This window comes from Ictalurus punctatus, chromosome 28 (genome assembly GCF_001660625.3).
Source record: "Ictalurus punctatus breed USDA103 chromosome 28, Coco_2.0, whole genome shotgun sequence".
In the NCBI taxonomy this organism is placed as follows: domain Eukaryota; kingdom Metazoa; phylum Chordata; class Actinopteri; order Siluriformes; family Ictaluridae; genus Ictalurus; species Ictalurus punctatus.
Window position 1 is genome coordinate 1,279,255 of NC_030443.2, and position 132,500 is coordinate 1,411,754.

Below are 132,500 nucleotides of genomic sequence, written 5' to 3' on the forward strand. Positions count from 1 at the left end.
TGGCTCACCGGCAGGAACAGTCTGCTCACACACACACACACACACACACACACACACACGCACACACACACAGAGGAAATATTGATTCTACAATAAGAAAAAGGTTACAACATTTAACTAAGAAATTTCTTACACTGTATAAAAATATATAAATAAATAAATATATTTGAAAAACTGTAAAAATGACTGTACTCAGAACAATGTTAATTTTTAAAAAATATTTAGGTTTATTGCATGGATTGCAAATACAGTTTTATTAATAATGTTCCCCTCTCCTTAATTTTGTGTGTTTTCAAATAAATTTCATTTAAAACCATCAATAAAAATATATATATTGACAGATATTTATAAACTAGCACAAACCAAACGTCAAGAACACACAATTATCTGCTGACGTATTTAGACATCTCCAGAGAAATCGCCACTCGCCTTCTGTTTAGTTTGTTTGGGTTTCTTTTTCTTCTCCTCCTCATCCTCGTCTTCCTCCTTCTTCTTCTTCTTGCGACGCTCCTCCCCCTCTCTTCGCCCCTCCCCTTCGTCCTCTGAGCTGCTGCTCCCGGCGATACGAGCCGGCCTTCTGGTGAGTCGTTTGGGCGGCTGGAGGTTGATACCCGCGTCCGCCGTCCAATCGGAGTACTCGCTGGAGGAGTCACTAGAGAGGGGGGGGGGTCAGTGTGTCAGTGTCAGTGTGTGGGCGGAGCTCTTTAGCACTTTTAATGCCTTCATCTGATGATACTAAGAATAATAATAATAATAATATTAATAATACTAGTTTTGTGGGCATGGCTTAAGATGTGATGTAAAGGAGATGGGTGGAGACATGCATTATGTGAACGGTATTAACATGTGATCTCAGCGGGTGGGTGGAGTCAGGGTGTGTGAAGTGAGCTGAGACCTTGAGCTGCTGGCGTTCTCCCACTGAGCGTCGCCTTCGGAGGACGCGTCGCTGTTCTCGTTCTGTTCCTCCTCCTGCTACACACACACACACACACACACACACACACACACACACACGAGAAATAAAGTTCCACCAGTAACTATCACGTTCCACTCCTTAATAAATGTAAAAATGTAAATCGTTGACAGACTGCTGTGGTGTAAAAGGAATAGAACACTTAAGGATGTACAGCTTCAGGAAAACAATTCACAGAAATCAGGATCTGGTCAAGGTTGTACCTCTGCCTCGCTGTCTGACTCGCTGAGGCTGTCCTCGCGCGAGTCCATCAGCGTACGCGCACGCCTCCTCTCCCGCGTCGACCGCGTATGATACGCGTGTCTCTTCTGCTGCTGTTTTCTCTGAGGTCTCCGCAGAGAGCGCCCCGAAACGTCGACCGGCTCTGTCTGCAGAGACAGAAGTATTTATTTATTTATTCATTCATTTTAAAAACACGCCAAACTTAATAAAAAGGACGAAGGACGAGTAGAAGTGTGTAGAAGTGTGTGCGAGTGACTCACTCGAGTAGCGTGGGCAGGTTTTTTCTTCTTCTCCATGGTATAGAGAGCTCGCTCCAGTTCTCCTTTAGCCAGTCGACTCTCCTCCATTATCCTAAACACACACACACACACACACACACTTATAATTTCCTTCAAGCAACAAACAAAACGAAAACATTCTATTGAAGAAAAATGGCGTGGGAACTATTACTTGCTAAAGGGTTATTTCATGGTCTGACCCATCACATATATAAGTGTGTTTAGTTTTTGCTTTGAATCTCGAGGTGTAAAGTGGTTGTAAAGGTGTAAAGTACCGGAGCACTCCTGAAGGGACTTCATTGACGACGACGCGGCGGCTCCACACCAGCAGGTCTCTCTCCGTGGCCATCTGACTGCGGGGGGCGTTGCCGTGCATCTGTCGAACCCCTTCCACCTGCCCGCTCCTGCGCAGGCCGACGTTAGGGGGCGACAGGACGGGGACAGGACCACCGCCTTCGGCTTCACCACCTGATCAGATATACAGCGCAAGTCCCCGTGTTACTATAGAAACGAACACCTTCTGACCAACAGGAGCTGCGCCGTGGTGTGAAAGCTACGGTTTTCTTCTTCAAAGACTGATAAAATAACATTAAACTAAAACAAACAAACAAACAAGCGAGCCGTGTTGGGTTATTTCCCGACCTGCAGCCGGGTTTCCTGAGCCGAGTCTCCCGTCCTGCTGGTGCTGAAGTTGCCGGATCAAATTGTCCAACGGGCTCTCTTCCTGACCCTCCTCCGCCGTCTGCTGGCCAATCACCTGCTCCACCACCTCTCCGTCACCTAAGAGACGGTAAAACGGTCTTAATGCTCACCAGATGCGTCAGAAGGGTGCTTTTCTTTTTTTGAAGCTTAGAGCAAAACAAACGAAAAAAACACACACACAAACTCTCCCGTTTCATTTCTTTTCTATTCGTTACAATAAAAATCTCGTGAGCGTGTACCGTTAGCCATGTAGCCCAGCTGAGGCACCAGCTGCTCCTCGTTGCAGTTCTCTCGGCCGGGTACGAGGCGCTGGAAGCTCGGAGGGTGCGGGTTCCCGTCCACGTCCACGAGGAATGGTGGCGGCATGAGGTGCGGCGCCTGCTGCGTCTGCTCGTCCAGGACGTAGTTATTGGAATCCCGGATCAACGGACGGAAATCCGTGTGGAAGAACATCTGATCTGGGATCTAGGAAGGAGCGAGGAGTGTTTACTCCCTTGCTCCTTAACTCGAGCACACACACACACACACACACACACACACACACACACACGTGCAAACACAGGAGCTCTCACCTTCTCGTAGGGTCGGCTGCAGCCGAAGCCGAAGATGAGCAGATGCCCGTGCGAGTCCGTGCAGGCAAAGTGCTGACCGTCAGCCGAGAACTTGCAGTCGAACACCGCCCCGTGACCCTGACCTTCGATCTGAGAGAGACACAGAGAGAGAGAGAGAGACGTAACTTAGTAATTAAGATCACGGTACTGAGTTAGAGGGACAGTTCTGAGGTTAAACAGGATTATATAAGAATCACATTTATAGAAGAAAGAAAAAAATGACACAAGAACAAAGCTGCCTTAAAATGCTGCCTACGTAGCAGACCTACTTTACACGTCAAAGGCATAAAGGTCTTAATCTCGTACGCTAAATGAAACGGTACGGGCGCGTCAGGCTGGTGAGAACTACTCGCTCACCATGTTGAAGAAGTTGCGTATTTTGTTGCCTCTGCTGAGGTCCCAGATGTAGATGTTGCCGTCGTGGCCGGCCGACAGCATGATGCGCCAGTCGAAGGGGTGGGGCTCCAGGACAAAGACCTCATCGTCGTGACCCTGCAGGCGACCAATCAAAGCACGGGATCAAGAACACATCCTTGTTTCAATACTGGTATTAACAATGCATACACACACACACACACACCGAGAGCACGTGTAGCAGCTGGCCGTTTGTGGAGCTCCAGACTTTGAGGAGTAAGTTGGAGACAGCGGTGACGACCGATCGGTCACCGCGGTCCCATGCTACCATGGTAACCACCAGCTTGGTGGTCTTGTCCTCCCCTGATGCGGCGGCGCTCCTGTAACGCGCGCACACACACACACACACACACACACACACACACACATGAGCCATACATGACCAGTAGGTAGCACTACAACATAAAAAAAAAATGTCCCTTGCGCTAAACGTCACACAGACGTGGAGTCTCACCCAGGCAGTCTGGTGCTCATGTCCAGCACCACGCTCTTCCACTCCAGCTGCTGGTAGTGCCAGATGCGCGCTGTTCCGTCCCGACTGCCGCTCACAAAGCGGAGACTGACGGAGCACAAACACGGCACGAGTAAGTGTAAATCGGCGAATGAGCCACAGGACACACGGTCACAATACAGAAAGAAGAGGAAGGCAGAGGAATCTCACCTGTCGCTGTTGTTGGAGAACTGCACAGCAATCACTTTATCCTGGAAACGAAGGATCAGGTAACAAAACCATCAGGTACTTTATAACCAGAAGATCAAATTATAATGTGACGGCTGGGAGTGGGCCGGGCTTCTTCAGTTCAAGGAAGGGGAGGGCATTCTTAGAAAAGGAGGTTTGGTCTCTGGGCTGAAAAGTTCTAGGAAAGGACTCGTGGTCTCTAATGGTCAATCCCAGAAAAAGAAGTGTGCCTGTCAATCTTAGGATGAGAGGCGTGGCCTCTGTGCTGGTCAGATCTAGTGAAGGAGGTGTGGCCGAGGTTCCTCTTACCGTGTGCGAGTCCAGGTCCGATAACTTCACAGGAGTCTCAGCGCCCAGATAATACACCCTGATCACATGATCCGTCCCTCCAGTGGCAAGAAACATCCCACCTGTGTGAGGTCAAAGGTTAGGAGATGAATGTACTGAATTAAACTACTGACCAGGTTAAAGTGTCTGGTTTATGTCTTGTGTGTGTGTGTGTTCTCACCGGTACTGAAGGAGCAGCAGGATATTTGAACCCCAGGACGAGAACGCTCGGCGAACTTCACTGGCTTTTCGCTGTGTACACACACACACACTCGCTTGGGTAACTTTCCACTACAATGCAGCGAGACAGAGACAGAAACAGAAACACACACACACACACACACACACACACACTTACGAGAATTTCATGCTGAGGCTGTTCCACTGCCAGAAGCAGACCATGCCGTCGGCTCCTGTGGAGGCCAGATAGCGCGTAGAACCGAAAGAGAATGGAGAGAACTGCAGACCCCAGAAAACACCAATCAGAACACAGTTCTCAAATATTTACATTGTGTTTAATTACTCACACACTCACAGACACACCTGTATGGAGGTGATGGAGGCGGTGTGTGCCTGTAGGACAGTGATGGGTGCGCAGGTTCGGAGGCACCACACTCGGATCACCTTGTCACAGCTGGCCGAAGCCAGGAGCGTGTTCTCGTAATTCACCGCCATGTCGGAGATCTCGGCCGCGTGACCACGCAGCGTCGTCAAGAGACGCCCGTTATCCGTCGCCCAGATCTTCACTAGGCAGTCGTCTGAACCCTGACACACACACACACACACACACACACACACACACACACACACACACAGAGAGAATTCACTACAAAACCCTGAAGGAGACAGGGAAGTACTATTAAACACAAAATATCTAGAGCCTAAACACACACACGCACACACTCTTTTTACCGTAAAGATGCGGCGGCCCGTTCGGTCGAAGGCCACGCAGTACACAGAGGACAGGTGTCCCAGAATCCTCCTGTGCATCTTCATGTGCTGGTAGGTGCAGGACGGGAGGGCGTGTCCAAAGCGGGCCACCCCGGTTGCCTGGCGACCGCCCATGATTGACACTACGGAGGGAGAGGAAGGGTTTCAGCACCAGTAGCTTCGAACTTACCGTAAGAAGTTAGCAACATAGTACACTCTTTAAGCACACAATGTGTGTGTGTGTGTGTGTGTGTGTGTGTGTGTGTGTATGTGTGAGACAGTGGGTGGGGCTTACCGATATTTGGCGGCTTGGGGAAGTTGATTGGCGGTTCGGGGGGCCGCCCCCTGTGCAGAGCAGCTACAGCAGAACCTGTCCATACTGTGTGAGAAGAACCTGAGAGGAGGGAAAAAAGAGGGGTGAAGATAAAAGAGAAAAAATGACAAAAGAAAAAGTATTGTGTGTGTGTGTGTGTGTGTGTGTGTGTGTCTCACTCTTGGCAGTACGCAGTAGAGACTGGCGGCCGCTCCCCAGCAGACTGCGGAGTCCGGGGACACTCGGAGGGATGTGTGCGTCCACCAACGGACACAACTGCTCACACACACGCAAGAGGTAATCTGCTGGGACGTGCTGATTCAGTGCCACCTACACACACACACACACACACACACACACACACACACAATAATATAATACACTACCATGAAGCCTGTGCGACAGTGCTGATGATGACCTGTAACTGGTCGTCAGGTGTTGGTTAGCTGCAAGGTCAGCGAGAACAGGAACAAACTCGTTCTGTAGTGTAACTATAAACGGATAAAAACGAGATGTGTCGTACTGTAACCAATCAAAGGTTGTAACCGTGTCCGAGTCGCAGCGGCGTGAGAGGAATAAAACACGCACTGGGACGCTTCTTCTGGACGGCTGAGGACAGCGACGGGTTTTGACGGCTTTGTCGATCGGACAGAGACGAGATCAGAGAGATGTCACTACACACGGGGGTTGAGTTTTAACCGTCAGGACTGTCTGATCTCAGATACACTGTTAATAACAGACGGAAGTACAACTTTAACACGAGGCGTTCTATACAACGCTTCACGCTACACAGTACTGAGCCTCGAACACACACATCACAGTATACGCACACATCACAGTATACACACGACAATGTGTGATATATATATATATATATATATATATATATATATATATATATATATATATATATACACGGGCCTGTTACACTCGCTTCCCGACCCTCATCTACTCACGAACCCTAATCTGATTGGCCGCGGTGTTTGAGTGACGCCACAACCCACCAATCCCACTTCGTTGTGGTTGGGCCTCGCGCTAAGCCCCGCCCCCTTCACCGAAGCCGCACAAAGACTCGCGTTTCAAAACCAAAATATCATTAAATTTCCTAAACACACGTCGAAAAAGTTCTAATCAAACATCTCACACCAGCAGCGGCGCGGATCAGTTACCTCACACCACGCCACTGTGTGGGAAATAATACTGCATAAATATAAATAAACCCCAGAGTAAACAGCAGCGGTGTGTTAGTGAGAGAGAGAGAGAGAGAGAGAGAGAGAGAGAGAGATGGTGTGATGGAGCTGGTTTTATTTTCTCACCCAATCCTGGAAGTTTCTCTTGTACCGTTTTCCGTCCCAGCTCCAGCGCTCCGGGATGATCTGAAACACGGGGGTTAGCGCACGCACACACACACACGCACACGCGCGCACACACACACACACACACACACACACACACAGAGTGTGAGTGAGGAGTAAAAACCGAGTGTTTCCATCCAGAGAGAAAGCCCCATGAGCTGCTGATGTTCCAGGAGAGAGCTCTCACTCACCTCGAACTCCTCCAGCTCCTCCCGCAGAGTCTGGGGGAGAACAGCGGGTTAGCTTAGCTTAGCATGCACACTCACCCTTCAGCACTAATCACACGCTCTTTAGTTATTTATTTGCTTGTTTGTTTGTTTACCTGTGCTGATTTTTGGCACGGTCCAGACTGAAGAAATCTGACAATCAGGAAATAGAGTTCTGCAAACAACAAGAAGTTAAGCCTTGGGTTAGCCTAGCTTAGCTTAGCCTAGCCTAGCTTAGCTTAGCATCCGAAGCTTAAAAAAGAAGAAAGCTTAAAGTGTAATATGTGTCAGCGGTTTAAGAGAATAGAAAGTGGACGTGTGGTGTTATTAAGACGCGCACCGGCTTCGAGCTGTGAACACGGTTCTGACGCCATGGCCCCGATTCGGGCGCGTTAGCTTCAGGTAGCCTGAGGTTACTCGGCTCTTTTCGGCTGTGTTTTTTTTTTTTTTTTTTTTTTTTTTTTTTTTTGCTACAGCGGCCCTTGTTGAATTGTTCCTTCGCGTTTTTCTTCTTCTCTCCTCTCAAAGCTGCAGCGTCGTCTAGCGGCTAATGCTGGTTCTGCGTGTCATTACCGCTCTCCGCCGCTAGATAGCGGGAAAGCGGAGGAAACATAATATAACAATTCGCGACTGGAATAAAGTTGGTGTGACGTTAGACGTTCGATATGCAATATTCTAACTTCTATAGCATTTGAAGGGAATGACTTACAGTCATGTAACCAACTGGACAGTGTTCATCTAGGTGTCAGGTATGATGCACGCCTCTTAGATTTGATATTTAACAAAATAAGCTATTAAATCATGTATAAATATTGCCATGTATTTTATTACTGCATGGGCTCATACACAAAGTATACCATAATTTAAAGCTCAATAGCATTTGAAGGGAATATATATATATATATAGCCAAAATAAATAAATAATAATAAAAAAGAATTAAAACAAATGTTAAAATGGAGTATTTTGAGTAAAGCTTTTCTGTTTGTCCTTCGGAGATAGTATTCCTCTTACACCAGTGCGATTTGTGACCGATTACAGTATTTAGAAAAAAAAAAGTAGGCTATTAATGAACTCATCGCGCTTTTTAAGCATTTATTGTTAAAGATCTTGTGTGAGACTCGAGTCTTCAGGACAGAGGAGTTTACACGGTCCTGTATCTCGACTAGGGCTGCAACTAAATTATTTTGATGATCTATTCATCTGCCGATTATTTCTTCATTTAATCGATTAGTTGGGTATTAAAAGGCCAGTTTTTATTTTCTGTATTTATTTTTTTCGGGGAAAAAAAAGCCAAACAACATATTTGATAAAAATTAACATTTTAGTTAGAGCTCTTACTTTTTATTGTGCGCTATTTGATTGACGCGCGTGCATGGACTTGCGCTCGTGCAGTGAAGTTTAATGGAGACTCGCTTGCTGTCAGGACGAGACTTTGTGTAAAATGGAAATACTGGCGTGAGTTTCTAACATTTACAGATAAGGACATGTCCTGATTCACTGTCTTTACATTTTTCATTTGCAGACACAGAATCCAAAGGATGGCCAGCGAACGAGACTGCACGTAAACCTGCAGTCATTGCAAGCTCCAATAGGCCTCCAATTCTCTCTCTCAGAATAGTGTATTATGACATATTTCATTAGTATATCGATATTACATCATTATCTTGCCCAGTCCTAGTTAGCAGGGTCTACACTATTACTGATACTCAACTTCAAACCAAAATACTGTTATGTTCATGTAACTTATTCACTTACTACATGTATTTATTAAACATTAAGATAAGATACGATACAATTGATTGATTCCCCACACTGGGGAAATTCCCTCGTTTCAGCAGCTCAATTACACACAACAGACATACGAAAAATACACATTAAATAGAAACAGAATAGAAAAGGGCCTAAAAAATATAATATGAATAGAAAAATAAGAATAACAGTAATAATAATAGTAATGTGTACACTATGAACACCTCATTTTACAGTATGTGCAGGTGAATAAGAATATATACAGATAAGTAACAAATGGAATATTGCATGGGTCACAGTAGAGGGTGAACAACAAAGAGTAATAAATGAATAAATATACATAGTGCAGAATATTATCAACGTGAGAGATCTGCTTCACACTGGAAGTGTAGCTACCCTCTTCGTCTTATGCTTTGTATGTGCATTTCCAACAAATAAAATTTTTTTTGTATATTTAGTGTAGCTACCCTCTTTGTCTTATGCTTTGTATGTGCATTTCCAACAAAAAATTTATTTTTTGTATATTTAGGCAGCGCTCATACGTCTATTTCCCAAAGACAACCTCTGGATATGACGCTGAGCACGTGCACTCAACTTCTTTGGTCGACCATGGCGAGGCCTGTTCTGAGTGGAACCTGTCCTGTTAAACCGCTGTATGGTCTTGGCCACCGTGCTGCAGCTCAGTGTCAGGGTCTTGGCAATCTTCTTATAGCCTAGGCCATCTTTATGTAGAGCAACAATTCTTTTTTTTCAGATCCTCAGAGAGTTCTTTGCCATGAGGTGCCATGTTGAACTTCCAGTGACCAGTATGAGGGAGTGTGAGAGCGAGGACACCAAATTTTAACACACCTGCTCCCCATTCACACCTGAGACCTTGTAACACTAACAAGTCACATGACACCAGGGAGGGAAAATGGCTAATTGGGCCCAATTTGGACATTTTCACTTAGGGGTGTACTCACTTTTGTTGCCAGCGGTTTAGACATTAATGGCTGTGTGTTGAGTTATTTTGAGGGGACAGGAAATTTACACTGTTACACAAGCTGTACACTCACTACTTTACATTGTAGCAAAGTGTCATTTCTTCAGTGTTGTCATATGAAAAGATATAATCAAATATTTGCAAAAATGTGAGGGGTGCACTCACTTTTGTGAGATACTGTATGTCTGTCCTTTTTTTTTTTTTTTTTTTTTTTGCTTTGCATCTTTTGCAGCTCTGACATTTGACTCTTTAAGCCTCTTTTCTCCTTTCCTGCCTGGGAATCATTTAGCATTTTGCAGTGTATTTACTAGAAGAAAAGGAGAATGGATACGTGGACATGTATCCTATTGTTCAAATAAATTATGACAGGTCAAAAAACACCAAACAATTCACAAAAAGAAATCGACAAATGATTGTGTAGGAATCCTTGAGAGGCTGTAACTCATAGTAATATTTTACATTTGTTCCCATCTAGGAGAGATACATTTTTGAGGATCGTCGGAGACAAGGAACCTGTCCAGAATTACAGCAATGCTACCCCTCAACTTCTTGAAGCTGTGAGAGAATACACAAAGTTTTCTGTAGCCAAACGACCCACAGCAGCTTAATAAAGTCGAGGAATGTGTAAAAGACATTAGACGGTGGATGCTTATTAACTTACTCTTACTTAAAGCGAGTGAAGCTAGAAGTAATCTTTCTGATCTCACAGTAACTTTGGATGTTCTTTCTGTTTCATCATGTGCAGCAGTAAAAGACCTTGGTGTGATTATTGACTCCAGTCTATCATTTCATGCTCATGTAGATAATATTACTAGGATAGACTTCTTTCATCTCAGAAATATTGCTAATATAAGAAATATATTGTCACTACATGATGCAGAAATTTTAGTTCATGCTTTCATCACCTCTAGACTAGATTACTGTAATGTCTTACTGTCTGGATGTTCCAGTAGGAACATAAACTCCAGTTAGTCCAGAATGCAGCTGCTAGACTCCTAACTAATACCAGAAGATACGACCACATCACCCCGATCTTATCAACACTGGATTTGCTCCCGGTGAAATCTCGCATTGGGAAACACTGGAAAACATATAAAAATTTAGGCAGCACATTCATCTTTATAGAATTGATTCTGCCCCCCAGGGAGAGAGGCAGTGGGTCCCACCGCTCAATATCTTGCTTCAGATTAGATAACGGGCTGATAATTAGCTAGGTATAGATCCTTATAACTATGTGTAACCCACACCCCGAGATACTTGAATTTCTTTAGACTAATTTTGAAAGGGAATGAGTCTAGGGGTACCTGGCCTGCCCCCTCACCAACAGGCATCAGTTCACTTTTTTGAATATTGACCTTATAGCCCGATATTCTGCCAAAAGCCTCGGGTAGGACAATTAGTTTAGGGAGACTCTCAAGGGGCTGTGAAATGAATAATACCATATCGTCCACATACAGAGAAACTTTATGCTCGGTTCCCGCACGCTGGATCCCCCTAATGTCAGTATTCTGTCTTAGCGCCACAGCAAGTGGCTCTATTACAATGGCAAATAGCAGTGGCGACAGATGACATCCCTGTCTTGTACCCCGCTGGAGCTCGAAGTAGGTGGACAAATTATTATTAGTACGAAGCAGTCCTCGGAGTCGTATATATAGAAGCTTGACCAATGATATGAACCTAGGACCAAATCTAAACCTCTCCAGTGCGCTGAAAAGATAGCTTCACTCCAACTGGTCAAATGCCTTTTCAGCGTCAAGTGAAAGCACTACTTCTGGGGTACCAGGTGGAGAGGGGCTATAAAGGATATTGAAAAGGAGTCTGATGTTGAAAAAAGAGTAACGATTCCTAATAAAACCTGTTTGGTCCGGCGATATAATGGATGGAAAAACCCCCTCCAAGTGACGTGCCAAAGGGTTAGTAAGGATTTTAACATCGGTATTTAGTAAAGAACTTGGACGGTAAGAGCTGCACTCGAGAGGGCTCTTGTCTTTCTTAAGGAGTAAGGAGATAACCGCTTCACGCATAGTAGATGGCAGGGTTCTCAAGGAGAATGACTCCTTGAAAACCGACAATAACAAAGGGGAGAGTTGACTTGAAAACTTTTTATAGAAATTGGTTGGATAACCATCCGGTCCTGGGGACTTGCCGCTTTGCACAGAGTCATTCGCTGATGCTATCTCCCCAACCGAGAGGTCCTCCTCCACCCCTGCGGCCTCCCCTGGATCTAAGGATGGAACATGCAGGGTCTTAAAAAAGTCTTCCAATACAGAAGGGTCTACAGATGGGCCGGAGCTATATAGTGACATAAAAAAAGCTTGAAAACTGGAGTTAATTTTATGACTATCTGTACATTTTGAGCCCTGCTCGTCATATATTTCAGAGATGGCTGTTTCAGATGTGTAAATACCTTCTTTGGCTTTAAAGGATGATTAAGTGCCTTAACATTCCAGCTCACGAAATTAACCATACTACCATCCGACCCTCTGTGAATACTGAAGTCCGTCATGAGAGAAAAAAAAGGTTAGATATCTGGGCTCTACAGGGAACCTAGAATGACAGCAGATGGGCCACAACACAGATGTCTGGCAAATTAAACACAATAAATTACAAAGTCTGGCACATCCTCCCCGTAACCCCAACTTCCTGACGTAGCTCATCGCTTTGCTTGCATCTATGAACTTCTTTTCCTCTCCGTTGAACGTAATACGGAGATGGGCTGGGAACAGGATGCCATACCAAACTCCCTGCCAGTTTCGGAGCAATTTCCTGACCTCATTGAAGGCCGCCCTGGCCTTAGCGACACTCGTGGTATAAATCGGAAAAGATTCACTGTTAAGACGGAGCGGGGCTCGAGAGCACGCCTGGCTCAGTACCTCAATGCAGTCCTGGTAGTAGTGGAGTTTGGCTATGATGACGCGTGGTTTCCCATCCTTCCTCACAGGACCCAGGCTTCTATGAGAGCGGGCCACAAGCACATCTCTATCCAGCTGTAGTATTTCTCTCAGTAGTTCTGAGACTGATGTTGTAGAGCTGGATCCATTTGCTTCCGCCACCCCGAGAATTCTGATGTTACATCTCCTCAGTCTCCCCCCCATGTCCTCACACTTATTTCTGAGTCCAGTCACCTCTACTGCCAGGTCACTCAACGTAGTCTGTAAAACTGCCACTTCAACCAACCAGGTCGTTAGCCCACCTTGCACCTCTTTAACTGTAGCTTTCATCTGGTCGATTTCGGAGTGAATTGCGGCCGTATTGTTTTTTATTTCCACTTTCACCGCTTGCAACTCGTTCGTAAGAAAGTCGAAACCTTCAGCAAGTGCACTTTTCAGCTCAGTTTTGATCACCGCAGCAATGTCGGCCCTTAGTGAAAGCAGGATAGCCGTCTTCAAGTTTTCAGCGTCCATCTCTTGGCTGTTCTGCCGGGGCAGGGGCTAGATTTGGTCGACTCTGTGAATTTATATTTCCGCAAATTTGCCGCCATCTTCACGCAAATATATGTACATATAACTTAAGAAACTATGTTCGAAACAGGGTTTGCTAGCATTTAACTATGAAAAACAATTATTAACTTAAAAAAACCCCAGAAGTTCGACGGGAGCTCAAACTAAAACCCGACCTACTCCACTGCCCGCTCGAAAGCGCCCCCCGCGTTTGTTATGTAAACCCCTTGTGTTGCTGCACACATCGCACAGTATTATTTACGTTAACCAGCCAGCGAAGTCTGAGTATTGTATATGCCTTTCACTAAACAAGTGTGCGGTTATGTTTGTGCTGACTACCTTGATGCTAAGCGGTCGTGTGTTCGTGTCCTGTTTATTTCATGCCTTGACTCAAGTTCCGTGTTTTGTCCTCGAATTGTGCTTCATGTATAAGACCATGTTTTATGTTTGTTGACTTTGTATGATCAAATCTGCACTTGCTTTCCGCTTCCACATCCGTTTTATCACACACGCGCGCACACACACACACACACACACACACACAGAAACGCGCACACACACAAGCACACAGGCACACGCGCGCCTGTGCGCGCGGAAATCGCACCGTAGGACAGTCTTTGGTACGTGGAGGACAGGAGAAACGTCACAATGCGTTTTTTACACAATTTATATCTGTTTTTCCTTATTATCACCGGTTCACTCCTCGGGTATGTCTTTATTATTATTATTATTATTATTATTATTATTATTATTATTATTATTACTACTACTATTATCATTATTATTGTTGTTGTTGTTGTTGTTGGGTTGTTGTTACACTTAGCGCTGATATTTCAGCTTTAGGCAGTTACTTTTTAAAGGTTTATTCCAGAGGACTACAACAGCGTCCCCTGCCTATTAAATAAGTATAATATAGTGCCATGTTTGTAACACACCTGTAGGGACTGTTTTCATGGATTTGTATTCAGTTGGTAGAATACAAGCCACAGTTCTCTCAGTTTATTTTTGTGATGTGTGTGACGCGATTTCCATTCGATCCATTTTTATCATTTTTTTGGTTTGTTTCTGATATCGTCGATGTTTACCACAAAAAATCTGCAGTTCTGTCACGAGTGGCTTCATTCTGATGATAAAACTGTTAGAATGTGATACAATAAAATGTTATTACATGCGGAAAATAATATGTTGTATTTTGAGGGCAGCGGTCATCTTCTTACCTTCCCTCTGGCTGAGCGAGATCTGATGTTAGGCGAGGCTGTTTTTCTGTTTTTCATACCGCCAGTGTATTTTTGATGCTAAATACTCAGGTCTGCTTAGTTACCACCCATGTTAAATTGAATCCTGTCACAACTTTCAGTGTCCTCCACTAATATTGGCACCCTTGGTAAATAGGAGCTGTGGAAAAATTGTCTTCATTGTTTAACATTTTGATCTTTTGTTTAAAAAAAGACAAAATCACAAGATGGCCTAGTTGCACCAAACTTTCAATATTACTTTTTTCTAAACTCTATGAACTGATATCAAATACTGATGTAACTATAACACTACCAATAATCAGAGGCGAAAATGATTTGTCTGTCTCCTCCAACCCTGAACTCTGGAAAGAAATCTGTAACAGTACTTTCTCTATGACTAGCAACCGAAATGTATAACTCATACAGTATACGATTATTCATAGGACCCACATCACCCAAAAAAAAAGTTTAAAATGGGTTTAAGCGAAACAGACACCTGTTCACAATGCTCTTTGGGCAGCACGGACGATTACTTCCATGCCACATGGACCAGTTTACTCCTATTGGATAGTAGTGACTTATAAACCTTCCACTATCATGGGCTGTAGAATCCCTCCATCACCATCACTTTGTTTACTCGGTAACGCCGTAGAAGTCGATAATCTTCCAACCAAATCTAAAAACCCACTCCTCATCTCTCTCCAAATATTGCCAAGAAAATAATTCGGTTAATCTGGAAATCAAAAATATCTATACATATCAATCAGCGGGTCAACCTTCTTACAGAATACATCACGTTAGAAAAAAATAACATTCACCCACAAGAAGAATATATTTACATTTAATGACATCTGGAACCCATTTTTAATTCATTTTAATCTAAATCAAACACGTGGAACCGGACCCACGCACTCTCCCAATCATATCTCCACAAACTTATAAGAAAGAAGGGGAAAGGATAAAAACATTTGAAAATATTGATACATTTGTGTTTTTATCCGTATATATGCATATACATGTCTATATTATATATTGTTCATATTATTATTAGTTCTAGCACTATTGTCATCATTACCATCTCTGTTATTATCATCATGATCATTAAGACTATTTCATTACCCTCAATATTATTATCGGTCACGTAAGGAGGTTGAGGACGGGTGCACATGCAGAAAGAGTTTTATTGAAGGAGATATCGGCAGACAAATCCAAATCATAAAACAATAATGTGGTCAAAAACATGGCAGAGACCAAGGCAATAGTCAAATAACGAGGAAGCGAACCAGATCAAACGAATGAAACATAAAGCTAGGAATAGAGGCTTGGGACACCACTGTGACTATAGCAAGTGAGCATAATAACTCGCAAAGCCATTGTGTTGAAACAGTCTCTAAATCTGGGTGGGCAATCTTATCCAGAAAGGGCCGGGTGGGTGCAGGTTTCCTTTCCAACCATTGTTTCATTGTTTATCTTGAGATTTTAATGTGTGTAGTGTAGTACATAGTGTGAACATGACGTCCAGTGTGAACCACCTTTACAAATAACTATTAAAAATAAAATTCCTCTAACATATCACATATTATACATGTTATATCGAGAGTTACGGCTAGAGATTGCAATGAATTAAACGGCAGTGATGAAGCGCGTTGTAGCGGGGCAGTAGTTTTTCATTACCGACTTGTGCGACGTTGGGGGGGCGGGGGCGGGGGTGTGTGTTTGTAAAGCAACATTCCTGTAACTTCACTCACAATGTAACAGACCTCCACATTTGGATTGTAGTGTATCTGATTCTATAGAATTGTACGATTTGCGACATTATTTGTCGATATTCTTTTTAAAAATCAGTCTGTAGTGTCACATATTTATCACGGGATCATAAACTTGGTGTGTGTGTGTGTATGTGTGTGTGTGTGTGTGTGTGTGTGTGTGTGTTTTATTCATCAGGATCAGTTACTTCAGCTACACATCCTCCTGGTTCAGGTGAGAAATACACACTCACTCATACCCACCCACACAGGTGAGTGTGAGCAGCCGTATGTGTGTGTGTGTGTGTGTGTGTGTGTGTGTCTGTGTATGTTTCATTTCTAGGAAATCAGCCATTTCCAGGTCTGTACTCCTTAATTGTACTCTAAATGAATTATAATGCTTTTACCTTTTGAAACATGGCAACTGCAGTAAACTTTCACAAACACATTAAGAGCACCTCCATGACCTTAATCTACTTTAAACCCATCTGTGTTTCGACAATGCTGAACTGCCCCTACGTGTGAATGAGAGTACGGACGTTTATGCGTTCTGCCCTGTGACCTTGACCTGGATGAGGCTCAAGGTGTACGAATGAATTTATAATCAGTGTGTGATGACCCACGTGTGATGTTGTGTGTTGCAGAGGTGTGTGGGAGTGCAGACTGACTGTGTGAGTACCCAAACTCTTATAAACACGTTTACCTTTATCGTTATACGTCTATACGGTGCAGCCGCTCAGGTTTATATTCCCCGCGGTTATTAGTTTTACAATTTAACCGGTTTGTTACAGGATTTTCACACAGGAATGGGTAACAACTGTTGGTCTATTCATCTTTCAGGGAAGAAAAAAAACATGGTAATACAGACCTAATCTTTCCTACAGGGTGAGAACACACACACACACACACACACACTCACACACACACACACACACGCCTCTCTCTCTGTCGAGCTGAACATGTGCGTCTCCTCTTCTTTGACATGCTGGTTACTGTGATGCTGTGGTTGATATGGCTTCTCTGGAATTACCTCGCTGATCTACTTCCTCCACCTTTGACTGAGAGCGATGTGTCTTTACGATTAAGATTGACGCTGGAGTTAATCCCACTTGCTGACGATCTCAAGATTTTCCTGATTTTCCTCAGAGAGATTTTCCTTCACCACGGTCGCCTCAGGCTCGCTCATTAAGACTCGAAACTGCATCCAGATTTCAGTAAAGCTGCTTTATTGTTAAACGTGTTATAATAATAAAATCTATTCATTACGTAAGGAATAAAACACGAGTTACCACCCTGAAGTGGATCATTTTACAATAAACCTCATGTTTTATTCCTCTTATTCGACAATTCAACATTGCTGTGGTATAAAGGAATAATAATAATAATAATAATAATAATAATAATAATAGTAATAATAATTATATATGCTTCACTACTTTCCTACTAGGATTGCATGCGCTCAGCCCAGTGTGAGTAATAGGTGAGTAAACGTGTGCGCATAACAACAGAACAGACCTCAGCTTTTTTCCTTTAATTTGTCACCTGTCCGTACCTACAGTATACTGTAAATTAAGTGAAAGCTAAAGTGTGTGTGTGTGTGTGTGTGTGTGTGTGTGTGTGTTGTCAGTCGGCCGGATGTCTCCACAATGACCCCGTGGTTAGCTCCAATTGTGTGGGAGGGTACATATGATTTGACGGTGATTGACAACATCTACAAACAACAGAACATCACCGTGGCAGTCACCGTCTTCGCTCTGGGGAAGTAGGTCTTGACACTTGACACGCACAAAGCATTGTGGGTAATGGTGTGTGATAAAATGTTCAAAAATTTAAACACGTTTGCCAGCGAGGCTCTAACGGTGATGACACTAAACGGGCTCCTAAGTGGTGCGACAGAAAACTGTTTGCAAATATGCCACAGCTATCCATGTCCTGGTGCCAAGGGAGCAAAATTGGCCATGCTCTCTGGGTGGGAGGGGCATCATGTCTCCATCATGTCTGTCAGTATGCAGAAGAGGGCAAATAGCACTTTAGTTCCATCAAAAACCTCGGTAATGAATCCCTTTTATGACTAACTGAATATGTTCCTGCAGGTACGTACGCTTCCTGAAGGACTTCCTAGAATCTGCAGAGCAGCACTTCATGGTGGGCTACCGAGTGCATTATTACCTGTTTACAGATCATCCAGACGAGGTTCCCACGGTAACGCTGGGGGAAGGGCGTCAGTTGACCGTGATAAAAACAGCAACCTCGAACCGCTGGCAGGAAATCTCACTGCGCAGGATGGAGAGAATCGAGAAGCTCATCGAGAAGGAACTCACAGACAAGGCAGACTACATATTCAGTCTCGACGTCGACTCCAAATTCCACGCTCACTGGGGGGCGGAGTCTCTGGGCGACCTTGTCGGCGTGCTACATGCCTGGTTTTTCGGAACATCTCGGAAACAGTTCACGTACGAGCGGCGTCCTGAATCTCAGGCCTTCATACCTTTACAAGAAGGAGACTACTACTACGGAGGGGCCGTGATTGGAGGACGCCTCGACAAAGTGCACAAGCTGGCGAAGACGTGCCGCATGCAGCTGGATGTGGACCGAGCCAATCACATTGAAGCGGCATGGCAGGAGGAGTCTCACCTGAACAAGTACTTCCTGTACAATAAGCCCAGCAAGGTGCTCTCACCTGAATACCTGTGGGATGACAAGAAAGGGAAACCCAGCTACATGAAAGTGGTGCGTTCCTCTCAGGTGCTCAAGAATTACGCCGACATCCGACCCAACCCTTAAAGCACACTGTACTGTAATGGGTTTCTCAGGAAAGATAAATGAACTAACGCCACTAACTCTATCACCATCATCTCACAGGTTTCAACCACAGACTACACCAAGGTCTTCCATCAGGAAATGTTTGGTTACCCTACATTATAAGACATGTTGATGATTATATTAATAAATTGCGTTTTCCTGGATTTTTAGGTCCTAATTATGTTTGTAAGTTACACAAATGCAATAAAGACAATTCTTAAAGGGAATCTAACTCCATGTCTTCAAACTTCAATACAGGAACCATGGTGCAGTAGTTGCTCTTCTTAAATATACATTCTCTTTTATCTACCTCATTTGAATATGATTGTTCTTGTGGAAACAATGTACATCACTCTTTACAGACCTGAAACACTCAGCACATGTTGTTGACGTCCAGTGACCGTTTCACAAAAAGAAAATGGTGTAATTAACATTATCCAAAAAAACAATATTGCCAAAGACCTTCCTGTTTTTATGTGACATGTTTAGGCTTTGCAGCATGAGATCAGAATCCCTTACTATCGAAAAACCTCTGCAAGAGTGTCGACATTACATCTTCAATAAGCGATTCATTCTGATCGAGGTCGCGTGGATCCAAAGCTTATCCCGGGAACAGTGGATACGGGGCAGGAACACACCCTGGATGGGACACCAGTCCATCGCAGGGCACCACGCACTCACATATTTACAACTAGGGGCATTTTAGTGTAGATAATCCACTTACTGACATGTATTTGGCAAACCAGAGAAAAGCTAAATATAGACAATGACAAAGTAAAAACAGTTTGCCCTGTTATACAGGGGTGGGAGGAGGGACATTTATTTTCCAGCACACGGAGAGTGAGTTCACATGTTGTTGTAAGGTTCTCACAGAAAAGCAAATAAATCACAAATAAAAGGTTACTGTTGTTTTATTGAAAATGATGATTGTGTGCTGTGAAAGTGAAAGCACCTTTTACTACTAGTAATAATTAATCTATTATATAAATAAATAAAGAATTAAAACAAACTTTAAAATGGAGTGTTTTGGGTATAGTTCTTCAGTTCGTCTGTCGGCGATAGTATTCCTGTTACACCACCACGATCTGTGAACGATTACAAATATTAAAAATGTATTAATGAAGGACTTTTGAACTGTTTATGGTTACAGATCTTGTGTGAGACTCGAGTCTTCAGGACAGACGAGTTTACACGGTCCTGTATCTCAGTAACATAACAACTGCGTTTGTTCTGTTTTTGAGGACTTGAAGAGAAACGCCCGTTTCACGCATGATTTGCTTGCAGGACTTATCCTGTTAGGATTACAGTTTCCCTTCACTGTAAATAAACGGCCAGAATCTGTTCCAGCATCACGATGTCCCTGTGCACATAGCAACCTCCCAAAAGACGTGGCACACTACGGTTGGAAGAAGGCGGAAGAACTCGAAACCCAGGGCTCAAATCGAGAGCAGACATTCAGAGCTATTGATTCTTTAAACAATGAATTGAACAGGACACACCTGGGCTGCACGAAACACCGGTCAGTCACTTGTTTCAATATTTTTCCCACTTGACAAAATGGGTGGGGTTCAAACGAAAAGGTGTCGTGTTCTAAGTTGCTTAAGATTTAAATATGACGAAACAAAAGCTGAAAGTCTGATCTACCGTCTCATATTCGTCTTTTGATCTGAAACCCAAATGTCTTAGCTGTATAGCGAAAGCAATAGAATTGGCCTCGTTGTTCCAATACATTTGGAGGGGACTGTTTGTGGTTGTTGCAAAAAAGTGGGTGGGACAGAGAGAGACCACACATGAAGGGAGGAAGAAATAAAAAAAAAATGTTCTAATCAATGAATAAAGAATAAAGTCTTTCATTCGTTTATGTTCTAATGAATGTAAAACTAACAGACAGACAAAGACAGCTAAAAGACAGAACGGAGGAGGTGAAAGGAGTGCCGTGATGGTGAGAGCACAAAGAGAGGGAGAGAGAGAGAGAAAGAGAGAGAGAGAAAGAGAGAGAGAGAGAGAGAGAGAGAGAGAGAGAGAGAGAGATGGAGATAAACAAAGAAGCTTGACGAGGCTCCAGGTGAGAGGGCTAATCAAGTCAGAATATTAGGACCTGTAGGAGGAAGGTTACTCATAACTGGCCATTGTAAATATTCTGAGAAGTTTCCCTTTAGTGCATGTGACAGTCACAGCTGTCTGCCAGTAGAAGAGGAACTCCACTTGAGGTGTACATTTACATGCTGCAGTATCAGGTAGTATTGCATTTAGCGATGTAACGTGAAACAATACACACACACACACACACACACACACACACACACACACACATATATGCATAAAAAGTGATAATGCCCGTTTTCATTCAGCTGTAGAGGTGTTCTGTTTCCTTATTATTTCCACAACATATATTCTCACTGGGGCTGAGCCTCCCAGGGGTTAAACTCTAGAATCATCCTTCACACACACACACACACACACACACACACACACACACACACACACACACACACACACACACCCGTCTTACTGAAAACATCACCACATCAATGATGACATTTTTCTAATCTGTTAACGTAGAGTGTCTTCTGTACAAGTCTCTGTGAATAAATTGCTACTGCAGAATGAATATAAAGCTGTGGTTTGCAGCTGCGCTCGTGTCAGAGATGCTGTTCTAGAAAATTAATCAACACCTTCTGACCAATCACAATCACAGAGCTGAATTAATAAACGCGCTGTGTAGAATACAGTATGTAATAAGATAGGAGTCATTAAGTAAGTGAGTTAGTGTGTCAGTTCTTTAAGAGTAAAATCTGCCAACCTGCATCAGCAAAGTGGCCACGCCCTTGTGTTACACGCACACACACGCACACACACACACACACACACACTTCTAAAGATGGACTGAATCAAAGTCTCTAGCCGTCTTTGGTTCGTGGAGGATAAGAGAAACGTCACAATGCGGTCTGGACAGAATTTATATCTGTTTTTCCTTATTATCACCGTATTAACACTCCTCGGGTAGGTCATTATTGCTATTATTATTATTATTATTATTATTATTATTATTATTACTATTATTATTATTATTATTATTATTATTATTATTGTTGTTGAGTGCTGGGATTTCAACTTTAGGCAGTTACTTTTTAACAGCTTTATTCTACGATTTACACTACAACAGCGTGTCCTGCCTAGTAAATAAATATAACACAGTGCCATGTGTGCTGTTCAAAGATCTGGAAAAAATTGGTATTTATCATGTAAACTTTCAGTGTCAATAAAGCCCGTCTGAACTGAGAAAACATTTTTTGGATCGAGAGAGATGCAAAGAATCCGAATAGAAAGAAATGACATGTTACCGACGTGACGTTTCCTGACCTTTAAGATATTTAAAGCCCAGACTGTAAAGTATGTAGCAGCACATCCTACCAAACGAATGTTCTCCCTTCTTTACTCAATAGTGTCCTGTTGTTCTTCACTCTCCAGGTAGACATAGACGTATTAGAACTCAATTTGCATTTCTCGAGAGAATGTTTGCAAACGTTACTTCTGTGGAGACCTTGACGGTTGAAATGGCTCTCTAAACGTGTTTTGACTTTGCCTGGCTTTGCTGGGGGAAACGAACCCGAACTGCAGGATGGGCAGCGGAGGTCCTCGCAGCATGTGGTGCGTTTCTTCAGTTCGGACAAGGACCTCGTTTCTTAGATTGTTATGTGCTTCTTGAAAAAGAGAGAGAGCCCAGTTGGTCAAATGAAACATTTTAAGTTCATTTCACAAACATAAGTTGACATAAATTAGGCTTAAGCCTAGTACTTGACCAACAGCGTCCTCGTCCTTGAAATCACTTCATATAGACTACATGGTACATGACAGGATCGAACACGTGGTATTTTAATAGCCAATGATCATGCAGGCCTTTGTTATTTCTGACTATTAAAAATGTCAAACGTTTCATTCAACGTTACAAAAACAATGTCGAAACGAAGAGATGTGCTGATAACATGTACTGTGGGGTAAACAGGCATTCAGCACGGCTTAAATATTATGATGATTATCACTTAATTAAAATGCTAAAACAATGAAAATTAAACAATAGACAGAAAGGTCAGGATCAGTGGCTTCTCAGGACTATCATGTGTAGCTCAACAGAAAGAGAGAGAGAGAGAGAGAGAGAGAGAGAGAGAGAGAGAGAGAGAGAGAGAGAGAGAGCGATTGTTAAGTATGCTTATTGTCCCGTAACGGTTAAGGATGATATACTTAGCGTGAGTGCAAGCAGATGGACATCAGATACATATAAAGTGTAGATAACACAAGACAATGCAAATACAAACAAAGCAAACACAGCAACAATGCTGAAAACAGTGCAACAAACACAAACTATACAAATTACACATTCAGCGCCAGACAATTACAATGTAGGAACAGAAGGTGCAAATATTACACAGGTGCAGTTTAACGTACAAATATTTATTTAGAAATGTGTGCTCCGTAGTGCACAGATACATACAGTGCTGTGGAAAAGTATTTGCTCAATCCTGATTTCTACTGTTTTTGTGTAGATCTCGTAATAAACCGTTTCAGAAATGAACACAAAATCTGATATAAAACAAAGGCGACCTGAGTAAACACACACAATACAGGTTTTAAAGGATAATGTTATTTATTGAAACAAAAAAGTTATCCAATACTAACTGGGCCTGTGTGAAAATGTATTTGCCCACATTGGTTATTAATTCCCCAAATGAGGTTGATAATGGGGTTCAGCTGGACTAGACACGACGAGACCTGATTACTGCAAACCCTGTCCAACCACATCAAAGCTTAAACAGAACTTTTACAACAGCAGGAAGCTGGTTAAAAGTTCTTACCCAGTAACACACATGTTGACATATGAAAGACGTCTTTGTAAAGCAACACTTCTGTAAGTTCACTCACAATGTAACAGACCTCCACATTTGGATTGTAGTGTATCTGATTCTATAGAATTGTACGATTTGCGACATTATTTGTCGATATTCTTTTTAAAAATCAGTCTGTAGTGTCACATATTTATCACGGGATCATAAACTTGGTGTGTGTGTGTGTGTGTGTGTGTGTGTGTGTGTGTGTGTGTTTTATTCATCAGGGTCAGTTACTTCAGCTACACATCCTCCTGGTTCAGGTAAGAAATACACACTCACTCACACCCACTCACACAGGTGAGTGTGAGCAGCTGTGTGTGTGTGTGTGTGTGTGTGTGTGTGTGTTTCATTTCTAGGAAATCAGCCGAGTCCATACTCCTTAATTGTACTCTAAATGAATTATAATGCTTTTACCTTTTGAAACATGGCAACTGCAGTAAACTTTCACAAACGCATTAAGAGCACCTCCATGACCTTAATCTACTTTAAACCCATCTGTGTTTCGGCAATGCTGAACTGCCCCTACGTGTGAATGAGAGTACGGACGTTTATGCGTTCTGCCCTGTGACCTTGACCTGGATGAGGCAATTACTCAAGGTGTACGAATGAATTTATAATCAGTGTGTGATGACCCACGTGTGATGTTGTGTGTTGCAGAGGTGTGTGGGAGTGCAGACTGACTGTGTGAGTACCCAAACTCTTATAAACACGTTTACCTTTATCGTTATACGTCTATACGGTGCAGCCGCTCAGGTTTATATTCACCGCGGTTATTAGTTTTCCAATTTAACCGGTTTGTTACAGGTTTTTCACACATAATCTGTCAGTATCTATTCGAAACGGCTCAAATTCACATGGAAAATAAATTATTCTGTCCGCAGGCTAGATGTTGATTGAACCTACTTCGTTTGTTTAAATGAAGACCTTTTTATTTTACAGGATGTTAATGCACTAAATAAACTAACAAGATGCCTCCAGTCTCTGAGATGTTTTTTTTCCCCTCGACAAGCATCGTAATTTATCCAGAAAATATACAGTATGAAATGATATAACATAGCAGTCAAGTTTCTTCTCCATTTTAGCTAGTTAAGTGGTAAGTTTTTTTTGGGTATTGAGATGTTGATTCAGTGTCCTTCTCCGAAAAACACGAGGACTTATTTTCGTCTTGAGCACAATAAGCATTGTGTGTCAACAACTGGGCCTACTTCTTTTCAGATGTTTGCATACAAGGTTTTACTTTGAAAGTCAGTTTTTCATCTCTTTTGCCTGGTGCAGATAACTCAATGTCAAAGAATACCATTAAGCTAAAATTCCTGGAAGAGACATTGAAGAATTTAGTGCTCAATCAGGGCTTGGTGAAGAGATGGAGTCTTGAATCTTTGTTTGTAAATCAGCCAGGGGACGTTCAGAAACTACCCGCTTATCAGAAATGGTGGGAATAAAGTGTTGATGCACGCCTTCCTTGTAAGATGAGATGATATTTCACTGATCAGCTCCATGAAGTGAAATATCTGAAGTCTTGTGACTACACAGCGTTCCTGTCAGGGTCACTGTAGTTACTGAACCACTGCTAAGAAGTTCTTTAAGAAGACTATATATATAATGAGTATACTGGTTTCATAACAAATTCCACTGACCTACAATGAAACTATTAAAACCATCACATATTATGGTTTAGAAACGTGCCTAATTTTGTTTGAGGTCTCATACAGTAGATTTACACGCATCCGAGGTTAAAAACACTTTAACGTGCTCATAATTTAAACTGCAGCATTACCTTTTCCCCAAATGTCACAAACAACTCCTTAAATGATCCGATTCTTAACGATTCATTCTAAACTCCTCTTTTCAGAGAGCATACTCTGCTCTGATTGGTCAGATGTCCCAGCGAGCAGGTGATGAAGACGAGAGGCGGGGCTTTTTCTTACAAACCTTAAGTAGGTTAATACAGGAAGTAAAGTCTGGAATTACTAACGACTCGTTTCAGCTGTTCAGAATCGGTTCCTTCATTTGCGACTCAATCAGTACGTTTGTCGTGCGCTTAGATTTTTATTTTTTTTTACATTCAAAAACAGCTTTATAGCACACTACATGAAATGGAATATTTGATAAAACACAATTATAAACAAAACCCTGACTGTTATAGAAACAAGAGCCACAAGGGGGAGACATGCACCAAACGTCACATTGTAGATCGCAGGGCTGGTAAAAGTGCACACTAAGAGCTCAAAATAGCTCATTAAAAACATAATAGAAAACGATATCATCCTCAGTTGTAGTCTGTGTTTGTTGAATCAAGTGCTATTTTATTCATTCATATATATTCAATTAGTCTTTTTTTTGTTTGTTTGTTTTATGTGAAATTTTTATACCGTCGCGTTGCATTGTTTACATTTGACAGCCAAGAAGTCTCCATTTACTATGCCAGTTTTTGTTGTTGTTGTGGGTTTAAAGGTGTTTGGGTTTATAGGCGGTGGTATAGATGCTATTGAAAGAAGAAAAGAGAAAAATCTAAACAGTTTGAACACTTCCACTCAAGAAAAATCTGATTTGTATAATTTGTATGAGCATTTAGAAAATCAACTTAAGCGTGTGTGTGACAACTCTGAATATAACTTTCCTACAGAATTACTGACATCATTTCTGGAGTTAAGTTGCCGAGCTTGAATACAGCACGGAGGTATTGGTGAAAGAAAATCCAGTTCAGTAACAAAGTCATTGTAGTGAAAAGCTTTTTTCAACTCTCAGAGAATTACATGGACAATGTTTGTTGGGGGTTAAGGGGAAAATACCCAGTGTGGATGTTTCAGCTATGAATTACTCCCACGCAACTTTACACCCTTTCCTCTCCTTGTCTGTCTGTGTGTATTGTGACTAATATACACACACACACATACACACATGCAGTAAATCTGTACCTGCTCATCTTTCAGGGAAGAAAAAAAGCATGGTAATGGTAATACGGACCTAATCTTTCCTCTGAGGTGAGAACACACACACACACACACACACACACACACACACACACACACACACATTCCTCTATTTGCCTGTCTCTATACACACATGCAATAAGTCTGTATCTGCTCATCTTTCAGGGAAGAAGAAAAGCAGGGTAATACGGACCTAATCTTTCCTGCGGGGTGAGAACACACACACACACACACACACACACACACACATACACACACATGTGTCTCCTCTTCTTTGACACGCTGGTTGCTGAGATGCTGTGGGACATTACATGTCTTACTTCACCATGCCAAAGATTACACACATTTTTGAATCAGTTTATGTGGCTTGTCCACCATACACATCCTTACAAATGGGCTGTTACTATAGAAACAAGTCCGGATTAGAATGAGCACATTAATATAAACACCAACAAATCTCTCTCTCTTTTCATTTCGGCTTTTCCCTAGTTCAGATGTTGCCACAGCGAATCAATTTTGTCCATATGTCTCTGTCGTGGGTGTCTTCCAGCGACACCCTGGCCTCTTTTAAGTCTATGCTTATTTGGGCCATGTAGTTCTGTAGCGGTTTTCCGCGCTTCCATTTTTCTGGGGTTTTCATTCCGAGCATTCTTCGTGTGACATGCTCTACCCCTCTTCTTTTTACGTGCCCAAACCATCTCAGTCGCTCTTCTCTTGCTTTGTCCATGAAGCGCGTGACTTGTGCCGTTTTCCTGATTTGCTCATTTTGGATTTTGTCTAGCCTAGTGTGGCCTAATGAAAATCTGAGCATTCGCATCTCTGCTACTTCCAGAGCAGCAGTAAGTCTTTTTGTGGTAGCCACTGTTTCCAGACCATACAGCATGGCTGGTTGCACCACTTTGTTGTAGATGGTTCCTTTAATTTTAGCCGGCACTCTTTTGTCACACATGACTCTAGTAGTTCTTCTCCAGCTGGCCCAACCTGCTTTGGATCCTGTGGTTGACCTCTTGTCAGGTCGTTCCATTTTTCTCCACAATAGATCCAAGGTAGCAGAAGTTATATGCTTGTTCAATTTCTTGTCCATCATTGAACTTTAATCAGTCATGGATCACCAATGCACATGTATTTGGTCTTCTTGCTGTTAATTTTCAGTCCCCCCTTTTTGAGCACGGCTCTCCAGCTTTCCAGTGCTGTTTCAGCTTGGCGTTTGCTCTCGGTGCATAGTACAATGTCATCGGCATACATCATCGTCCATGGTGGTTCTTGCCGGAGTCCATCGGTCAGCCTGTCCATGAGGGTGATAAACAGAAATGGACTTAAGGCTGACCCCTGGTGGAGTCCAACTTTAACATCAAAGCTGTCTGTGGTTCCCACAGTGCTTTAGACTTTGGTCTTACTGTCAGTATACATGTCTTTAACTGCTCTGACATATTTTGCTGGCACACCTGACTGGTGCAAGGCGCACCAAACCTCTTCGCGTGGGACTTTATCATATGCTTTCTCCAGGCCCATGAATATGCAATGCAGTTCTTTTTGCCCTTCTCTGTGTTTCTCCATGAGCAACCGCAGGGCGAACAGAGCTTCTATGGTGCTCTTGCCCGGATTTCCCCGGGTTTCAGCTCTTGCCAGGCTTCAACAGGGATCTCATCTGGGCCCGTAGCTTTGTTGGGCTTCATTTTCTTCATTGCCACTTGCACTTCTTGTTTGCCGATCGATGGTGCTTCTTCTTTGTTCTCCAGTTCTTGTTTGTATCTTTTTCCATGTTGGTTCTTTTCATTCAGGAGCTGCTTGAGGTATTCTTCCCATCTTTGTTGGATCTCAAAAGTCTTCGTCAGTACCTTTCCGTGTTCATCTTTGATTGCGTGCACCATCTGCACGTCTTTCCCACTACGGTTCCGTTGGCGTGCTAAATGATACAGTTCCCATTCCCCTCCTCCACCTTCTATTTATCTGTACAGTTCATCGTAGGCATCTTGCTTCGCCTTTGCCACGGCTTTCTTTGCTTCTTTGTGCCAACGTTGAGGGACCCGACCTTCACTTTTGCATAGTGGGTCCTATAGCGTTTGCGCTTCAGCTTAATGTGTTTCCCTCCTCTGTCGCTGCGTTTGCGTGTTGTCTGTGAAGCTCCTTTGTTCTTTCTTAGTCCAGCAGTAGCACATTTTCCGTCGGCACATGTTGGGCAACAGTGCCGATGTCGGTTGTTGTTATCCCGGGCCTCGACCGATCCAGTATGGAGTTTTTAAAGTTGATTCACATGTTGTTTTGGCTAGGGTTTTTTTATGCCGGATGCCCTTCCTGACGTAACCCTCCCCATTTATCCTGGCTTGGGACCAGCACTGGTCCTGTGCACGCATGGAGCCAGTGGCTGGGTTTAAACACCAACAAATCACATTCGACAATTCAACATTGCTGTGGTACAAATTAATAATAATAATAATAATAATAATAATAATAATAATAATAATATTTACTTCACTACTTTCCTACTAGGATTGCATGCGCTCAGCCCAGTGTGAGTAATAGGTGAGTAAACATGTGCGCATAACAACAGAACAGACCTCAGCTTTTTTCCTTTAATTTGTCACCTGTCCGTACCTACCAATATACTGTAAATTAAGTGAAAGTTAAAGAGTGTGTGTGTTGTCAGTCGGCCGGATGTCTCCACAATGACCCCGTGGTTAGCTCCAATTGTGTGGGAGGGTACATATGATTTGACGGTGATTGACAACATCTACAAACAACAGAACATCACCGTGGCAGTCACCGTCTTCGCTCTGGGGAAGTAGGTCTTGACACTTGACATGCACAAAGCATTGTGGGTAATGGTTTGTGATAAAATGTTAAAAAATTTAAACACATTTGCCAGCGAGGCTCTAACAGTGATGACACCAAATAGGTACCTAAGTGGTGCGACAGAAAACTGTTTGCAAATATGCCACAGCTATCCATGTCCTGGTGCCAAGGGAGCAAAATTGGCCATGTTCTCAGGGTGGGAGGGGCATCATGTCTTTACCGTGTCAATAACAGCAGCACTAATCAATCATGGGCGTCTGTCAGTATGCAGAAGAGGGCAAATAGCACTTTAGTTCCATCAAAAACCTCGGTAATGAATCCCTTTAATGACTAACTGAATATGTTCCTGCAGGTACGTACGCTTCCTGAAGGACTTCCTAGAATCTGCAGAGCAGCACTTCATGGTGGGCTACCGAGTGCGTTATTACCTGTTTACAGATCGTCCGGACGAGGTTCCCGCGGTAACGCTGGGGGAAGGGCGTCAGTTGACCGTGATAAAAACAGAAACCTCGAACCGCTGGCAGGAAATCTCACTGCGCAGGATGGAGATGATCGAGAAGCTCATTGAGAAGGAACTCACCGACAAGGCAGACTACATATTCAGTCTCGACGTCGACTCCAAATTCTACGCTCACTGGGGGGCGGAGTCTCTGGGCGACCTTGTCGGCGTGCTGCATGCCTGGTTTTTTGGAAAATCTCGGGAACATTTCACGTACGAGCGGCGTCCTGAATCTCAGGCCTTCATACCTTTAGAAGAAGGAGACTACTACTACGGAGGGGCCGTGATCGGAGGACGCCTCGACAAAGTGCACAAGCTGGCGAAGACGTGCCGCATGCAGCTGGATGTGGACCGAGCCAATCACATTGAAGCGGCATGGCAGGAGGAGTCTCACCTGAACAAGTACTTCCTGTACAATAAGCCCAGCAAGGCGCTCTCACCTGAATACCTGTGGGACGACACAAAAGGGAAACCCAGCTACTTGAAAGTGGTGCGTTTCTCTCAGGTGGTCAAGAATTATGCCGACATCCGACCCAACCCTTAAAGCACACTGTACTGTAATGGGTTCTCTCAGGAAAGATAAATGAACTAACGCCACTAACTCAATCACCATCATCTCGAAGGTTTCAACCACAGACTACACCAAGGTCTTCCATCAGGAAATGTTTGGTTACCCTACATTATAAGACATGTTGATGATTATATTAATAAATTGTGTTTTCCTCGATTTTTAGGTCTTAATTAAGTTTGTAAGTTACACAAATGCAATAAAGACAATTCTTAAAGGAAATCTAACTCCATGTCTTCAAACTTCAGTACAGGAACCATGGTGCAGTAGTTGCCCTTCTTAAATATACATTCTCTTTTATCTACCTCATTTGAATATGATTGTTCTTGTGGAACAATGTACATCACTCTTTACAGACCTGAAACACTCAGCACACGTTGTTGACGTCCACTGACCGTTTCACAAAAAGAAAATGGTGTCGTTAACATTATCCAAAAAAACAATATTGCCAAAGACCTTCCTGTTTTTATGTGACATGTTTAGGCTTTGCAGCATGCGATCAGAATCCCTTACTATCGAAAAACCTCTGCAAGAGTGTCGACATTACATCTTCAATAAGCGATTAATTCTGATTTAGGTCGTGTGGATCCAAAGCCTATCCCGGGAACACTGGATACGGGGCAGGAATACACCCTGGATGGGACACCAGTCCATCGCAGGGCACCACGCACTCACATATTTACAACTAGGGGCATTTTAGTATAGATAATCCACTTACTGACATGTATTTGGCAAACCAGAGAAAAGCTAAATATAGACGATGACAAAGTAAAAACAGTTTGCCCTGTTATACAGGGATGGGAGGAGGGACATTTATTTTTCAGCACACGGAGAGTGAGTTCACATGTTGTTGTAAGGTTCTAACAGAAAAGCAAATAAATCACAAATAAAAGGTTACTGTTGTTTTATTGAAAATGATGATTGTGTGCTGTGAAAGTGAAAGCACCTTTTACTACTAGTAATAATTAATCTATTATATAAATAAACAAAGAATTAAAACAAACTTTAAAAGAGTGTTTTGGGTATAGTTCTTCAGTTCGTCTGTCGGCGATACTATTCCTGTTATACCACCACGATCTGTGAACGATTACAAATATTAAAAATGTATTAATGAAGGACTTTTGAACCGTTTATGGTTACAGATCTTGTGTGAGACTCGAGTCTTCAGGACAGACGAGTTTACACGGTCCTGTATCTCAGTAACATAACAACTGCGTTTGTTCTGTTTTTGAGGACTTGAAGAGAAACGCCCGTTTCACGCATGATTTGCTTGCAGGAGTTATCCTAGTAGGATTACAGTTTCCCTCCACTGTGAATAAATGGCCAGAATCTGTTCCGGCATCACGATGCCCCAGGGCACATAGCGACCTCCCCAAAGACGTGGCACACTACGGTTGGAAGAAGGCGGAAGAACTCGAAACCCAGGGCTCAAATCGAGAGCAGACATTCAGAGCTATTAATTCTTTAAACAATGAATTGAACAGGACACACCTGGGCCGCACGAAACACCGGTCAGTCACTTGTTTCAATATTTTTCCCCACTTGACAAAATGGGTGGGGTTGAAACCAAAAGGTGTCTTGTTCTCAGTTGCTCAAGATTTAAATATGAGGAAACGAAAGCTGAAAGTCTGATCTACCGTCTCATATTCGTCTTTTGATCTGAAACCCAAATGTCTTTGCTGTATAGCGAAAGCAATAGAATTGGCCTCGTTGTTCCAATACATTTGGAGGGGACTGTTTGTGGTTGTTGCAAAAAAGTGGGTGGGACAGAGAGAGACCACACATGAAGGGAGGAAGAAATAAAAAAAAATGTTCTAATCAATGAATAAAGAATAAAGTCTTTCATTCGTTTATGTTCTAATGAACGTAAAACTAAAAGACAGTCAAAGACAGCTAAAAGACAGAACGGAGGAGGTGAAAGGAGTGCCGTGATGGTGAGACCACAAAGAGAGAGAGAGAGATGGAGAGTTAGGAGTGTTTATACTATGCCTAGTTAAGAGAGGGTATGCCATGCCATAGTAAAGAGTGTTTATGCCATGCCACAGTGCTTGGACTACTGGCCGCATTTTCAGTCCGTGCAGTTCCCGCAGAGGTTTGCTGCCGAGCTCCCACCAGTGACAGCGGGATTGGGGAGCTACCTGTTGGAATTCCTCTGCAGTTGCCAGGTTTATTTCTGCAGTCTGGCATATCCCAAGCCTACCAAGAGCCAGTGGATCGGGTTCTTGGTGTTCGGGTTTTGCGGCCCGGCCAGGGACTGGGCGGAGGAACTCCTGCGTGCTGGGTCCCCCGCTCTCCAGGATGTCACCCAGTTTGCGGAACTTTTTGTTGAAGAGTTCTACAAGCCAGTACATCTTCGTGTCTAGATCTGCTGGGGTGGCAGGTCAATGGAAAGCCCTAGCCTGACCCGCCCTTCCACCTTTTTTACAAGCGGGTGGACATGCTAGACTCCGCAGCTCCCAAGTGGGTGAACATGCCTGAATATGCAGCTTCGCATCAGGTTCCAGTCGACGTGGTGGAGAGGACCCCGAGATGCATGTCTGAGGGCTACGGGAGGGAGACTCGGTTATAATGTCCCACCTGTAAGAAACTGGGTCTCCAAGAAGCGTTCTACTGTTCGAAGGAATGCTTCAAGAGCAGCTGCCTAGAGCATAAACGCCTACACGGGAAAGCCTGTGCAGAGCTCCAGCCCGAGGTCAACCTGGTGACCTCTGGGCCCACATCTGAGGTCAACCTGGCGGCCTCACAGCTCCCGCCCAAGACCTATGGGGAGGCCTCAGCTCCGGAGCTCCAGCCCGAGGTCAACTAGGCGACCTCTGGGCCCCCGTCTGAGGTTAACCTGGCGACCTCAGAGCCCCAGCTTGAGATCTATGGGGAGGTCTCAGCTCCGGAGCTCCAGCCCGAGGTCAACTTGGTGACTTCGGAGCTCCAGCTAGACACCTGAGGGGAGGTCTCAGCTCCAGAGCTCCAGCCCGAGGTCAACTTGGCAACCTCGGAGCTCCAGCCTGAGGTCAATTTGGTGACCTTGGAGCTCCAGCCAGAGACCTGCGGGGAGGTTTCTGCCACCGAGAAAGCTGCCCTGCTGTCCTGTCCCGCCGAGGAAGCTGTCCCGTAGTCCTGTCCTGCCAAGGAAGCTGATCTGCTGTCCTGTCCCGCTGAGGAAGCTGTCCCGCTGTCCTGTCCTGCCGAGGAAACTGTCCCGCTGTCCTGTCCCGCTGAGGAAGCTGTCCCGCTGTCCTGTCCCGCCAATTTGGCTATCCCGCTGTCCTGTCCCGCCGAGGAGGCTGAGCCACTGTCCTGTCCTGCCGAGGAGGCTGTCCCGCTGTCCGGTCCTGCCAAGGAGGCTGTCCCGCAGTCCAGCCCCGCAGAGGACGTCCCTCTGAGCTTCAGCCCAACAGAGGATGTCCCTCCGAGCTCCAGCCCCGCAGAGCACGTCCCTCAGAGCTCCAGCCCCGCAGAGGACGTCCCTCCGAGCTCCAGCCCCGCAGAGGACGTCGCCCAGCGTTCCAGTCCCGCAGGGCATGTCACCCAGCGTTCTAGTCCTGCTGAGGACATCGCCCAGCGTTCCAGTCCTGCTGAGGATGTCGGCCAGCATTCCAGTCCCACTGAGGAAGGTGCTCTACCTGTCTGCTCCCCGACGTAGGCCGCCCTGTTTTCTGATGCATCGAGAGACAGATTACACAGGTACACAGGAGCCAAGGACCCGCGTTGGAGGGGGTTTTGGTGCTCCGGGAGGAGCACCTTTGGACTGCATTTTCAGACCGTATATCGTTGGCTTTATTCTTTCTCTAGCCTGCACTGATAGTGGGTACTGTCTCTGACATGGCAGCCTCACATGTTCCTTAACTTTTATTTTTGCCAAGCTTGCTGACTTAACCATCCCTGACTTAACCAATGAGTACTGTCTCTAGAAGTGCCTCACCTTCCTATCTCTCTTTTGTCTCTACCATTGCCATCTGATAACCTTTACCACCTAGCTCTAGCTCTATATACTAACACTAGTTGCCACCGTGTGGTCGACTGCTACCACAGAGATGCGTATGAATTGTCCATCTGTGAATCTATGCATGTATGGATTTTCAGTCAGTTTCCATTCCCTAACCCCATTTGCCTGTCTTACCATTGGTCCTAGGTCTTTCAGTTCAAAGTTTTCTACAACCATGAGAATGACATGGGGAGCCTTGATTTCTCCCTGATACCAGTTGGTGATTCTGCCTGGGAGTTTTATCATGGCGGCTAGTCCTTGTGGGCTGCTCACTATATCCATTATGTTAATGTCCAACATCTGTCCCTGCTCAATTTCTTCCCACATCTGGGCAAATTCCTGGTCTTCTCCCCCTTCGTCATACTTCAAGGCACAGTGCAGACTAGAGGGGTGTCTGTCTCATGGCAGTCTGGCTGTATGCATTTAAGCCATGGTCTCCATTCCACATATTTTTTTCCATAAGTCGATCATAAAGGGTGCTTTTAACTTGTCGCCGATCGTCACTGTGACTGTTGGTTCTTGTTTCATGTGCAGTGTGGTGACGTACTGCATCAGCTCCCCCTCTGGTTTCTCTAGGCCTCTTCAACTTTGGTTTGGGTTGGGTCTCCTATATGGGCCGTACATAGGGACTCCTGGGGGCACAGGGGACTGCATTGCGGGTGCATTCTGTGATTTTCCTGCATTGGAATCCGGTCTCTTTGTCTTAGTATTTGACCTCTTTTCTCTGCTCTCTCCACCCAGTCCAGTTCCTCCTCAGGTGATTTGGATAGCCACATCCTCAGCATCCTTCAGCTGCAAAGTTTCACCTTTGGGGAAATCCTGCTCGGCCATATCATCTACTGCATTTTCTTCTTACTACTGTCTTCCTTCCACAGGTCTTTGGAAGCCATTGAATGTTCCCCTTCCTCTCATGCCCACATCATGTATATTCTTGATGTCTGGGTGTGCGATCTAGGTTTTGCTTGTGGAAAATACTGTGGGTTATATGGGCGTGGTGGCCCCGGCTCCCATAGTTTCTCACATAGTGGTGCAGTTCCCTTTACCTCATTTTCTTTTCCTTTCTCTTGCCCTACTTTAACTTTGTTATTATTCACTTCCTTTGCCTTTTCTGCTTATTCTTTCTACAGCTCCTCTTTCTCTTCCCTCTCCTTCAAACCATTCCAGTACTTCTTTCTTTATTTCCTTATATATTATTTTCTTTTTTTCCCCTAGCTTTGTCCATGCCTTCTTCCCTCTTTTTTTTGCTCATCCCACACTACACGTCTTTCCTTAATTTCATACATAGTTGCTCATCATAAGTCCCTACGATGGGCCATTTCAACACTCCTCTCGTTTTTTTGTATTTGTTTTTTCTCTTCCCCATTTTTGCAATAATGTTTAATGTCTTTTCTATTTTCTTTGTGCTTTTCAATAATAATCTCTATTGCATTTACTTCCGCTTTTCCAGCCGCCATCTTACCTTTGTACAAATGTATTTATGCGTGTGTTTTTTGTCATCTTCTCCCAGGCCATATGTTATATCAGTTTATGTTTATTACTTATACAGTAAGTATACTTAATAGTTATACTTATTAATTATTACCTATGCAGTTATTTCATTATCCGTTATTCCTTATACAATTATATTATTATAATTTGTTTATTAATACAGTTATTTTTATTGTCAGTTATTCCTTATGCATTTATTCTCTTATCACTTGTTATTCATACAGTTATCCTATTATTAGTTTACAGTTCAATTCAGCTCAACTCTGCTCTTTCTTCATGAATGGTTTCATTTCCTCTTTCTTACACACACTCACAACCACGTCTATTTATAAAGTCACACACACACACTCGCCTTTTTGCGCATGCACACACACTATCACTCACAGTACACACACACACATATATATATATATATATATATATATATATATATATATATATATATATATATATATATATATACACACACACACATTTATATTCATTTACACTTTGACACCAATATTTACCCTTTTACGACACTTGTTTTGTACATATGAAATTAGCCGAATGCAATATCACACACTCACCGGGTATGCTTCTCTTAGTCGGTCCTTACCCTTGAGCCGTTATACCCAGACCTGGGCCCAGGATTTTATACTCTGCAACTCACTGCTTTCAAGCCTCCCAGCGAGCTCCATCAAATCCCTTCAGATGATTCAGAATGCTGCAGCGCGCCTTGTCTTCAACCAGCCCAAGAGAACCCATGTCACACCCCTCTTCATCTCCTCCACTGGCTTTCTGTAGCTGCCCGCATCAAGTTCAAGGCCTTGATGCTCACCTACAAGACCTTGTCAGGAACAGAACCCTCCTACCTCAACTCTCTCCTGAAGGCCTATGTTCCCTGTCGCAATCTGCGATCGATTAGCGACCGACGTTTAGTAGTTCCCACTCAGCGTGGCGCAAAGTCCTTTTCCAGAACCTTCACACTAACTGTTCCTCAGTGGTGGAATGCACTTCCAATCTCAATCTGGACTGCAGAATCTCTCACCATCTTCAAAAAACAGCTAAAGACCCACCTCTTCCGTGAACACCTAACCAACTCATAATAATAATAATTAAAAAAATAAATAAAAAATGCACTTACACCTCTGTGCACTTTGCTTCCTCTGGAACTCAATTAATGGATCTTGTATGGTAGCACTACTTGTATTGTTCTCTGCTTGATATATCGCTTTGCTTATATTTTTCTCATTTGTAAGTCGCTTTGGATAAAAGCGTCTGCTAAGTGAATAAATGTAAATGTAAATGTATACCCCTCTAAGCAGACCTGGACTCACTCCAGCGGTATCAGGGGTCCCCACCAAGCAGTTGCCACCTCACGTGGCCAGTATCTGGGGTTTGTGAGGCCTCATCTCATACTCACTTTTGGCTCACTTCAATTTTTAAACACCCAGTCATTCATCCAGGTTCTTTTTGGAGGCCAACTCCATCCTTCCTCCCTCTCTGGGGCTTTCCTCTCCGGGCAGCAGAGTAACTAAGGCAGAGCTTTGAATAAACAGGTGTCTGCTGTATCTTTTCCCTATACGGCCTGCCTGCTGCCTATGGAGCGGTGAAGTCCCAGGAAAGGAGATCAGACTACCGGCCTTAACCCACTCCTGGCTGGCTCACCAATAGTTGTTTCTAATTTTCCAAAAAGTTAAACACAGCTAAGTTATCAAGTACTTACATCAGTTTAAGGATGACAAAATCACAGAGAGCCGTGAATAGGAAAAGCAAGGGTTTATTGCTGCTCACCACATGAGATCCGCACAGAAGGATGTCCCAGAGTGATCTGAAAGTCCCCTGAAACGGATCTCCCTTTTTATACAGTTGAAACACCCCTGGTTTGCCCGAAATACCATTACATGTGATGTCTGGGTGATGTCCTGTCTGGTTTTTTTTTTGCCCCAGACATCTCGAGACCTGTTGCGTTTGCACTTTTAAGTGCTTTGTTTTTTAAGAGCACCTTCTGCTATTTATGTCTGAGCTGTTTTTGAGTGAGGACATTTATCACCTGTGTGCTTTTTCTCCTTTATCATGGGTAAGTGTATGCTTTTTCTGCATTGTTATTAGCATATGTAGTGTATGATTTAGTAAAATTATCATTAGCCATTACTTTGTTATTCTAATTACTCTGGGTCTCTGTATGAGTGAGTTCATGCTCTTGGGTGGGTGTGCTGTATGTTGCATTTCCTCTTTTTGCTCTATCACAGAAAAAGAGGACTCACCAGTCACTACTAAAGTTTACATATCTCCACCTAAGTGGATTTGGTTTATTGCAGAATAGTTTCAAGCAGGATAACAATTGTCAATACAGTGATCAACAATAACAATGGCATAATTCAATGGTATTCATTCAGTTGGCAGGTATGCTAGAGCTTGGCTTAGGTCATGCTCATGTGGGTCAGGTGGTCAAGTGGTTTGTCAGGAAGTGTTTAACACTTATACACTATACACTTTATATATACTTTTTTATTTCAGGATCACATGATAGGTGTCATTGATCATCCTGATGACTCTAAATTCTTCTTGCCTTTTCTTCTGATCTCTAATTTCTTGCTCTTCTCTTGTCCTTGCAGGATCTTTTTGCAGTGTAAGATGTCACATTGTCCTCTGAGGTAGGCTTTATTAATATATGGAAAGAAGTCACCAAGAGTTACAGTTTGGTTTCTGGGTGTAATTTGTTTAATTGATGAGATAGGAGATGCAACGCCACGTGAGGTTGAGACCTCCATATCAAAGATTGTCTACAACAACACGCACACACCCAAACACATACAGCCACACTCACACATGCAAACACACACACACATGCGCACACACACACACACACACACATGCGCACACGCACACACACACACAGACACACACACACACGCACATACGCACACACACACACACACACACACACACACACACACACACACACACGCGGAAGAAGGACTGAAGGACAGTCTTTGGTACGTGGAGGACAGGAGAAACGTCAAAATGCGTTTTTTACACAATTTATATCTGTTTTTCCTTATTATCACCGGTTCACTCCTCGGGTATGTCTTTATTATTATTATTATTATTATTACTGTTATCATTATTATTATTATTATTATTATTATTGTTGTTGTTGTTGTTGTTGTGTTGTTGTTACACTTAGCGCTGATATTTCAACTTTAGGCAGTTACTTTTTAAAGGTTTATTCCAGAGGACTACAACAGCATCCCCTGCCTATTAAATAAGTATAATATAGTGCCATGTTTGTAACACACCTGTAGGGACTGTTTTCATGGATTTGCATTCAGTTTGTAGAATACAAGCCACAGTTCTCTCAGTTTATTTTTGTGATGTGTGTGACGCGATTTCCGTTTGATCCATTTTTATCATTTTTTTGGTTTGTTTCTGATATCGTCGATGTTTACCACAAAAAATCTGCAGTTCTGTCACGAGTGGCTTCATTCTGATGATAAAACTGTTAGAACATGATACAATAAAATGTTATTACATGCGGAAAATAATATGTTGTATTTTGAGGGCAGCGGTCATCTTCTTTACTTCCCTCTGGCTGAGCGAGATCTGATGTTAGGCGAGGCTGTTTTTCTGTTTTTCATACCGCCAGTGTATTTTTGATGCTAAATACTCAGATCTGCTTAGTTACCACCCATGTTAAATTTAATCCTGTCACAACTTTCAGTGTCCACTAATATTGGCACCCTTGGTTAATATGAGCTGTGGAAAAATTGTCTTCATTGTTTAACATTTTGATCTTTTGTTAAAAACAAGACAAAATCACAAGGTGGCCTAGCTGCACCAAACTTTCAATATTACTTTGTTATAAACTCTATGAACTAATATCAAATACTGATGTAACTATAACACTACCAACTATGATTACTTCCACGCCACATGGACCAGTTTACTCCTATTGGATAGTAGTGACTGATAAACCTTCCACTATCATGGGCTGTAGAATCCCTCCATCACCATCACTTTGTTTACTCGGTAACGCCGTAGAAGTCGATAATCTTCCAACCAAATCTAAAAACCCACTCCTCATCTCTCTCCAAATATCGCCAAGAAAATAATTCGGTTAATCTGCAAATCAAAAATATCTATACATATCAATCATCGGGTCAACCTTCTTACAGAATACATCACGTTAGAAAAAAATAACATTCACCCACAAGAAGAATATATTTACATTTAATGACATCTGGAACCCATTTTTAATTCATTTTAATCTAAATCAAACACCTGGAACCGGATCCACGCACTCTCGCAATCATATCTCCACAAACCTATAAGAAAGAAGGGGAAAGGATAAAAACATTTGAAAATATTGATACATTTGTGTTTTTATCCGTATATATGCATATACATGTCTATATTATATATTGTTCATATTATTATTAGTTATAGGACTATTGTCATCATTACCATCTCTGTTATTATCATCATGATCATTAAGACTATTTCATTACCCTCAATATTATTATCGGTCACGTAAGGAGGTTGAGGACGGGTGCACATGCAGAAAGAGTTTTATTGAAGGAGATATAGGCAGACAAATCCAAATCATAAAACAATAATGTGGTCAAAAACGTGGCAAAGACCAAGGCAATAGTCAAATAACGAGGAAGAGAACCAGATCAAAACCATGAAACATAAAGCTAGGAATAGAGGCTTGGGACACCACTGTGACTATAGCAAGTGAGCATAATAACTCGCAAAGCCATTGTGTTGAAACAGTCTCTATATACTGTGGAGTGAGTGTGTGTGAGATTGGCAACAGGTGTGTGTGAACTCTGGAGAAGGTGAATGTGTGCGTGTGTAGGAAGTGTAGTCCTCTTCGGCCATGTTTGTCGTTCGTGGTGCATCCTGGGAAACGGAGTCACTGGTTTGCTGAGATCTGACATTATCACTGTTGCCAGCATTGTCATCACTGTCATTATTATCGCCACAATTATGGAAATACCTTTAGATATAGTTATATTTTTAAATATGGGTTTTCTGATTACTATGACTGCATTATCATATCATAATTATATTTATAACCTATTAATACATACTAATAGATGTGATTAATATTAGACTCTGGAAACATATATCTATAAAACTACAATCTTTGCGTGTTATATACTGTAGGTTTGGTACTGGTAAAATAAATCAATAAATCTCATGGCTCTTATTATCTTATCTCATTCAATTGTTCGTTTTGATGTTTTTTTTTGATAGATAACAACGAGAAACCTTTTTATTTAAAGAAATATTTTCTTCTTGTGCTTTCACAGTGTTCTCCCCCCAACTCTAGTAATCTGCTTTAAAGAGGGCAGGTGGAGCGGTGCGGGGACAGGGCCAAGGTTATTTTAGTTATAAAAAATAATGCAAAAAATCCTTTCATGTAATGAGGTGAAGTATGGATTCAAGCGCAGTTAAGAGCTTTTATTTAAGAGAATATAATCCAAAGGGGAAGGCAAAATCAACAACGAAGACAGACAAAGGTCAGACAATCAAACAGACTAGAGCAGGTAAGGCAAGATAATCAGAAGCAAGGGCAAAAAAATCATAAGCGTTTAGTATTTTTTATCTGATTTATTATTACAACTAACGATCAATTTTGAACACCAAACACCAATCGCTCCACTGCTACTGCTATCGCATGGTAATACACGTTACTCTGCCCTCTAGTGGTCTTTTACGATTCAGCAACATTGACGGATCCACTCCAGTCGGTTCCATAAAGTTTTTAGTTTCACTTTCAACTTTTAACCAGGAGTCTGCTGAGATCTGTTTGCAGTTAAATAAATATTGTCACTCCCTCTACTTTACATGAAGTCCCTTATGAAAGACGTCTTTGTAAAGCAACATTTCTGTAACTTCAATCACAATGTAACAGACCTCCACATTTGGATTTTAGTGTATCTGATTGTATAGAATCATATTATTTGTCGAGATCAGTCTCTAGCGTCACATATTTATCACGGTCTCATAAACTTGGTGTGTGTGTGTGTGTGTGTGTGTGTGTGTGTGTGAGGGTGTGTATGTTTTCTTCATCAGAGTCATTTACTTCAGCTACACATCCTCCTGGTTCAGGTAAGAAATAAACATTCACTCACACCCACCCACACAGGTGAGTGTGAGCAGCCGTGTGTGTGTGTGTGTGTGTGTTTCATTTCTAGGACATCAGCCATTTCCAGGTCTGTACTCCTTAATTGTACTCTAAATGAGTTATAATGCTTCTACCTTTTGAAACATGGCAACTGCAGTAAACATTCACAAACGCATTAAGAGCACCTCCATGACCTTAATCTACTTTAAACCCATCTGTGTTTCAACTATGCTTAACTGCCCCTACGTGTGAATGAGAGTACGGACGTGTATGTGTTCTGCCCTGTGACCTTGACCTAGATGAGGCTCAAGGTGTACGAATGAATTTATAATCAGTGTGTGATGACCCACGTGTGATGTTGTGTGTTTGCAGTGGTGTGTGGGAGTGCAGACTGACTGTGTGAGTACCCAAACTCTTATAAACACGTTTACCTTTATCGTTATACGTCTATACGGTGCAGCCGCTCAGGTTTATATTCCCCGCGGTTATTAGTTTTACAATTTAACCGGTTTGTTACAGGATTTTCACACAGGAATGGGTAACAACTGTTGGTCTATTCATCTTTCAGGAAAGAAAAAAAACATGGTAATACATCCCTAATCTTTCCTACAGGGTGAGAACACACACACACACACACACACCCACACACACACACACACACACACACACACACACACTCCTCTCTCTCTGTGGAGCTGAACAGGTGCGTCTCCTCTTCTTTGACATGCTGGTTACTGTGATGCTGTGGTTGATATGGCTTCTCTGGAATTACCTCGCTGATCTACTTCCTCCGCCTTTGACTGAGAGCGATGTGTCTTTACTATTAAGATTGACGCTGGAGTTAATCCCACTTGCTGACGATCTCAAGATTTTCCTGATTTTCCTCAGAGAGATTTTCCTTCACCACGGTCGCCTCAGGCTCGCTCATTAAGACTCGAAACTGCATCCAGATTTCAGTAAAGCTGCTTTATTGTTAAACGTGCTATAGAAATAAAATCGATTCGTTACGTAAGGAATAAAACACGAGTTACCACCCTGAAGTGGATCATTTTACAATAGACCTTGTGTTTTATTCCTCTTATTCAACAATTCAACATTGCTGTGGTATAAAGGAATAATAATAATAATAATAATAATAATAATAATAATAATAATAATAATAGTAATAATAATAATAATAATTATATTTACTTCACTACTTTCCTACTAGGATTGCATGCGCTCAGCCCAGTGTGAGTAATAGGTGAGTAAACGTGTGCGCATAACAACAGAACAGACCTCAGCTTTTTTCCTTTAATTTGTCACCTGTCCGTACCTACCAATATACTGTAAATTAAGTGAAAGCTAAAGAGTGTGTATGTGTGTGTGTGTGTGTGTGTGTGTGTGTGTGTGTGTGTCAGTCGGCCGGATGTCTCCACAATGACCCCGTGGTTAGCTCCAATTGTGTGGGAGAGTACATATGATTTGACGGTGATTGACAACATCTACAAACAACAGAACATCACCGTGGCAGTCACCGTCTTTGCTCTGGGGAAGTAGGTCTTGACACTTGACACACACAAAGCATTGTGGGTAATGGTGTGTGATAAAATGTTCAAAAACTTAAACACATTTGCCAGCGAGGCTCTAATGGTGATGACACTAAACAGGTACCTAAGTGGTGTGACAGAAAACTGTTTGCAAATATGCCACAGCTATCCATGTCCTGGTGCCAAGGGAGCAAAATTGGCCATGCTCTATGGGTGGGAGGGGCATCGTGTCTCCATCATGTCTGTCAGTATGGAGAAGAGGGCAAATAGCACTTTAGTTCCATCAAAAACCTCAGTAATTAATCCCTTTTATGACTAACTGAATATGTTCCTGCAGGTACGTACACTTCCTGAAGGACTTCCTAGAATCTGCAGCGCAGCACTTCATGGTGGGCTACCGAGTGCATTATTACCTGTTTACAGATCGTCCGGACGAGGTTCCTGCGGTAACGCTGGGGGAAGGGCATCAGTTGGCCGTGATAAAAACAGCAACCTCGAACCGCTGGCAGGAAATCTCACTGCGCAGGATGGAGATGATCGAGAAGCTCATCGAGAAGGAACTCACCGAAAAGGCAGACTACATATTCAGTCTCAACGTCGACTCCAAATTCTATGCTCACTGGGGGGCGGAGTCTCTGGGCGACCTTGTCGGCACGCTGCATGCCTGGTTTTTCGGAACATCTCGGGAACAGTTCACGTACGAGCGGCGTCCTGAATCTCAGGCCTTCATACCATTACAAGAAGGAGACTACTACTACGGAGGTGCTGTGATCGGAGGATGCCTCGACAAAGTGCACAAGCTGGTGAAGACGTGCCGCATGCAGCTGGATGTGGACCGAGCCAATCACATTGAAGCGGCATGGCAGGAGGAGTCTCACCTGAACAAGCACTTCCTGTACAATAAGCCCAGCAAGGTGCTCTCACCTGAATACCTGTGGGATGACAAGAAAGGGAAACCCAGCTACATGAAAGCGGTGCGTTTCTCTCAGGTGGTCAAGAATAACGCCGAGGTCCGACCCAACCCTTAAAGCACACTGTACTGTAATGGGTTTCTCAGGAAAGATAAATGAACTAACGCCACTAACTCAATCACCATCATCTCGCAGGTTTCAACCACAGACTACACCAAGGTCTTCCATCAGGAAATGTTTGGTTACCCTACATTATAAGACATGTTGATGATTATATTAATAAATTGCATTTTCCTGGATTTTTAAGTCCTAATTATGTTTGTAAGTTACACAAATGAAATAAAGACAATTCTTAAAGGAAATCTAACTCCATGTCTTCAAACTTCAGTACAGGAACCATGGTGCAGTAGTTGCTCTTCTAAAATATACATTCTCTTTTATCTACCTCATTTGAATATGATTGTTCTTGTGGAACAATGTACATCACTCTTTACAGACCTGAAATACTCAGCACACGTTGTTGAAGTCCACTGACCGTTTCACAAAAAGAAAATGGTGTCGTTAACATTATCCAAAAAAACAATATTGCCAAAGATCTTCCTGTTTTTATGTGACACGTTTAGGCTTTGCAGCATGAGATCAGAATCCCTTACTATCGAAAAACCTCTGCAAGAGTGTCGACATTACATCTACAATAAGCGATTCATTCTGATCGAGGTCGTGTGGATCCAAAGCCTATCCCGGGAACACTGGATACGGGGCAGGAATACACCCTGGATGGGACACCAGTCCATCGCAGGGCACCACGCACTCACATATTTACAACTAGGGGCATTTTAGTGTAGATAATCCACTTACTGACATGTATTTGGCAAACCAGAGAAAAGCTAAATATAGACGATGACAAAGTAAAAACAGTTTGCCCTGTTATACAGGGGTGGGAGGGGGGACATTTATTTTCCAGCACACGGAGAGTGAGTTCACATGTTGTTGTAAGGTTCTCACAGAAAAGCAAATAAATCACAAATAAAAGGTTACTGTTGTTTTATTGTAAATGATGATTGTGTGCTGTGAAAGTGAAAGCACCTTTTACTACTAGTAATAATTAATCTATTATATAGCCGAAATAAATAAAGAATTAAAACAAACTTTAAAATGGAGTGTTTTGGGTATAGTTCTTCAGTTCGTCTGTCGGCGATAGTATTCCTGTTACACCACCACGATCTGTGAACGATTACAAATATTAAAAATTTATTATTAATGAAGGAGTTTTGAACTGTTTATGGTTACAGATCTTGTGTGAGACTCGAGTCTTCAGGACAGACGAGTTTACACGGTCCTGTATCTCAGTAACATAACAACTGTGGTTGTTCTGTTTTTTTTACTTGAAGAGAAACGCCCGTTTCCCTTCACTGTAATTAAAAGGCCGGAACCTGTTCCATCATCACGATGCCCCTGTGCACATAGCGACCTCCCCAAAGACATGGCACGCTATGGTTGGAACAAGGCGGAAGAACTCAAATCCCAGGGCTCAAATCGAGAGCAGACATTCAGAGCTATTGATTCTTTAAACAATGAATTGAACAGGACACACCTGGGCCGCACGAAACACCTGTCAGTCACTTGTTTCAATATTTTTCCCCACTTGACAAAATGGGTGGGGTTCAAACCAAAAGGTGAATCTTTAATTCACCTTTTAATTATATTTTATTGAATCTTTTAATTATATCGTGCACTGTAGAAGGTGAAATGCCCAAAATCCTACCAATTTGTCTTTGGGGAATGTTCATCTCAAAGTGTTGGATTATTCTCTGACGCATCTGTTGGCAGATCGGCAAGACTCGACCCATCCTTGCTCTTGAAGGACTCAGCCTTTTCCGGAGGCTCCTTTTATACGATGAATAGACGGTTGCCTCACCTGTTTCACATCACCTTCTTATTTCAACTTGGGTCTATTGTTCAAAATGTAAACAAACAAGTCTTTTAAACCAAGCATTTACTAAGACTGCTAAGTGTTTCTTACACGTCCATTATTTCTTAATCTTTCACACCTATCTTTTTTACAAACGTCTGTAGCAGAGTTATTTTTTTTATTTATTTTTGCCACATCGTGCCTTTTTTCAAATAGTAAAGACAAACTGTTCACACAGGTGTGTGTTCGTTAACTGGTTAGGAATCGGATCTCCAAAATGTTTTAACACTGCAGGTCATGCAAATGCATTTTTATTCAGAAAGGATTAACCACCAATGATTAGAGTGCCAATAATTCTCCTAATTTAAAGTAAGAAATTTCTGATCTGTTCGATTTTTATGCATTTGTGGTGCTATGTTTAAACCCATTGTTTATCTGCATAATAAAACATTTCTTAAAAACAATATTTATAGAGACAATATTTTAATTTTTTTTACTTACTAATATAAATGTGGAATGTAGAACATTATAAAGGATTTATCATCAATAACAGTTTAAATTAAACCAGGCAGTTTTATAACTAACCCTGTAGATGATATTATAGCAATATCAGATCAAGGATTAGAACGTTTTTCTCCCCTTACAGAGACTGAACTAGCTTCATTAATCTCTTCAGCAAAATCATCAACTTGCATACTAGATCCTGTACCTACATGTTTCTTTAAACAGATTTGTCCTGGAACAATTGAACCACTTCTAAATATAATCAATTCTTCCCTTAGCACTGGCTATGCACCTAAATCACTTAAATTAGCAGTTATTAAACCCCTGATTAAAAACCTGACTTCGACCCCTCTCAACAGTCCAGCTATAGACCTATATCAAATCTCCCCTTCACCTCCAAGATATTAGAAAAGGTTGTACACGGCAGTTATGCTCGTACTTACATAGGAACAACATTCATGAAATGTACCAGTCAGGATTTAGACCTCATCATAGAGACAGCGTTAGTTAAAGTAGTAAATGACCTTCTACTGACCTCTGATCAGGGTTGTGTCTCATTGCTTGTGTTACTCGACCTTAGTGCAGCTTTTGATACTATAGATCACACTATTCTCCTTGATAGATTAGAAAATGTCGTTGGCATTAAGGGAACAGTCCTCTCCTGCCTCAGGTCTTATTTGACCGATCGTTATCAGTTCGTAGATGTAAATGGAGACTTCTCCACGTATACCTGTCATGAAATAAGGTTTAGGACGGATGCAATCGCAGTTAAGAGGCAAGGGGTCAGACGACCAACATACAGGCATAAACGAGGCAAGGCAAGAATCGAAAACGAGTAACAAGAAACCAAATTAAAAAACCATGAATACATACGAGGAACAAGGAACAACCGCTTGGTAAATGACAGAGATAATAGAAACTGAGCATATTACTTCGCAAAGACATTGTGAATGAGCATATGAGTCTCTTTTATATTATGGTGTGATTGTGAGTGTGACTGGGAACAGGTGTGTCTGAATAGTGTTCTGGAGAAGGTGAACATGTGTTTGTGGGAAGTGTAGTCCATGGCAGCCATGTTTGTAGGCCACAGTCTAGATTACTGTAATGTCTTACTGTCTGGATGTTCCAGTAGGAGCATAAACAAACTCCAGTTGCAGCTGCTGGAGTCCTAACTAGAACCAGAAGATACGACCACATCACCCCGATCTAATCCACACTGCATTGGCTCCCAGTGAAATCTCACATTGATTATAAAATACTATTATTAACTAATAAAGCACTAAATGGTCTTGTGCCACAGTATCTAAGTGAACTTTTGGTTTTCTATGATCCGCCACGCCTACTTAGATGAAAAGGTGCGGGCTATTTGTCGGTACCTCAAATAGCGAAGGCTACAGCAGAGGGAAGAGCTTTCTCTTATAGAGCCCCACAGTTATGGAACAGTTATGGTTATGGTCATACATTATCAGTGGGACTGAGCTTCTCTGAGGGTTAAAGTCTAGAATCATCCTTCTCACACACTCACAGACACACACGCATGCACATACACATGCATGCATACACACACACACACACACACACACACACACACACTCACTCACACATGCACTCACACACGCATACACACCCATACACACACGCATACACACACGCATGCATACACAGACACAGACACACACACACACTCACGCGGAAGACGGACTGAAAGACAGTCTTTGGTACATGGAGGTCAGGAGAAACGTCAAAATGCGGTTTTACAGAATTTATATCTGTTTTTCCTTATTATTGCCGGTTCACTCCTCGGGTATATTATTATTATTATTATTATTATTATTATTATTGTTGTTGTCACAATCTCACCGCCAGATGGCGCTGTGGCGACAACGTGCACGGGCGGCTTCAGAGTGCACACATGCACGTGCTTGAAGTGCGCATGGACACTAAAACTGTGTCAAGTGTAGCCAGCTGTCCGCAATTAAGAGAATGGTGACTAGTTATTTAAACCCCTCGTGTTGCTGTGCACATCGCGTGGCATTAAGTTAAAGTAGAGATGGACTAATGGAGAAAGGACGAACAGAGAAGAAGCCCGAGTGAATAATGGTGCCAGGTTGTGATGTTGCCATGCTCTGTCTGTTTTCCGGTTCCTTAGTTTATGCCTTGTTAAGAGTGTTTATGCCATGCCAGAGTTAAAAGTGTTTATGCTATGCCTAGTTGAGAGTGTTTAAATGTGGTAGAGTTTCCACACCTTGTTTAAGTTTCCTTTTCTTTGCTTGAGTTCGAGTATTATGTTTAGACCTTGTTTCCCGCCTCCTTGTTTGTTGACTTAAGTGGCAAATAAAGATGTACTCCTGCGATTACTTCCTGTCTTGAGTCCTGTGTCGTAACTATTATTATTGTTGTTACACTGAGTGCTGGTATTTCAACTTTAGGCAGTTACTTTTTAAAATTTTATTCCAGAAAACTACAACAGTATGCCCTGCCTTTTAAATAAATATAATAATGCCATGTTTGTAACACACACTTATACACTTATCCTCTATACACTTATCCTCTATACACTTATACTCTAATACAGTGGTTCCCAAACTTTTCCAGGGCAAGGCCCTCCAAATGGCATTAACATTTGACCAAGGCCCCCCTTTTGCAAGATGTCTTTAAAACACACTAAAAATACAGACTTCTGAACATATCCCCCTTTTTTATTACTAATTACATATTTACATTACATTAGGACTTGATTCTCTGTGTGTGTGGTTGTCTGAGAGCGAGAAACAGAAAACATACTAGTGGGAGGGATGGGCTTGGTGGCTCCAACACAGTTTGTCAAGCCTGGCTTTATTTCTGTCAGTGCCATACGCATGTCATTGTCCACATGTAGACGTGCTCTGTGTTTTGTTTTAAGTATTTTTAAAGTGGAATTTAAAAAGTAAATTTCTGTAATTCCCTTTTGGAGCTTGTTTGACCATAGCACTATCTTCTTCGAAAAAGCACTCACTTTGTCTTGCACATGCAATAGGTAGGTGTCACGCCCTTGCATGCTTTGATTCAGTACATTTAGATGGTGGAAAATATCTGACATGTATGCAAGTTTACGAGTCCAGGCTGCATTTGTAAAACGGTCTACCAGCTGATGCTTTTCACATGAGAGGAACTCTGCAATCTCCTCCCTAGGTTCATGTACACGGTTTAAAACTGTGCCCCATGATGACCAACGCATGTTGGAATGAAGCAGCAATCCATCAAAACAGGCACCCATCTCGTTGCAAAGCAGAGTGAACAGTCTGTGTTTCATGGGGCGGGCTTTGATGTAACTCACAACTTGTATAACGTCTTGTAATACCTGGTTAAGCTTGTCGTCAATCATCTTCGTGATGAGAGCCTCACGGTGTAGCATACTGTGTGTGGTAATAGCATCCAAGGCTTTCAGTTTGATACGAGCTGTCACTCCACTGCTCTTCCCGGTCTGAATGTATTTCAGGTATATATATATATATATATATATATATATATATATATATATATATATATATATATATATATACACATATAATTTATGAAAATTGATTGATTAATTTATTAATTAACTAATGAAAAAATCGTGTGTTTATTTAGTTTTCACACCAAATTGTTGAGGCGGCCCCCACTTTGAAAACTACTGCACTAATACACTATACACTAGGGCTACAACTAATGATTATTTTCATCATCGATTAATTGGCCGGTTATTTTTTTTCCCAATTAATCGATTAATCGGATGGGGCAGGGCAAACTATACATGTATAGTATATACACTTACTCTTCGGTCAATACTGATGAAGAACTCTAGTCTTAGTCTTTGTATCACAGAAAAAGAGGACTCACCAGTCACTTCTAAAGTTTAAATATCTCCACCTAAGTGGATTTGGTTTATTGCAGAATAGTTTCAAGCAGGATAACAATTGTCAACACAGTGATCAACAATAACAATTGCATAATTCAATGGTATTCATTCAGTTGGCAGGTATGCTAGAGCTTGGCTTAGGTCATGCTCATGTGGGTCAGGAAGTGGTTTGTCAGGAAGTGTTTTAACAGTCAGACACTGCACACTTTATATATACTTTTTTATTTCAGGATCACGTGGTAGGTGTCATTGATCATCCTGATGACTCATTCTTCATTCTTCTTGCCTTTTCTTCTGCTCTCTACTTTCTTGCTCTTCTCTTGTCCTTGCAGGATCTTTTTGCAGTGTAAGATGTCACATTGTCCTCTGAGGGAGGCTTTAGTAATATTTGGAAAGAAGTCACCAAGAGTTACAGTTTGGTTTCTGGGTGTAATTTGCTTAGTGTTGAGATAGGAAATACATCGCCATGGGAGGTTGATAACTCCATATCAGAGGGTGTCTACACCAACAGACATACACCCACATGCATACACCCACACCCACACACACACACACACACACACACACACACACACACACACACACACACACATGCACGTACTCACGCGGAAGAAGTACTGAAGGACAGTCTTTGGTACGTGGAGGACAGGAGAAACGTCAAAATGCGTTTTTTACAGAATTTATATCTGTTTTTCCTTATTATTGCCGGTTCACTCCTCGGGTATGTTTTTATTATTATTATTATTATTATTATTATTATTATTATTATTGTTGTTGTTGTTGTTGTTGTTGTTGTTGTGTTGTTGTTACACTTAGCGCTGATATTTCAACTTTAGGCAGTTACTTTTTAAAGGTTTATTCCAGAGGACTACAACAGCGTGCCCTGCCTATTAAATAAGTATAATATAGTGCCATGTTTGTAACACACCTGTAGGGACTGTTTTCATGGATTTGTATTCAGTTTGTAGAATACAAGCCACAGTTCTCTCAGTTTATTTTTGTGATGTGTGTGACGCGATTTCCGTTTGATCCATTTTTATCATTTTTTTGGTTTGTTTCTGATATCGTCGATGTTTACCACAAAAAATCTGCAGTTCTGTCACGAGTGGCTTCATTCTGATGATAAAACTGTTAGAACGTGATACAATAAAATGTTATTACATGCGGAAAATAATATGTTGCATTTTGAGGGCAGCGGTCATCTTCTTACCTTCCCTCTGGCTGAGCGAGATCTGATGTTAGGCGAGGCTGTTTTTCTGTTTTTCATACCGCCAGTGTATTTTTGATGCTAAATACTCAGGTCTGCTTAGTTACCACCCATGTTAAATTGAATCCTGTCACAACTTTCAGTGTCCTCCACTAATATTGGCACCCTTGGTAAATAGGAGCTGTGGAAAAATTGTCTTTATTGTTTAACATTTTGATCTTTTGTTAAAAAAAAGACAAAATCACAAGGTGGCCTAGCTGCACCAAACTTTCAATATTACTTTGTTATAAACTCTATGAACTAATATCAAATACTGATGTAACTATAACACTACCAACTACGATTACTTCCACGCCACATGGACCAGTTTACTCCTATTGGATAGTAGTGGCTGATAAACCTTCCACTATCATGGGCTGTAGAATCCCTCCATCACCATCACTTTGTTTACTCGGTAACGCCGTAGAAGTCGATAATCTTCCAACCAAATCTAAAAACCCACTCCTCATCTCTCTCCAAATATCACCAAGAAAATAATTCGGTTAATCTGGAAATCAAAAATATCTATACATATCAATCAGCGGGTCAACCTTCTTACAGAATACATCACGTTAGAAAAAAATAACATTCACCCACAAGAAGAATATATTTACATTTAATGACATCTGGAACCCATTTTTAATTCATTTTAATCTAAATCAAACACCTGGAACCGGACCCACGAACTCTAACAATCATATCTCCACAAACTTATAAGAAAGAAGGGGAAAGGATAAAAACATTTGAAAATATTGATACATTTGTGTTTTTATCCGTATATATGCATATACATGTCTATATTATATATTGTTCATATTATTATTAGTTCTAGCACTATTGTCATCATTACCATCTCTGTTATTATCATCATGATCATTAAGACTATTTCATTACCCTCAGTATTATTATCGGTCACGTAAGGAGGTTGAGGACGGGAGCACATGCAGAAAGAGTTTTATTGAAGGAGATATCGGCAGACAAATCCAAATCATAAAACAATAACGTGGTCAAAAACGTGGCAAAGACCAAGGCAATAGTCAAATAACGAGGAAGAGAACCAGATCAAAACCATGAAACATAAAGCTAGGAATAAAGGCTTGGGACACCACTGTGACTATAGCAACTGAGCATAATAACTCGCAAAGCCATTGTGTTGAAACAGTCTCTAAATCTGGGATGGGCAATCTTTTCTGGAAAGGGCCAGTGTGGGTGCAGGTTTTCATTCAATCCAATCAAGCAGATGCCACACCTGAATCTATTTAAAACCAATATCAACTGATTAAACAGGTGGAATCAGGTGTGCCTCCTGCTTGGTTGGAATGAAAACCTGCACCCACACCGGCCCTTTCCGGATAAGATTGCCCACCCCTGCTCTATATACTGTGGAGTGAGTGTGTGTGAGATTGGCAACAGGGGTGTGTGAACTCTGGAGAAGGTGAATGTGTGCGTGTGTAGGAAGTGTAGTCCTCTTCGGCCATGTTTGTCGTTCGTGGTGCATCCTGGGAAACGGAGTCACTGGTTTGCTGAGATCTGACATTATCACTGTTGCCAGCATTGTCATCACTGTCATTATTATCGCCACAATTATGGAAATACCTTTAGATATAGTTATATTTTTAAATATGGGTTTTCTGATTACTATGACTGCATTATCATATCATAATTATAGTTATAACCTATTAATACATACTAATAGATGTGATTAATATTAGACTCTGGAAACATATATCTATAAAACTACAAACTTTGCGTGTTATATACTGTAGGTTTGGTACTGGTAAAATAAATCAATAAATCTCATGGCTCTTATTATCTTATCTCATTCAATTGTTCGTTTTGACATTTTTGTGATAGATAACAACGAGAAACCTTTATATTTAAAGAAATATTTTCTTCTTGTGCTTTCACAGTGTTCTCCCTCCAACTCTAGTAATCTGCTTTAAAGAGGGCAGGTGGAGCGGAGCGGGGACAGGGTCAAGGTTATTTTAGTTATAAAAAAAATATTGTAAAAAATCCTTTCATGTAATGAGGTGAAGGACGGATTCAAGCGCAGTTAAGAGCTTTTATTTAAGAGAATATAATCCAAAGGGGAAGGCAAAATCAACAACGAAGACAGACAAAAGTCAGACAATCAAACAGACTAGAGCAGGTAAGACAAGATCATCAGAAGCAAGGGCAAAAAAATCATAACCGTTTAGTATTTTTTATCTGATTTATTATTACAAACTAACGATCGATTTAGAACACCAAACACCAATCGCTCCACTGCTACTGCTATCGCATGGTAATACACGTTACTCTGCCCTCTAGTGGTCCTTTACCATCAGTTTCACTTTCAACTTTTAACCAGGACTCTGCTGAGATCTGTTTGCAATTAAATAAATATTGTCACTCCCTCTACTTTACATGAAGTCTCTTATGAAAGACGTCTTTGTAAAGCAACATTTCTGTAACTTCATTCACAATGTAACAGACCTCCACATTTGGATTGTATAGAATCATACTATTTGTCGAGATCAGTCTCTAGCATCACATATTTATTACGGTCTCATAAACTTGGTGTGTGTGTGTGTGTGTTTTATTCATCAGGATCAGTTACTTCAGCTACACATCCTCCTGGTTCGGGTAAGAAATACACACTCACTCATACCCACCCACACAGGTGAGTGTGAGCAGCCGTGTGTGCCTGTGTGTGTGTGTGTGTGTGTGTGTGTGTGTGTGTGTGTGTGTGTGTGTGTGTGTGTGTTTCATTTCTAGGAAATCAGCCGAGTCCATACTACTCCTTAATTGTACTCTAAATGAGTTATAATGCTTCTACCTTTTGAAACATGGCAACTGCAGTAAACTTTCACAAACACATTAAGAGCACCTCCATGACCTTAATCTACTTTAAACCCATCTGTGTTTCGGCAATGCTGAACTGCCCCTACGTGTGAACGAGAGTACGGACGTTTATGCGTTCTGCCCTGTGACCTTGACCTGGATGAGGCTCAAGGTGTACGAATGAATTTATAATCAGTGTGTGATGACCCACGTGTGATGTTGTGTGTTGCAGAGGTGTGTACGGGTGCAGACTGACTGTGTGAGTACCCAAACTCTTATAAACACATTTACCTTTATCGTTATACATCTATACGGTGCAGCCGCTCAGGTTTATATTCCCCGCGGTTATTAGTTTTACAATTTAACCGGTTTGTTACAGGATTTTCACACAGGAATGGGTAACAACTGTTGGTCTATTCATCTTTCAGGAAAGAAAAAAAACATGGTAATACAGACCTAATCTTTCCTACAGGGTGAGAACACACACACACCCACACACACACACACACACACACACACACACACACTCCTCTCTCTCTGTGGAGCTGAACAGGTGCGTCTCCTCTTCTTTGACATGCTGGTTACTGTGATGCTGTGGTTGATATGGCTTCTCTGGAATTACCTCGCTGATCTACTTCCTCCACCTTTGACTGAGAGCGATGTGTCTTTACTATTAAGATTGACGCTGGAGTTAATCCCACTTGCTGACGATCTCAAGATTTTCCTGATTTTCCTCAGAGAGATTTTCCTTCACCACGGTCGCCTCAGGCTCGCTCATTAAGACTCGAAACTGCATCCAGATTTCAGTAAAGCTGCTTTATTGTTAAACGTGTTATAGAAATAAAATCGATTCGTTATGTAAGGAATAAAACACAAGTTACCACCCTGAAGTGGATCATTTTACAATAAACCTCATGTTTTATTCCTCTTATTCGACAATTCAACATTGCTGTGGTATACAGGAATAATAATAATAATAATAATAATAATTATTATATTTACTTCACTACTTTCCTACTAGGATTGCATGCGCTCAGCCCAGTGTGAGTAATAGGTGAGTAAATGTGTGCGCATAACAACAGAACAGACCTCAGCTTTTTTCCTTTAATCTGTCACCTGTCCGTACCTACCAATATACTGTAAATTAAGTGAAAGCTAAAGTCTGTGAGTGTGTGTGTGTGTGTGTGTGTGTGTGTGTGTGTGTGTGTGTGTGTGTGTCAGTCGGCCAGATGTCTCCACAATGACCCCGTGGTTAGCTCCAATTGTGTGGGAGGGTACATATGATTTGACGGTGATTGACAACATCTACAAACAACAGAACATCACCGTGGCAGTCACCGTCTTCGCTCTGGGGAAGTAAGTCCTGACATTTGACATGCACAAAGCATTGTGGGTAATGGTGTGTGATAAAATGTTCAAAAATTTAAACATGTTTTCCAGCGAGGCTCTAACGGTGATGACACTAAATGGGTACCTAAGTAGTGCGACAGAAAACTGTTTGCAAATATGCCACAGCTATCCATGTCCTGGTGCCAAGGGAGCAAAATTGGCCATGCTCTCAGGGTGGAAGGGGCATCATGTCTCTACCCTGTCAATCAAAGCAGCACTAATCAATAAGGTCTCCATCATGTCTGTCAGTATGCAGAAGAGGGCAAATAGCACTTTAGTTCCATCAAAAACCTCGGTAATGAATCCCTTTTATGACTAACTGAATATGTTCCTGCAGGTACGTACGCTTCCTGAAGGACTTCCTAGAATCTGCAGAGCAGCACTTCATGGTGGGCTACCGAGTGCATTATTACCTGTTTACAGATCGTCTGGACGAGGTTCCCGCGGTAACGCTGGGGGAAGGGCGTCAGTTGACCGTGATAAAAACAGCAACCTCGAACCGCTGGCAGGAAATCTCACTGCGCAGGATGGAGATGATCGAGAAGCTCATCGAGAAGGAACTCACCGACAAGGCAGACTACATATTCAGTCTCGACGTCGACTCCAAATTCTACGCTCACTGGGGGGCGGAGTCTCTGGGCGACCTTGTTGGCGCACTGCATGCCTGGTATTTCGGAACATCTCGGGAACAGTTCACGTACGAGCGGCGTCCTGAATCTCAGGCCTTCATACCTTTACAAGAAGGAGACTACTACTACGGAGGGGCCGTGATCGGAGGACGCCTCGACAAAGTGCACAAGCTGGTGAAGACGTGCCGCATGCAGCTGGATGTGGACCGAGCCAATCACATTGAAGCGGCATGGCAGGAGGAGTCTCACCTGAACAAGTACTTCCTGTACAATAAGCCCAGCAAGGTGCTCTCACCTGAATACCTGTGGGATGACAAGAAAGGGAAACCCAGCTACATGAAAGTGGTGCGTTCCTCTCAGGTGCTCAAGAAGTACGCAGAGGTCCGACCCAACCCTTAAAGCACACTGTACTGTAATGGGTTTCTCAGGAAAGATAAATGAACTAACACCACTAACTCTATCACCATCTGCTCACAGGTTTCAACCACAGACTACACCAAGGTCTTCCATCAGGAAATGTTTGGTTACCCTACATTATAAGACATGTTGATGATTATATTAATAAATTGTGTTTTCCTGGATTTTTAAGTCCTAATTATGTTTGTAAGTTACACAAATGCAATAAAGACAATTCTTAAAGGAAATCTAACTCCATGTCTTCAAACTTCAGTACAGGAACCATGGTGCAGTAGTTGCTCTTCTTAAATATACATTCTCTTTTATCTACCTCATTTGAATATGATTGTTCTTGTGGAACAATGTACATCACTCTTTACAGACCTGAAATACTCAGCACACGTTGTTGACGTCCACTGACCGTTTCACAAAAAGAAAATGGTGTCGTTAACATTATCCAAAAAAACAATATTGCCAAAGACCTTCCTGTTTTTATGTGACATGTTTAGGCTTTGCAGCATGAGATCAGAATCCCTTACTATCGAAAAACCTCTGCAAGAGTGTCGACATTACATCTTCAATAAGCGATTCATTCTGATCGAGGCGTGTGGATCCAAAGCCTATCCCGGGAACACTGGATACGGGGCAGGAACACACCCTGGATGGGACACCAGTCCATCGCAGGGCACTACGCACTCACATATTTACAACTAGGGGCATTTTAGTGTAGATAATCCACTTACTGACATGTATTTGGCAAACCAGAGAAAAGCTAAATATAGACAATGACAAAGTAAAAACAGTTTTCCCTGTTATACAGGGGTGGGAGGGGGGACATTTATTTTCCAGCACACGGAGAGTGAGTTCACATGTTGTTGTAAGGTTCTCACAGAAAAGCAAATAAATCACAAATAAAAGGTTACTGTTGTTTTATTGAAAATGATGATTGTGTGCTGTGAAAGTGAAAGCACCTTTTACTACTAGTAATAATTAATCTATTATATAGCCAAAATAAATAAAGAATTAAAACAAACTTTAAAATGGAGTGTTTTGGGTATAGTTCTTCAGTTCGTCTGTCGGCGATAGTATTCCTGTTACACCACCACGATCTGTGAACGATTACAAATATTAAAAATGTATTAATGAAGGACTTTTGTACTGTTTATGGTTACAGATCTTGTGTGAGACTCGAGTCTTCAGGACAGACGAGTTTACACGGCCCTGTATCTCAGTAACATAACAACTGCGTTTGTTCTGTTTTTGAGGACTTGAAGAGAAACGCCCGTTTCCTTTCACTGTAAATAAACGGCCAGAATCTGTTCCATCATCACGATGCCCCTGTGCACATAGCAACCTCCCAAAAGACGTGACGCGCTACGGTTGGAAGAAGGCGGAAGAACTCGAATCCCAGGGCTCAAATCGAGAGCAGACATTCAGAGCTATTGATTCTTTAAACAATGAATTGAACAGGACACACCTGGGCCGCACGAAACACCGGTCAGTCACTTGTTTCAATATTTTTCCCCACTTGACAAAATGGGTGGGGTTCAAACCAAAAGGTGTCGTGTTCTAAGTTGCTCACAGATTTAAATATGAGGAAACAAAAGCTGAAAGTCTGATCTACCGTCTCATACTCGTCTTTTGATCTGAAACCCAAATGTCTTCACTGTATAGCGAAAGCAATAGAATTGGCCTCGTTGTTCCAATACATTTGGAGGGGACTGTTTGTGGTTGTTGAAAAAAAGTGGGTGGGACAGAGAGAGACCACACATGAAGGGAGGAAGAAATAAAAAAAAAATGTTCTAATCAATCAATAAATAATAAAGCCTTTCATTCGTTTATGTTCTAATGAATGTAAAACTAACAGACAGACAAAGACAGCTAAAAGACAGAACGGAGGAGGTGAAAGGAGTGCCGTGATGGTGAGAGCACAAAGAGAGGGAGAGAGAGAGAGAGAGAGAGAGAGAGAGAGAGAGAGAGAGAGAGATGGAGATAAACAAAGAAGCTTGACGAGGCTCCAGGTGAGAGGGCTAATCAAGTCAGAATATTAGGACCTGTAGGAGGAAGGTTACTCATAACTGGCCATTGTAAATATTCTGAGAAGTTCCCCTTTAGTGCATGTGACAGTCACAGCTGTCTGCCAGTTGAAGAGGAACTCCACTTGTGGTGTACATTTACCTGCAGTATCAGGTAGTATTGCATTTAGCGATGTAACATGAAACAATACACACGCACACACACACACACACACACACACACACACACATACACACACACACACACACATATATACGCACAAAAAGTGATCATGCCCGTTTTCATTCAGCTGTAGAGGTGTTCTGTTTCCTTATTATTTCCACAACATATATTCTCACTGGGGCTGAGCCTCCCAGGGGTTTAACTCTAGAATCATCCTTCACACACACACACACACACACACACACACACACACACACACCCGTCTTACTGAAAACATCACCACATCAATGATGACATTTTTCTAATCTGTTAACGTAGAATGTGTCTTCTGTACAAGTCTCTGTGAATAAACTGCTACTGCAGAATGAATATAAAGCTGTGGTTTGCAGCTGCGCTCGTGTCAGAGATGCTGTTCTACAAAATTAATCAACACCTTCTGACCAATCACAATCACAGAGCTGAATTAATAAACGCGCTGTGTAGAATACAGTATGTAATAAGATAGGAGTCATTAAGTAAGTGAGTTAGTGTGTCAGTTCTTCTTTAAGAGTAAAATCTGCCAACCTGCTTCAGCAAAGTGGCCACGCCCTTGTGTTACACACACACACACACACACACTTCTAAAGATGGACTGAATCAAAGTCTCTAGCTGTCTTTGGTTCGTGGAGGATAAGAGAAACGTCACAATGCGGTCTGGACAGAATTTATATCTGTTTTTCCTTATTATCACCGTATTAACACTCCTCGGGTAGGTCATTATTGCTATTATTATTATTATTATTATTATTATTATTGTTGTTGAGTGCTGGGATTTCAACTTTAGGCAGTTACTTTTTAACAGCTTTATTCTACGATTTACACTACAACAGCGTGTCCTGCCTAGTAAAGAAATATAACACAGTGCCATGTGTGCTGTTCAAAGATCTGGAAAAAATGGGTATTTATCATGTAAACTTTCAGTGTCAATAAAGCCCGTCTGAACTGAGAAAACATTTTTTGGATCGAGAGAGATGCAAAGAATCCGAATAGAAAGGAATGACATGTTACCGACGTGACGTTTCCTGACCTTTAAGATATTTAAAGCCCAGACTGTAAAGTATGTAGCAGCACATCCTACCAAACGAATGTTCTCCCTTCTTTACTCAATAGTGTCCTGTTGTTCTTCACTCTCCAGGTAGACATAGACGTATTAGAACTCAATTTGCATTTCCCGAGAGAATATTTGCAAACGTTACTTCCGTGGAGACCTTGATGGTTGAAATGGCTCTCTAAACGTGTTTTGACTTTGCCTGGCTTTGCTGGGGGAAACGAACCCGAACTGCAGGATGGGCAGCGGAGGTCCTCGCAGCATGTGGTGCGTTTCTTCAGTTCGGACAAGGACCTCGTTTCTTAGATTGTTATGTGCTTCTTGAAAAAGAGAGAGAGCCCAGTTGGTCAAATGAAACATTTTAAGTTCATTTCACAAACATAAGTTGACATAAATTAGGCTTAAGCCTAGTACTTGACCAACAGCGTCCTCGTCCTTGAAATCACTTCATATAGACTACATGGTACATGACAGGATCGAACACGTGGTATTTTAATAGCCAATGATCATGCAGGCCTTTGTTATTTCTGACTATTAAAAATGTCAAACGTTTCATTCAACGTTACAAAAACAATGTCGAAACGAAGAGATGTGCTGATAACATGTACTGTGGGGTAAACAGGCATTCAGCACGGCTTAAATATTATGATTATCATTTAATTAAAATGCTAAAACAATGAAAATTAAACAATAGACAGAAAGGTCAGGATCAGTGGCTTCTCAGGACTATCATGTGTAGCTCAACAGAAAGAGAGAGAGAGAGAGAGAGAGAGAGAGAGAGAGAGAGAGAGAGAGAGAGAGAGAGCACGATTGTTAAGTATGCTTATTGTCCCGTAACGGTTAAGGATGATATACTTAGCGTGAGTGCAAGCAGATGGACATCAGATACATATAAAGTGTAGATAACACAAGACAATGCAAATACAAACAAAGCAAACACAGCAACAATGCTGAAAACAGTGCAACAAACACAAACTATACAAATTACACATTCAGCGCCAGACAATTACAATGTAGGAACAGAAGGTGCAAATATTACACAGGTGCAGTTTAACGTACAAATATTTATTTAGAAATGTGTGCTCCGTAGTGCACAGATACATACAGTGCTGTGGAAAAGTATTTGCTCAATCCTGATTTCTACTGTTTTTGTGTAGATCTCGTAATAAACCGTTTCAGAAATGAACACAAAATCTGATATAAAACAAAGGCGACCTGAGTAAACACACACAATACAGGTTTTAAAGGTTAATGTTATTTATTGAAACAAAAAAGTTATCCAATACTAACTGGGCCTGTGTGAAAATGTATTTGCCCACATTGGTTATTAATTCCCCAAATGGGGTTGATAATGGGGTTCAGCTGGACTAGACACGACGAGACCTGATTACTGCAAACCCTGTTCAATCACATCAAAGCTTAAACAGAACTTTTACAACAGCAGGAAGCTGGTTAAAAGTTCTTACCCAGTAACACACAACGCCAAAGTGGAAAGAAATTCCAGAAATGATTAGGAAGAAGGTGATTCAAAATCCATCAGTCTGGGAAGGGTTAGAAAGCTATTTCAAAGGCTCTGGGACTCCATAGAAACACGGTGAGAGCCATTATCTCCAAATGGAAAAACGCGGCTCAGTAGTGAACCTTTCCAGACGTGTCCGACCTTCCGAAATTCTGCCAAGAGCACAGCACCTACTCATCCAGGAAGTCACAAAAGAGTCGAGGACAACATCAAAGGATCTACAGGTCACTCTTGCATCAATAAAGGTCACTGTTCATGACTCCACTATCAGAAACACACTGGGCAAAAATGGCTCCATGGGAGAGTGGCGAGGTGAAAACCACTGCTAACCCAGAAGAACATTAAGACTCGTCTGAATTACATCAAAACACACCTTGATGATCCTCAAACCTTTTGGGAGAATGTTCTGTGGACTGAGCAGTCGAAAGTGGAACTGTTTGGAAGACAGGGGTCCTATTACATCTGGCGTAAACCAAACACAGGATTCCACAAAAAGGACATCATACCAACAGTGGCCAGGGTGGCTTTGGATCAGGTGGTAGAGTGGGTTGTTGATGCCTCCACATGCCGAAGTGTCCTTGGGCAAGACACTGAACTGTTCCAGATGGCAGGCTAACGCCTGGCATGGTGTGTGTGAGTGTGTGTGTGTGTGTGTGTGTGTGTGTGTGTGTGTGTGTGTGTTTGTGAATGAGAAACAGTGTAAAGTGCTTTGATTAAAAGGTATATAAGTGCAGACCATTTACAGTCAAGCATGGTGGAGGAAGTGTGATGGTGTGGGGATGCTTTGCTGCTTCTGGGCCTGGGCAACTTGCAATAATTGCTCTCTACCTAAAGGAGAACATCCCGTCTTCAGTCCGTACGTTGAAACTCAAGCGCAAGTGGATTATACAGCAACTTGGAACACTTGGATCTCAGGGAATCACACAGGACTTATCTGGGCTGGACTCGTACAGTTTACTCATGGACAGCAGGCTACACCCGATTATCTTTTCTGAAGAACGGATGAGCAGGTGCTACAGTTCTCCTTTGGCCTGATCAGAAGCAGCACCAAAGCAGACAATTATATACTGTAGGATGTTAAGATGGAATCTATGGTAGCAGAAGAAATCTGCTGCCTTTCCTGAGCTCTTTTTGTGACACAGGTGATGTGTCTGTGTAACCTGAGTTCGCTTGACTGGACAATGCCAGGGTATTTGAATGGCTCGACCATGTGCGTGCTCCTGGTCACAATCTATTTAGACAGGTCCTTAGAGGTGCAGTCATGTGTATATAAGGAAAAGAGTAGGTAGGAAAGGACACACCCTGGAGGTGTGCCAGTGCTGAGGCTTATGGCTCCCATCAATCACCTCTACAGTGATTGTATTAAAGGCTAAAGATAAAGTCAACAAGCAAGATCCTCTCATAATTTTGCTCAATTCAGTCCTAAGCTTCTTTGGAATGATCAAGTTTTCGGTTGAACTTTTAACCAGGAGTTTGCTGAGATTTGTTTGCAGCTAAATAAATATTGTCACTCCCTCTACTTTACATGAAGTCTCTTATGAAAAACAACATTTCTGTAACTTCACTCACAATGTAACAGACCTCCATATTTGGATTGTAGTGTATCTGATTCTATAGAATCGTATTATTTGCGACATTATTTGTCGATATTCTTTTTAAAAATCAGTCTGTAGTGTCACATATTTATCACGGGATCATAAACTTGATGTGTATGTGTGTGTGTGTGTATGTGTGTGTGTGTGTGTGTGTGTGTGTGTGTGTTTTATTCATCAGGGTCAGTTACTTCAGCTACACATCTTCCTGGTTCAGGTAAGAAATACACACTCACTCACACTCACCCACACAGGTGAGCGTGAGCAGCCGTATGTGTGTGTGTGTGTGTGTGTGTGTATGTGTGTGTGTGTTTCATTTCTAAGAAATCAGCTGTTTCCAGGTCCGTACTCCTTAATTGTACTCTAAATGAGATATAATGCTTCTACCTTTTGAAACATGGCAACTGCAGTAAACTTTCACAAACGCATTAAGAGCACCTCCATGACCTTAATCTACTTTAAACCCATCTGTGTTTCGGCAATGCTGAACTGCCCCTACGTGTGAATGAGAGTATGGCTGTGTATGCGTTCTGCCCTGTGACCTTGACCTGGATGAGGCAATTACTCAATGTGTACGAATGAATTTTAATCCCACGTGTGATGTTGTGTGTTTGCAGTGGTGTGTGGGAGTGCAGACTGACTGTGTGAGTACCCAAACTCTTATAAACACGTTTACCTTTATCGTTATACGTCTATACGGTGCAGCCGCTCAGGTTTATATTCACCGCGGTTATTAGTTTTCCAATTTAACCGGTTTGTTACAGGTTTTTCACACATAATCTGTCAGTATCTATTCGAAACGGCTCAAATTCACATGGAAAATAAATTATTCTGTCCGCAGGCTAGATGTTGATTGAACCTACTTCGTTTGTTTAAATGAAGACCTTTTTATTTTACAGGATGTTAATGCACTAAATAAACTAACAAGATGCCTCCAGTCTCTGAGATGTTTTTTTCCCCCCTCGACAAGCATCGTAATTTATCCAGAAAATATACAGTATGAAATGATATAACATAGCAGTCAAGTTTCTTCTCCATTTTAGCTAGTTAAGTGGTAAGTTTTTTTTGGGGTATTGAGATGTTGATTCAGTGTCCTTCTCCGAAAAACACGAGGACTTATTTTCGTCTTGAGCACAATAAGCATTGTGTGTCAACAACTGGGCCTACTTCTTTTCAGATGTTTGCATACAAGGTTTTACTTTGAAAGTCAGTTTTTCATCTCCTTTGCCTGGTGCAGATAACTCAAGGTCAAAGAATACCATTAAGCTAAAATTCCTGGAAGAGACATTGAAGAATTTAGTGCTCAATCAGGGCTTGGTGAAGAGATGGAGTCTTGAATCTTTGTTTGTAAATCAGCCAGGGGACGTTCAGAAACTACCCGCTTATCAGAAATGGTGGGAATAAAGTGTTGATGCACGCCTTCCTTGTAAGATGAGATGATATTTCACTGATCAGCTCCATGAAGTGAAATATCTGAAGTCTTGTGACTACACAGCGTTCCTGTCAGGGTTACTGTAGTTACTGAACCACTGCTAAGAAGTTCTTTAAGAAGACTAAATATGTAATGAGTATACTGGTTTCATAACAAATTCCACTGACCTACAATGAATCTATTAAAACCATCACATATTATGGTTTAGAAACGTGCCTAATTTTGTTTGAGGTCTCATACAGTAGTTTTACACGCATCCGAGGTTAAAAACACTTTAACGTGCTCATAATTTAAACTGCAGCATTACCTTTTCCCCAAATGTCACAAACAACCCCTTAAATGATCCGATTCTTAACGATTCATTCTAAACTCCTCTTTTCAGAGAGCATACTCTGCTCTGATTGGTCAGATGTCCCAGCGAGCAGGTGATGAAGATGAGAGGCGGGGCTTTTTCTTACAAACCTTAAGTAGGTTAATACAGGAAGTAAAGTCTGGAATTACTAACGACTCGTTTCAGCTGTTCAGAATCGGTTCCTTCATTTGCGACTCAATCAGTACGTTTGTCGTGCGCTTAGATTTTTATTTTTTTTTACATTCAAAAACAGCTTTATAGCACACTACATGAAATGGAATATTTGATAAAACACAATTATGAACAAAACCCTTACTGTTATAGAAACAAGAGCCACAAGGGGGAGACATGCACCAAACGTCACATTGTAGATCGCAGGGCTGGTAAAAGTGCACACTAAGAGCTCAAAATAGCTCATTAAAAACATAATAGAAAACGATATCATGCTCAGTTGTAGTCTGTGTTTGTTGAATCAAGGGCTATTTTATTCATTCATATATATTCAATTAGTCTTTTTTTCCGTTTGTTTGTTATATGTGACATTTTTAATCTGTCGCGTTGCATTGTTTACATTTGACAGCCAAGAAGTCTCCATTTACTATGCCAGTTTTTGTTGTTGTTGTGGGTTTAAAGGTGTTTGGGTTTATAGGCGGTGGTATAGATGCTATTGAAAGAAGAAAAGAGAAAAATCTAAACAGTTTGAACACTTCCACTCAAGAAAAATCTGATTTGTATAATATGTATGAGCATTTAGAAAATCAACTTAAGCGTGTGTGTGACAACTCTGAATATAACTTTCCTACAGAATTACTGACATCATTTTTGGAGTTAAGTTGCCGAGCTTGAATACAGCACGGAGGTATTGGGTGAAAGAAAATCCAGTTCAGTAACAAAGTCATTGTAGTGAAAAGCTTTTTTCAAGTCTCAGAGAATTACATGGACAATGTTTGTTGGGGGTTAAGGGGAAAATACCCAGTGTGGATGTTTCAGCTATGAATTACTCCCACGCAACTTTACACCCTTTCCTCTCCTTGTCTGTCTGACACACATATGCACATAAGTCTGTACCTGCTCATATTTCAGGGAAGAAAAAAAGCATGGTAATACAGACCTAATCTTTCCTCCAAGGTGAGAACACACACACACACACACACACACACACACACACACACACACACACACACACACACACACACACACATGTCTCCTCTTCTCTGAGACGCTGGTTGCTGAGATGCTGTGGGACATTACATGTCTTACTTCACCATGCCAAAGATTACACACATTTTTGAATCAGTTTATGTGGCTTGTCCACCATACACATCCTTACAAATGGGCTGTTACTATAGAAACGAGTCCGGATTAGAATGAGCACATTAATATAAACACCAACAAATCAGATTCAACAATTCAACATTGCTGTATAATAATAATAACAATAATAATAATAATAATAATAATAATTATATTTACTTCACTACTTTCCTACTAGGATTGCATGCGCTCAGCCCAGTGTGAGTAATAGGTGAGTAAATGTGTGCGCATAACAACAGAACATTTGTCACCTGTCCGTACCTACCAATATACTGTAAATTAAGTGAAAGCTAAAGTGTGTGTGTGTGTGTGTGTGTGTGTGTGTGTGTGTGTGTGTGTGTGTGTGTTGTCAGTCGGCCAGATGTCTCCACAATGACCCCGTGGTTAGCTCCAATTGTGTGGGAGGGTACATATGATTTGACGGTGATTGACAACATCTACAAACAACAGAACATCACCGTGGCCGTCACCGTCTTTGCTCTGGGGAAGTAGGTCTTGACACTTGACATGCACAAAGCATTGTGGGTAATGGTGTGTGTTAAAATGTTAAAAAATTTAAACACGTTTGCCAGCAAGGCTCTAACGGTGATGACACTAAACGGGCTCCTAAGTGGTGCGACAGAAAACTGTTTGCAAATATGCCACAGCTATCCATGTCCTGGTGCCAAGGGAGCAAAATTGGCCATGCTCTCTGGGTGGGAGGGGCATCGTGTCTCCATCACGTCTGTCAGTATGCAGAAGAGGGCAAATAGCACTTTAGTTCCATCAAAAACCTCGGTAATGAATCCCTTTTATGACTAACTGAATATGTTCCTGCAGGTACGTACGCTTCCTGAAGGACTTCCTAGAATCTGCAGAGCAGCACTTCATGGTGGGCTACCGAGTGCATTATTACCTGTTTACAGATCGTCCGGACGAGGTTCCCACAGTAACGCTGGGGGAAGGGCGTCAGTTGACCGTGATAAAAACAGCAACCTCAAACCGCTGGCAGGAAATCTCACTGCGCAGGATGGAGATGATCGAGAAGCTCATCGAGAAGGAACTCACCGACGAGGCAGACTACATATTCTGTCTCGACGTCGACTCCAAATTCTACGCTCACTGGGGGGCGGAGTCTCTGGGCGACCTTGTCGGCGCGCTGCATGCCTGGTATTTCGGAACATCTCGGGAACAGTTCACATACGAGCGGCGTCCTGAATCTCAGGCCTTCATACCTTTACAAGAAGGAGACTACTACTACGGAGGGGCCGTGATCGGAGGACGCCTCGAGAAAGTGCACAAGCTGGTGAAGACGTGCCGCATGCAGCTGGATGTGGACCGAGCCAATCACATTGAAGCGGCATGGCAGGAGGAGTCTCACCTGAACAAGTACTTCCTGTACAATAAGCCCAGCAAGGTGCTCTCACCTGAATACCTGTGGGATGACAAGAAAGGGAAACCCAGCTACATGAAAGTGGTGCGTTCCTCTCAGGTGCTCAAGAATAACGCCGAGGTCCGACCCAACCCTTAAAGCACACTGTACTGTAATGGGTTTCTCAGGAAAGATAAATGAACTAACGCCACTAACTCTATCACCATCATCTCGCAGGTTTCAACCACAGACTACACCAAGGTCTTCCATCAGCTCAGGAACTTGAACGTTCATGAAACCAAAACTTCCTAGATCATTATATTGATAAATGGTGTTTTCCTGGGTTTTTAGGTTATAATTTTATGTTTGTAAATGAACTCAGTTACACAAATGCAATAAAGACAATTCTTAAAGGAAATCTAACTCCATGTCTTCAAATTTCAGTACAGGAACCATGGTGCAGTAGTTGCTCTTCTTAAATATACATTCTCTTTTATCTACCTCATTTGAATATGCTGAATAGGTCGAATCATTTTGAATCTGGAGAAGTCATTATAAGTCTCGTTTTCAGTTGAATTTGGGGAACCCACTCGAAGCATTCGTTGTGTCGAACTATTTCAGCTGCTTTGTTTGATTTGTTCATCGCAAACAGCTGGAAGTCTGTCAGTTTTGACAATAAACCTGATTTGCACTGGGGGTTGAATCATTTTGATTGCAACTGTATTTATTCATTTATTCATTCAGATTATTAAAAAATAATATGGGACCGAGTAAGCAACATTAGTAAAAAACAATGTGTTTCCCAAATCAGGAACGCATTATTTACAGTTGACAAAAGTAGCCATCTAATAATATCTAATATCAGATTTACTTGGGTTCTTGGGTTAAGTACATTCCAGAACGATCAGAAAGGTTCACTGGATTCACTATCAGGATCGTTGTGTGTGTGGAGCGGAGGCTAGTTCGTCCGGTCCAATCCCAGAGAAGCATACTACTGTCGCACAACGTGCTGAAAATGTTCATGCTAGTTCTGATAGAAAGGAGTCAGAACACACAGTGCATCACAGCTTGCTGTGTATGGAGCTGCGTAGCTGCCACATGCCCATGCTGACCCCCTGTGCAGTGGAAGAAAGTGGGCTGCTCTGATGAATCACGATTTCTTTTGCATCATGTTGGAGGTCGGGTGTGTGCGTGTGTGTGTGTCAGTTACCTGGAGAAGACATGGCACCAGGATGAACTATGGGAAGAAGGCGAGCCGGCGGAGACAGTGTGATGCTCTGGGTGATGTTCTGCTGGGAAATCTCGTGTCCTGGCCTTCATGTGGATGTTACCTCGACACATACCGCCTACTTAAACACCGTTCCAGACCGAGTACACCCCTTCATCATAACAGTATTCCCTAATGACAGTGGGATAATGCTCCCAGAGACACTCCAAAAATTGTTCAGGAACGGTTTGAGGAACATGACAAAGAGCTCAAGGTGTTGACTCAGCCTCCGAATTCCCCAGATCTCAATCCGATCCAGCGTCTGTGGGACGTCCTGGACAAACAAGTCCGATCCACAGAGGCCCGACCTCGCAACTTACAGAACTTAAAGTATCTGCTCCTAACGTCTTGGTGAAAGATTCCACAGCACACCTTCAGATATCATTCCATTTATGCAGTGGTCTGTTTTACCCACCATTTCACCCAAACAGTTTTATAAGTTTTACCCATCTTTGTACTGTCAGAAAGGTGAAGATACAAAGAAACGCTCTGTATTATTCTTATTAACAAGCACAATTAAACTTATCGTCACTCACCGACTTCACCATCAGGTCCATCCAAGTTCAATTCGATGTTCTATTGCGCCTTTTCACCCTTGCTTTCTTATTCTTAAGGCTGACGAGTGGTTTATTTATAAGTGGGTAATTTATACCCTTATACACCCCCCATGAATGTATGCAGTCAATTCCTTTGGTGCCTCGATCAGAGTAACCACACGATCTAGTTCATGACATTAACTGTGGATTAACTGTGACGAACAGAATCATCTTCAATTGTCCAAATACTTATTTGTCTACTTTTGACAAGGATTTTTTTTAAAACATGGGGTTTCCAAAACATCAAAATACTAAAAATAGTAACAAATAAAGAAATTTTTTAAATCCTATTATTTTTACTGTAACAATTTGTAAACCTTAAAATGTATATCTTTCATTTTCAATGCCATTAAATCTTCCAAGCATAAATACTTTACAATAAATAAATAAAATAAAATAAAATAAACACTTGTATACCACTAATACCTTGTTCAAAAAAAGAGATTTGCTCGTTAAATAATATTATATTATTTACAATTACAATAGAAAGCTTGCTATGTAAACAACATTTATTCATTTTGCAATGTATTTTCAATACATAAGTTTTTAAAGTGTGTGTGTGTGGTGTGGTGTGTGTGTGTGTGTGTGTGTGTGTGTGTGTGTGTGTGTGTGTGTGTGTGTGTGTGTGAGTGTTTGTGTGTGTGTGAGTGTGTGTGTGTGTGTGTGTGTGTGTGTGTGTGTGTGTGTGTGTGTGTGTGTGTGTGTGTGTTTGTGTGTGAGTGTGTGAGTGTGTGTGTGTGTTCCTCTCTTTGTCAGTTTGTATATACACAAGCAATAAGTCTGTACCTGCTCATCTTTCAGGGAAGAAAAAAAGCAAGGTAATACAGACCTAATCTTTCCTGCTGGGTGAGAACACACACACACACACACACACACACACACACACACACACACACACACACACACACACACACACACACACACACACACACACACTCCTCTCTCTCTGTGGAGCTGAACATGTGCGTCTCCTCTTCTTTGACATGCTGGTTGCTGTGATGCTGTGGTCGATATGGCTTCTCTGGAATTACTGACCTAACGTTATGTGTCTTTATGATTAATATTGACGCTGGAGTTAATCCCACTTGCTGATGATCTCAAGATTTTCATGATTTTCCTCAGAGAGATTTTCCTTCACCACGGTCGCCTCAGGCTCGCTCATTAAGACTCGAAACTGCATCCAGATTTCAGTAAAGCTGCTTTATTGTTAAACGTGTTATAGAAATAAAATCGATTTGTTACGTAAGGAATAAAACACGAGTTACCACCCTGAAGTGGATCATTTTACAGTAGTAATGTAACAGCCGTGAAACGAGTTATTTCCTGTTCTTACACTCGTTCCCTCACTAGCCTCTCTTTTGTTTCTCTGTGTTGAAGGTACAGTTTTATCTCTGACTGATGCAACATTCCGACACTTCAGACTCCTTCCATAAAATTTACATAAACGTCTCATTACATGTCTTACTTCACCATGCCAAAGATTACACACATTTTTTAACCAGTTTATGTGGCTTGTCCACCATACACATCCCTACAAATGGGCTGTTACTATAGAAACGAGTCCGGATTAGAATGAGCACATTAATATAAACACTAACAAATCAGATTCGACAATTCAGCATTGCTGTGGTATAAATGAAAACCCTAAAACTTTTATCTTTCATTTTCAATACCAATAAATCTTCCACAAATAAATACTTTACAATATATATACAATATATATACAATATATTTACAATAAATATATAATTTTTTAATAAAACACATTAGTATACCACTAATCCTTGGTAAAAATTAAATAAAATAAAATAAAAATTTTGCTCGTTAAATATGTAGTATGTAAATACAGTCCCCCTTTGATGCTCTTGGCCAAAAAGAGGCATCACATCCACCCCCTTTATACAGATTACACCTCCGGAATTGGGCAGGTGCCCCGTGACGGTGAAGCCCTGCCTAAGGTTATCGTCCTCTGGCCACTGGAGAATCTTACCCGTCATTGGGTCATCACCTCATGCACACTGGTTCCTGATCCCTCCAATTAGGCAAAACTTTATCATAAGGTTTGTTTTATAATTTGGTACTATATAAAATGTGTTGGGTTAGGAAGAGAGGAATTCAAGTACCATCACAGCCAGCGGGAACGTCTTAACATGATCCTTGAGTTATCTGCAATTTGGCGTCTTGATAAAGAACACATACAGCATAACATAATGCATTGGCAAACAATGAGGAGTATACATGTGCAAACAACAGTTTTGAAGGTTACGTGATAAATCTGAATAAGCAATAGATAAGTCTCTGTCATGTGTCCGTCATGGATTGAATGACCTTGTCTGTTGGGTAACATTTACATACGGAAAGTAATAATTTCTTATAGACCATGTTGACTCTAGTCTCATATGAAATGAGGTGATATTTAACAGGCAAAGTGTCTGGCTGCTGATGACAAGGATAGAGAAGTGACAGAGAAGAAGTGATCAAGAAGGGTCATAGTTGCATATTGTTACAAGCCCTTTTTTTTATGAGAGATGAAAGATAGGGCAGATGTGATGGTGTGAACGTCCTGTACAGTCTCTTCTTCCTCCCGTAGTCCCTCATGGAGATAATCATCTGTTTACAAAACCTACAGCCCCACTAGGGCCTTAAGCTTGAGTTCTTTCTTGCAGTACTCTTGTGCACTAATCTTACTGGATATTCCCAGATTCTTCCAGATGTCTCCAAGTACCCTCTCCACAAACCCCAATAACTTCTGCCTGAAGGTGGTTTCCCTGGGATGATTTGCTTATCGATCTTCTGTTAGGTGGTCTGTGGATGAGTTGGTTGCTACAGCACCATGATACCTCAGGAATGCTGTTGAAGAGATACCTTCTGTCACACACTCTCCCTGGTACTGTTCATCCAGATCTGGAGACCACATCGTCAGATTCACTAGAGCTGGGACATAGATCCATTGGACGTTGTTGATTAGCACTCCGGGATAGGGTTTCATCACCACACCTGATGAAGGAACTGATTGCTCTGGCACTCTTGCATCTTTACTGCTGTCAGGAGGGCTGCCATCATAATTATCGACATCTTTATTTCCTTTGGTTAGGAGATACTGAAAAACACATGCAAACAGAAAGAATGGCCCTCCTTTTGTCCCACACAACACATCACACAACACCCTCTAAACACACACAATAAATAAAATAATCAGTAAAACATTACAAACACATACATGGATACGATACAAAATATCATGCCGCAGTCTTAGGTGGAACCCACAATGGAGTGTCACCACATCTGTACAGTAACATGTTGTCATGTATGATTAGCTGTGCATCATGCTTGGCAAACAGACCGTCTACAATAGATTGTCCATTGTTCTTCGGTCTGATTGCTTCTGTTCCTGATGGGTCACTCTGTTGAGTGCTTTTCAGGCCTTCCGGTTCTCTAATGTTGGTAGCTGCAATTGATTCTAGCTCTGTGACACCTGACAATGTTATTCCTTCTCCATGTGAGCACGAAGTTCCTCATTGTCCTTGCTCAGTCTGTTTACTGTAGCCTGAAACTGGTTAAGATCAATTGTAGGATCTGTTCTCCTAGACAAAACTTTTCATTCGCTAGAAATATGTCCGTCTTTGCCACATGAATAGCACACTGGGGGGTTATCAGGGTTATAAGGAGGTGGACTCTCCTTTTTATCTCCAGTAGCATGGCCCTCGTTTATCCAGGAAACCTTGCGACCCACATTCAGATCTTTTGACACCTATTGCTGACAGGGGATGAGATTTCTTTGAATTATCATTACTGTTTGTTTGAATTATCATTACTGTTATAAAAAATTTTGGCAATAATGTCATTACACTCGTAGAGATGCGTGACATGCATTGCCACACCAGAACGGGTGATCCAAGCATGCTATTGTTAGTTTTAAGAATTGCGATTCTGCATTCTGATCTTTTCCTCTTTCTAGATCGTTTCACTAGCCTGGTACATTTTAGTAGAAATCACCCCGTCACCGAGTCTAGAATGAAGCAGTGCATTTTCAGCCTCCACTTCATCTAGCCTTCGCTTAGTCACTGTATACAAAGCAAAAACCGCTTGAAGCGCATTTGCAACTTTTCTTTTTTCACTTGGGAAAAATGTTTGCAGACGAGACAGATGACTCCTGTCCACCTGAATCCACAGGGCCCCGCCCTATATATTTGAACCATTAGCCTGTGGCGTGACTACAGAGGAAAACAAAACAAAACCAGCCGCAGAGTGTTTGGAAGGAGTGTCTGACTGGTAGTTAGATTGTAGGCTTGAGCTGTTCATGAATAAAAGGTGAAGACTCTTCCCTTCAACACGGAATCTCGTTGCATAGTTTTTCAAGCAGCGGCTTGTAGAGTTTTATGCGGATTAATTAGCTCAAAAGCAAATAAAACTGTCGGTTAAAAATTTAGACATGTACCTTCGAAGTCCACCTTTCTCCAATTCTCGTAGCTCTCCAGAATAAACACGCTCGAACTCTTACACCACTGAAACAAACACCTGCGACCCAATTGAATGTCTCTCTCATGTACTAATTCTGTAGGAAAGCACCACGTGCTGTCATGAATAATTAAGAGACAGCGTCGTCTCATAGGATAAGAACACACAGGCTCATGAATAAAAAAAGGTTTTATGATAAATCCGAATTTTTTGCAGAGTATTTTTGTAGGTCTGATCGGTTTTGAAAGTAACGTGAAAGTAAAGTCATTAGGAATCTGATGACTTTTTACATCAGGCAATCAGTAACGTAATCAGATTGTCATTTTAAAGTAGTAATTAGCAGTCTGTAGTGGATTTGTTTTTGTTTTTTTGCATGTGTATATGTGGCCTCAGACTCAGAGCTTCACATTTAGCAGTGAAATGATCGAGTAATGCAGGTCCATTTTGCATAGAGAACATGTGTTCATGTTACATTCATCTGGTGGCACTGTGAAAAGCTGACGCTCAAAAGACCACGCAAACGAACGTGCGTTTACAACATGAATTCAACCATCCATAGTAACCGCCTCACAGTCATGCTAACAGTCATGCTAACGGCGGTTTAAATTAGGCTACTAGTTTAAACCTAACATCGTGGCATGGCGCAAACAAAACTAATAACTAACCGTCCTACACCGTTGGAATTAAATAAAGTAAATTAAAGCTGAAAGTCTGCCCTTTGAACTCATATTCATAACTGAATATAGCAATAACTTTGCAAAAACATGGAAGGATTTATGGCCCTGGGTGGAAAACTGTAATAGCTGTTCCTCCCCTATTTTAACAACCACCAACCGTAATTGCCATGCAGCACTTATTCTGTTGTTTCAACATCATTCTTACAAAACTACTCATCAGAAATCCTCTACTTACACAAAAGCTGCTTAAATTCCATTTCTGAAAGACAGGTTTGCATAACGTTTCAGTGTTCATGCGTTGTCTGCATAAGCTGTGCACTATCAGCATAGAAACTGACGCTAATATCAAACAGCAGTTCAGTAAGTTCAATTACAACAGTATTTGCAAGAGAAATTACACACAGTATTTGCAAGGGAAATGGGTCTGTTTATACAGGAAGCACTAGAAAGGCAAGCTTCATACTGGGGACATGTTAAAAATGACAAGATTTCAAATAAATCAAAACAAAGTAATATCAATACGAATAGCAGCAGCAGTAGCATCATCTTCATCATCAGGGTGGTTTAGTGGTTAAGGGTTACTTAACCACTGGGTTACTGATCAGAAGGTTGGGGTTCAAGCCCCAGCACTGCCAAGCTGCCACTGTTGGGCCATTAAACAAGGCCCTTACCCCCCTCTACTCCAGGGGTGCTGCATCATGGCTGCACCTGCACTCTGACCCCAACTTCCTGACATGCTGGGACATGTGAAGAAAAGAATTTCACTTTGTATATGTATATGTGATCAATAAAGACTCATTATCATGGAGTTCAGGCGCACGGTGGCTTAAAGCACTTCTATAAGTCGGTCCGGATAAGAGCATCTGCCAAACGCCGTAAATGTAATATGAACGCCATGTTGTTGTGAGGTCAAATGAGTTTCGTTTTACTCCAGTGCATATGTACGTCCACTTCAGATTTACACACAGATAAAGTCTTTTGATTTTGTACTTTATACAAAAATGTTGTCTTCGTAAGCATAAAAAAAGAGATATGTTTAAAGAAATAATATTAACAAGGAAAAAAGTATTTGGATTCCACAAATGACCAACATTAGCACTTTGTTGCAAAGCTGTTCCTAAGAAGTGGTTAGGTTTTTTTTTTTTTTGTAGCCCTGTGGTTCCCTCTGATGGACACGCAACTTCAAAATCCTCCATAATGTAGGATGGGATTTGAATCAGTCCATTCCTGTTTCCTTTGATGACGCACAATGCTTCAGTACTGTTAGCAGAGAAGCAGCTCCACATCGTGACACTCCCATCACCGTGTTTCACAGTATGGTGTTCTTAGTTTACAGTTTTACACTCAGGTCTCCTTTAGCGAACAGTGGATTAGTTCAACAAACAAAATTCATATAAAACCCATAATGAACTTCCCTTTAACTTCACACTAACCGATGTTACCCAGATGAGGACGGGTTCCCTTCTGAGTCTAGTTCCTCTCAAGGTTTCTTCCGCATATCATCTTAGGGAGTTTTCCTCACCATCGTCTCCACACGCTTAAACCCTTTATCCTGTTTTTATATGTTTCTGTAAAGCTGCTTTGAGATAATGTCAGTTGTTATAAGCGCTACACAAATAAAACTGGATTGAACTTCACTCAGTCACTGTGTTTCCATGGCACACACACACACACACACACACATAAAGGAAACGACTGGAGCTTATTTCGTTCGCAGCAGTACACCTGTTCTCTTGATAATGTATTCTTTTAGAAAGAAAATTTTTATTTTAATCTTTTAAAATGAGCTACAATATATGATTCATTACATTTGCATGAATGGTACAGTAGTAGACCAAATAAAGTAATTTTTTTAGTGTGGATCAGCATGTGAAGGTTTGTTTGTCGTTTTTTTGTCAAGCAGCATCAGACCATCCCCCATCTCTCTCTATCTCTCTCTCTCTCTCTCTCTCTCTCTCTCTCTCTCTCTCTCTCTCGCGCACGCGTGCACATACACATACACACACAGACAATTATGGACTGATCTAAACTCTTTTTCGGTCACTGCTAGAGTGGAGAGAAAAGTTTTTGACTAACATGAGGAAAGTCACAATGCGGTTCGGAGAGAACTTCTATCTGTTTTCGATCATTGTCATCGTTTCACTGCTGGGGTATGTCAGTGTTATTGTTCATATCATTATTATTATTATTATCATTATTATTATTATTATTATTATTATTATTATAAGTAGTAGTAGTAGTAGTACACTGAGGCAGGTATTATTTATGAGAACGGTCTCAGATTTCAGATTCAGTAATATCATTATGACTTTGTCAGTGAATAAATTAAATAAAGTGATCATAACACACCCGGAACTGAACTGATTAAAGCCTGCAAAAAAAGGGATTTACATGCAGGTTGAATTTTGAGATCAAAGGATTTTCTGGGTTGTTTTTTTTGTTTTTTGTTTTTTTATCTATAGAGATTGAGCCGTGGGTGATTTGGTTTGAGGTATAATTTGAAAGTTTACACTTACACAGTTTTACCGTTTAATAATGCCAGTCACTTCCTGTCAAAAAACCTGCAGCTTTTGAAGGATTCAGCCCGAGGAGGACTGCGCTGTGTGCGTTTTCTTTAAAAACAATAGAAGAGTGTAGAAGTAGTGTAGAGTAGAAATGTTTAGTTCAGCAGAAATGTTTAGTTCAGCAGAAATAAATTTCAATAAAAATGAAACTGTAAAAAAAAGCAGTAATGTAGAGTTAAGTCAGACAGGAGCACGCGCGTGGAGAAGCTGTTCTGTATGAGCAGATTGGCGGAGTGGTTAAAGCATTGTGTTACTGATCGGATAAAAGCCTCAGCCAAATGAGAGAAATCAAAAATAAGCTTATTTTAAGCATAAATTCTTGTTTCTGGCTTTGACTTTTGCTGGTGTGAGTTAATGGATCTCTCGTTAAAACATGTCTACCTGTGTTCTGACGTTGCTTCTCAGAATTGCCACAATAATTGCCTCTGCTGTACTTGCAACATGTACATATATTTATAGTTATTTCATTAGTGACTGCATATTGTCCATGTGACATCAAAATGGTACATAGGGCAACCTCCAGTAATATTGGCACCCTTGGTAAATATGAGGAAAAGAAGGATGTGAAAAATCTGTTTTTATTGTTTAAACTTGTCATCTTTTGCTAAAATGAATTCACAAAAATACTCTGCTCTCATGGATATCAAACACAACACAGGTTTATCAAAAAAAAATATTTGTTGAATATAGGTGTGCAACAATTATTGTCACCCCTATGAATTCATATGAGGAAAATATATTTGAAGTATATTCTCATTACATTAAAAAAAAAAAATACACCTGGGTGCGTAGGAGCAGGAAATTGTTCAACCGTGACTTTCTGTTTCACAGGCCAAATTCCCTTAGTCATTCACAACAATGGGTAAGAGTGAGGAATATAGCTGTGATGTGCGGCAAAAGCTTCACAAAATGGGACGTGTCTATAAGAAAATATCACAAGCATTGAAAATGCCCATTTCCACCATCAGGGCAATAATTAAGAAGTTCCAGTCAACTGGAAATGTTATGAATCAACCTGTAAGAGGATGTGTGTGTGTGATTATATATTGTACAGAATATTTTCCTGGCAATTATTCATTAACTTTCAGTTGCGTTCAATAGTTGCTGAGTGTATTTGTGCTGTTTTCCTCTACAGGTTAGTATACCTTAGCTTCACTTCTTCAAAAAGCAGGTACGTAGTACAAACACAAACAAATAAAACACACCAGTAGGAGAGTGTTGGGGGAGACTCCTGCTTTTATTGGTTCTTTAAATGCAATCAGAGGAATCAAGGAAGACAAGATGCTTCTACATAAAGGACACATCAATAAATGGGAGGTGGGGGTGAGATTGTATTACAGTGAGGGGGCGGGATCTGAGATTGTATTACAGTGAGGGGGCGGGGTCTGAGATTGTATTACAGTGGGGGGGTCTGAGATTGTATTACAGTGAGGGGGCGGGGTCTGAGATTTTATTACAGTGAGGGGGCAGGGTCTGAGATTTTATTGCAGTGAGGGGGCGGGGTCTGAGATTTTATTACAGTACTGGGCATCACAACTCACTGTTATCAAAGATACAGTATGATATGGTCTCAGAAGTATAGATAGGCTACTGTTAATAGCCTATAATAGTTCTAGGGTGGCCAATTATATTTCAGGGGTAGACACAGGCGTGCCAGGCCACCCCTTCACTCTGCACTGGCAACTACCAAATGTCCACACAAGATAAAAGAATGTGGTCCTATTATGGAGATGAATGTGTTTTGACATTACTGAACTTGCCATCAATCATACACATACATGTATGTGAATGCTACAACACATGTGTGTGTGTGTGTGTGTGTGTGTGTGTGTGTGTGTGTGTGTGTGTGTGTGTGTGTGTGTCAGTCGGCCAGATGTTGCCACAACGACCCTATGGTTGGCTCCAATTGTGTGGGAGGGAACATTTGATCAGAAGTTGATTGACAACATCTACAAACCACGGAATATCACCGTGGCAACCACCGTCTTTGCAGTGGGGAAGTACGTTATTGCACTTATCACATGCAGAACATTGTGGGTGACAACTGTGTTAAAGTATAAACCTTTGTTTCTCGCGCTGGTTCCTCCAGATCTTACATATGACTCGTTATCAGTTTGCTAATTATTATCTTCAGGGCTTAATCTTCTTCATTATAACCTGAATCAGTGTTCCTGCAGGTACGTACGCTTCCTGAAGGACTTCCTGGAATCTGCAGAGCAGCACTTCATGGTGGGCTACCGAGTGCATTACTACCTGTTTACAGATCGTCCGGACGAGGTTCCCACGGTAACACTGGGGGAAGGGCGTCAGTTGACTGTGATAAAAACAGAAACCTCGAACCGCTGGCAGGAAATCTCACTGCGCAGGATGGAGAGAATCGAGAAGCTCATCGAAAAGGAACTCACCGGCAAGGCAGACTACATATTCAGTCTCGACGTCGACTCCAAATTCTATGCTCACTGGGGGGCGGAGTCTCTGGGCGACCTTGTCGGTGTGCTGCATGCCTGGTATTTCGGATCATCTCGGAATCATTTCCCATACGAGCGGCGTCCTGAATCTCAGGCCTTCATACCTTTTGAAGAAGGAGACTACTACTACGGAGGGGCCGTGATCGGAGGACACCTCGACGAAGTGCACAAGCTGGCGAAGACGTGCCGCATGCAGCTGGATGTGGACCGAGCCAATCACATTGAAGCAATATGGCAGGAGGAGTCTCACCTGAACAAGTACTTCCTGTACAATAAGCCCAGCAAGGCGCTCTCACCTGAATACCTGTGGGACGACACAAAATGGAAACGCAGCTACTTGAAAGTGGTGCGTTTCTCTCAGGTGGTCAAGAATTACGCCAACATCCGACCCAACCCTTAAAGCACACTGTACCTCAGTAGGTTTTGCACCAGATTGAATACTTCATGCTGTGAATTACATGAATTATCCATATAATACGATTCTTCATGGAACATAACTGAACTACGTTCGCTCATCCTAGTACCCTCATCTCTCAGGTTTCACCAACAGAACAGCAGGACTTTGCTTTCCCTTGGTAACACCACCTCTTTGTGGCAGTTATCCCAACTGCAATGTTCTCTCTCTCAAAGCTCTCACATCCTGTAACATGCTCATATTCTTGTTTTTTTTTTGTTTTTTTTTTTACACCGGAGATAAAAGAATGCCCATAAATACCATGAAACGCAGCCCTACAATTCTTAATCAGGGTGTTGATTGGTCAGTGTTGATTTTCTTCATATTCCTGTGTTTATGTTGATAAATGGCAATCACCATAAATTACCAGGCACACAAAACTCCATAAAAAGGCTGACTTCACAGAGTAGAAATCACAAAATTGCTACTAAACATCCCAAATAATCCCCGCAAGAATTTCTCTGAGGCGTTAGCTGAAATACTTTTGATTCACATACATCTAAGAAAATTCATTTTCTTTTTATTTAAAGTCTTTGTGCCTTGAAACACGCTGCGTTATTCGATGTGTTGAAGTAATTTCCACTGAAACAGGAAGCCACTGCGGGACATACTGAACGGCTCCTGCAACATTTTAAATAGCCGATAGCATTGAGTTTACCTCACAGCCTGGGTTAAACTGTACTTGACTGTTAACAACATGGGTTTTTATCATGTTGGGGGCGGGGCAACATCCTAAAATGGATGTCTAGGTATTTTTAATGCGGTTTAATGTCGTCGCAGCTAACATTAACAAACTAGCTAGCACAGGCTAACCTAGAGGTATTCAAACTGATTGCAAGGGGGTGTGGATGAGATTTAAAAAATAAAAACCCTTACATATTTTGTGCCGAAGCTTCATTTTAACAGTGTAACACAAAAATATCCCAAAAGAGCAGTTTTCATTTATTCCCTGATAAAAACATTACACGAGCTAATCAAATGGTTTATGGCCCGTTAACGAGGGGGAGCATAAAACACAGTTCGTTAAACACATCCTACTGGCGGCAAACAAACGGTCTGACTAGAGGAAATCATTTTTTTTTAAAAACCCTTTTAGCAAAAACATGTCGAGGTTAAAATCATTCAAAGCAATGTAGCTGCCCATCAACTTCACAGGCTATCGAAATTATCTTTGCTGCTAATGCTAGCTATATAGCTGAAATAAACTAAGCTGAAAGGATTTCTAATTCAGAAATGTTCATGTATATATATATATATATATATATATATATATATATATATATATATATATATATATATATATATATATATTTACTGTTAGTGCTATTGTGATAACTTGACAGGTTCACAGAAGTATTCCTAGCCTACCTCTGTGTGAAGTCATAAAACTATATGTCTGAATTACATTTTGGTTTATATGTTGTTAAAATGTTCTTTTCCCTCCTGTGAATTAAATCCACTAGCCCTGTTCACTTTTTTTCGAGCAGGTTGAGAGAGAGAGAGAGAGAGAGAGAGCTGTAACTCGTCCTGTGTCGCCCTCTAGAGGATGTCTGACCTTCCAAGAGTTCTTATACAACCCCAATTCTGAAAAAAGTTGGGACAGTAGGAAAAATGCAAAAAACAAACAAAAAGAGTGATTTGATGATTCAGTTCACACTGTACTATATTGAAGACACATTATTAACACATTATTTAATGTTTTACTTCATGAATTTAATTTATTTTTCAAAAATACACACTCATTTCAAATCTGATGACTGGAACACCAAAAAAGTTGGGACAGTCGATTGTTTACCGCTGGGTAACATCAGCTTTTCTTTTTAATAACACTTATTAAGCGTTTGGCGCTGAGTGAAGACACCAGTTGGTTAAGTTTAGCAAGAGGAATTTTCCCCATTCATCCATTATACATTTCTTCAGCTGTGTAACTGTACGTGGACTCCGTTACCTTATTTTGTGCTTCATAAAGTGTCACAGGTTCTCAATGGGAGACAGGTCAGGACTGCAGCAGGCCATGCTCGCACTCTCTGCTTACGCAACCGCTTGTAATCCGGGCACAATGTGGTTTGGTGTTGTCCTGCTCTGGATGGCAGTGTATGTTGCTTCAAAATGTGTACATATCTTTCTGCATGAATCATGCTTTCACAGATGTGTGAGTTACCCATGCCATGGGCACTGACACGCCCCATACCATGGGGACTGACACACCCCCATACCATGGGCACTGACACACCCCATACCATGGGGACTGACACACCCCCATACCATGGGCACTAACACGCCCACATACCATGACAGAAGCTGGCTTTTGGACTTGACGCTGATAAAAAGCTCGGACGGTCCTTTTCCTCTTTGTCCCGGAGAACACAACGGCTGTTTTGTCCAAAAACTATTTGAAATGTTGACTCGTCAGACCACAAAACATGATTCCACTGTTCTACTGTCCATCTCAGATGAGACCGAGCCCAGAGAAGTGGGTGGAGTTTCTGGACAGTGTTGATGTATGGCTTCTGCTTTGCACAGTAAAGCCTTAACTTGCATGTGTGGATGCAGTGGTGAATGGTGCCGACTGACAAAGGTTTACCAAAGTATTCCCGAGCCCATGTCAGATCTCCATTATAGACTCATGATGGTTTTTACTACAGTGACGTCTGAGGGATCGGAGATCACGCGCATTCAGAAGTGGTTTTCGGCCTCGCCTTTCACACCGAGATGTGACCAGATTCCTTGAATCTTTTAATTATATCGTGCACTGTAGAAGGTGAAATGCTCCAAATCCTACCGATTTGTCTTTGGGGAATGTTCTTCTCAAAGTGTTGGATTATTCTCTGACGCATCTGTTGGCAGATCGGCAAGACTCGACCCATCCTTGCTCTTGAAGGACTCAGCCTTTTCCGGAGGCTCCTTTTATACGATGAATAGACGGTTGCCTCACCTGTTTCACATCACCTTCTTATTTCAACTTGGGTCTATTGTTCAAAATGTAAACAAACAAGTCATTTAAACCAAGCATTTACTAAGACTGCTAAGTGTTTCTTACTCGTACATTATTTCTTAATCTTTCACACCTAACTGTTTTACAAACGTCTGTAGCAGAGTTATTTTTTTATTTATTTTTGCCACATCGTGCCTTTTTTCAAATAGTAAAGACAAACTGTTCACACAGGTGTGTGTTCTTTAACTGGTTAGGAATCGGATCTCCAAAATGTTTTAACACTGCAGGTCATGCAAATGCATTTTTATTCAGAAAGGATTAACCACCAATGATTAGAGTGCCAATAATTCTCCTAATTTAAAGTAAGAAATTTCTGATCTGTTCGATTTTTATGCATTTGTGGTGCTATGTTTAAACCCATTGTTTATCTGCATAATAAAACATTTCTTAAAAACAATATTTATAGAGATAATATTTTAATTTTTTTACGTACTAATATAAATGTGGAATGTAGAACATTATAAAGGAATTATCATCAATAACAGTTTAAATTAAACCAGGCAGTTTTATAACTAACCCTGTAGATGATATTATAGCAATATCAGATCAAGGATTAGAACGTTTTTCTCCCCTTACAGAGACTGAACTAGCTTCATTAATCTCTTCAGCAAAATCATCAACTTGCATACTAGATCCTGTACCTACATGTTTCTTTAAACAGATTTGTCCTGGAGTAATTGTACCTCTTCTAAATATAATCAATTCTTCCCTTAGCACTGTCTATGCACATAAATCACTTAAATTAGCAGTTATTAAACCCCTGATTAAAAACCTGACCTCGACCCCTCTCAACAGTCCAGCTATAGACCGATATCAAATCTCCCCTTCACCTCCAAGATATTAGAAAAGGTTGTACACGGCAGTTATGCTCGTACTTACATAGGAACAACATTCATGAAATGTACCAGTCAGGATTTAGACCTCATCATAGCACAGAGACAGCGTTAGTTACAGTAGTAAATGACCTTCTACTGACCTCTGATCAGGGTTGTGTCTCATTGCTTGTGTTACTCGACCTTAGTGCAGCTTTTGATACTATAGATCACACTATTCTCCTTGATAGATTAGAAAATGTTGTTGGCATTAAGGGAACAGTCCTCTCCTGCCTCAGGTCTTATTTGACCGATCGTTATCAGTTCGTAGGTGTAAATGGAGACTTCTCCACGTATACCTGTCATGAAATAAGGTTTAGGACGGATGCAATCGCAGTTAAGAGGCAAGGGGTCAGACGACCAACATACAGGCATAAACGAGGCAAGGCAAGAATCGAAAACGAGTAACAAGAAACCAAATTAAAAAACCATGAATACATACGAGGAACAAGGAACAACCGCTTGGTAAATGACAGAGATAATAGAAACTGAGCTCATTACTTCGCAAAGACATTGTGAATGAGCATATGAGTCTCTTTTATATTATGGTGTGATTGTGAGTGTGACTGGGAACAGGTGTGTCTGAATAGTGTTCTGGAGAAGGTGAACATGTGTGTGTGGGAAGTGTAGTCCATGGCAGCCATGTTTGTAGGCCACAGTCTAGATTACTGTAATGTCTTACTGTCTGGATGTTCCAGTAGGAGCATAAACAAACTCCAGTTGCAGCTGCTAGAGTCCTAACTAGAACCAGAAGATACGACCACATCACCCCGATCTAATCCACACTGCATTGGCTCCCAGTGAAATCTCACATTGATTATAAAATACTATTATTAACTAATAAAGCACTAAATGGTCTTGTGCCACAGTATCTAGGTGAACTTTTGGTTTTCTATGATCCGCCACGCCTACTTAGATCAAAAGGTGCGGGCTATTTGTCGGTACCTCAAATAGCGAAGGCTACAGCAGAGGGAAGAGCTTTCTCTTATAGAGCCCCACAGTTATGGAACAGTTATGGTTATGGTCATACATTATCAGTGGGACTGAGCTTCTCCGAGGGTTAAAGTCTAGAATCATCCTTCACACACACACACAGACACACACACACAGACACACACACACACACACACACACGCATGCATACACACACATGCAAACACACACACACACACACACACACACACACACACACACACACACGCACTCACACACGCATACACACATGTACACACACACGCATGCATACACACACACAGACACACACACACACTCACGCAGAAGACGGACTGAAAGACAGTCTTTGGTACGTGGAGGTCAGGAGAAACATTAAAATGCGGTTTTACAGAATTTATATCTGTTTTTCCTTATTATCGCCGGTTCACTCCTCAGGAATATTATTATTATTATTATTATTATTATTATTATTATTATTATTGTCACAATCTCGCCGGCAGGCAACGTGCACGAGCGGCTTCAGAGTGTGCACATGCACGTGCTTGAAGTGTGCATGAACGCTAAAACTGTGTCAAGTGTTGCCAGCTGTCGGCAGTTAAGAGAATGGTGACTAGTTATTTAAACCCCTCGTGTTGCTGCGCACATCGCGCGGCATTAAGTTAAAGTAGAGATGGACTAATGGAGAAAGGACGAACAGAGAAGAAGACCGAGTGAATAATGGTGCCAGGTTGTGATGTTGCCATGCTCTGTCTGTTTTCCGGTTCCTTAGTTTATGCCGTGTTAAGAGTGTATATGCCATGCCAAAGTTAAAAGTGTTTATGCTATGCCTAGTTGAGAGTGTTTATGCCATGCCTTGGTTAAGAGTGTTTATGCCATGTCATAGTTAAGAGTATTTATGCCATGCCATAGTTGAGTGTTTATGCCATGCCATAGTTAAGAGCGTTCATGCCTTGCCATAGTTAAGAGTGTTCCTGTCTTTGTTTAAATAGTATTCATGCCTAAGTTAAAGGAGTGTTCTTTTTCTGATTATATGATGTCTTCATCTCAAGTTAAATGATGTGCCATAGTTGGGTGTGTTCATGTCATAGTTATGAGTGTTTCCTGCCCTAGTTGTGAGGAGTGTTTCCTACCATAATTAGAGGAGTGCTTCATGTCAAGGTCTGGGTCTGTTTGGTGCTTCCCGCCTTAGTTCTAGTTAAAGGAGAAATGTTTAAGTTAGTTAAATGTGGTAGAGTTTCCACACTTTGTTTAAGTTTCCTGTTCTTTGCTTGAGTTCGAGTATTATGTTTAGACCTTGTTTCACGCCTCCTCGTTTGTTGACTTAAGTGGCAAATAAAGACTGTACTCCTGCAATTACTTCCTGTCTTGAGTCCTGTGTCGTAACTGTTGTTGTTCTTGTTGCACTGAGTGCTGGTATTTCAGCTTGAGGCAGTTACTTTTTAAAGGTTTATTCCAGAGAACTACAACAGCATGCCCTGCCTTTTAAATAAATATAATAATGCCATGTTTGTAACACACACTTATACACTTATCCTCTATACACTTATCCTCTATACACTTATACTCTAATACAGTGGTTCCCAAACTTTTCCAGGGCAAGGCCCTCCAAATGGCATTAACATTTGACTGAGGCCCCCCTTTTGCAAGATGTCTTTAAAACACACTAAAAATACAGACTTCTGAACATATCCCCCTTTTTTATTACTAATTACATATTTACATTACATTAGGACTTGATTCTCTGTGTGTGTGGTTGTCTGAGAGCGAGAAACAGAAAACATACTAGTGGGAGGGATGGGCTTGGTGGCTCCAACACAGTTTGTCAAGCCTGGCTTTATTTCTGTCAGTGCCATACGCATGTCATTGTCCACATGTAGACGTGCTCTGTGTTTTGTTTTAAGTATTTTTAAAGTGGAATTTAAAAAGTAAATTTCTGTAATTCCCTTTTGGAGCTTGTTTGACCATAGCACTATCTTCTTCGAAAAAGCACTCACTTTGTCTTGCACATGCAATAGGTAGGTGTCTACCTTCAGTGGCTTTGCAAAATAGTATTTCTTCAACAAAACATTTCTGGGAAGTGAACCTGGTGTACACAAGCAGTTGAGCAGCATTAGATACATCCGTGCTCTCATCCAGCTGAAGAGCGAAATATTCGCTGGTTCTCACCTGCTCCAAAAGTTGAACGGACACATCGTCAGCCATTTCACCAATCCGTCGGCTTATGGAATTATCAGAAAGTGGTACTGCATCGATTTTCCGAGCACCATCATCACCAAGCAGTTCTCTTACAATGTCTTTGGTGGCTGGTAAAATCAGATCTTCATCTATTTTATGTGGCTTCTTGGCACGAGCTATGTGCTATGACGCCAAAAACAATGCCCTCAATGCCCTTTCGGGGACAGTAGCTTGCTGCACGAATATGGTCGACTGTCTAGTCAAATTCTCTTCTTTTTGTTTGAAAAAGTCCACTGTCTTTTTAGCCTCTGTTGGGTGCTTTTGTTTCAAATGACACTGAAGTTTAGAAGGCTTTAAACATTCGTTGGAGAGACTCTCCAGGCAGAGAATGCATTTCAGGTATATATATATATATATATATATATATATATATATATATATATATATATATATATATAATTTATTAAAATTGAATAATTAATTTATTCATTAATTTTTGAAAAAATCGTGTATTTATTTATTTTTCATACCAAATTGTTGAGGCGGCCCCCACTTTGAAAACTACGGCACTAATACACTATACACTAGGGCTGCAACTAATGATTATTTTCATCATCGATTAATTGGCCGATTATTTTTTTCCCCAATTAATCGATTAATCGGATGGGGCAGGGCAGACTATACATGTATAGTATATACACTTACTCTTCGGTCAATACTGATGAAGAACTCTAGTCTTAGTCTTTGTATCACAGAAAAAGAGGACTCACCGGTCAGTACTAAAGGTACATATCTCCACCTAAGTGGATTTGGTTTATTGCAGAATAGTTTCAAGCAGGATAACAACTGTTAATACAGTGATTAACAATAACAATGGCATAATTCAATGGTATGCATTCAGTTGGCAGATATGCTAGAGCTTGGCTTAGGTCATGCTCATGTGGGTCAGGAAGTGGTTTTTCAGGAAGTGTTTTAACACTCAGACACTACACACTTTATATATACTTTTTTATTTCAGGATCACGTGGTAGGTGTCATTGATCATCCTGATGACTCATATTTAATTCTTCTTGCCTTTTCTTCTGATCTCTACATTCTTGCTCTTCTCTTGTCCTTGCAGGATCTTTTTGCAGTGTAAGATGTCACATTGACCTCTGAGGGAGGCTTTAGTAATATTTGGAAAGAAGTCACCAAGAGTTACAGTTTGGTTTCTGGGTGTAATTTGCTTAGTGTTGAGATAAGAGATACAACGCCATGGGAGGTTGAGAACTCCAAATCAGAGGCTGTCTACAACAACACACATACACCCACAAGCATACACCCCCCCCCCCCCCCCCACACACACACACACGTACACAAGCAGAAGACGGACTGAAGGACAGTCTTTAGTACGTGGAGGACAGGAGAAACGTCAAAATGCGTTTTTTACAGAATTTATATCTGTTTTTCCTTATTATCACCGGTTCACTCCTCGGGTATGTTATTATTATTATTATTATTATTAATATTATTATTATTATTATTATTATCATCATTATTATTACTATTATTATTGTTGTTGTTGTTGTTGTTGTTGTGTTGTTGTTACACTTAGCGCTGATATTTCAACTTTAGGAAGTTACTTTTTAAAGGTTTATTCCAGAGGACTACAACAGCGTGCCCTGCCTATTAAATAAGTATAATATAGTGCCATGTTTGTAACTCACCTGTAGGGACTGTTTTCATGGATTTGTATTCAGTTTGTAGAATACAAGCCACAGTTCTCTCAGTTTATTTTTGTGATGTGTGTGACGCGATTTCCGTTTGATCCATTTTTATCATTTTTTTGGTTTGTTTCTGATATCGTCGATGTTTACCACAAAAAATATGCAGTTCTGTCACGAGTGGCTTCATTCTGATGATAAAACTGTTAGAACGTGATACAATAAAATGTTATTACATGCGGAAAATAATATGTTGTATTTTGAGGGCAGCGGTCATCTTCTTACCTTCTCACTGGCTGAGCGAGATCTGATGTTAGGCGAGGCTGTTTTTCTGTTTTTCATACCGCCAGTGTATTTTTGATGCTAAATACTCAGGTCTGCTTAGTTACCACCCATGTTAAATTGAATCCTGTCACAACTTTCAGTGTCCTCCACTAATATTGGCACCCTTGGTAAATAGGAGCTGTGGAAAAATTGTCTTCATTGTTTAACATTTTGATCTTTTGTTTAAAAAAAGACAAAATCACAATGTGGCCAAGTTGCACCAAACTTTCAATATTACTTTGTTATAAACTCTATGAACTAATATCAAATACTGATGTAACTATAACACTACCAACTACGATTACTTCCACGCCACATGGACCAGTTTACTCCTATTGGATAGTAGTGACTGATAAACCTTCCACTATCATGGGCTGTAGAATCCCTCCATCGCCATCACTTTGTTTACTCGGTAACGCCGTAGAAGTCGATAATCTTCCAACCAAATCTAAAAACCCACTCCTCCTCTCTCTCCAAATATCGCCAAGAAAATAATTCGGTTAATCTGGAAATCAAAAATATCTATACATATCAATCAGCGGGTCAACCTTCTTACAGAATACATCACGTTAGAAAAAAATAACATTCACCCACAAGAATAATATATTTACATTTAATGACATCTGGAACCCATTTTTAATTCATTTTAATCTAAATCAAACACCTGGAACCGGACCCACGCACTCTCCCAATCATATCTCCACAAACTTATAAGAAAGAAGGGGAAAGGATAAAAACATTTGAAAATATTGATACATTTGTGTTTTTATCCGTATATATGGATATACCTGTCTATATTATATATTGTTCATATTATTATTAGTTCTAGCACTATTGTCATCATTACCATCTCTGTTATTATCATCATGATCATTAAGACTATTTCATTACCCTCAATATTATTATCGGTCACGTAAGGAGGTTGAGGACGGGAGCACATGCAGAAAGAGTTTTATTGAAGGAGATATCGGCAGACAAATCCAAATCATAAAACAATAATGTGGTCAAAAACGTGGCAGAGACCAAGGCAATAGTCAAATAACGAGGAAGAGAACCAGATCAAAACCATGAAACATAAAGCTAGGAATGAAGGCTTGGGACACCACTGTGACTATAGCAACTGAGCATAATAACTCGCAAAGCCATTGTGTTGAAACAGTCTCTATATCTGGGTGGGCAATCTTTTCTGGAAAGGGCCGGGTGGGTGCAGGTTTTCATTCCAATCAAGCAGATGCCACACCTGAATCTATTTAATGCCAGTATTAACTGATTAAACAGGTGGAATCAGGTGTGCCTCCTGCTTGGCTGGAATGAAAACCTGCACCCACACCGGCCCTTTCCGGATAAGATTGCCCACCACTGCTCTATATACTGTGGAGTGAGTGTGTGTGAGATTGGCAACAGGTGTGTGTGAACTCCGGAGAAGGTGAATGTGTGCGTGTGTAGGAAGTGTAGTCCTCTTCGGCCATGTTTGTCGTTCGTGGTGCATCCTGGGAAATGGAGTCACTGGTTTGCTGAGATCTGACATTATCACTGTTGCCAGCATTGTCATCACTGTCATTATTATCGCCAGAATTATGGAAATACCTTTAGATATAGTTATATTTTTAAATATGGGTTTTCTGATTACTATGACTGCATTATCATATCATAATTATAGTTATAACCTATTAATACATACTAATAGATGTGATTAATATTAGACTCTGGAAACATATATCTATAAAACTACAAACTTTGCGTGTTATATAGTGTAGGTTTGGTACTGGTAAAATAAATCAATAAATCTCATGGCTCTTATTATCTTATCACATTCAATTGTTCGTTTTGACGTTTTTTTGATAGATAACAACGAGAAACCTTTTTATTTAAAGAAATATTTTCTTCTTGTGCTTTCACAGTGTTCTCCCTCCAACTCTAGTAATCTGCTTTAAAGAGGGCAGGTGGAGCGGAGCGGGGACAGGGCCAAGGTTATTTTAGTTATAAAAAATAATGCAAAAAATCCTTTCATGTAATGAGGTGAAGGACGGATTGAAGCGCAGTTAAGAGCTTTTATTTAAGAGAATATAATCCAAAGGGGAAGGCAAAATCAACAACGAAGACAGACAAAAGTCAGACAATCAAACAGACTAGAGCAGGTAAGACAAGATAATCAGAAGCAAGGGCAAAACAGAATCAGAACCGTTTAGTATTTTTTATCTGATTTATTATTACAAACTAACGATTGATTTAGAACACCATACACCAATCGCTCCACTGCTACTGCTATCGCATGGTAATACACGTTACTCTGCCCTCTAGTGGTCTTTTAGGATCGGTTTCACTTTCAACTTTTAACCAGGACTCTGCTGAGATCTGTTTGCAGTTAAATATTGTCACTCCCTCTACTTTGTATGAAGTCTCTTATGAAAGACGTCTTTGTAAAGCAACATTTCTGTAACTTCATTCACAATGTAACAGACCTCCACATTTGGATTTTAGTGTATCTGATTGTATAGAATCATATTATTTGTCGAGATCAGTCTCTAGCATCACATATTTATTACGGTCTCATAAACTTGGTGTGTGTGTTTGTGTGTGTGTGTGTGTGTGTGTGTGTGTGTGTGTGTGTGTGTGTGTGTGTGTGTTTATTCATCAGGATCAGTTACTTCAACTACACATCCTCCTGGTTCAGGTGAGAAATACACACTCACTCACACTCACCCACACAGGTGAGCGTGAGCAGCCGTATGTGCGTGTGTGTGTGTGTGTGTGTGTGTGTAGGTTTAATTTCTTGAAATCAGCCATTTCCAGGTCTGTACTCCTTAATTGTACTCTAAATGAGATATAATGCTTCTACCTTTTGAAACATGGCAACTGCAGTAAACTTTCACAAACACATTAAGAGCACCTCCATGACCTTAATCTACTTTAAACCCATCTGTGTTTCGGCAATGCTGAACTGCCCCTACGTGTGAATGAGAGTACGGACGTTTATGCGTTCTGCCCTGTGACCTTGACCTGGATGAGGCTCAAGGTGTACGAATGAATTTATAATCAGTGTGTGATGACCCACGTGTGATGTTGTGTGTTTGCAGAGGTGTGTGGGAGTGCAGACTGACTGTGTGAGTACCCAAACTCTTATAAACACGTTTACCTTTATCGTTATACGTCTATACGGTGCAGCCTCTCAGGTTTATATTCACCGCGGTTATTAGCTTTCCAATTTAACCGGTTTGTTACAGGTTTTTCACACAGGAATGGGTAACAACTGTTGGTCTATTCATCTTTCAGGGAAGAAAAAAAACATGGTAATACAGACCTAATCTTTCCTACAGGGTGAGAACACACACACACACACACACACACACACTCCTCTCTCTCTGTGGAGCTGAACATGTGCGTCTCCTCTTCTTTGACATGCTGGTTACTGTGATGCTGTGGTTGATATGGCTTCTCTGGAATTACCTCGCTGATCTACTTCCTCCACCTTTGACTGAGAGCGATGTGTCTTTGCGATTAAGATTGACGCTGGAGTTAATCCCACTTGCTGACGATCTCAAGATTTTCATGATTTTCCTCAGAGAGATTTTCCTTCACCACGGTCGCCTCAGGCTCGCTCATTAAGACTCGAAACTGCATCCAGATTTCAGTAAAGCTGCTTTATTGTTAAACGTGTTATAGAAATAAAATCGATTCGTTATGTAAGGAATAAAACACAAGTTACCACCCTGAAGTGGATCATTTTACAGTAGTAATGTAACAGCCGTGAAACGAGTTATTTCCTGTTCTTACATTCGTTCCCTCACTAGCCTCTCTTTTGTTTCTGTGTGTTGAAGGTACAGTTTTATCTCTGACTGATGCAACGTTCTGACACTTCAGACTCCTTCCATAAAATTTACATAAACGTCTCATTACATGTCTTACTTCACCATGCCAAAGATTACACACATTTTTTAACCAGTTTATGTGGCTTGTCCAACATACACATCCCTACAAATGGGCTGTTTCTATAGAAACGAGTCCGGATTAGAATGAGCACATCAATATAAACACCAACAAATCAGATTCAACAATTCAACATTGCTGTATAATAATAATAATAATAATAATAATAATAATAATAATAATAATAATAATAATTATTATTATTATTATTATTATTATTATTATTATTATTATTATTATTATTATTATCATTATATTTACTTCACTACTTTCCTACTAGGATTGCATGCGCTCAGCCCAGTGTGAGTAATAGGTGAGTAAACGTGTGCGCATAACAACAGAACAGACCTCAGCTTTTTTCCTGTAATTTGTCACCTGTCCGTACCTACCAATATACTGTAAATTAAGTGAAAGCTAAAGTCTGTGTGTGTGTGTGTGTGTGTGTGTGTGTGTGTGTGTGTGTCAGTCGGCCGGATGTCTCCACAATGACCCCGTGGTTAGCTCCAATTGTGTGGGAGGGTACATATGATTTGACGGTGATTGACAACATCTACAAACAACAGAACATCACCGTGGCAGTCACCGTCTTCGCTCTGGGGAAGTAGGTCTTGACACTTGACACGCACAAAGCATTGTGGGTAATGGTGTGTGTTAAAATGTTCAAAAATTTAAACACGTTTGCCAGCGAGGCTCTAACGGTGATGACACTAAACGGGCTCCTAAGTAGTGCGACAGAAAACTGTTTGCAAATATGCCACAGCTATCCATGTCCTGGTGCCAAGGGAGCAAAATTGGCCATGCTCTCTGGGTGGGAGGGGCATCGTGTCTCCATCACGTCTGTCAGTATGCAGAATAGGGCAAATAGCACTTTAGTTCCATCAAAAATGTATCCCTTTTATGACTAACTGAATATGTTCCTGCAGGTACGTACGCTTCCTGAAGGACTTCCTAGAATCTGCAGAGCAGCACTTCATGGTGGGCTACCGAGTGCATTATTACCTGTTTACAGATCGTCCGGACGAGGTTCCCGCGGTAACGCTGGGGGAAGGGCGTCAGTTGACCGTGATAAAAACAGAAACTTCGAACCGCTGGCAGGAAATCTCACTGCGCAGGATGGAGAGAATCGAGAAGCTCATCGAGAAGGAACTCATCGACAAGGCAGACTACATATTCAGTCTCGACGTCGACTCCAAATTCTACGCTCACTGGGGGGCGGAGTCTCTGGGCGACCTTGTCGGCGCGCTGCATGCCTGGTATTTCGGAACATCTCGGGAACAGTTCACGTACGAGCGGCGTCCTGAATCTCAGGCCTTCATACCTTTACAAGAAGGAGACTACTACTACATAGGTGCCATGATCGGAGGACGCCTCGACAAAGTGCACAAGCTGGTGAAGACGTGCCGCATGCAGCTGGATGTGGACCGAGCCAATCACATTGAAGCGGCATGGCAGGAGGAGTCTCACCTGAATAAGTACTTCCTGTACAATAAGCCCAGCAAGGTGCTCTCACCTGAATACCTGTGGGATGACAAGAAAGGGAAACCCAGCTACATGAAAGTGGTGCGTTTCTCTCAGGTGGTCAAGAATAACGCCGAGGTCCGACCCAACCCTTAAAGCACACTGTACTGTAATGGGTTTCTCAGGAAAGATAAATTAACTAACACCACTAACTCTATCACCATCTGCTCACAGGTTTCAACCACAGACTACACCAAGGTCTTCCATCAGGAAATGTTTGGTTACCCTACATTATAAGACATGTTGATGATTATATTAATAAATTGTGTTTTCCTGTATTTTTAAGTCCTAATTATGTTTGTAAGTTACAAAAAAGCAATAAAGACAATTCTTAAAGGAAATCTAACTCCATGTCTTCAAATTTCAGTACAGGAACCATGGTGCAGTAGTTGCCCTTCTTAAATATACATTCTCTTTTATCTACCTCATTTGAATATGATTGTTCTTGTGGAACAATGTACATCACTCTTTACAGACCTGAAATACTCAGCACACGTTGTTGACGTCCACTGACCGTTTCACAAAAAGAAAATGGTGTCGTTAACATTATCCAAAAAAACAATATTGCCAAAGACCTTCCTGTTTTTATGTGACATGTTTAGGCTTTGCAGCATGAGATCAGAATCCCTTACTATCGAAAAACCTCTGCAAGAGTGTCGACATTACATCTTCAATAAGCGATTCATTCTGATCGAGGCGTGTGGATCCAAAGCCTATCCCGGGAACACTGGATACGGGGCAGGAATACACCCTGGATGGGACACCAGTCCATCGCAGGGCACTACGCACTCACATATTTATAACTAGGGGCATTTTAGTGTAGATAATCCACTTACTGACATGTATTTGGCAAACCAGAGAAAAGCTAAATATAGACGATGACAAAGTAAAAACAGTTTTCCCTGTTATACAGGGGTGGGAGGAGGGACATTTATTTTCCAGCACACGGAGAGTGAGTTCACATGTTGTTGTAAGGTTCTCACAGAAAAGCAAATAAATCACAAATAAAATGTTACTGTTGTTTTATTGAAAATGATGATTGTGTGCTGTGAAAGTGAAAGCACCTTTTACTACTAGTAACAATTAATCTATTATATAGCCGAAATAAATAAAGAATTAAAACAAACTTTAAAATGGAGTGTTTTGGGTATAGTTCTTCAGTTCGTCTGTCGGCGATAGTATTCCTGTTACACCACCATGATCTGTGAACGATTACAAATATTAAAAATTTATTAGTAATGAAGGAGTTTTGAACTGTTTATGGGTACAGATCTTGTGTGAGACTCGAGTCTTCAGGACAGACGAGTTTACACGGTCCTGTATCTCAGTAACATAACAACTGCGTTTGTTCTGTTTTTGAGGACTTGAAGAGAAACACCTGTTTCCTTTCACTGTAAATAAACGGCCAGAATCTGTTCCATCATCACGATGCCCCTGTGCACATAGCAATCTCCCAAAAGACGTGACGCGCTACGGTTGGAAGAAGGCGGAAGAACTCGAAACCCAGGGCTCAAATCGAGAGCAGACATTCAGAGCTATTTAAACAACGAATTGAACAGGACACACCTGGGCCGCACGAAACACCTGTCAGTCACTTGTTTCAATATTTTTCCCCACTTGACAAAATGGGTGGGGTTCAAACCAAAAGGTGTCATGTTCTAAGTTGCTCACAGATTTAAATATGAGGAAACGAAAGCTGAAAGTCTGATCTACCGTCTCATACTCGTCTTTTGATCTGAAACCCAAATGTCTTCGCTGTATAGCGAAAGCAATAGAATTGGCCTCGTTGTTCCAATACATTTGGAGGGGACTGTTTGTGGTTGTTGAAAAAAAGTGGGTGGGACAGAGAGAGGCCACACATGAAGGGAGGAAGAAATAAAATAAAAAAATGTTCTAGTCAATCAATAAAGAATAAAGTCTTTCATTCGTTTATGTTCTAATGAATGTAAAACTAAAAGACAGACAAAGACAGCTAAAAGACAGAACGGAGGAGGTGAAAGGAGTGCCGTGATGGTGAGAGCACAAAGAGAGAGAGACAGAGATGAAGATGAAAAAAGAAGCTTGACGAGGCTCCAGGTGAGAGGGCTAATCAAGTCAGAATATTAGGACCTGTAGGAGGAAGGTTACTCATAACTGGCCATTGTAAATATTCTGAGAAGTTTCCCTTTAGTGCATGTGACAGTCACAGCTGTCTGCCAGTAGAAGAGGAACTCCACTTGAGGTGTACATTTACATGCTGCAGTATCAGGTAGTACCGCATTTATCCATGTAATATGTGAAACAATGTACACACACACACACACACACACACACACACACACACACACACACACACACACACACACACACGCACAAAAAGTGATCATGCCCGTTTTCATTCAGCTGTAGAGGTGTTCTGTTTCCTTATTATTTCCACATCATATACTCTCACTGGGGCTGTTCACTTTCTTTAACAGTTCCGGGTTTATAAGCGAGCAGGTTGAGAGAGAGAGCGAGAGACAGAGAGAGAGAGAGCTGCAACTCGTCCTGTGTCGCCCTCTAGAGGATGTCTGACCTTCCGAGAGTTCTAATACAACCCCAATTCTGAAAAAAGTTGGGACAGTAGGAAAAATGCAAAAAAACAAACAAAAAGAGTGATTTGATGATTCAGTTCACACTGTACTATATTGAACACATTATTAACACATTATTTAATGTTTTACTTTATGAATTTAATTTATTTTTAAAAAATACACACTCATTTCAAATCTGATGACTGGAACCAAAAAAGTTGGGACAGTCGATTGTTTACCGCTGGGTAACATCAGCTTTTCTTTTTAATAACACTTATTAAGCGTTTGGCGCTGAGTGAAAACACCAGTTGGTTAAGTTTAGGAAGAGGAATTTCCCCCATTTATCCATTATACATTTCTTCAGCTGTGTAACTGTACGTAGACTCCGTTACCTTATTTTGTGCTTCATAAAGTGTCACAGGTTCTCAATGGGAGACAGGTCAGGACTGCAGCAGGCCATGCTCGCACCCACACTCTCTGCTTACACAACCATGCGCTTGTAATCCGGGCACAATGTGGTTTGGTGTTGTCCTGCTCTGGATGGCAGTGTATGTTGCTTCAAAATGTGTACATATCTTTCTGCATGAATGATGCTTTCACAGATGTGTGAGTTACCCATGCCATGGGCACTGACACGCCCCATACCATGGGGACTGACACACCCCCATACCATGGGCACTGACACGCCCCATACCATGGGCACTGACACACCCCCATACCATGGGCACTGACACACCCCCATACCATGGGCACTGACACGCCCCCATAGCAATGGCACTAACACGCCCACATACCATGACAGAAGCTGGCTTTTGGACTTGACGCTGATAACAGCTCGGACGGTCCTTTTCCTCTTTGGCCCGGAGAACACGACGGCTGTTTTGTCCAAAAACTATTTGAAATGTCGACTCGTCAGACCACAAAACACGATCCCACTGTGCTACTGACCATCTCAGATGAGACCGAGCCCAGAGAAGTGGGTGGAGTTTCTGGACAGTGTCGATGTATGGCTTCTGCTTTGCACAGTAAAGCCTTAACTTGCATGTGTGGATGCAGTGGTGAATGGTGCCGACTGACAAAGGTTTACCAAAGTATTCCCGAGCCCATGTCAGATCTCCATTATAGACTCATGATGGTTTTTACTACAGTGACGTCTGAGGGATCGGAGATCACGCCCATTCAGAAGTGGTTTTCGGCCTCGCCTTTCACACCGAGATGTGACCAGATTCCTTGAATCTTTTAATTATATCGTGCACTGTAGAAGATGAAATGCTCCAAATCCTACCGATTTGTCTTTGGGGAATGTTCATCTCAAAGTGTTGGATTATTCTCTGATGCATCTGTTGGCAGATCGGCAAGACTCGACCCATCCTTGCTCTTGAAGGACTCAGCCTTTTCTGGAGGCTCCTTTTATACGATGAATAGACGGTTGCCTCACCTGTTTCACATCACCTTCTTATTTCAACTTGGGTCTATTGTTCAAAATGTAAACAAACAAGTCATTTAAACCAAGCATTTACTAAGACTGCTAAGTGTTTCTTACTCGTACATTATTTCTTAATCTTTCACACCTATCAGTTTTACAAACGTCTGTAGCAGAGTTATTTTTTTATTTATTTTTGCCACATCGTGCCTTTTTTCAAATAGTAAAGACAAACTGTTCACACAGGTGTGTGTTCGTTAACTGGTTAGGAATCGGATCTCCAAAATGTTTTAACACTGCAGGTCATGCAAATGCATTTTTATTCAGAAAGGATTAACCACCAATGATTAGAGTGCCAATAATTCTCCTAATTTAAAGTAAGAAATTTCTGATCTGTTCGATTTTTATGCATTTGTGGTGCTATGTTTAAACCCATTGTTTATCTGCATAATAAAACATTTCTTAAAAACAATATTTATAGAGACAATATTTAAATTTTTTTACGTACTAATATAAATGTGGAATGTAGAACATTATAAAGGATTTATCATCAATAACAGTTTAAATTAAACCAGGCAGTTTTATAACTAACCCTGTAGATGATATTATAGCAATATCAGATCAAGGATTAGAACGTTTTTCTCCCCTTACAGAGACTGAACTAGCTTCATTAATCTCTTCAGCAAAATCATCAACTTGCATACTAGATCCTGTACCTACATGTTTCTTTAAACAGATTTGTCCTGGAACAATTGAACCACTTCTAAATATAATCAATTCTTCCCTTAGCACTGGCTATGCACCTAAATCACTTAAATTAGCAGTTATTAAACCCCTGATTAAAAACCTGACCTCGACCCCTCTCAACAGTCCAGCTATAGACCTATATCAAATCTCCCCTTCACCTCCAAGATATTAGAAAAGGTTGTACACGGCAGTTATGCTCGTACTTACATAGGAACAACATTCATGAAATGTACCAGTCAGGATTTAGACCTCATCATAGCACAGAGACAGCGTTAGTTAAAGTAGTAAATGACCTTCTACTGACCTCTGATCAGGGTTGTGTCTCGCTGCTTGTGTTACTTGACCTTAGTGCAGCTTTTGATACTATAGATCATACTATTCTCCTTGATAGATTAGAAAATGTTGTTGGCATTAAGGGAACAGTCCTCTCCTGCCTCAGGTCTTATTTGACCGATCGCTATCAGTTCGTAGGTGTAAATGGAGACTTCTCCACGTATACCTGTCATGAAATAAGGTTTAGGACGGATGCAATCGCAGTTAAGAGGCAAGGGGTCAGACGACCAACATACAGGCATAAACGAGGCAAGGCAAGAATCGAAAATGAGTAACAAGAAACCAAATTAAAAAACCATGAATACATACGAGGAACAAGGAACAACTGCTTGGTAAATGACAGAGATAATAGAAACTGAGCATATTACTTCGCAAAGACATTGTGAATGAGCACATGAGTCTCTTTTATATTATGGTGTGATTGTGAGTGTGACTGGGAACAGGTGTGTCTGAATAGTGTTCTGGAGAAGGTGAACATGTGTGTGTGGGAAGTGTAGTCCATGGCAGCCATGTTTGTAGGCCACAGTCTAGATTACTGTAATGTCTTACTGTCTGGATGTTCCAGTAGGAGCATAAACAAACTCCAGTTGCAGCTGCTGGAGTCCTAACTAGAACCAGAAGATACGACCACATCACCCCGATCTAATCCACACTGCATTGGCTCCCAGTGAAATCTCACATTGATTATAAAATACTATTATTAACTAATAAAGCACTAAATGGTCTTGTGCCACAGTATCTAAGTGAACTTTTGGTTTTCTATGATCCGCCACGCCTACTTAGATCAAAAGGTGCGGGCTACTTGTCGGTACCTCAAATAGCGAAGGCTACAGCAGAGGGAAGAGCTTTCTCTTATAGAGCCCCACAGTTATGGAACAGTTATGGTTATGGTCATACATTATCAGTGGGACTGAGCTTCTCCGAGGGTTAAAGTCTAGAATCATCCTTCACGCACACACACACACACACACACACACACACACACTCACACACACACGCATGCATACACACACATGCAAACACACACACACACACACACACACACACACACACACACACACACACACGCACTCACACACACATACACACATGTACACATACGCATGCATACACACACACAGACACACACACACACTCACGCAGAAGACGGACTGAAAGACAGTCTTTGGTACGTGGAGGTCAGGAGAAACGTCAAAATGCGGTTTTACAGAATTTATATCTGTTTTTCCTTATTATCGCCGGTTCACTCCTCAGGTATATTATTATTATTATTATTATTATTATTATTATTATTATTATTATTGTCACAATCTCGCCGGCAGGCAACGTGCACGAGCGGCTTCAGAGTGTGCACATGCACGTGCTTGAAGTGTGCATGGACGCTAAAACTGTGTCAAGTGTAGCCAGCTGTCCGCAATTAAGAGAATGGTGACTAGTTATTTAAACCCCTCGTGTTGCTGCGCACATCGCGCGGCATTAAGTTAAAGTAGAGATGGACTAATGGAGAAAGGACGAACAGAGAAGAAGACCGAGTGAATAATGGTGCCAGGTTGTGATGTTGCCATGCTCTGTCTGTTTTCCGGTTCCTTAGTTTATGCCGTGTTAAGAGTGTATATGCCATGCCAAAGTTAAAAGTGTTTATGCTATGCCTAGTTGAGAGTGTTTATGCCATGCCTTGGTTAAGAGTGTTTATGCCATGTCATAGTTAAGAGTATTTATGCCATGCCATAGTTGAGTGTTTATGCCATGCCATAGTTAAGAGCGTTCATGCCTTGCCATAGTTGAGTGTTTATGCCATGCCATAGTTAAGAGCGTTCATGCCTTGCCATAGTTAAGAGTGTTCCTGTCTTTGTTTAAATAGTATTCAAAAGTTTGGGAACCATTCACAGTGGTTCCCAAACTTTTCCAGTGCAAGGCCCTCCAAATGGCATTAACATTTGACCGAGGCCCCCCTTTTGCAAGATGTCTTTAAAACACATTAAAAATACAGACTTCTGAATATATCCCCCTTTTTTATTACTAATTACATATTTACATTACATTAGGACTTGATTCTCTGTGTGTGTGGTTGTCTGAGAGCGAGAAACAGAAAACATACTAGTGGGAGGGATGGGCTTGGTGGCTCCAACACAGTTTGTCAAGCCTGGCTTTATTTCTGTCAGTGCCATACGCATGTCATTGTCCACATGTAGACGTGCTCTGTGTTTTGTTTTAAGTATTTTTAAAGTGGAATTTAAAAATTAAATTTCTGTAATTCCTTCTTGGAGCTTGTTTGACCATAGCACTATCTTCTTCGAAAAAGCACTCACTTTGTCTTGCACATGCAATAGGTAGGTGTCACGCCCTTGCATGCTTTGATTCAGTACATTTAGATGGTGGAAAATATCTGACATTTATGCAAGTTTATGAGTCCAGGCTGCAGTTGTAAAACGGTCTACCAGCTGATGCTTTTCACATGAGAGGAACTCTGCAATCTCCCCCCTAGGTTCATGTACACGGTTTAAAACTGGGCCCCATAATGACCAACGCATGTTGGAATGAAGCAGCAATCCATCAAAACAGGCACCCATCTTTGATGTAATTCACAACTTGTATAACGTCTTGTAATACCTGGTTAAGCTTGTCGTCAATCATCTTCGTGCTGAGAGCCTCACGGTGTAGCATACTGTGTGTGGTAATAGCATTCAAGGCTTTCAGTTTGATACGAGCAGTCATTCCACTGCTCTTCCCGGTCATGGCCGTGGTCCCGTCCGAACACACCCCCACACAACAAGACCAGTCAAGTCTATTAGATTCTATGTACTCATCCAAAACTTGAAAAATATCTCTCCCAGTGGTTCTACCTTCAGTGGCTTTGCAAAATAGTATTTCTTCAACAAAACATTCCTGGGAAGTGAACCTGGTGTACACAAGCAGTTGAGCAGCATTAGATACATCCGTGCTCTCATCCAGCTGAAGAGCGAAATATTCGCTGGTTCTCACCTGCTCCAAAAGTTGAACGGACACATCGTCAGCCATTTCACCAATCCGTCGGCTTATGGAATTATCAGAAAGTGGTACTGCATTGATTTTCCGAGCAGCATCATCACCAAGCAGTTCTCTTACAATGTCTTTGGTAGCTGGTAAAATCAGATCTTCTCCTATTTTATGTGGCTTCTTGGCACGAGCTATGTGCTATGACGCCAAAAACAATGCCCTCAATGCCCTTTCGGGGACAGTAGCTTGCTGCACGAATATGGTCGACTGTCTAGTCAAATTCTCTTCTTTTTGTTTGAAAAAGTCCACTGTCTTTTCAGCCTCTGTTGGGTGCTTTTGTTTCAAATGACACTGAAGTTTAGAAGGCTTTAAACATTCGTTGGAGAGAATCTCCAGGCAGAGAATGCATTTCAGGTATATATATATATATATATATATATATATATATATATATATATATATATATATATATATATATATATATAAAAATTTATTAAAATGGAATAATTAATATATTCATTAATTTTTGAAAAAATCGTGTATTTATTTATTTTTCATACCAAATTGTTGAGGCGGCCCCCACTTTGAAAACTACTGCACTAATACACTATACACTAGGGCTGCAACTAATGATTATTTTCATCATCGATTAATTGGCCGATTATTTTTTTCCCCAATTAATCGATTAATCGGATGGGGCAGGGCAAACTATACACGTATAGTATATACACTTACTCTTCGGTCAATACTGATGAAGAACTCTAGTCTTAGTCTTTGTATCACAGAAAAAGAGGACTCACCAGTCACTTCTAAAGTTTACATATCTCCACCTAAGTGGATTTGGTTTATTGCAGAATAGTTTCAAGCAGGATAACAACTGTCAACACAGTGATTAACAATAACAATGGCATAATTCAATGGTATTCATTCAGTTGGCAGGTATGCTAGAGCTTGGCTTAGGTCATGCTCATGTGGGTCAGGAAGTGGTTTTTCAGGAAGTGTTTTAACACTCAGACACTACACACTTTATATATACTTTTTTATTTCAGGATCACGTGGTAGGTGTCATTGATCATCCTGATGACTCATATTTAATTCTTCTTGCCTTTTCTTCTGATCTCGACTTTCTTGCTCTTCTCTTGTCCTTGCAGGATCTTTTTGCAGTGTAAGATGTCACATTGCCCTCTGAGGGAGGCTTTAGTAATATTTGGAAAGACGTCACCAAGAGTTACAGTTTGGTTTCTGGGTGTAATTTGCTTAGTGTTGAGATAAGAGATACACGCCATGGGAGGTTGAGAACTCCAAATCAGAGGCTGTCTACAACAACACACATACACCCACACGCATACCCCCCCCCCCCCACACACACACACGAACACACACACGTACACAAGCGGAAGACGGACTGAAGGACAGTCTTTGGTACGTGGAGGACAGGAGAAACGTCAAAATGCGTTTTTTACAGAATTTATATCGGTTTTTCCTTATTATCACCGGTTCACTCCTCGGGTATGTTATTATTATTATTATTATTATTATTATTATTAATAATAATAATAATAATAATAATAATAATAATAATAATAATAATATTGTCATCATTATTATTACTATTATTATTGTTGTTGTTGTTGTTGTTGTTGTTGTGTTGTTGTTACACTTAGCGCTGATATTTCAACTTTAGGGAGTTACTTTTTAAAGGTTTATTCCAGAGGACTACAACAGCGTGCCCTGCCTATTAAATAAGTATAATATAGTGCCATGTTTGTAACACACCTGTAGGGACTGTTTTCATGGATTTGTGTTCAGTTTGTAGAATACAAGCCACAGTTCTCTCAGTTTATTTTTGTGATGTGTGTGACGCGATTTCCGTTTGATCCATTTTTATCATTTTTTTGGTTTGTTTCTGATATCGTCGATGTTTACCACAAAAAATCTGCAATTCTGTCACGAGTGGCTTCATTCTGATGATAAAACTGTTAGAACGTGATACAATAAAATGTTATTACATGCGGAAAATAATATGTTGCATTTTGAGGGCAGCGGTCATCTTCTTACCTTCCCTCTGGCTGAGCGAGATCTGATGTTAGGCGAGGCTGTTTTTCTGTTTTTCATAGCGCCAGTGTATTTTTGATGCTAAATACTCAGGTCTGCTTAGTTACCACCCATGTTAAATTGAATCCTGTCACAACTTTCAGTGTCCTCCACTAATATTGGCACCCTTGGTAAATAGGAGCTGTGGAAAAATTGTCTTCATTGTTTAACATTTTGATCTTTTGTTAAAAAAAAGACAAAATCACAAGGTGGCCTAGCTGCACCAAACTTTCAATATTACTTTGTTATAAACTCTATGAACTAATATCAAATACTGATGTAACTATAACACTACCAACTACGATTACTTCCACGCCACATGGACCAGTTTACTCCTATTGGATAGTAGTGACTGATAAACCTTCCACTATCATGGGCTGTAGAATCCCTCCATCGCCATCACTTTGTTTACTCGGTAACGCCATAGAAGTCGATAATCATCCAACCAAATCTAAAAACCCACTCCTCATCTCTCTCCAAATATCGCCAAGAAAATAATTCGGTTAATCTGGAAATCAAAAATATCTATACATATCAATCATCGGGTCAACCTTCTTACAGAATACATCACGTTAGAAAAAAATAACATTCACCCACAAGAAGAATATATTTACATTTAATGACATCTGGAACCCATTTTTAATTCATTTTAATCTAAATCAAACACCTGGAATCGGATCCACGCACTCTCCCAATCATATCTCCACAAACTTATAAGAAAGAAGGGGAAAGGATAAAAACATTTGAAAATATTGATACATTTGTGTTTTTATCCGTATATATGCATATACATGTCTATATTATATATTGTTCATATTATTATTAGTTCTAGCACTATTGTCATCATTACCATCTCTGTTATTATCATCATGATCATTAAGACTATTTCATTACCCTTAATATTATTATCGGTCACGTAAGGAGGTTGAGGACGGGAGCACATGCAGAAAGAGTTTTATTGAAGGAGATATCGGCAGACAAATCCAAATCATAAAACAATAACGTGGTCAAAAACGTGGCAAAGACCAAGGCAATAGTCAAATAACGAGGAAGAGAACCAGATCACAACCATGAAACATAAAGCTAGGAATAAAGGCTTGGGACACCACTGTGACTATAGCAACTGAGCATAATAACTCGCAAAGCCATTGTGTTGAAACAGTCTCTAAATCTGGGTGGGCAATCTTTTCCGGAAAGGGCCGGGTGGGTGCAGGTTTTCATTCCAATCAAGCAGATGCCACACCTGAATCTATTTAAATCCAAGATCAACTGATTAAACAGGTGGAATCAGGTGTGCCTTCTGCTTGGTTGGAATGAAAACCTGCACCAACACCGGCCCTTTCCGGATAAGATTGCCCACCCCTGCTCTATATACTGTGGAGTGAGTGTGTGTGAGATTGGCAACAGGTGTGTGTGACCTCCGGAGAAGGTGAACGTATATATATAAGTGAACATATATCTATAAAACTACAAACTTTGCGTGTTATATAGTGTAGGTTTGGTACTGGTAAAATAAATCAATAAATCTCATGGCTCTTATTATCTTATCTCATTCAGTTGTTCGTTTTGATGTTTTTTGATAGATAACAACGAGAAACCTTTTTATTTAAAGGAATATTTTCTTCTTGTGCTTTCACAGTGTTCTCTCTCCAACTCTAGTAATCTGCTTTAAAGAGGGCAGGTGGAGCGGAGCGGGGACAGGGCCAAGGTTATTTTAGTTATAAAAAATAATGCAAAAAATCCTTTCATGTAATGAGGTGAAGGACGGATTCAAGTGCAGTTAAGAGCTTTTATTTAAGAGAATATAATCCAAAGGGGAAGGCAAAATCAACAACGAAGACAGACAAAGGTCAGACAATCAAACTAGAGCAGGTAAGACAAGATCATCAGAAGCAAGGGCAAAACAGAATCATAACCGTTTAGTATTTTTTATCTGATTTATTATTACAAACTAACGATCGATTTAGAACACCAAACACCCATCGCTCCACTGCTACTGCTATCGCATGGTAATACACGTTACTCTGCCCTCTAGTGGTCTTTTACGATTCAGCAATATTGACGGATCCACTCCATTCAGTTCCATGAAGTTTTCAGTTTCACTTTCAACTTTTAACCAGGAGTCTGCTGAGATCTGTTTGCAATTAAATAAATATTGTCACTCCCTCTACTTTATATGAAGTCTCTTATGAAAGACGTCTTTGTAAAGCAACATTTCTGTAACTTCATTCACAATGTAACAGACCTCCACATTTGGATTTTAGTGTATCTGATTGTATAGAATCATACTATTTGTCGAGATCAGTCTCTAGCGTCACATATTTATCACGTTCTCATAAACTTGGTGTGTGTGTGTGTGTGTGTGTGTGTGTGTGTGTGTGTGCGTGTTTTCTTCATCAGACTCATTTACTTCAGCTACACATCCTCCTGGTTCAGGTGAGAAATACACACTCACTCACACCCACCCACACAGGTTAGCGTGAGCAGCCATATGTGCGTGTGTGTGTGTGTGTGCGCGCGCGCGCGTGGGTGTATGTGTGTGTAGGTTTAATTTCTTGAAATCAGCCATTTCCAGGTCTGTACTCCTTAATTGTACTCTAAATGAGTTATAATGCTTCTACCTTTTGAAACATGGCAACTGCAGTAAACTTTCACAAACGCATTAAGAGCACCTCCATGACCTTAATCTACTTTAAACCCATCTGTGTTTCGGCAATGCTGAACTGCCCCTACGTGTGAATGAGAGTACGGACGTTTATGCGTTCTGCCCTGTGACCTTGACCTGGATGAGGCTCAAGGTGTACGAATGAATTTATAATCAGTGTGTGATGACCCACGTGTGATGTTGTGTGTTTGCAGTGGTGTGTGGGAGTGCAGACTGACTGTGTGAGTACCCAAACTCTTATAAACACGTTTACCTTTATCGTTATACGTCTATACGGTGCAGCCTCTCAGGTTTATATTCACCGCGGTTATTAGTTTTCCAATTTAACCGGTTTGTTACAGGATTTTCACACAGGAATGGGTAACAACTGTTGGTCTATTCATCTTTCAGGGAAGAAAAAAAACATGGTAATACAGACCTAATCTTTCCTACAGGGTGAGAACACACACACACACACACACACACACACACGCCTCTCTCTCTGTCGAGCTGAACATGTGCGTCTCCTCTTCTTTGACATGCTGGTTACTGTGATGCTGTGGTTGATATGGCTTCTCTGGAATTACCTCGCTGATCTACTTCCTCCACCTTTGACTGAGAGCGATGTGTCTTTACGATTAAGATTGACGCTGGAGTTAATCCCACTTGCTGACGATCTCAAGATTTTCCTGATTTTCCTCAGAGAGATTTTCCTTCACCACGGTCGCCTCAGGCTCGCTCATTAAGACTCGAAACTGCATCCAGATTTCAGTAAAGCTGCTTTTGTTAAACGTGTTATAGAAATAAAATCGATTCGTTACGTAAGGAATAAAACACAAGTTACCACCCTGAAGTGGATCATTTTACAATAAACCTCATGTTTTATTCCTCTTATTCGACAATTCAACATTGCTGTGGTATACAGGAATAATAATAATAATAATAATAATAATAATAATAATAATAGTAATAATAATAATAATAATTATTATTATTATTATTGTTATTATTATTATTATTATTATTATTATATCTACTTCACTACTTTCCTACTAGGATTGCATGCGCTCAGCCCAGTGTGAGTAATAGGTGAGTAAACTTGTGCGCATAACAACAGAACAGACCTCAGCTTTTTTCCTTTAATTTGTCACCTGTCCGTACCTACCAATATACTGTAAATTAAGTGAAAGCTAAAGAGAATGTGTGTATGTGTGTGTGTGTGTGTGTGTGTGTGTGTGTGTGTGCGTGTGTGTGTGTGTGTGTGTGTGTGTGTGTGTGTGTGTGTCAGTCGGCCGGATGTCTCCACAACGACTCCGTGGTTAGCTCCAATTGTGTGGGAGGGTACATATGATTTGACGGTGATTGACAACATCTACAAACAACAGAACATCACTGTGGCAGTCACCGTCTTCGCTCTGGGGAAGTAAGTCCTGAAATTTGACATGCACAAAGCATTGTGGGTAATGGTGTGTGATAAAATGTTCAAAAATTTAAACGTTTGCCAGCGAGGCTCTAACGGTGATGACACTAAATGGGTACCTAAGTGGTGCGACAGAAAACTGTTTGCAAATATGCCACAGCTATCCATGTCCTGGTGCCAAGGGAGCAAAATTGGCCGTGTTCTCAGGGTGGGAGGGGCATCATGTCTCTACCCTGTCAATCAAAGCAGCACTAATTAATCTGGTCTCCATCATGTCTGTCAGTATGCAGAAGAGGGCAAATAGCACTTTAGTTCCATCAAAAACCTCAGTAATGAATACCTTTTATGACTAACTGAATATGTTCCTGCAGGTACGTACGCTTCCTGAAGGACTTCCTAGAATCTGCAGAGCAGCACTTCATGGTGGGCTACCGAGTGCATTATTACCTGTTTACAGATCGTCCGGACGAGGTTCCTGCAGTAACGCTGGGGGAAGGGCGTCAGTTGACCGTGATAAAAACAGAAACCTCGAACCGCTGGCAGGAAATCTCACTGCGCAGGATGGAGATGATCGAGAAGCTCATCGAGAAGGAACACACCGGCAAGGCAGACTACATATTCAGTCTCGACGTCTACTCCAAATTCCACGCTCACTGGGGGGCGGAGTCTCTGGGCGACCTTGTCGGCGTGCTGCATGCCGGGTTTTTCGGAACATCTCGGAAACAGTTCACATACGAGCGGCGTCCTGAATCTCAGGCCTTCATACCTTTACAAGAAGGAGACTACTACTACATAGGTGCCATGATCGGAGGACGCCTCGACAAAGTGCACAAGCTGGTGAAGACGTGCCGCATGCAGCTGGATGTGGACCGAGCCAATCACATTGAAGCGGCATGGCAGGAGGAGTCTCACCTGAACAAGTACTTCCTGTACAATAAGCCCAGCAAGGTGCTCTCACCTGAATACCTGTGGGATGACACGAAAGGGAAACCCAGCTACATGAAAGTGGTGCGTTCCTCTCAGGTGTTCAAGAAGTACGCCGAGGTCCGACCCAACCCTTAAAGCACACTGTACTGTAATGGGTTTCTCAGGAAAGATAAATTAACTAACGCCACTAACTCTATCACCATCTGCTCACAGGTTTCAACCACAGACTACACCAAGGTCTTCCATCAGGAAATGTTTGGTTACCCTACATTATAAGACATGTTGATGATTATATTAATAAATTGTGTTTTCCTGGATTTTTAAGTCCTAATTATGTTTGTAAGTTACACAAATGCAATAAAGACAATTCTTAAAGGAAATCTAACTCCGTGTCTTCAAACTTCAGTACAGGAACCATGGTGCAGTAGTTGCTCTTCTTAAATATAAGTAGTTATATCATACACTTTCTGTCAAACTGTCAATCAAAGTGTTGTGTGTGATAATTTATGACCCTCTGTGCTTCCCTGACTGACAGGTCTGTAGGGGTGGTGAGGGGGGTAACCCTATGGAGTTTATCAGATGGTCAATCTGGCTCCTTTGTGTCTGGGGGTGTTGTGGAGAGGTGTGTGTTGGGGGGAATAGTCCCCCTCCCGACAAAAGGTGTTTATGTTAATGAGTTTGGTTTTTGGTGGGGTGAAATACGTCTGAAAAGAAATAATGTTTTTAATATGGGGCTGTGTTTGTGTTACTTTGTGGCGTTATTTCGTTTGTGTAAACACATTGTTAGAAAAGCATGATGTTTGAATGTGTACATATATGAGTAGAATATTTGTTTTGTGAAATAAATGAAAACAATTGTTGATTATGTTTTTTAGGGATCCCGTTTTACCTTTGAATAAAAAGTTTAGGAGTTAAAGCGTCTTTTAAAAAAAAAAAAGAATCTGTTTAAAAAAGAATCTGTTTAAAATAATCGTTTGTATTACATACATTCTAAACACAAACCTTCAGGATGTAAAAAATGATCAAAAGAGATGTTTAAAAAGAATCCGTATTACCAGGTTTCCCAAAAAACACATAAAAACTTTAGGAGGTAAAAATGGTTAAAAGAGCTGTTTAAAAAGAATAGCGCGTATTACACGACTTCTAAACAAAGATCCTTACGAGGTAAAAATGTTAAAGTGCTGGCTAAAAGAATCTCCGTAATGTTTAAACTAGGAGAGAAGTATTTTCCAGAGATGTCTTCCAGTCGCTGTGTTAAGCAGTAATGAAGTTAAACGGAGACGCCTCACTCTCGCTAAACCCCGCCTGCACATACGTGTTTTCAGACACGCCTCTCTCTCTATCTCTCTCCCTCTCTCTCTCTCTAAACAGACCCATTCACATGTTTTCAACGTAGCCAGTACGTTCTGTCAAAATGTCAATCACGGCGGTAGAACTAGAGGGCTAATTTATGGCCTCGTCCATGACAGGCCTGCGTTTCTCTAGGAGTGCTTAATTTATGGCTCTTTGTTTCTTCCTGACCAAAGAGTTTTTTTTATGACTAGGGGGGGTCGTGGTGTGATCCTACAGATTGTTTATGATAATGAGTGTCTGCGGGGGTGTTAATTGCTTTACGACACAGACTACAATAGGTATGCTTTATGTTTAAAAGTACGGCCAGTAGGTATGCTTTATGTTTAAAAGTACGGCCAGTTACGCAGAAGTCTCTAAGATCGCGGCCGTGTATCAGAGCGCTGTGTAATTTTAGGCGAATCGTCGATTCTCGTTTTAACTCACCTTTAAAGCTTTATATATTATTTTTGAGAATACTTCAAAGAGGAGATGGCTGTCTGTCGTAACTGTAAGTGTTTTTATAATTATTATTATTATAATTGTTATTATTATTATTATTATTATTATTATTATTATTATTATTATTATTATTATTACACATAGTTAAGAATGTTTTTATTTATAAACGAATTTATGGGTTTATTGTGGTGAATAAAACAGGTATCTAACGCTACAGGTGATGATGATATTGTGTCTATCCCGGACATCGTAGACGAAATCAGGTTTCTGAACAAGGCAAGCGGTACGTGCGTTGTTATTCTTTATAATTGTTCGATCCTATGTATGATGTGTATGTGTTTAATGCTTTTACTTCTTTTTTTCACAAAGGGTCGAACACAGAAGTCCCGCGAGTCAGGTTTGAAAACCCCGTGCTCGGTAAGATCTGTAATAACGAGATAGTTATGTTTAAAAAGCGGTTTAAGATGTTTTCTTACGTATTGTGTTCGTTTGTTTACTGTTCAAGGCTTGTCAAATCTTGTAGACAAGATCGCTGCACCCGAGTTCAAAAATAGTGCTGCGGTCTCCACTGAACTCGGTATACCAACGAACTCTGGAAAGGCCAAGCGTAAAACAGTCGCTCAGGTCCACAGCGCGGGTGTCGCTACGTCTAAACGTAAACGATCAAGATCTCCCCCACGATCGACAGATGGTGTGTAGCATGTATTTTTATTTTTTTATTTTATTTTTTAAAGAGTGTTTCATCATCCTAATTAGTGTCGGTATCCTAAGCAATGTTTTGTGTTTTTTTTCCCCAAACAGAGTCAGCTGTGAATGAACCGAGCTATAGACTCGTGTTTGAATTGGAATCAGGAGCTGTTAGATTCGTGGGACGCATGTGTATTTACCCCGGTTCCCAGAGACGATCTGCCTTCAAACCAAGAAGCATTTGGTCGCGAGGCTACTGATGTTATAGACAATAACAGAGACTCGGCGGAGTTGATACGAACCGGGTTCAAGGCCGTCGAGGACCGTATTGCTGGTTTTGAAAAGACTTTTGCCAGCGTCACCGAGCGTCTGGACATTATAGAGAAACTTTACAAAAACATACCATCACACATAAAGAAATCATAGCAAACCAGAAGCGTCTTATTGGGGACATTCGTCGCGTTGATCACAATCAACACCTGACGGCGGAATTGTTAAAACAGTTTGTACAGTTAGTTAAAAACAAGAAACTCGGGTGAGTTGTACAATAAGTATTTTATATCCCCTGTGTGTGTGTGTGTGTGGGGGGGGGGGGGGCGTTTATTTGCTGGTGTGTATCTGGTTTACTGTGTGTGATTTTTACTAGTTTTTGTTTCAATAATAAAAATGTCAAAGCGGTGTGGTGAAAACTCGTGTAATCTGGGAGCTGCAATTAAATTTTGAAGATGCGACGACGATGATCTGTGTACTTTTGAACAGCGTTGCACTACAGAGACGTTACAGGGTTTAATTCGGACAATGGAGGATCTGAATAGACAGCAGTCTACCACCGATACTTTGTTGGACTTATTAAACATTGTTAGATCAATGGCTGAGGTTCAAACAGAGCCGCTGCCTAATTCGTTGTTAGACATCGGTTCAAATTCGTTGTTAGTCAGCGATTCAAATTCACAGCAGGTGGGGTGGGGGTCGGACAGTCAATCGTTTAATCCTTCGGAACCAAATTTTGGGTTATCCGAAGCAGCTATTGAGTCTATCGTAAGAGAGGGTGGGTCTGTTGGTGATTATACGGTGGTACCGAGACGCAGATTTAATGGTTTGGAGATACGGCGTCGTATAAACATGCGTGTGATAACCGCTCCAGACCTGGCAGCTTACGCTATATTTCTGCATGATATCATGTCTGAAATAGTGTCGTTTTCCAGACTGCTGGCCGGCGATGGGGGCTTAATCAACATTACATTGAGAGGCCCTAGTCTACCCTCTGACGTTAACGCTGTCTTGACACCTGATAACGATTACGATTTGCACATATTCACACAACAACTAGAGAACATTATGCAAAGTAATTCTGACGTACGGGCTGATGAATGTCTAGATCTGTACGTGTCTATAGCTCGCGGTAAACACGGTGGCGCTTATCGAAAGATACGTGATTTAGCTCATAACGAGGTGATTGCCAGAAACAGAATGAATCTGTTCTGTCCCAACAACATATCTAACAATCTGTGTTTTGCGATCTGTCTGTCCCATTTTCTACAACCACATGCGTCATGTGGTGAACTCGAGTCGTTAGCAGCGTCTCTACAGAAAACTGCAGGGTATTCGGTACAACAAAAGATCGGGTTTAATGACATCACACGATTTGAACGGTTGTTACATGTTAAAATAGTGGTGTTCCATAGGACATTTTCTGGTCTGTTGGAACACTTTACGAACAATGACGAGCCTCATAATAAGACCGTGTTCTTGTATTTACACAACGAACATTATTTCTTGATTAAGAACCTAAAAGCATTCATCGGTACACCATACGTGTGCGAATACTGCTATCGTGGTTTTACTAGCCGCAGAGACCACAGGTGTAAATACGTATGCGATGTATGTAATGCACCTGATTGTCATAAATACGCTGGCAAAACGAGGCAATGTCACGATTGTTTGCGGTACTGCAGATCAACCTACTGTTACAACGCACATAAACAAACGCAAACAGGACAACAGTACGCTCAGTGTGACGTCACTAAATACTGTCAGAAATGTAATAGGCGATATCACGTCAACGGAGCAGTACCAAAAAAACATGTGTGCCCTGCAGAACACTGTATCCACTGTAAAGCTGAGTTGGTTAATGACAGAGTACACCAATGTTTCATACAACCGATAAAAATGGAACCACCTAGCGACAAATACATTTATTATGATTTTGAGACACAACACACGGACGGTAAACACGTAGCAAATTTCGTATGCGCCATTACATTTAAAGGGGAAGAGTTCACAGCCGCTGGTACAGACTGTATAGATCAACTTGTTAAAAAGTTTAGACAGCCTCATTATCAGAATTACACATGGGTTGCATACAACGCTTCAGGGTTTGACAATTTTATACTGTTGGAATATTTTGCAAAAGCAGGGCTAACACTCCAAATTACTATGCAAGGCTGTCGGATCATCTTAATGTATGATAAGACATTCAAGCAGCGTTTCATCGATAGCTACTCTTTCATCCCTATGCGTCTGTCCATGACATCCGCTGCGTTAAATCTAACCTGTGCTGAGAAAGGTCATTTTCCACATCTGTTCAATAGAACCGAAAATTAAGACTACGTAGGCCCATACCCTGATAAGTATTTCTACGGCTATGAGACAATGTCTGACAAAGAGAGGGCTCTGTTTGATGCGTGGTATGTTACGGTGTCGGGTAAGGTTTTTGATTTAAAAAAAGATCTCGCCATGTACGGCAAGAACGATGTCGTTTTGCTCCGTGAGGCATGCAAGTACCGTGACGAATTCATACAATGTACCAAACTCGACCCGTTCAGATACACCACTTTAGCAGCGTGCTGCATGGCCGTGTATAAAACCCACTATCTACCTAAAGACACACTATCTCTGACCCATAACAATGCATACACAAATCAGAACAAGACATATTCAGCCGTTTCCATTGAATGGCTTGAATACGTCAAAACAACACGAGGCGTGAACATTCAGCACGCTTTAAATCATGGAGAGATGGTGATTGGAAAATATCATCTCGATGGTTATTATGAAAAGGATGGTGTCAAATATGGTTTCGAATTCAACGGATGCATGTTTCACGGGCATGAATGTCGTTATAACCCAAACCATTTACATCCGTTATCAAAAGTGCCCTACGGTTTGCTCAGAAGACAGTTTGATGATAAGGTCGAAATTTTGGAAAAGGCGTATGGTCTCGATGTTGAGGTGATGTGGGAATGTGATTGGAATAACGCTAAACAGAACGATGTCGCTGTAATGGCGTTTATGTCCACTTACATACATCCTGAACGATTGAAACCGCGCAACGCGCTATTCGGTGGTCGTACTAACGCGTACAAATTGTATCACAAAGCCGACAATAGTGAAAAAATACGATATGTCGACTTTACAAGTTTGTACCCCTTTTGCCAGGCCAAAAAATGTTACCCCATAGGACATCCACAAATAATTTTCAAGGATTTTGAACCTCTTGAAAATTATTATGGGTTTGTCAAGGCTACAGTACTGCCACCGCGAAAACTGCTTCACCCCGTCCTTCCCTATAGGACCGGTGGTAAGCTTATGTTCCCACTTTGTTGTACATGCGCCGAACATCAGAATCAGACAGACCCGTGTGGTCATACTGATGAGGAAAGAGCTATTTCAGGGTGTTGGGCCAGCATAGAGCTGTTGAAAGGTGTGGAAAAGGGTTATATTGTAACGAACGTGGACGAGGTGTGGCATTTTCCACAACAGTGAGAAACTTTGTTTTGTGATTATGTTAAAACATTTTTACAATATAAACAAGAGGCCAGCGGTTTCCCCGCACACGTTATGACAGACGCAGACAAGGAATCCTACATCTCAGACTACTTTGAGAAAGAGGGGATTAAGATGGACGCCGGTAAGATAAGTCGCAATCCAGCACGGCGTTCTATTAACAAACTTCTGCTGAACTCACTTTGGGGTCGTTTCTCCATGCGTGAAAACTTGCCGTGTACAGAGTTAATTTCGGATCCGGAACAATTTACACAGCACATATTCGGTGACGGGTATGATGTTAAACACTTTTCCTTCCTTTCAGACAGCGTGGCTCTAATTCAGTGGTGTTATGCGGATGGGAAAGGGGGGCAGACTCGCGACATCAACATCTTTCTCGGGGCTTTCACAACAGCTCATGCCCGTCTAGAACTTTACGAATTAATGGACAAATTGGGTGACAGGCTGTTGTACAGTGACACAGACAGTGTGATCTTTACATCTAGAGAGGGCGACTGGGAACCTCCGTTGGGCCCCTATCTCGGTAATTTAACTGACGAGGTTGGTGCTGGTGATCATATTGTAGAATTTTGTTCAGGCGGTCCGAAAACATACGGCTACCGCACTGCGAAGGGTAAGGTTTGCATGAAAGCCAAAGGTGTCACGCTCAACGCAGTAAATTCAAAAGCCATTAGATTAGACACCCTGATTGGACTTGTCGATCACTACGTCGTGGGGGAGGATAATAGTCGTCATATACTGGCATACACAGATACCATTGTACGTAATAAAAAACAATTCACACTACACAACAGGTCAGTTGTTAAAAAGTTTAAGGTTGTGTACAACAAACGCGTACTGCTCCCAGATTTCACAACGATCCCATATGGCTTCTGACAATCTCTTTGGACATAGGGGTGTGCGAGACACAGAGGGGTTTGATTTCCGATTACATCACCCTTTCTCGTGTGTGATAAGTGGTCCTTCAAACTCGGGGAAGTCATATTTTGTAAAAATGTTGTTGCAAAATGCTGTACATTTGATATCTAAAAAAATTGAAAATATTGTGTATATTTATGATTGTTGGCAACCGTTGTATGATGAATTGTTGAAAATGTACAAAATAAAATTTGTTGAAGGATTACCACAGACTCTGAATGATGATGCTCTGTTTCCGACCAACACGGTTAATTTGTTAATCCTCGATGATCTGATGAAAGAGGCCAGCGGGAGCAACGAAGTGGAGAAGGTCTTTACCCAATATGTACATCATAGAAATCTTAGCGCTATTTATATTGTACAGAATTTATTTTGCCAAGGGAAATCCAGTAGGACCATCAGTTTAAACACGAATTATCTAATGTTGTTTAAAAATCCCCGAGATGCTGATCAAGTCAGTGTTCTAGGAAGACAAATGTATCCAGGCAACACAAAATTTTTTATGGAATGTTATCGAGACGCAACCAGCAAGCCTTTCGGGTATCTGCTGATTGATTATAAAACAAAAACTCCCGAACACTATCGCCTCAGAACAGATTTACTTGCGCCACACCCTGTGGTATATCTCCAGAAAAGAAGATAGCGATATGTCTGCCAGACTTTGTAGAAACCTGCCGCTTTTAAAAATATTATTAAAAGCATCACCCAAACAAAGACGGATTATTTTACAAACTGCCAAAGACGAGCTCATTGCGACGTTGTGTGAAGTAGCTCTTAACGTTCTCTACGGCAACATACCTCTCACATCTCAACAATACCAGAAGCTCAGAAAAAGGAAAAGCGTAATCAAATTTGTAGCAGATAAGACTGTTGGTGTTAAAAGAAAGAGACGTGTAATAAATCAACAGGGGGGATTTCTTCTACCGCTCTTAAGCGTAGCTATCCCTTTCATCTCCAGCCTGATTGCATCTAGATAACAGAGGGAATGGAGTACGCAGAGAAAATGTTTTTAGTCCCGCAGCACCAGTTGGACAAACTAAAGACCGGGACAGCACGCGAATCTATTCAACAAATCGTGGAGAATGATTTGGACATTGCTATAAGAAATATCTTGCACCGCTCTGACTTGGACAGTTATAAAAAAGCGAAGCTGTACACAAACGTTTTACAGCGCTTTTTAACAGTCGCTAGACAAGGGGACCGTGAAAACAGCACATTAACATTGACACCTATGCAGACTGAGCATCCTGAACAAGAAAAGCCGTCTGCGCCGCCCGGCGTAAACCACCACGACGGTCTAGATAACGTCGCGGCGGATATTTTGAAGAATATTCCGCAGAGGAGTGTAAAAAAACGCTCGCTACATTTTAGATAAAATGTCTAAAATGAGAGATGTCACATCTTGGGACGATTCGGGGGAGTTTGTGTTTAACGGTAGATCTATTCCCGGCTCACATATGCTCGATTTAGTTAAAGGCATCACGGCTCCGCAAAAGATGTCCGATGCCCGAAGACCTGTCGGCTGGCTTGAATTTCTGGAGGCTTTTGCTACTTTAAACATACCATACTCAACGGTGCCAAACCATTCTGTCAGAGACGCAATTAAATCTTTCAAAACCAAATCGACTTCGCCTATAACCAATTCGTCTAAGAGGCGTAAAAAGCAGAAAATACTTCCGAGCACACCATCAGCACAATCAAATTATTCAGATGGCCCTGTATTCAAATCACCCAGTCTTGACCCGAGGCAGTGGCTACGTTTTTAATCCACGAGTTTTCTTTTGTTTATGATCTTGTTATTATCTGTATTGCTGTATGTGGTGTTTGTATAACAATAATAATAATGATGTTAATAATAATAATAAAGAGTCAAAAAAGAAGAAGAAATCTCTTTTCTTTGTTTTTATTGAAAATATCTAGTGTTAGACATAAACATTTCACCTGACTGAACACAACGAATACATTTGAAAACATTTTCATTACAAAGACCTTGTTTTAGTTTTAGTTTTTTCATAAATGCTGACACCATCTTGTCGTTTTTAATAAAATCGCCGGTATACATCTTCAGCACTCGGTCATAATCATGTCCCTTCACCATGTGATAGAGGAAAAACACACAATGCTGCCCGCAGGTCTCTGATGAAAAATCTTGGACCTGTACTGCTGAATGTTGAATCACTCTAGAATTTCGGTTTAAAAAGTTTTTGATATTCTGTGGAAAACGATTGTCATCTGGTTTATTACCAAAGCTGTCGAAAAAACAACCCACGCCGACCTCGTTTATGTAGATGGCTAGCCAGTGTTCACCCGGGAGTCCTGAAGGATGCGTGTTGATTATCACCATGGATGGTAATTTTCTCAAGGGGGCTTTTGGTAGGTGGTCACACGGTAGTACGCTGAGAAAATGGGTGTTACACGAGATCTTATCCATTATTGCCGTAAGCTGGATGGTGTCCATTCTGCCTATTAATAGTAATCAACCAGGATCTGTCTGCGATTTGACACTTCGATGATGCTGTCAAATATGGCATAAACGATTAAGTTGATCGTTCGGGGTAGAGGTTGTCTAAAACGTGCTTCTAGCCTAATGTTCCCAGACTTGATAAGCGACACGTGTTGACTGCAGTCTTCGTCCGGCGTAAGATTAAACGCATAAAGGGTATACCCATGCAGAAAATCCTCCCTATCAATAGCTAGAGGTTGATTTTTAAGATGCTTTCCAGAAGCCAGCGCTAACTGGTAAAATTCGCGTACCGTAGAGCCACTTCCATATTCAGGCTGCAGAGGTTTAGCGGGGTGCTGTTGGCCGTCCAGATAAACTGCCAAAAATTCTAGGTCATAGTTTTTAAAGGCGAACGGATTTTTATCATACGAGCCTGTAAACGCATCATTATCAACCATAGCCAGAACAACGGATTTTGGTAGAGTTCCTAAGAACAAGTTTTCTTGATTACAAACACGTGAGCCTACAGGGATTGAGAAGTTTTTCACACACACCCTGTCGATGGGGTATTTGGCTGGCGTCGAGAGCAATGCTTGCGCGTGCCCCAATCTCACACCTGGTGATACCGACACTTTTTTCACAAACAGTGAAGCTGACACGATGTTTAGTTTATAGGCCACAGCGCCGCTCCTCATCAAACAGAATTCATCTTTCGCCCTCGTCATGCGAATTTTAATGTCCACGCCGTTAAGCATTAGTTTTTCTTGAAAGAATATGTCACTGTGAATGGGGGCCAGTAGTTCAACAACGTTGCTGGCATTGGTAAATGCAGCTCGTTTGGTCAAACCTCTATTACCGCCAGCGGGGTCCGTTACGTCCATGTGACCGGCGGTGTCTTTGTAAAAGAGCCCCGCTGAAAACAGCGTTTCAAGAACGTCTTTACCATAATTGGTGAGACACTCTATTATGCATCGATAAGGATATGTGTTGGAACTTTGTGATATGAGACGGTCTCCAAGCGACACGTCCACTTGTGAAAATATCGTAGATCCGGCATAGTTAATAAGCCCCACGGGGGCTCCGTCTGCTATGTCTGTGCCGTCTGCGTTAGTGATTTTGAGACGCAAAAAAACCAAGGTGTTGTTTAGGTCCACATAATCCTCTCCAGTCCCCGCTATAAAAAACTCCAGAGGCGATGTTTCTGATATTGCTGACAACGGTGGTACTTCTATATATGTATTTTTTTCAATAACGGTCTGTGTTAATGGTACTGTGAATAGGTCCAGCTCGGTTTTTAAACATTCTTCTGACATATTGTGTAGTAAAGACATGGTCTAAAATATTGTTTTAACGCAGGTCTTTGGTCTTTTTGCTGTAGAGCTGGTTGGCGTCTTCTTGTGCTTGCGTTTTACAACTGACGATTTCTTTGTGTTATGTTTTCTTTTCTTCGTCGTTTGGCCACTCCTCCGAGTCCCTGGCGGTTTAGATGCTCTTCTGCGAGCCATCACCATTAGTCCGGATCCATCTTGAGTGTTATTATTGTTGTTGTTATTATTATTAAATGTATGCGATAATGTATTGCTAACAACATCGCTTAGTATGTTTTTTGCTGCTGATTTAAGATGTGGTTTGGCTATGCTAAAACCGCGTTTTAGCAAAGGAATGGCCATTCTAAAGAGACCTCTAAACACACCCCCTAACCCGGCTCCGTACATAACTCCGCCCCCTGCATAACCGGGGAGCCCATTCCCCGCTTGATTCTGGTAATATTGCACGTAACGCAAAGGGTCTGTGTGGTGATTGTTGAAATATGTCATTATGATTATTTTTTTAAACAAATTGTTTCACAGGCCTAAAATGCAGCTTGGCACACACCTTCCCGTAACTGAAGCGCACGTCTCGATTTTGATCGTCTTTCACCTGTATGGTTATCTCACTGACGGACGATTTATTAACCGATACGTAGTGTGGGGTGTCGTATCTAACACTAACATTCTTGTGGTTCTCCCCCTCTATATGTACACATCTCAGTAGCGGCACGTAGAAATCCCCCACGTTCTGGTATTCTATGATATCGGTATAAATATACATACTGTAAAACCCCGCGTTAATATCAGCCTGAAAAGGTGCATAAGTCATGCCAGATCTTTCAACAGCATGGTCCGTAGTTTCAATAGCAACTCCCGGTTTTAATCCTAAAATGTTGGCCACCTTTCCATAAAATGTCAGCGATGTCTTGGGGGGCCTTTGAGAAAAATTTTATTTTTAACATGGTCATAGCCGAGACTCGCACGTTGTGTGAGAGTCGCGTTGATCTCCCTGATCAAAAAAACGACGTCGTCATAATATCCAGTCTTTAACCTGTAAGATGCGTTTGATATACTGCCTTCAATATTATATTCGGTGACCCGATTCTCAGTCTTCGTTGTTTCACCACAGTTGAAAATGAACGTAGCATCTCCCTCATTAAATGTGTACCACGACAGCGGATATTCAAATTCGATTAACCCGACTTGCCATTCTCCTTTTTGATTGATAGTTTTCGATAATCAAGTTGTATAACACGAGATACTATTTTCCGGATAAACGGTCCTTGAGGCATTACAGGGAAGCGTTACATAAAAACCACCAGCAGTCATGGTTGGTTTTTACATGAATGTGTGCCATCTACGAGGTTTCGTCTGTTTTTATGGGGTTCTGTACATCGACCAATTCTTTCTGGTCGATCCACGATGCGAATTTTGAGGGCCATCCGAGCCATCTAACCAAAACCATTGTTTTTCGACCTTGTTTCTTCTTGTCTAAAATTTTTTCCACTTTAAATGTTTTGTTTTTGTTCACAAATATTTTTTGTAATTCCTCTTCATAAAATACACCATCGATGACATCGCCGTCATAATCACACAACCTATAGACGGGACGTTCGCGTGATATGCGTTCTGTTATAGTGAAAAACTCGTGCGTGTAGTTTTCTTTATAACCTTTTGCGAACGGCCCTCTTACTTTAGAAATTCTAACAATGTCGCCAACTTTATATTTAAATTTAGGGGTTACGCCGGGGCCGTCTTTAGATCCATATAGGTTTTTATACACGGCAGATTCATTTTCTTTGGACACATCAATAGGTCTCATCTTAATGCTCCTGTGATAGCTGGCGTTGTATCCGTCCGTGATGTCTTGTAGAACATCGATATAGCGTTTGGAGTTTGTAGCAGTTAAATATCTCCACATCCGACCTTTTAAGGTTCTATTAAACCGCTCGATGATGCACGCTTTTAAATCGGTGGCTGTTGCAAAATGTTGTATGTTGTACTTTTTTGTCATGCTTTGAAAATGTTTATTAAAAAATTCTTTCCCATTATCTGTCTGTAGTTTACGGGGCACCCTGCCCTCATCCAGTATAGATTGGAAAGCTTTAGACACCTCGACACCGGATTTGTTTTTTAAAACCCGAGTCCACGCATATTTACTAAACATGTCTATGCACGTCAACAGAAAATGAACGTTGTCGTTTTCCTTGGCGAATGCAGACATATCGACCAGATCTGCCTGAAACTGCATATCCATACCATAAACAAAAACACGATTTCTTTTGTATTTTAGCGGAGCAGTTCTGTGTAACGTGTAAGCATCCTCGCCGGCGAGCCAATCCGAAACTTGTTTATCTGTTAGACGAACCCCTGTTTCCTTTAAAACACCGTCTTTTAAACGTTTTTTACCACCAAAAGACCCCGCATTTGAAGGTGTGTAATAGACTTTTTTCAGGTCTGCTGTCATGTCTCCTGACATGTCGACACTTTAACAAGTACAGTAGAATAACACAGACGGTCTTAAACGTCTTGGTATTTATTTCAGTAAAAGATCATAAACATTATCATACAACATCATTGAGGGAGTGTAGGAATTTTATACACATCACAATGTTTTTGTCAACCACATACGCTATAAATGCGTCTATTATTTCACAGTCATCTGTCTGGTCATTTCTCGACATCAGAATTTCACACACATCATACACATACGTACACATACATAAAATGTCTGCAATTCTAATACGTCTGCCACATTCAGTCACAATATCTAGTATTTTTGTGATAGAAACCAAAATCGGTTCGCATGCGTTAATACACATATGTACCAAAGCAGTCCAATCACACACCGTACCTCGCACAAGACACATCTGATTCACGAGATTTGTTAGACGTCTCGGGTCAACATCGCATCCGTTTACAACTACGGATACACCAACACAGTCCGTAAGGCATTTGTACAACAGACCGGACATCTCGCACCTAATACGGCGTTTAAGCAGACTCTTTGCTAATCCTGTAGCGCTGCACACATTCCCCATCTCAAACGGTTGGTGTGACCTGCTTCCAGCTGTCCACGGCGTCGTAGACGATCTGCTCGCTGCTGACATCCACAAGTTTCTCTCGTTAAGCCTTTGCACGATGTACACTTCGTCCCGCAGCTCGTGTAGAACGGCATCCACCGATCCTTGAATTCTCTGTGGGTTAACCCTCAAACCAAACCGACTCAAGGCTTGAGCGATGAAATGTTTAAGCCCTGGTTTGAGCAGATCACGCGATAGTTCCTCAAAGTATTTGTCAAAGAAATACGCGTCAGGTTCGAAGAGACAAGAGTGTCTAAGCTGACTCGGATGATCCACTTCGCACCCCAAACAGAGATCTTTCAGTTTTTTATTGATAACATGCTCCAGAAGGACCACGACTGTCGCTTTTATAATCTTGAACGCGTCAGATCGAATACAGCCGTCTGTGTCATCAACACCGATGTAGGCCGAGGCGCCAGTTAAAGAGCCGCTGATTCCGTACGGAGTTGTGAGGAAACTTAGGTTGTGATATCCTAATTCCTTGCAGAAATTATCCAACCACTTGTTGTCGTATGCTTGCGGAGTGGATTCTAGCGTTGTCGCGTTGTCGTCGGGCAGAGCCGGCGCTGTCTCCGGGGTGTTGCTGTAGCAGGCGTATGTAGAATCTTGAGACATCTTCGTAATATGTGTTTAATTGTGACACAGGCCACCCCGTTTTAATCATCACAGCATGAGGGCGGTCTTAAGAGAGGATCTCCGGAGTTGGTAACGCCCTGCTCGGGGTTAAACGACAGTTCCTTTACAACCCCATCGCCCACACGAAGATTTTTTGACAAACTAATACATTGTTGTTTTTTTCTCGGAGCGAAAGTTAGCTCCTCAATCTTTTCCTCAGAGTCTCTTATAGGCGTGATGCAGAACCGTCTTCTAGAGATATTAGGAGTTCTCGGTGTAGCCATTGTTGCAGTTAGTTACAGACTGTCTTCTGTGTTTAACCATAATGTCTTAACAAACTATTTAAAACCCCCATTAACACCCCCGCAGACACTCATTATCATAAACAATCTGTAGGATCACACCACGACCCCCCCTAGTCATAAAAAAACTCTTTGGTCAGGAAGAAACAAAGAGCCATAAATTAAGCACTCCTAGAGAAACGCAGGCCTGTCATGGACGAGGCCATAAATTAGCCCTCTAGTTCTACCGCCGTGATTGACATTTTGACAGAACGTACTGGCTACGTTGAAAACATGTGAATGGGTGTGTTTAGAGAGAGAGAGAGAGAGAGAGAGGCGTGTCTGAAAACACGTATGTGTGGGCGGGGTTTAGCGAGAGTGAGGCGTCTCCGTTTAACTTCATTACTGCTTAACACAGCGACTGGAAGACATCTCTGGAAAATACTTCTCTCCTAGTTTAAACATTACGGAGATTCTTTTAGCCAGCACTTTAACATTTTTACCTCGTAAGGATCTTTGTTTAGAAGTCGTGTAATACGCGCTATTCTTTTTAAACAGCTCTTTTAACCATTTTTACCTCCTAAAGTTTTTATGTGTTTTTTGGGAAACCTGGTAATACGGATTCTTTTTAAACATCTCTTTTGATCATTTTTTACATCCTGAAGGTTTGTGTTTAGAATGTATGTAATACAAACGATTATTTTAAACAGATTCTTTTTTAAACAGATTCTTTTTTTTTTTAAAGACGCTTTAACTCCTAAACTTTTTATTCAAAGGTAAAACGGGATCCCTAAAAAACATAATCAACAATTGTTTTCATTTATTTCACAAAACAAATATTCTACTCATATATGTACACATTCAAACATCATGCTTTTCTAACAATGTGTTTACACAAACGAAATAACGCCACAAAGTAACACAAACACAGCCCCATATTAAAAACATTATTTCTTTTCAGACGTATTTCACCCCACCAAAAACCAAACTCATTAACATAAACACCTTTTGTCGGGAGGGGGACTATTCCCCCCAACACACACCTCTCCACAACACCCCCAGACACAAAGGAGCCAGATTGACCATCTGATAAACTCCATAGGGTTACCCCCCTCACCACCCCTACAGACCTGTCAGTCAGGGAAGCACAGAGGGTCATAAATTATCACACACAACACTTTGATTGACAGTTTGACAGAAAGTGTATGATATAACTACTAATATACATTCTCTTTTATCTACCTCATTTGAATATGATTGTTCTTGTGGAACAATGTACATCACTCTTTACAGACCTGAAACACTCAGCACATGTTGTTGACGTCCACTGACCGTTTCACAAAAAGAAAATGGTGTCGTTAACATTATCCAAAAAAACAATATTGCCGAAGACCTTCCTGTTTTTATGTGACATGTTTAGGCTTTGCAGCATGAGATCAGAAAAACCCTTACTATCGAAAAACCTCTGCAAGAGTGTCGACATTACATCTTCAATAAGCGATTCATTCTGATCGAGGCGTGTGGATCCAAAGCCCATACCGGGAACAGTGGATACGGGGCAGGAACACACCCTGGATGGGACGCCAGTCCATCGCAGGGCACCACGCACTCACATATTTACAACTAGGGGCATTTTAGTGTAGATAATCCACTTACTGACATGTATTTGGCAAACCAGAGAAAAGCTAAATATAGACGATGACAAAGTAAAAACAGTTTTCCCTGTTATACAGGGGTGGGAGGAGGGACATTTATTTTCCAGCACACGGAGAGTGAGTTCACATGTTGTTGTAAGGTTCTCACAGAAAAGCAAATAAATCACAAATAAAATGTTACTGTTGTTTTATTGAAAATGATGATTGTGTGCTGTGAAAGTGAAAGCACCTTTTACTACTAGTAATAATTAATCTATTATATAGCCGAAATAAATAAAGAATTAAAACAAACTTTAAAATGGAGTGTTTTGGGTATAGTTCTTCAGTTCGTCTGTCGGCGATAGTATTCCTGTTACACCACCATGATCTGTGAACGATTACAAATATTAAAAATTTATTATTAATGAAGGAGTTTTGAACTGTTTATGGTTACAGATCTTGTGTGAGACTCGAGTCTTCAGGACAGACGAGTTTACACGGTCCTGTATCTCAGTAACATAACAACTGCGTTTGTTCTGTTTTTGAGGACTTGAAGAGAAACACCTGTTTCCTTTCACTGTAAATAAACGGCCAGAATCTGTTCCATCATCACGATGCCCCTGTGCACATAGCAATCTCCCAAAAGACGTGACGCGCTACGGTTGGAAGAAGGCGGAAGAACTCGAAACCCAGGGCTCAAATCGAGAGCAGACATTCAGAGCTATTTAAACAACGAATTGAACAGGACACACCTGGGCCGCACGAAACACCTGTCAGTCACTTGTTTCAATATTTTTCCCCACTTGACAAAATGGGTGGGGTTCAAACCAAAAGGTGTCATGTTCTAAGTTGCTCACAGATTTAAATATGAGGAAACGAAAGCTGAAAGTCTGATCTACCGTCTCATACTCGTCTTTTGATCTGAAACCCAAATGTCTTCGCTGTATAGCGAAAGCAATAGAATTGGCCTCGTTGTTCCAATACATTTGGAGGGGACTGTTTGTGGTTGTTGAAAAAAAGTGGGTGGGACAGAGAGAGGCCACACATGAAGGGAGGAAGAAATAAAATAAAAAAATGTTCTAGTCAATCAATAAAGAATAAAGTCTTTCATTCGTTTATGTTCTAATGAATGTAAAACTAAAAGACAGACAAAGACAGCTAAAAGACAGAACGGAGGAGGTGAAAGGAGTGCCGTGATGGTGAGAGCACAAAGAGAGAGAGACAGAGATGAAGATGAAAAAAGAAGCTTGACGAGGCTCCAGGTGAGAGGGCTAATCAAGTCAGAATATTAGGACCTGTAGGAGGAAGGTTACTCATAACTGGCCATTGTAAATATTCTGAGAAGTTTCCCTTTAGTGCATGTGACAGTCACAGCTGTCTGCCAGTAGAAGAGGAACTCCACTTGAGGTGTACATTTACATGCTGCAGTATCAGGTAGTACCGCATTTATCCATGTAATATGTGAAACAATGTACACACACACACACACACACACACACACACACACACACACACACACACACGCACAAAAAGTGATCATGCCCGTTTTCATTCAGCTGTAGAGGTGTTCTGTTTCCTTATTATTTCCACATCATATACTCTCACTGGGGCTGTTCACTTTCTTTAACAGTTCCGGGTTTATAAGCGAGCAGGTTGAGAGAGAGAGCGAGAGACAGAGAGAGAGAGAGCTGCAACTCGTCCTGTGTCGCCCTCTAGAGGATGTCTGACCTTCCGAGAGTTCTAATACAACCCCAATTCTGAAAAAAGTTGGGACAGTAGGAAAAATGCAAAAAAACAAACAAAAAGAGTGATTTGATGATTCAGTTCACACTGTACTATATTGAACACATTATTAACACATTATTTAATGTTTTACTTTATGAATTTAATTTATTTTTAAAAAATACACACTCATTTCAAATCTGATGACTGGAACCAAAAAAGTTGGGACAGTCGATTGTTTACCGCTGGGTAACATCAGCTTTTCTTTTTAATAACACTTATTAAGCGTTTGGCGCTGAGTGAAAACACCAGTTGGTTAAGTTTAGGAAGAGGAATTTCCCCCATTTATCCATTATACATTTCTTCAGCTGTGTAACTGTACGTAGACTCCGTTACCTTATTTTGTGCTTCATAAAGTGTCACAGGTTCTCAATGGGAGACAGGTCAGGACTGCAGCAGGCCATGCTCGCACCCACACTCTCTGCTTACACAACCATGCGCTTGTAATCCGGGCACAATGTGGTTTGGTGTTGTCCTGCTCTGGATGGCAGTGTATGTTGCTTCAAAATGTGTACATATCTTTCTGCATGAATGATGCTTTCACAGATGTGTGAGTTACCCATGCCATGGGCACTGACACGCCCCATACCATGGGGACTGACACACCCCCATACCATGGGCACTGACACGCCCCATACCATGGGCACTGACACACCCCCATACCAATGGCACTAACACGCCCACATACCATGACAGAAGCTGGCTTTTGGACTTGACGCTGATAACAGCTCGGACGGTCCTTTTCCTCTTTGGCCCGGAGAACACGACGGCTGTTTTGTCCAAAAACTATTTGAAATGTTGACTCGTCAGACCACAAAACACGATCCCACTGTGCTACTGTCCATCTCAGATGAGACCGAGCCCAGAGAAGTGGGTGGAGTTTCTGGACAGTGTCGATGTATGGCTTCTGCTTTGCACAGTAAAGCCTTAACTTGCATGTGTGGATGCAGTGGTGAATGGTGCCGACTGACAAAGGTTTACCAAAGTATTCCCGAGCCCATGTCAGATCTCCATTATAGACTCATGATGGTTTTTACTACAGTGACGTCTGAGGGATCGGAGATCACGCCCATTCAGAAGTGGTTTTCGGCCTCGCCTTTCACACCGAGATGTGACCAGATTCCTTGAATCTTTTAATTATATCGTGCACTGTAGAAGGTGAAATGCTCCAAATCCTACCGATTTGTCTTTGGGGAATGTTCATCTCAAAGTGTTGGATTATTCTCTGACGCATCTGTTGGCAGATCGGCAAGACTCGACCCATCCTTGCTCTTGAAGGACTCAGCCTTTTCTGGAGGCTCCTTTTATACGATGAATAGACGGTTGCCTCACCTGTTTCACATCACCTTCTTATTTCAACTTGGGTCTATTGTTCAAAATGTAAACAAACAAGTCATTTAAACCAAGCATTTACTAAGACTGCTAAGTGTTTCTTACTCGTACATTATTTCTTAATCTTTCACACCTAACTGTTTTACAAACGTCTGTAGCAGAGTTATTTTTTTATTTATTTTTGCCACATCGTGCCTTTTTTCAAATAGTAAAGACAAACTGTTCACACAGGTGTGTGCTCGTTAACTGGTTAGGAATCGGATCTCCAAAATGTTTTAACACTGCAGGTCATGCAAATGCATTTTTATTCAGAAAGGATTAACCACCAATGATTAGAGTGCCAATAATTCTCCTAATTTAAAGTAAGAAATTTCTGATCTGTTCGATTTTTATGCATTTGTGGTGCTATGTTTAAACCCATTGTTTATCTGCATAATAAAACATTTCTTAAAAACAATATTTATAGAGACAATATTTTAATTTTTTTACGTACTAATATAAATGTGGAATGTAGAACATTATAAAGGATTTATCATCAATAACAGTTTAAATTAAACCAGGCAGTTTTATAACTAACCCTGTAGATGATATTATAGCAATATCAGATCAAGGATTAGAACGTTTTTCTCCCCTTACAGAGACTGAACTAGCTTCATTAATCTCTTCAGCAAAATCATCAACTTGCATACTAGATCCTGTACCTACATGTTTCTTTAAACAGATTTGTCCTGGAACAATTGAACCACTTCTAAATATAATCAATTCTTCCCTTAGCACTGGCTATGCACCTAAATCACTTAAATTAGCAGTTATTAAACCCCTGATTAAAAACCTGACCTCGACCCCTCTCAACAGTCCAGCTATAGACCTATATCAAATCTCCCCTTCACCTACAAGATATTAGAAAAGGTTGTACACGGCAGTTATGCTCGTACTTACATAGGAACAACATTCATGAAATGTACCAGTCAGGATTTGGACCTCATCATAGCACAGAGACAGCGTTAGTTAAAGTAGTAAATGAAGGTACTACTGAACTCTGATCAGGGTTGTGTCTCATTGCTTGTGTTACTTGACCTTAGTGCAGCTTTTGATACTATAGATCACACTATTCTCCTTGATAGACTAGAAAATGTTGTTGGCATTAAGGGAACAGTCCTCTCCTGCCTCAGGTCTTATTTGACCGATCGTTATCAGTTCGTAGATGTAAATGGCGACTTCTCCACGCATACCTGTCATGAAATTAGATTTAGGACGGATGCAATCGCAGTTAAGACGCAAGGGGTCAGACGATCAACATACAGGCATAAACGAGGCAAGGCAAGAATCAAAAACAAGTAAAAAAAAAAAACTAGATCAAAAACCATGAATACATACGAGGAACAAGGTACAGCCGCTTGGTAAATGACAGAGATAATAGCAACTGAGCATATTACTTCGCAAAGTGTCTGAATAGTGTTCCGGAGAAGGTGAACATGTGTGTGTGGGAAGTGTAGTCCATGGCAGCCATGTTTGTAGGCCACAGTGTAGGATGGGAAATGTAGTCAATGCTTTGCTGTGACATGACAATACCGAGGTTAAATTTTGTGTTCCACAAGGTTCTGTTTTAGGCCCACTGCTTTTTACTTTATATATGCTACCTCTAGGTCAAATTATTTGTGAACATGGAATTAGCTTCCACTGTTATGCTGATGATACACAGTTGTATGTTTCAGCGAAGCCAGACAGCATCTTAATAAAGTCGAGGATTGTGTAAAAGAGTTTAGATGGTGGATGCTTATTAACTTCCTCTTACTTAGACCGAATGTAGCTAGAAGTAATCTTTCTGATCTCACAGTAACTCTGGATGGACTTTCCGTGTCATCATGTGCAGGAGTAAAAGACCTTGGTGTGATTATTGACTCCAGTCTATCATTTGATGCTCATGTAGATAATATTACTAGGATAGTCTTCTTTCATCTCAGAGATATTGCTAATATAAGAAATATATTGTCACTACATGATGCAGAAATTTTAGTTCATGCTTTCGTCACCTCTAGACTAGATTACTGTAATGTCTTTGTAGCACTTGTATGCTCTGATAAAACTTTATTGAGCTACTGGACCAGTTCTAGGTTCGGATGGAGTGGGGTAACGGTGAAAAAATTAGACCAGAGACCAGGTACTTTAAATACAAAAGCCGGCAGTTTGCTGAAGGTCAACAAAGACAATACATTAAACAGACATCAGAACCAATGAATAGTCCTGCAAGTAGCAAAAGGTAGGTAGAACCCACTTTAATCCTTTTTTTCCCTTTCCTTCACCTAGGTCACAAATAATTTGGTTTACCTAGCTTATTTTATTAGATTAGACTGGTCTAAGTATCTTATTTTAGGTTAATAGGGTGTGCCTATTTTCTCTTTTTTTATCCCTTGAGTTAGCTCTTTTTTTCCTCTCCTTACAGCTGAGAAAACATTTATTTCGGTTCCCAA

At 41.3% G+C, this 132,500-nt stretch overlaps 4 protein-coding genes across 34 annotated transcripts in view; 3 read left to right on the top strand and 1 right to left on the bottom strand.

Annotated features, from left to right (window-relative positions):
* brwd3 (bromodomain and WD repeat domain containing 3) overlaps window positions 1-7,489 on the bottom strand; it is a 17,368-nt gene extending 9,879 nt beyond the window's left edge. The window contains exons 1-24 of one of the 2 annotated variants that reach the window (XM_053676856.1): window positions 7,351-7,489; window positions 7,127-7,185; window positions 6,996-7,025; window positions 6,766-6,825; window positions 5,629-5,779; window positions 5,432-5,530; window positions 5,119-5,279; window positions 4,750-4,971; window positions 4,565-4,665; window positions 4,388-4,458; window positions 4,189-4,289; window positions 3,862-3,902; window positions 3,655-3,759; window positions 3,367-3,520; window positions 3,144-3,278; window positions 2,748-2,876; window positions 2,415-2,640; window positions 2,116-2,253; window positions 1,749-1,941; window positions 1,456-1,546; window positions 1,177-1,341; window positions 896-969; window positions 430-652; window positions 1-21 (exon numbers count right to left, since the gene is read on the bottom strand). The exon at window positions 1-21 is cut by the window's left edge and continues 84 nt beyond it. In XM_053676856.1, coding sequence (XP_053532831.1) covers window positions 1-21; window positions 430-652; window positions 896-969; window positions 1,177-1,341; window positions 1,456-1,546; window positions 1,749-1,941; window positions 2,116-2,253; window positions 2,415-2,640; window positions 2,748-2,876; window positions 3,144-3,278; window positions 3,367-3,520; window positions 3,655-3,759; window positions 3,862-3,902; window positions 4,189-4,289; window positions 4,388-4,458; window positions 4,565-4,665; window positions 4,750-4,971; window positions 5,119-5,279; window positions 5,432-5,530; window positions 5,629-5,779; window positions 6,766-6,825; window positions 6,996-7,025; window positions 7,127-7,185; window positions 7,351-7,384 — 2,784 coding nt within the window. In that variant the 5' untranslated portion in view covers window positions 7,385-7,489. Of the gene's footprint in view, window positions 22-429; window positions 653-895; window positions 973-1,176; window positions 1,342-1,455; window positions 1,547-1,748; window positions 1,942-2,115; window positions 2,254-2,414; window positions 2,641-2,747; window positions 2,877-3,143; window positions 3,279-3,366; window positions 3,521-3,654; window positions 3,760-3,861; window positions 3,903-4,188; window positions 4,290-4,387; window positions 4,459-4,564; window positions 4,666-4,749; window positions 4,972-5,118; window positions 5,280-5,431; window positions 5,531-5,628; window positions 5,780-6,765; window positions 6,826-6,995; window positions 7,026-7,126; window positions 7,186-7,350 lie in introns of both variants that reach the window. The other variant, XM_053676855.1, reaches the window with a different exon arrangement.
* Window positions 7,490-13,722: 6,233 nt separating this feature from the next.
* On the top strand, window positions 13,723-19,191 carry LOC128628757 (globoside alpha-1,3-N-acetylgalactosaminyltransferase 1). 4 transcript variants are annotated; one of them, XM_053676857.1, is made up of 7 exons: window positions 13,723-13,889; window positions 16,362-16,397; window positions 16,807-16,833; window positions 17,003-17,047; window positions 17,610-17,642; window positions 17,790-17,924; window positions 18,256-19,191. In XM_053676857.1, the coding sequence occupies exons 1-7, from the start codon at window positions 13,831-13,833 to the stop codon at window positions 18,944-18,946; spliced, it is 1,026 nt and encodes a 341-aa protein (XP_053532832.1). In that variant the 5' UTR covers window positions 13,723-13,830; the 3' UTR covers window positions 18,947-19,191. The 4 variants fall into 4 exon arrangements, with proteins under 4 accessions (XP_053532832.1, XP_053532834.1, XP_053532833.1 ...); XM_053676859.1 differs by having other exon boundaries at window positions 13,780-13,889; window positions 16,362-16,833; window positions 17,003-17,376; XM_053676858.1 differs by having other exon boundaries at window positions 13,823-13,889; window positions 16,807-17,376.
* A 2,648-nt stretch (window positions 19,192-21,839) lies between these two features.
* LOC108262359 (globoside alpha-1,3-N-acetylgalactosaminyltransferase 1) lies at window positions 21,840-110,747 on the top strand. Of its 25 annotated transcripts, none has more exons than XM_053676862.1 (8): window positions 21,840-21,967; window positions 24,075-24,110; window positions 24,508-24,534; window positions 26,784-26,834; window positions 26,949-26,993; window positions 29,274-29,306; window positions 29,431-29,565; window positions 29,929-30,802. In XM_053676862.1, the coding sequence occupies exons 1-8, from the start codon at window positions 21,906-21,908 to the stop codon at window positions 30,617-30,619; spliced, it is 1,080 nt and encodes a 359-aa protein (XP_053532837.1). In that variant the 5' UTR covers window positions 21,840-21,905; the 3' UTR covers window positions 30,620-30,802. The 25 variants fall into 25 exon arrangements, with proteins under 25 accessions (XP_053532837.1, XP_053532844.1, XP_053532841.1 ...); XM_053676863.1 differs by lacking the exon at window positions 21,840-21,967 and adding an exon at window positions 23,815-23,870; XM_053676869.1 differs by lacking the exons at window positions 26,784-26,834; window positions 26,949-26,993; window positions 29,274-29,306; window positions 29,431-29,565; window positions 29,929-30,802 and adding exons at window positions 66,718-66,762; window positions 94,014-94,046; window positions 94,200-94,334; window positions 94,657-96,003 and having other exon boundaries at window positions 21,841-21,967.
* Window positions 77,295-81,071, top strand: LOC108260034 (globoside alpha-1,3-N-acetylgalactosaminyltransferase 1). Of its 3 annotated transcripts, XM_017459953.3 has the most exons (4): window positions 77,295-77,447; window positions 78,997-79,032; window positions 79,727-79,861; window positions 80,039-81,071. In XM_017459953.3, exons 1-4 carry the CDS (start codon window positions 77,374-77,376, stop codon window positions 80,727-80,729), a joined length of 936 nt encoding a protein of 311 aa, XP_017315442.1. In that variant the 5' UTR covers window positions 77,295-77,373; the 3' UTR covers window positions 80,730-81,071. The 3 variants fall into 3 exon arrangements, with proteins under 3 accessions (XP_017315442.1, XP_017315446.1, XP_017315445.2); XM_017459957.3 differs by lacking the exon at window positions 78,997-79,032 and having other exon boundaries at window positions 77,296-77,447; XM_017459956.3 differs by lacking the exon at window positions 77,295-77,447 and having other exon boundaries at window positions 78,037-79,032.
* Window positions 110,748-132,500: the final 21,753 nt, after the last annotated feature.

Bases quoted from the DNA above. Each gene is read 5' to 3' on its own strand.
- LOC128628757 (XM_053676857.1), top strand. From the start codon at position 13,831: ATGCGTTTTTTACACAATTTATATCTGTTTTTCCTTATTATCACCGGT. The intron at 13,890-16,361 runs GTATGTCTTTAT...TTTATTCATCAG, and splicing joins ATCACCGGTTCACTCCTCGG to GATCAGTTACTTCAGCTACA. The intron at 17,048-17,609 runs GTGAGAACACAC...CTTTCCTACTAG, and splicing joins GACCTAATCTTTCCTACAGG to GATTGCATGCGCTCAGCCCA.
- LOC108262359 (XM_053676862.1), top strand. From the start codon at position 21,906: ATGCGGTCTGGACAGAATTTATATCTGTTTTTCCTTATTATCACCGTA. The intron at 24,111-24,507 runs GTAAGAAATACA...TGTGTGTTGCAG, and splicing joins TACACATCCTCCTGGTTCAG to AGGTGTGTGGGAGTGCAGAC. The intron at 29,566-29,928 runs GTAGGTCTTGAC...ATGTTCCTGCAG, and splicing joins ACCGTCTTCGCTCTGGGGAA to GTACGTACGCTTCCTGAAGG.
- LOC108260034 (XM_017459956.3), top strand. From the start codon at position 78,887: ATGTGTGTGTGTGATTATATATTGTACAGAATATTTTCCTGGCAATTA. The intron at 79,033-79,726 runs GTACGTAGTACA...TGTGTGTGTCAG, and splicing joins TTCACTTCTTCAAAAAGCAG to TCGGCCAGATGTTGCCACAA. The intron at 79,862-80,038 runs GTACGTTATTGC...GTGTTCCTGCAG, and splicing joins ACCGTCTTTGCAGTGGGGAA to GTACGTACGCTTCCTGAAGG.